The sequence below is a fragment of the Notamacropus eugenii genome, chromosome 3 (genome assembly GCF_028372415.1).
Source record: "Notamacropus eugenii isolate mMacEug1 chromosome 3, mMacEug1.pri_v2, whole genome shotgun sequence".
Taxonomy (NCBI): Eukaryota; Metazoa; Chordata; class Mammalia; order Diprotodontia; family Macropodidae; genus Notamacropus; species Notamacropus eugenii.
In genome coordinates, this window is record NC_092874.1 from 95,841,837 (window position 1) to 95,986,015 (window position 144,179).

Genomic DNA, 144,179 nt, shown 5'->3' on the forward strand with positions numbered 1-144,179 from the left:
TATTGGTGCTCTGTGGTTCAGAAAGCCAGCTACTCAGTTCCAAGATATTCCAGTCATAGGATAGTGATAAATCTTGGGCTGGCTACCAGCAAAATGAAGGTACCAGATGTGAAGTGATAAGCACCTGTGCTGAAGTGTTGACAATGGAGATGGAGAAATAGAGATATCTTTAAAGGAAATGACCAGAAGACACTAGTAAAATGAGGTAATACATTTCTGATTCATTTTTTCCTTTTTGAATGTTCTGCCTACTTAGTTTGATTTTTAGAAAACACTGGTTTATAGTTCTCTCTCTTAGAGGAAATGGCCAACTACCAATCCCTTGGACAAACTCTGGAGGTAAATACTAACAATGTAGTCTTGGGTATTCTTGAGGGTCTAGGGAATTCCTCCGTCACTCATAAAGATCTCACACCTGTAAATTTGTCAAGTCAGAGGCATGGATCATGCTTCAAGAGTTGAAATAAGCTCTCAAAAGAATTATGAAAAGTCACCTATGCTCCAAAGGCAAGGTATGAGAAAAATGATCTGTGTGTCACTGTTCACTGGATAACTTGAGTCCTCATTATAAAACATGTACCTTGCCATATTACAGAATAAAAGCCTAGGGCCACAGAGAACAGAATTATCTGGTAAAAAAAACACATGAATCTATTTTTCAAAATTATAATGAGGCTTTTGTTTACTAGCAGCCCTTCCCCTTATTGTATCCTAGCCAACTGCCTATTTTGCCCTCCCCTTGGCCCAGCTCCCTATTTAGTAGGGCTAATTTTTGGGAAAATCGTGGAGGCATTAAATTTTGTGTTATACAACCGTTTTCCATATCCCTTACCTCACTTTCAGTATCCTCAGCTATAGTATATATACCTGTGCTGGACCCTGTCTAGTAAGAGCCACCGTCTTCAGTATTTTCACCAGTTTTACCAACCTTCCCTTTACATCCCAGTCCCCAAAGATGCAAAAGAAACATTCCTATTAGTTTTGGCGTAATGTATTTATTTTAATTGTCTTCTTGGAATTGTCAGCACTGTAAATGATCCAAAGAAACCCAACTGTGTAAACCTTTCATCTCCACCCAGAGGAGCTTCTGGATTGTCTTTTCGTCTACTTTCATTTCCTATCTCCGTCCAATATGTAGTAGTCACTTAAAAAATTTCTATTTATTGACTCTCCTACTATGAAAAGAACTAAAGACAGGTGAACTACCTTCTCAGATTCTCACCTTCTCTGGGGTGGGAGGAAGATAAGAAAGTTTGATTAAATAGTCCACCTGCTAGGTTACTGACTGAGAAAAAAGTTATATTGAATTGTCTTCTGAGCTTCTCTGTTTATTTTAACCTGAACATTAAAATTTCACCAGTAAGAATTGCTCTGTTGGAATAATTATTCCCAAATTGAATGCCATGATTTCTCCTATATTATGTAAATAGTTTGGGAAAGGTGATTTCAGAGGTTGTTTCTAGCTCTAATGTGTTGTGTGATGAGCGATTCTTAGCTCCCTTTTTTCTAGAAAGAAAAGCAGAAGAGGAAGGAAGTAAAAGATGGAGATGTTGATGTGGGCAAGAAGACAGTGTCATTGATGTGTTACTCCCAGAGTCCTCCTGAGAGGTATAGAAACAGTGGACCTGGGGTTGAATCATCTTTTTCCTTGTGAATGATCAGCTGCCACCACAGAAATAAGGTAAAACCAGACATATAGGCAGAGAAAATGACAACCTGTATGGTAAAGTCTGACAACCTAATAAGAAAGTTGCCATCTGCCCATAAATATGTCACTACCCTGCTAGAATGCTTGAAATTTGTTCCTTTGTGCTAAGGCAGGGATACCCATAAAAATGTAAATGCCCCCAAAGGGGTAAAATCCTACCTACCCTGTAAGGTAAGATTCAAATGCAGCTCTTCCTTCATAAAGACTTCTTTGATCCAACATAGTAATTATATCTATAGTCCCTGAATTTTGATGAATACTTTGTTAGTATTCTCTTGAGAAACATCATGTTTTGTTCATATGATAGTGATTGTTTTTTATGTGCTCCTGCCACACTAGAGTCACCACTGAGGGCTGCATTCTTATGAAACTGTGCCCAGTTCAATCTCATCCAGTACCCAACACTGGACCATGTATACAGTGCTGCTCTGTAAATGTTGAATGGAGTGGAATGAACAACTAAATAAATAAATAATACCATAGCAAATGCTAATCTCTTAGGTGCCTAACTATCACCATGGAAAACAAAGCAAGATGCTGAAGAGATAAGGCCTAGGACAGGGGAAAATGATGAAGAGGAATCATTTCATGGAATAATGCTTAGGAAGAAAATCCCAGGTTGGTACCTTTGGGTGGAGAGCCAGTGACCAGAACATTGGTCCATTGAGGGCTCTAGAAACACTTTGATAATCCCTTTATCTATTCTTTTCCCTCATTCATTCATTGCCTACCATGTGCCCTGACCCTTGGAGAATGAGAGAGAAAGGTCCAAATATAATGTTAATGCAGAAAAGCAGATACTAAAACTACAATGTTAGTTGTCATACCTCACCTTCTACAAAAGTAGTTATGTATCTAACTGCAAATTACTAGGCTACCCATCATACAGAGAGAAATCTGCAGATAGTCCTGCCTCCTACTCTCCAAATACTTATATTTTAAAATAAGTAGGGATAAGGAGTAGCACCAACCAAAGATATTTGATGGGACATGGTGGGACTTGTTGGCATGTGTCATTATTGAGAAATACCTTTTTTTGCAGAAGGCCATGACAGTCATCAAAACACTGAGCTATTGAGGATCATCCTGGTGGGGAAAACCAGAGCTGGAAGAAGTGCGAAGGGAAATACTATCCTTGGGCAGAAAGTATTGTGCCTGGACTGAAGAGATGTATGAGGAAATTGGGGAGTGTTACCTTCTCTCTTACCCAGGACCCCATGCATTAATTTTGGTGACTCACATAGGCCACTATACTGCAAAGGATAAGGAAGCAGTGAGGGAAGTGAAGGAAATCTTTGGAGTAAAAGCCATGAGGCACCTAGTTATGCCTTTCACTTGTAAAGAAGATTTAGGCAATCTCTAGAGGATTATATAACAAATTCCAAAAATAAAAACCTACAGTGGCGGATCCGAGAGTGTGGCAGGAGATTTTGTGCCTTCAACAACCAGGCTACTGGACAGGAACAGAAGTCCCAGGTAGCAGAGCTAATGACTATGATTCAGAGGATGGAGGAAGAGAATGGAGGCAAATGTTACAGCAATGCCCTTTACAATGATCCTAATATCCTTCTGAGATTTATCAATAGAGGGTCTGAAGAAAATTACTAAAAATACTTACAGGTGAACTTTCAAATTCAAAAGCAGACATCAGAAGTGAGAGAAGCTGAGGCTAACTGTAGTGTCCAAGCATTTTTGAGGGCCCAAAGATGGGTTTCTTCCCACTGTGAAATCTGCTTTTGTGTTTTGCCTTGGTATTTATTGTCATAGTTGCCATATTGATTTATCAAAAAGCCTGAGTAGTTTTCTAAAGTGGCTCCTAATAATGGTTATTGGAAGAGGTCATTATCAATGTCATTATGAAATTTTTTCCAAATTGGTTTCCCTAATTTTTGAAAATACATTTGATCCTCAACTCCTATCCCTTTGAAGAATACTTGGCAAAGAGATACCTAAAAGAAGTCAATGGTTGTCTCCCTTCTTTTCATAAAAATTAGGACATGACACTGATAGTTCTCATATCTGGTAGTGCTAATGGTATGTTTGAGGGGAAACTGTGAGCTACTTCAGGCATCTCTGGTGACCGCTCTCCTATTCTTTCTCTATTTTCCTTGCCTTGGCAATGCCACCCACTCTTATGGTTTTAACATTCATCTCTTCATGGATAACTTTCACATCTAGATCTCTAGTTCAACCTCTCCAGAACTCTAGACCTACATTTCTGATTGCCCATAGCACATTTCTACGTGCATGTCTTCTCAGTAATGAAAACTCAACCTGAAAACAGAACTGCACATAGGCTTTCCACTAAAACATCTCCTTATTTTTCCTATACTTTTCCTTTACCTATTTTTTCAAAAAACAAAAATTTGTCCATTCCTTGATATTTAAAAACTTTGGAATTTTCTGTAACTTTCCCCTTTTCATTTCCATGAAATGTCCAAGCTTGAACTGTCTATTTCATCTCCAGAACATCTCTCCCATCTGTCCTCTCTTTTCTTCCCAAAGGCACTATTCTGATATCAGTCACATAGGCTATTTCAATGGTCATAGATCATTGAATCACAGAGTTAGAGATGGACAGGCCCTTCTAAATCATCTAAGCCAACCCTTCACATTTTACATTTAAAGAAACTGAGACCCTAAGAAATCTCACTACCATAAATCTCTTTTCCACTGCAATTCATTCTCCACTCATTATTGTCAAAGAGAACCTCTTAAAGCACAGGTATGACCATGTCACTCTCTCCACCCTTACTCAATCAGCTTTGCTGGATTCTCCATATCACCTCCAGGATGAAACATAAAATCTATTCGCATCCGAAGTTCATCATTACCTGCCCCTCTCCTTTTTAATTTCATTATATATTGTACCCCATCTCTGCCTTTCATGTACTCTGATTCAGTTACACTGGCCTCTTTGCAGTTACTTGAATGCCCAACTCCGGATATTTTCAATGACTGTCACCAGTGCCTGGAATGCTCTACCTCCCCATCTCTGTGTCTTAGCCTTGTTGCTTCCTTCAAGTCAAAGTTAAACTCTGAATTTCTACAGGAACCTTTCCTGGTCCTCTATAATTCTAGTGCTATCCTTCTCTTGATTATTTCCAATTTGTCATGTATATTCCTTGTTTGTGCATAATTGTTCACATATTGTCTTCCCCATAGGACTGTTAGCTTCTTGAGAATGGAGACTGCCTTTTGCGCTTCTTTGTATCCCCAGTATGTAGTACAGTGCCTGGCATAGAGTAGACACTTGATAAATAGTCATTAACTGACTGGCTTTCTGAAGGTCACACAGGTAAAAAGTTTACAATTTTGATCATGTACCTCTTCTCAAAATTTACAGAATGTGAGAATTGGAAGACCCTGTAAAAACCATCTCATACAACCCACATACCAAAGGAATCCTCACCACAACAAAGATATTTTCTAACGAATGTCTTCTGATAGTCTTGTCACTATGAAATCTGGTATCACTCTCCTTTTCCAATCGTATTTCATACTACCCTTTCTTTAAACACTCTCAATTCTAGACAAATTAGATGCCTTGTCATCCCTTATTCAAGTCTTAGACCCTCTCGCATCTGTGCCTTCACTTTCTTGTCCCTCAGTCCTAGAAAATTCTTCTCCGTCTTATCGAATGGTTGAAATCCTAATCGTTCTTTGAGATTGACCTCTAATGTCATATCCTCCACATCTTCCCTAGTCTTCCCGTTCAGAAAAGGTCATTTTACTCCTTGTACCTTGCATTGCTCTTTATTTGTATTTCTTTCATGTGCTTAGTATGCTGCCTCGTATAGTATGGCTATTTCTGTGTATATCTTATTGCTCCCTGTGATTACAAACCCCATAAGGATAGGGACTGGTAGTTACATCTTCCCTAGTACCTAGCTTAAGACCTATGCACAGTAAATGCTTCCATTACATACATTATTGAAATATTACAAATCCTGTAAAAGAACTAACTACATGAATTTTTTTTCAGTATTAACTAGACCAATTTTCTCCAAGAAAAAATTCTCTTTTCAATACTAGATTGAGAAAGATTTTGTTTGGAAGATTAATCTACATACACTAGGTGATTTGAGGGATACACATAATGGACTAAGCTCATCAAATGAGAATTTATCAGGAAACTCTTCCAACTCTCAATAAAAAACTGTCCAAATGGCTCAACTTCCTCTACTGCCTTTGTTATTTGATTCAGTTGAAAAGAAATAAAAATCATTGCTTTCCTGAGAGAGAATCTGGTCAAGTCTTAGAGTCATCTTTCTGGTTAGAAATTCTCATGTTCTAGGACTAAACATAAGGTGAAGGGGGAAAGAGTGAGAATATATATACAAACACACATGCATATATATGTGTGAATATAGCCTAAGTTTTGCTCTGAAGCCCTTGAGGTCTTCATTATTTCAAAGCTGTAGCTTTTCTTCAGCAGTTTTTGGTACCTTTACAAAGACTGATCGTATAGTAATACATAAAACTTTAGACTTAAAAGCAGAAAAATTAAAAGTATCTTTTCAGAGCACAATGCAATAAAAATTATATTTCATGAAGAATCACAGTAACATAGATTAAAAATCTAATTAGAGATTAAACAACCTAATCGTAAAGAATGCAAGGGTTAAAGAACAAATCACAGAAACAATCAATAATTTCATTAAAGAAAATAACAATGAGATATCATATCAGAACCTAAGGGACACAGAAAAAATAGTAATCAGAAGAAAATTTATTTCTCTAAGTACTTACATCAGTAAAATAGAGAAAGAACAGACCAGTGAATTTGGTATACAATTTAAAAAATAATTAGAAAAAGAACAAACTAAAGATCCCCAATTCAACACTAAACTGGAACTTCTAAAAATTAAAGGTGAGAAGAATAAAACTGAAAGTAAAAACCCAATGAATTCATAAAGTAGGACTTGATTATAGAAAAAATATAAAATAGGTAAACCATTGGTTAATTTAATTTTTAAAAAGATAGAAGAAAAACAAATCACGAGTTTCAAAAAAAGGGGGATATATACATCACTAATGAAGATGGAACTAAAGGAATTATAAGGAATTGTTTTACCCAATTATGTGCCAATACATTTTATTTTACATGCCTATACAATTTAAATGAAATGGAAGAATATTTATAAAGATATAAACTGGCAAAATGAAAAGAAGAGGAAATATAATATCTAAACAGATTTATTTTAGAAAAAAGAAATCACAGGTCATAAATTAGCTTCCCAAGAAAAAAGCACCAGGACCGGGTAGATTTACAAATGGACGCTATCAAACATTTAAAGATCAACTAATTCCAATATTAAATAATTTTTTGAAATAATACGCAAAAGAGAGATCCTACCAAACTCCTTTTATGAGAGAAATATAGTAATGGTATCATAACCAGAAAGAGCAAAAACAGAGAAAAGAATTATAGACCAATTTCATTAATGGATATGGATGAAAAAATCCTAAATAATATACTAAGTGAAAGATTAAAACAATATACTACCAGTACTATACATTATAACCAAGTGGGATTTATACCAGGAAGACAGAGATGGTTTAACACAAGGAAAACTATTAACATAATTTATGATCATATCAATAGATTCAGAAAAAGTTTTTGATAAATTACAACACTCATTTCTATTAAAAACATTTGATGCTCTAAATCACTTTTAGTTAGAGAGATGCAAATCAAAACAACTCTGAGGTACCAATCACACCTATTAGACCGGCAAACATGACACATCAGGAAAATGATAAATGTAGGAAAGGATGTGGGAAAGTTAGGACATTAATTTGTTGTTGGTGGAGCTATGAGCTCATCCAACCATTCTGGAGAGCGGTTTGGAACTATGCCCAAAGGGTACAAAAATGTGCATACCCTTTGACCCAGCTTTATCACTTCCAGGACTGTATCCCCAAGAGATCATGAAAATGGGAAAGGGTCCCACATGTACAAAAATATTTATAGCAGCACTCTTTGTAGGGGCCCAAAACTGGAAATCAAGGGGACACACATCAATTGGGGAATGACTGAATGAATTGTGGTATATGAATATTATTGTGCTATGAGAAATGATGAATGAGACTTCAGAGTGGCCTGGAAAAACTTGTATGATCTGATGCTGAGTGAAAGGAGCAGAACGAGGAGACCTTTGTGCACAGCAATGACCACAGTATGCGAGAATTTTTTCTGGTAGACTTGGATCTTCATAGCAAAGCAAGAACGTTAAAAAAAAAAAAAATTCCCAATGGTCTTCTAAGGCAAGGTGCCTTCCACACCCAGAAAAGAAACTATGGAATTCAATAGCAGAATGTAGCACATTATTTGTGTGTGTGTGTGTGTGTGTGTGTGTGTGTGTGTATTATGTTTTAGTTTGTTATATGATTTCTCCCATTTATTTTAGTTCTGCTACACAGCATGACTATGGTGAAAATGTATTCAGCAGGAATATATATGTAGATCCTATATAGAATTGCATGCCATCTTGGGGAAGGAGAGGGGTGGTGGGAGGTAGGTAAGGGGAAAAGAAATCCATGTTTTATGGTAGTGATTGTAGAACATTAAAAATAAATAAAATGAATAAAAATAAACATTTGAAAGTATTGGTATAAATGGATATCTTCTTTAATTGATAAAAAAAACATTTATCTAAAAACCATCAGTAAGCATAGTATCATGAGTCAAGTGGAAATAAGGAAGCCTGTTGTCATCAATATTATTCAACATTGTATTGAAAATAGTAGCAATAGCAATAAGAGAAGAAAAAATAGAAGAAATCAGAACAGGGAATGAGGTGACAGAACTAGCTGAGATCCTTAGGGAACTTGCCATCTAACAGGAATCATGATAAAATTTTTATAGGAAAAGTAGTGGATTATCTGGAAGATATGCTAATTAGGTGATAACTTACAACCTTGGTCATAGGTGTGATTCACTTAATGGAAACCAGGGGAAGGGGTTTGTCAGGAGTGTATTTTTGCTCTGTTATGGTTGTAGCAAGATAGTTTTGTGAGTTAATGTCTGTATCTTGTCCTCTGGATTGAATATGATAACTTTAGGAATCATTACATGATAATTCTGTGGTTATAAGATAAGTCTTGTTTTTACAAGAGAATATCTACAAGAGTCAGCTTGTTGTCGTGATAAGGAAAGATAGTTTATTTTATTGGGACTCACTCATGAGTATTTGTGAAAAAGGGTAATTTGTCTTACTGGGGCCCACTCATGAGTTGTTGCTAGACACAGCGTGCTTGAGGTGTAATTGTCAAGGATAATGTTTTGAGTCCAAGAAGAAATTTGATCTTGGAATTGGGGTCCAACCACAAGCACCCAAATACCTGATCGGTAGCATCATAAATCGTTAGCATTCCTTTATATCACAAGCAAAAGCCTGCAAGAAGAGGCAGTAAAAGATACCCCATTTAGATTAACTCTAGAGAGTACAAGATCCCTGGGAATACAGATGCCAAAACAATCCCAGGAACTATGTGAACAACATTATTAAATAAACTTTTTATACAAAAATAGATTTAAATAATTACAGAAATATTAGTTTTTCGTGGAAAAACAATACCAATATAATAAAAATCACAATTTTACCTAAACTAATTCATATATTCAATGCCACGGCAATTAAATTACTGAATTTTACTGAACTAATTTTACTAAATTAAAAATCAGAAATAATATTAACAGAATTCATTTGAAAAATAAAAAGTTAAGAATGTCAAAGAAATTAATGAAAAAAAGTGTAAAGAAAGGAGTACCATGTCTTACACTATATTGTAGTAGTACCAGTACCAGATCTTAAACTGTATTATAAGGTAGCAACTTTCAAAACTACCTCATACTAGCTAAGAAAAAGAATGGCAGATCCATCGAAAAAGTAGACATAGAATTTACAGCACCAAATAAATATAATAACTTTGTATTTGAGAAGTGTAAATACTATAATTTTTGTATAATAATGCATTATTGGGTTAAAGTCAGTAAAATTGATCTTTTCTGATGGGAAGACTAGAGAAGATATGGAAGAGGAGACATTAGATAGATAGATAGATAGATAGATAGATAGATAGATAGATAGATGGATGGATGGATGGATAGATAGATAGATAGACTCACACACATATATGCAACTTGTGTCTAATGGTAGCCGTCTCAAGAGCAAAGGGGTGAGGAGGGAAGAAAAAAAGAAATTTAATAATAACTTTATTATGTATTTAAAAAGCAATAGCAAGTTTTACATAAAATATTTGCAGTTTCATGTGCAATAATTTTTTCCATTCTACTATGTTAAGAAATTGCTTCTTTTATCTCACCAATTAAAATGAAATTAATAGAAGTTTAAAAAAATATATCTAATATTTAACACATAAATGGTTCATGTTGAGCCTCACATTTGCTAACTCATTTGATTTTCATACCAGCCTGTGAAGAAAACACTTCAGGTATTACTGCTGCTATTTTAAGGATGAAAATAATGAGGATCCTAGAGGGGAAAAATAACTGAAATATTAGAGCAAAGAAACAGAGATGAGGCTCCTAAGGATGAGGAGGGAGCTGGAACTCTGAGGTAAAAATAATCATTTGTCCTCCCATAGATGATTATATTCCTCCACAGATGTTGGAAGGTGAGATATTGGGTCAATGCAGAAGGGACAAGTGGTAAGGGTTGGTGATGTCCTTTTGGGTGTGACTGATGCAGGTTGACTTGATAGCAATAATAGGAAAGGTCTGTTGTCTTTCCAAGATCAGACAGAGAACATACTACTTCTCTAAGTCATTGGGTTCTATCTGTGCTTATGATTCATCTAGGCACATGTAATATTGATAGAAAATAGCTAGAAAATAATGGGAAATATTACAAAGAAGCTGAAAGACTTAAGGGACACAGATAATGTTTTTCTTATTGTTGGCCACCAGAGGACAAGGAGCTTCTGAAAGGGAATAGCTAGTTAAGAAGATGACGTCTGAAAATGGGATTGGATTTGTGACCATAAAGCATAAGAAGAGGAGGTTCTTGGCCAGTGGCAGAGTATAACTTCAACAGCTAGGAAGAATGCATTTACTTATAGTCTTACTAATCAAAAAGGTTTTAAGATGAAAAGAAGAAGAGCTGAGGAAAAAAAAAACCTACCTACATGTAACTACCAAAGTATGTACCACGAACAATATATATGATGTAAAAAGAAGCATAGCAATAGAGATGCCCAGAAATTCACAGAAGACAAAGTCCAAGGAAATAATAAGCAGAAAAGCCATGGCCTCAGATGCCTACAAATGAACATACAAAGCAAGGGGAACTAGACATTCTCATGCATAAACGCAAATTTGACTTCATATCTGTCATTGAGTAAGTAAGATGGAAAAATTCTAGGCTAGATCTGATTCTTACCAACAAGGTAAAAATGAATTGCTTAAGTAAAATAATGGGAACTTAGGAAGAAGAGATTATTCCAGGTTAAATTTAGGAATAGAGAAGCTGAAAATCAGTCTGGTCTAATATCCATCCTATATTTTAGGACAGCAGATTCCAAAGGTTTCTGAATAATAAGTAGGATCTCATGGCCTGTGATTCTATGGGACAAATCGTCCTAAAAGTAATGCAAAGTTGTGAATAAAGAAATTTCAAAGATGCAAATAAAAATAACTTTGATTGTAAAGAAAATGGTGAATTATACCAAGTGATGATGTAAATAGGTAGGAAGCTACAAAGGACCTCAATTAGGCTATAGTTATTGATAAAGAAGGTATTTTATCTGATAATTTTTCCATCTCAATTGAATATAATCGTTAATTAAATATGAAGCTCATTTGTTTCTATCAACTAAAAGACAGCAAGTATTGAGGATGCTCTCTAAATTTAAGAACACTAGCACAATGATTTTATCTCCCTACCTTAGTTATACCTCTGGTAGCAGCCAAAATAAAATGGTAATAAATCTTAGACTGAAAAGAGGCATAACATGCAGCACAAAGAAGCTGATGATCCTATTGCATTCTACTCAGGTCAGATCATATCTAGAATATTCTTTCAATTCTTGATGTCATATTTTATGAAGAGTATCAATAATCTGTAGCATGTCAATAAAATCATGTTACAAATGAAATAAGAGGCAAAAAGGAAAGGATAGGAAAAGAAATGAGAGATTTGTAGGGAGGACTTAGAAAGAGAATTAATAGTTCCACACAAGAAGCATAAGACCTTGCCCAAAAGAGATAGCTTGAAAATTGCAATGAGCTAGCAACAAAACTGTAAAATACTCATAAGATTATACTATATGAGGGTAAAACGGATCTGTGAATCATTATCAGTCAGTCAACAAGCATTTGTTAAGTGTTTACTATGTACTGGCACTGTACTAAATACTGGGCATACAAAGAAAGGAGAAAAATCAAGTCTCTAATCTTAAAAAACTCACATGCTAATGGGAGACAACATGTGAACAACTAGATACTTACAAGATGCATACAAACTATATAGAAGATAATCTGAGAGGGTATGGCACTATCAACTGAGGATATCAGGAAAGGCCTCCTACAGAAGCTGGGATTTGAGTTGAATCTTGAAAAAAGTCAGAGAAGCTAAGAGGCAAATCTTAGCTAAAAAGCTAAGAGGTGAAGAGGGAAAGCATTGCAGGCATGGAGGACAGCCAGGGCAAAGACATGGAAATAGGAAATAAGATTGCCATGTTTGAGGAACAATACATAAATCAGTGTTTCTATATGAAAGAGGGCCTGGAATGGAATAAAGTACACAGGAAAGATAGTAAGGGATGAAAATATGAAAAGCTTTTTATAAATACCAAATAGAAGATTTTTTAAAAATTTCTTCTCAGAGGTAATAGGGAACCACTAGAGTTTATTGAGTAGGGGACTGACTTAGACTCAAATTTTATATAAAAAAACAAAAAATTACTTCAGTAATTGAGTGGAGGATTCAAGTCAAAAGAGACTATGTCAGGAAGACCAATTTAAGAAGGCTGCTGTAGGAATCTAGGTGAGAATTGGTGAGGTTCTGAACTAGGATGGTGATTTAGTGAATGGAGATAAAGAGATACATAGAAAACATATTGTGAAGGTAAAAATGAGATTGGATATGAGCAGTTGAGAGTGAGGAGCTGAAGATGACACTGTTCATATACCTGTATGAGTAGGAAGACAGAAATGATTACAATAGTAGTAGGGCTCTCCTTCCCCCTTTCAGGAGCCACAATAACAGACAAGAGGTCCTTCTATGGGCCCAGCCCCACATAGCTTTCATTGCAGCCTCAGCCTCTGGGCTGCTGATATGGGTCCTGCACCATGATACCAGGTTAACAGGTGATGTCAATATCTTTGTACAGATGGGTCCTTTTTCCATTTTTTATTATCTTTTTGGAATAGAGCCCTAGAAGCTGTATGACTGGGTAAATGGCATGCACAGTTTTATAGCCCTTTCTGTACCTAACCTATTCCATAGATCTATCATTCTGTTTCTTAGCTTGTACCAAGTAGTTTGCATGACTGATGCTTTATAATGCAATTTAAGATATGGTATGGCTAGATCACTTTGCTTAACATTTCTTTTCATTAGTTCCTTTGATATTCTGGAACTTTTGTTCTTCTGGATGGATTTTTTATTATTAATTTCTAGCTCTACAAAATAGTTTGGGTAGTTTCTCGATATGACACTGAATAAGGTAGAATTGTCATTCTTATTACATAAATTTCCTTAATTCCTGCTGTCATATTATTGTCATTGTCTGAGATGAAATTATCTATTGTTTCTGTGCTTTGTTGTTTGACCCACTCATTCTTTAGGATTAGATTTTTTAAGTTTTCATTTGCTTTTCAATGTATCTTTCTACGGGCCTTTATTACCTGTAGTTTTTATTACATCATGATCTCAAAATGATTTCGTTTAATATTTCTGCCTTTCTGCATTGTGTTGTGGGGTTTTTATGCCGTAGCATATGGCCAATTTTTATGTAGACACTATGTACCACTAAGAGAAAGGTATATTCCTTTCTATCCCCATTCATTTTTCTTTAAAGATCTACCCTATATATATATATTTAAAGATTCTATTCACCTCCTTAACTTCTTTCTTGTTTATTTTGTGGTTAGATTTACTGTGTTCTGAGAAGAGGAGATTGACGTATCCTACCAGTATAATTTCATTTTCTGTTTCTTCCTGTAACTTACTTAACTTCTCCTCTAAGAATCTGAATGCTATACTACTTGTTACATATAAGATCAGTATAGTGTGATGGCAATCAAATTAGGATCTTTTGCTCTTATTGTCTTACTAAAAGTTCCTCTGATTGAACAATGTGATTAAAGAAGATTTTCCCGATCCATTGATGGGTCTGTCCATTGAGGAAAGGTTGATTAGGGGAGTTGTTTTGTAGGAGGGTCCCAATACCTTTTGTTTTTTCTATTGCGATCATCCCTCTGACCCAGTGCCTCAATGGAGTAGATCAGGGAATCAGTAGGCTATCAGTATGGCTGTTCAAAACTTGCTTAAACTTCAAGTTAGCCAATATGGTCTGAGGCCAACTATTGTCTATTGGAGCACCACTTAGTATCAAATGTGAAATTGTGTTGTCTGCACTCAAATCAGGGCCTGGAGTCTGAACAGCCCAGGAGGGACTGGACCCTTAATAAGATAGAATAGGACTCATTGACAGTTTGTGACTCCCTAGTCCAACTTCATCTTAGGTATATAGCACTCAATATCCCCAAAAATATAGTGGATGGACTACAGATAAGACAGGTCAGGAGCATGCAAGATCATAACAGTTCCACCAGATGAGCACACAACCTGGCCCTAACACTAAGTCCCAATCTGTGAAGGAAGACTGGAGAATGAGTAAACAACACAAACAAGTGATAAAGTGCTATTATGGTGTCAGGAATGGCCAAATATAAACACAGGATAGGAGAATAATTGCAAAATGCAAAAAGTCTCAAATAAAATCGTATCTTGGCCAGAAGATAAAATGGGATTCTTAGAAGAAATATAGTAGTGAGTTTTTAAAACATTAAAAACAATATTATAAATGAAATGAGAATCCCAGAGGAAAAAATGGAAAAGAAATGTGAGATTTGAAGGGAAGACTTGAAATCAGAATTAACAAAGGGTACAAGACCTAACCCAAAGCAGATAGCTTTGATTAGACATTGAATTTACCAAGATCATCCACTGCATCCTGGGCCATCCACCTGTCCTGCCACTGGACTCTGATGACTCTGGAGGTTGCTGTTTGTCCTTTCAGGGAAAAGACCATAGTATTAGACAGGTAATGCCATGACATGAAAGTGAATAACAACAGGGATCTGTCAATGGTTCAAATGAAATGTATGTTTGCTATTGACTTTTGTTTTTACTGCCCTGATGGGAAAGTTTAACTCCACATTTGATGGTAGGATGGTGGCCAAGTTTCCTTTCACTCCTCTTTCTTACATCGAAGAATTAACTCAGCAAAATCTGTTGGGGGAAGATTATACAGACTATACCTTCATCTTCCTTTATATCCTCTGTACCATGTCTATTGGATAGAACAGTCAGAAGATGCTTGACCTTGCTCCTTTTCTGGCTGCCACCAAGCAAGCAGGGGGCCTTTGTCCCCTAAATCCAGCTGGAAAACTCTCCTGAGACCAAACCCAAAATTTTTCTTCCCTTCCTTTCTTACTCAGACACTCAAAGCAAAACTGCTTCTATTTCATCCTGAGCAGCAGGCACCGTTAGCCTCAGAGGCCACTTCCCAGCTTTCTGTCCTCTGCACATGATTGGAATGAGAACATCATTCTCAAGACAAGATTAATAATTGTGCTTGTCAGGTTTGAAAGTTTTAAAATGGGGGTACGTTGATTAGATAAACTTAAGTGCTATTTATGTGACTGAGAAACAAGGACTCTTTCATGCTACGCTTGTAATACTCTAAGAATATTTTCGACATGACCAGCTCATAATTCTGATATGTATCACATGCCATGGAAATGGGCTAGGCATGAAGTCAGAGGGAGCTGAGCTGAAAACAGTCAGTTAGATCTAGGCACACTCCAAAAAAACAATTTGGTTCATGATTATTTTTCTCCCAAGTTAAAATGTTAGGTAAGTACTAAGCTTAAGGAGAACCTAGTTTGTGTCGCTTCGTATATAAGATAATCCTATAGTCTAACTAACACAACTTGTTTTGGTATGTTTATGAAAAAAGTGCCCTAAAAATCTTCTGCTTACCCAACCCTGACCTGGTTATTATGATCCCACCTTACGGTTTAAACAAAGAAAAAAAATTTACAAAAACTTCTACAAAGATGATTCCACTCAACATTGGTACATGGAATGTATGCACACTTATAGACCACAAAAAAAATCCAATAGACCTGAAAGACAAACAGCTCTTGTGAGAAAACTCAGCATGTATTACATCCAAATAGCAGCCCTGAATGAAACAAGGCTGAAAAATGACAGTCAGATTGCTAAAGTCGGAGTTGGAAATAGATTTTTCTGGAGTGGCTACAGTGAAAGGGAGTGCTGTCAAGCTGGTGAAAGTTTTGCAGTCAAACAAATCTAGTCAACAAGCTTGTATGCCAACCAAAAGGAGTAAATGATAGCCCATGACAATGTGATTGCCACTTGCAGGAAATGCCATGCCTTTATCATCAGTACCTATGCTCCCACCATGATGAACCCTAATGAAGTTAAAGAAAAAACTTATGAAGACATTGAGACCTTTATCATCAATGTGCCAAAAGAAGACAAATGTATAATTCTGGATGACTTTAATGCTAGAGAAAGCTCAGACTACCAGGCATGGCAGGGAGTCCTCAGGAAGAATGAAGTCAGAAACAACAACAGCAACGGTCACTTACTACTGAAGACTTAGGAATCTCATGACCTTCTCATCACCAACACTGCCTTCCTTTACTAAATGCAATAAAACAATTGGGGATGCATTCTCATAGCAAAAATAGCAATTAACATACTATGTGGGGGCGGAGCCAAGATGGCGGAGTAGAAAGACGCACATACACATAGCTCCGAACCCACAACTCACAGAACGGCTAGAGGGGACCAACTCACTGTGAATTCTGCACCCAGAGGCCACGGAATATTGGAGCGAGGGAGATTTCTGTTCCAGAGAGACCTGCAAACCTCTCACGGGAGATCCTTCACGCTGTGGACTGGGCGCCGGGACTGGGAGCTGAGTGCAGCCCTGCAGCGGCCGCGACACCGTGAGGAAAAGATCCGAGCAGGCTACGGGGACGGGATATCCTGCGGCGGCACAAGCCCCCGCACCCACAGGTGAAGAGGGTCGGTGAGAGAGTCTCTTTGGCGGGTCGAGAGGGGAGTGGGGTGCCCCCATGGCTCAGGCTCCCCCCCCCCCGGGAGATAGAAGCTGAGAGGCGGCTGCAGACAGGGGGTCCCCAAGCGGGCGCGAGCCTGGATCCATTGTGGAAGGTCTGTGCATAAACCCCCTGAGGGAACAGAGCCTGAGAGGCGGCCCTGCCCCAACCTGACCATCTGAACTTAATTCTCTCACACTGAATAGCAGCCCTGCCCCCACCAAAAGCCCTAAGGCGGGAAGCAGCATTTGAATCTCAGTCCCCAAACGCTGGCTGGGAAGATCAGGAGGTGAGGTGGGCGTGAGGAGAATATTCAGAGGTCAAGCCACTGGCTGGGGAGAATGCCCAGAAAAGGGAAAAGAAATAAAACTATTGAAGGGTACTTTCTCGGAGAAAAGACACTTCCTCCCTTCCTTTCTGACGAGGAAGAACAATGCTTACCATCAGGCAAAGACACAGAAATCAAGGATTCTGTGTCCCAGCCGACCCAATGGGCTCAGGCCATGGAAGAGCTCAAAAAGAATTTTGAAAATCAAGTTAGAGAGGTGGAGGAAAAACTGGGAAGAGAAATGAGAGGGATGAAAGAGAAGCATGAAAAGCAGATCAGCTCTCTGCTAAAGGAGAACCAAAAAAATGTTGAAGAAATTAACACCTTGAAAACAAGCCTAACTCAATTGGTAAAAGAGGTTCAAAAGGCCAATGAGGAGAAGAATGCTTTCAAAAGCAGAATTAGCCAAATGGAAAAGGAGATTCAAAAGCTCACTGAAGAAAATAGATCTTTCAAAACTGGAATGGCACAGATGGATGCTAAGGACTTTATGAGAAAGACAGATATCACAGAACATAGCGTGAAGATTCGAAAAATGGAAGATAATGTGAAATATCTTATTGGAAAAACAACTGACCTGGAAAATAGAATCAGGAGAGACAATGTAAAAATTCTGGGACTACCTGAAAACCATGATCAAAAGAAGAGCCTAGACATCATCTTCCATGAAATTATCAAGAAAAACTGCCCTGAGATTCTAGAACCAGAGGGCAAAATAAACATTCAAGGAATCCGCAGAACACCGCATGAAAGAGATCCAAAAAGAGAAACTCCTAGGAGCATTGTGGCCAAATTCCAGAATTCCCAGGTGAAACAGAAAATATTGCAAGCAGCTAGAAAGAAACAATTCAAGTATTGTGGAAATACAATCAGGATAACACAAGATCTAGCACCCTCTACATTAAGGGATCGAAGGGAATGGAATAGGATATTCCAGAAGTCAAAGGAACTAGGACTAAAACCAAGAATCACCTACCCAGCAAAACTGAGTATAATACTTCAGGAGAAAAAATGGTCTTTCAATGAAATAGAGGATTTTCAAATTTTCTTGATGAAAAGACCAGAGCTGAAAAGAAAATTTGACTTTCTAACACAAGAATGAAGAGAACCATGAAAAGGTGAACAGCAAAGAGAAGTCATAAGGGACTTACTAAAGTTGAACTGTTTACATTCCTACATGGAAAGACAATATTTGTAACTCTTGAAACATTTCAGTATCTGGGTACTGGGTGGGAGTACACATACACACACATGCACACACGCACACATACATAGAGACAGAGTGCACAGAGGGAACTGAAGAGGATGGGATCATATCTTAAAAAAAAAAAATGAAATCAAGCAGTGAGAGAGAAATACTGGGAGGAGAAAGGGAGAAGTTGAATGGGGCAAATTATCTCTCATAAAAGAGGCAAGCAAAAGGCTTATTAGTGGAGGGATAAAGAGGGGAGGGAAGAGAAAAACATGAGGTCTACTCTCATCACATTCCACCAAAGGAAAGAATAAAATGCACACTCATTTTGATAGGAAAACCTATCTCATAATACAGGAGAGTGGGGGACAGGGGCACAAGCAGGGTGGGGGGGAGGATGGAGGGGAGGGCATGGGGAGGAGAATGCAATCTGAGGTCGACACTCATGGGGAGGGACAGGATCATAAGAGAATAGAAGTAATGGGGGACAGGATAGGATGGAGGGAAATATAGTTAGTCCTATACAATACAACTAGTATGGAAATCATTTGCAAAACTACACAGATTTGGCCTATATTGAATTGCTTGTCTTCCAAAGGGAAGGGGTGGAGAGGGAGGGAGCTAAAGATGTTGGAACTCAAAGTGTTAGGATCAAATGTAATGTTCTTACCACTGGGAAATAAGAAATACAGGTTAAGAGGTCAAGAAAGCTATCTGGACCTACAGGACAAAAGAGAAGATGGAGACAAGGGCAGGGAGGGAGGATAGAGGGGAGAGCAGATTGGTCACAGGGGCAATTAGAATGCTTGGGTTTGGGGGGGGAGGGGATAAAAGGGGAGAAAATTTGTAACCCAAAATTTTGTGAAAATAAATGTTAAAAGTTAAATAAAAAAAACAAAACAAAACAAAAAAACCAAAAATATACTATGTGACTGTAAGAAGAAGAGGCAGGCAGGATGTGAGATCAATGAAGGCAGTGTGTAGCACAGAGTGCTGGACAGATCATACATTTATGCTTTCCAAGCTAAATATTTTCCTTAAACAAAAGCAGCAGCCCCAAAGCAAAATGACTGTCATAAAAATTAATGTCAACAGATTGTAGTGCTTCTGAGTGGTAACAGTTTGTTACTAAGTTGGAGGGAAAGTTGAGTCAACACACAGTTTGTAACAGTAGAGCAGAAAAGGAGTAGTCACCTTTCAGAGATTTGGTGTATAGTACTACATTTGCTCATTTGGGTCAAAACACTTACAAACATCAAGACTGGTTTGATGAAAATGATGGGGAAATTCAGAAGTTGCTAAATGAAAAACAAAAGTTCCACAGGGTTTACCAGCATGATAGTTCATCCATCTCTAATAAGGCAGCATTGTATTCCATCAAAAATAAAGCACAAGTGAGACTTAGAGAGATGCAAGATTCTTGGCTCAGTAAGAAGGTCAACGAGATTTAGTTTTATGCTAATAGTAACAATTCAAAGCATTTTTGATGCCTTGTAGGCTATTTATGAGGCAAAGACCTATGGTGCCTCTCAACTACAAAATGCTGATGGAGCTACATTGATTAATGATGAGGACATGATCCTAGAGAAATGGGCTGAACACTTCCATAATGTTCTCTATAAACTGTCATCAGTCAATGCTGAAGTCATCTCAGGTTGAAGTCAATCCTGCCTTAGCTGACTTTCCAACTGAAGAAGAGCTTTTCAATGCCATTAGGCTCTATTCATTTGGTAAAGCACCTGCTGGTAATTCTATTCCAGCTGAGATTTATAAGGAGGGAGGTCCATTGTTCATAGAAGAGCTAACTGAAATTTTCCAGGTTATATGAAGAAGAAGTTATCCCTCAGGAGTTCAATGATGCCTTCACTGTCCATCTCTATAAAGATAAAGGAAATACTTGGCTCTGTGACAGTCACAAGGAGGGGGGAAAGAGTATCTCTTTCTTAGTTATTGCTAGTAAGATTCCTGCCAAAGTCCTCCTTAAGAGATTAATACTTCACCGGGAAGATAGTGATCTACCTGAGAGCCGGTGTGACTTCAGAAAGGGCCAAGAAATGATTGATACAGTGTTTGCTGCCCAACACCTCCAGAAGAAATTCCAGGAGAAGAACAGAGGTCTGTACACAATGTTTGTGGATCTGACCAAGGTCTTTGATATTTCAATCACAAAGGTTTATGGAAAATTATGTCAAAATTTGGTTGACCAGAGAAGTTCATCACTATTGTACATGAATTTCATGATGGCATGCTTGCCCGGCTTCTGAATAATGGATGATGCTCTTGTGCTTTCCCAGTTTCCAATGGAGTGAAACAAGGCTGTGTGCTTGCTGCCATGCTTTTTAGCATGATGTTTTCAGCCATATTGTGAAACGCCTTCATTGAGGACAAGCACGTTATCAAGATCAGCTACTGGACAGATGGTAAATTCTTTACTTACAAAGGCTAGGGAGTGGAGCCAAGATGACAGAGTAACAGCATAGACTTGCTATAGCTCTTCCCCAAAACCCACCCAGTATCTGTAAAAAATTATTCTAAACAAATTTTGGAACTGCAGAACCCTCAGAATGACAGAGTGAAGCAAATCTCTAGCCCAAGACAAGGTAGAAGATCAAATATTTATAGCAGCTCTCTTTGTGGTGGACAAAAACTAGAAATCAAGGGAATGTCCATCAATTGGGGAATGGCTGAGCAAGTTGTGGTATATGAATGCAATGGAATACTATCGGGCTATGAGAAACAATGAACAGGAAGACTTCAGAAAAGCCTGAAAAGACTTATATGAATTAATGCTGAGTGAAAAGAGCAGAACCAGGGGAACTTAGTACGCATAAAAAATCACAGTGTGAGAGGAATTTTTCTGATAGACTTAGTACCTCATTGTAAAGCATGGACTTAAAGAATTTCCAACGGGCTCTTGAGGAAAAATGGCTTCCACATCCAGAGAAAGAACTATGAAATTGAATCGCAGATAGAAACAGACCATTTTCTTTTGTATTATGTTTTGTTTTGTTTTATGTTTTCCCCCATTCATTTTAATTCTTCTATGCAACATGTACTTAATAGGAATGTATGTGTAGAACCTATATAAGATTGTACACAGTCTCAGGGAAGGAGGGGAGAGAGAGAGGAGGGAATGAAGGGGAGGAAAGGGGAAAAAATCAAAAAATGTGTGGAAGTCATTGTCAAACACTGAAAACAAATAAAATAATTTGATTTAAAATAAAAAAAGAAAAGAATTCCTTAAAGATTAGAATGGAGCAGATGGAAGCTATTGACTTTATGAAAATCAAGAAATTACAAAACAAAGACAAAGAAATGAAAAAAATAGTAGTCTGTGTGAAATATCTCATTGAAAAAACAATTGACCTGGAAAATAGATCCAGGACAGACATTTTTTTAATTAATCTGAAAGCCATGATCAAAAAATGAGCCTAGACATCATCTTTCAAGAAATTATCAAGGAAAACTGTCCTGATATTGTAGAACTAGAGGGCAAAACAGATATTGAAAGAATCCACCAATCATCTCCTAAAAGAGATCCCAAAAGGAAAACTCCTAGGAATATTGTAGCCAAATTTCAGAGCTCCCAGGTGAAGGAGAAAATGTTGCAAGCAGCCAGAAAGAAACAAGTCAAGAATTGTGAAACATAATCACGATAACACAAGATCTAGCAACTTCTACATTAAGGCATTCCAGGGTTTGAAATATGATATTCCAGAGGTCAAAGGAACTAGGATTAAAATCAAGAATCACCTACCCAGCAAAACTGAGTCTAATACTTCAGGGGGAAAATGATCATTCAATGAAATAGAGGACTTTCAAGCATTCTTGATGAAAAGATGGAAGCTGTATAGAAAATTTGACTTCAAACACAAGAATCAAGAGAATCATGAAAAGGTAAACAGGAAAGAGAAATCATAAGGGACTTACTAAAGTTGAATTGTTTGCATTCCTGCATAGAAAGATCATATTTGTAACTTTTGAGACTTTCCTCAGCATTAAGGTAGTTGGAGGGATTATATACCTATAGACAGAGGGCAGAGGGTAAGTTGAGTAGGTAGGGATGATATCTGAAAAAAAATAAAGTTAAGGGTTGATAGAGGAATATATTGGGAGGAAAAAGAGAGAACTAGAATGAGGCAAATTATTTCACATAAAAGAAGCAAGAAAAAGCTTTATGATTTCTTGAGAACATAGAGCTTTGGTAGACACTTCTAGGCTAAAGATATCATGAATGTCAATGATTTCAATTTCTTCTGTATTCCAGCTCTGGCTACCTTTGCTGAAGATCCACGTCTCTTGGAATTGTCACAATTCTGGACACAAACATATTCTCCCCAAAGATGCTTCTCCTAGTTCCTCTTTTCTTCACCAGGATTACCCTCAGCTTGGGCTCTTTCAGTGGCTGCCTCTCCTCTCCTGAGTCTGCAGGGATAAAACATTGTTATTAGGAACTCACATCTACCTATTCAGGATAATTTGGATTCTCTTTCAGTTTTTATCAATTAATGAAGTAGTAATTTAAAAATATAACACTTGCTGTGAGAGTTTGACCCTGGAACTGACTCTTCTGCCCCCTTCTCAGTGCCCTCACCCAGAGACCCAGGAGTGCCCTTGCTACTCAGGCTTGCCCCTTTCAGCAACATTCCATGGTAAGTGCCTAGACTCTAGACTTAGTGCTGCCACTAACACCCTTTGTAATCTTGATTATTGAATCCTTTCTGTTCTCTGAACTTTAGTTTCCTGATGAAGTCAGCTTCTATTGTGAATCATTTCCTAAGTACTTTACAATTATTATCTCATTTGATCCTCACAAAAACCAAGGACACTCTTATTATTCTCATTTTAGTGTTGAAGAAATTAAGGCAAACAGTTAAGTGACTTGTCCAAAACCGCACAGCTACTAAGTGCCTTTGATCATAATTGAACTCAGATCTTTCTGTCTCCAGGCTCAGCACTCACCACCGTGCCATCTAGCTACCTTTGGTCCTAACCTTAAATATTTCTCAAACATCTAAGCTGACAGAAAACATAATAAACAGAACCCCTCTTCCTCCAGAAATAGTGGGTGTTTCTTGTGAGCTACAACACTGGGAGAGGGAGGAGGTGGGGCACTATCCTTGAGTAAAATGTTCATACCATCTAATTTTCAAGCAGAAAGTGGGCATTTGTGCCCTTTCAACAATATTCCTTACCATAAAGATTGTCTTCATCTCTTTCCACCTTTCTTCCTCTCATGTTTACCTGAAACATTAAAAAATAGGGTTTAAATAAATAGTGGAAAGTTTGGGTGTTATCATTCCTCTTACCATTATGAATGTTTACAGAAGATGGCCAGGGTAGACAATGAATACAGTCAGCAGTCAAACTATGTCTGTTTCATGGTTGAGGCCATGGTGCATAACAGGAAGTTCACTGAAATCAGGGTCAAGACTGTCTCTAATTCTGTGGATTCTTGAAGAAATCAGGTTCTATCCTCAAGTTTCAGTTTCCTCATCTGTAAAGTTGGACTATATATTTTCTAAGAATCTTTCCAGCTTGCTGATTTTCAATTCTGTCAAGGATGCTTAAAGTTCAACTACAATTGATTCATTCTTTAGGGGTAAGAATTTTCATATTTTAAAATAAAAATGCCCATTATAGCTAATCTACTAACACAAAATACCTTATCAGATAGAAGGATGTTCAAATCCTAGAGCAGGCATTTATTAGCTATGTGACACAAAACAAGTAGCTTAACCTCTCAGAGTCTCCTCACTTGTAAAAAAGAGGAGTTTGTTAGATACAATAAGGAGCCACTAAATATGTTTGAGTATGGGTGTGACACAGTCAGATCTATCTTTTAAGAATATTAATGAGGGAGGGAGCAGAGTCGAGATGGCAGAGTAGAAGGATGACCCTGTAGAAGATCCGCCCCCCCCCCCAGCTCATAAAATACCTGTAAAAATGACTCTAAACAAATTCTAGAGCAACAGAAGTCGCAGAACTACAGAGTGAGAAGATTTTCCAGCCCAAGACAGCCTGGAATGCCTACAGGAAAGGTCTATTACACGAGGCTCAGAAAGAGAGCAGTTCAACCTTGGCCACACAGGCACTGGCATGAACAGAACTGGAGCAGGCCTCGGGAGTTGAATCCCCTGCAGCAGCTATGGTTCCCAGATTTCTCAACCCACAAATGTCAGAGATAGCTTCAAAGGTAAGTGAGAAAACTTTTTCACCTGGGTGACAAGGGAAGGAAGTTTGGCCCCACCAACAACAGACACTGCAGCAGCAGAGTCCATTTTTGGAGCCCTCAATTTATAGACCATATGGGAATTGAGTGGCTGATCTCAGTCTCAGCCCTGAGTTGCTCTCCTGGGTTGAGGAAGAGTGGTGGAGCTAGGGGTAGCTCTGGAGAGGGAACTCTACTGGCAGATCCTACTGGCAACTTGAGGTTGTTCCCAGACCAGAGCACAGGCCAGGAAAGGAGTAAAGTCTTCTCCTTTGATTGTGCCACCTTGGAGAAACTGACAGCTTACAAGTCCCTAGAGTACACCCTCCTCTTGACAAAGGACTAAAAAAGCCAAGTAACTGACTGGAAAAATGCCCCAAAATAGGGGAAAAAATAAGACTATAGGAGGCTACTTTCTTAGTGAAGAGGTATTTTCTTCCATCTTTTCAGATGAGGAAGAAAAATGCACACCATCAGAGGAAAACCTAAAAGTCAAGGATTCTGCACCCAAAACTTCCAACACAAATATACAATGGTCTCAGGCCATGGAAGAGCTCAAAAAGGATTTTGAAAATCAAGTAAGAAAGATGGAGGAAAAAATGTGAAGGGAAACGAGAGCTATGCAAGAAAATCTTGAAAAGTGAGTCAACTGCTTGATAAAGGAGACCCAAAAAAAGGCTGAAGTAAATAAAACCCTTAAAAATAGGCTAACTTAATTGGCAAAAGAGATTCGAAAGTCAATGAGGAAAAGAATTCTTTCAAAAGCAGAATTAGCCAAGTGGAAAAGGAGGTTCAAAAACTCACTGAAGAAAATGTACTTTTAAAATTAGAATGGAGCAGATGGAAGCTAACAACTTTATGAGAAGCCAAGAAATTACAAAACCAAACCAAAACAATGAAAAGATAGAAGATGATATGTTAATATCTCAGTGGAAAAACAATTGACCTGGAAAATAGATCCAGGGACTACCTGGAAGCCATGATCAAAAAGCAGCCTAGACATCGTCTATCATGAAATTATCAAGGAAAACTGCCCTGATATTCTAGAACCAGAGGGTAAAATAAATAATGAAAGAATCCACTTATCACCTCCTGAAAGAGATCCAAAAAGAGAAACTCCTAGGAATATTGTAGCCAAATTCCAGAGTTCTCAGGTCAAGGAGAAAATATTACAAGCAGTTAGAAAAAAAATAAATCCAGTATTGTGGAAATACAATCAGGATAACACAAGATCTAGCAGCTTCTACATTAAGGGATTGAAGGGCTTGGAATGTGATATCCCAGAAGTCAAAGAAACTAGAATTAAAACCTTGAATCACCTACCCAACAAAACGGGGCATAATGCTTTAGGGGGAAAATGGTCATTCATTGAAAGAGAAGACTTTCAAACATTCTTGATGAAAAGACCAGGGCTGAACAGAAAATTTGGCTTTCAAACACACGGATCAAGGGAAGCATGAAAAGGTTAACAGGAAAGAGAAATCATAGGGGACTTACTAAAGGCGAACTGCTTATGTTCCTGCATGGAAAGATAATATTTTTAACTCTTGAAACTTTTCTCAGTATTTAGATAGTTGTAGGGATTATACACATATATCACATACAACGAGCACACGGTGAGGTGAAGAGGAAGGTATGATATCTAAAAAAATAAAATGAAGGGGTGAGAGAGGAATATATTGGGAGGAGAAAGGGAGAAATGGAATGGGGCAAGTTATCTCTCACGAAAGAGGCATGAAAAAGCTTTTTCAATGGAGGGGAAAAGGGCAGAGGTGAGAGGGAAAAAGCGAAGCTTACTCTCATCACATTTGACTTAAGGAAAGAATAACATGCATACTCAACTTGGTATGATTATCTTACACTACAGAACAGTAGGAGAGAAGGGGATAAGTGGGGTGGGGGGATGATAGAAGGGAGGGCAAATGGGAGGAGGAAATAATTAGAAGTAAACACTTTTGGGGAAGGACAAGGTCAAAAGAGGGAATAGAATAAGTGAGGGGGCAAGATCGAATGGAGAGAAATATAGTTAGTCTTACACAACATGACTATTATAGAGGCCTTTTGCAAAACTACACATGTATAACCTATACTGAATTGTTTGCCTTCTCAGTAGGATAGGTAGGGAGGAAGGAAGGGGGAGAAGTTGGAACTCAAAGTGTTAGGAACAAATGTTGAGAATTATTTTGCATACAACTGGGAAATAAGAAATACAGGCAATGGGATATTGAAATCTATCTTGCCCCACATGAAAAGAGAGGAGACGGGAATAAGGGAAAGGAAGGGTTTGATAGAAGGGAGGGCAGATTTTGGGAAGGGGTAATCAGAATGTATAGTGTTTTGGGGTGGAGGTGAGAGATGGGGAGAAAATTTGGAACTCAAAATTTTGTGGAAATGAATGTTGAAAGCTATGGATAAATAAACAAACAAAAGAATATTAATTAGTCACCTTTATAGAGGATTGAACACAGATTTTGTCTCTTCTTAAAGGGAACTCAAATATAATCCAGAAAGAACTTTTAGGTCTGAGGAAGTTCCAGAGACACTAGAATTATGAATTCTGACATTTCACCCCCTCTTCATGTGTAAATCTGATTCTGGCCTTGAGAGTCAAATAGAAAACATTCTTGATTGACCAGTTTTTGCCATTCATCCAACATAGAATTGAAATCTCTGAGACCCGTGAGAAGTGAATGCTAAATACGATCAGAGCCCCTCGAGACTTAGCAACACAAAATCTCTGAGACATCCCAGCCCTTCTCTCTCTTCATCCCCACCCTATATCTTTTGTGAATAGGGAAGATCCAGTCCCCTCAGGAGCTGGGTCAGAAACTGCCACTGACTGACAAAATAAACTTTTCAGAGCAGTATAGTGACTGGAGCGCTGCTTCCCATTGGTCTAGATCAGCAGTCAGTTAAGTCCAAAGTGAATAAAAGTGGGCAGAGCCAAGATGGCAGAGACAAACCAGGAAATTACCTGAGCTCTCCCCACTTTCCCTTAGAAACAATTTTAAATCATGCCTCTAAGTGGATTCTTGAGTGACAGAACCCACAGAAAGGAGTGAAACAATTTTCCAGCTTAACATAACTTAGAAGAACTTAAGGAAAGGTCTGTCTCACTGGGGTAAAAGGGGAGTGCTGCCCAGCATGGATGGTGTTTTGCCAAGCCAGTGGGAGGTTGTTGGCCACAATATAGATAAGCAACTGAGTCCCTTTGGTCTTGCTCAGCAGTCCAGCAATGAGGACTCCAGCCACAGTACAGAAGGCAAATTGTGAGCCCCAGAACTCTGGTACAACAGGTGCAGCTAGGCTGGGCCACCTGCAGCAGAGTAGGTAAGCTGCAAAAACCTCAGGGTCTGGAATGGAAAGCCAGTGATGAAGCCCCTGGCCTCCTGTGCCCCAGGAAGAGAACTCAATTTTGAAAGTCACGAAATAGGTGGTAAAATGAACAAGAAGCAGAAAAGACTCCTGACCATAGAAAAATATGGAAACAGGGAAGATCAAAACACAAACTCAGAAAAGGAAAATATCAAAATGCCTACATCTGATGCCTCAAAGGAGACTAAGAATTGGTCTCAAGTCCAGAAAGTCCTCTTGGAAAAGCTCAAAAAGGAAAAACCAAGTAAGAGAAGTAGAAGAAAAAAAAGTGGGAAAAGGAATGAGAGTTATTTTAAAAAGTCACTTGCTTGGAAAGGGAGGCAGAAAAAATGACTAAAGAAAATAACCCCTGCAGCAGAGCCAAGATGGCAGGGTAAAAACAGGGACATGCTTGGGCACTCCTGCAAAAACCTCTAAAAATAACTGTAAACAAATTCTATAGCAGCAGAACCCACAAAATGACAGAGTAAGACAAATTTCCAGCCCAAGACGACTTGGAAGGCTGACAAGAAGGGTCTGTTGCACCAGTGTGAGAGAGTAGCACAGTCTAGTACAAAACTTGCCAGCACAGAGCAGGTCCCCCAGCAAATCTGGAGTAGGCCTCAGGGGACGGAATCACTGGCAGCTGTGGCTGCTTCCATGCTTCCTAACCCACAAATACCAAAGACAACTTAGAAGGTCAGTAGGAAAGATCTATTGGATCTGTATGAGAGGGGAGGCTGGTCCAGGAATCAGGCCTGGGCCAGCAGAGGTGGAGGCATCAGCAGCAGCAGCAGATCTTTTGGAAGCAGCAGCTGCTTCCAGAGCACTCCATACACAGATGACAGGGTGATTGAATGACTGTTCAAAGGGGGATGACAGGGATCTCTTTGCTGACACTGAGGAATGATTCTCTTGCTTTGCATGTGCTTCAATCTGGATCTCAGACCCTAGGTGGTGGTCCTGGGGCAAGAAAGAATGCTAGCATGGGGGAGCTTGTGGTAGTGGGGAAGAGGGAACCCTTCTCACAGTTCCAAGGCTTGTGCTTGTGGTTACTCACAGACCAGAGCACAGGCCAGGAAAGGATCTCCTTTGATCATGCCACCTTGGAAGAACTGAAAATTTACAGGTCCTTAGAAGTATTTCTTTAAAAAAAACTGCATAAAACATCTGAATCTTGGGACAATATACCTTCCACACTAGATGCAGAGCCCTAACTTAACAAAGTTAAAAATTCAAGTAATTGGCTGGGGAAATGTGCAAACAGCAGAAAAAAGTCAGACTATAGAATCTAACTTTGGCAAAGTAATTTTGGCAATCTTACTTTGACAAAGAAGATTAAAACATACAACCCAAAGAATCCAACAAAGTCAAAGCTGTTATATCCAAAGCCTCCAAGAAAAACATAAATTAGTTGCAGGCCATGGAACAGCTCAAAAAGATTTGGAAAATTAAATAAGAGAAGTAGAGGAAAAATTGGAAAGAGAAATAAGAGTGGTGCAAGAAAATCATAACAAATGAGACAACAACTTACTAAAGGAAACTACCTCCCCAAAAAATACTGAAGGAAATAACATTTTGAACAATAGAGTAACACAAATGGCAAAAGAGGTACAAAAAAAACAAAGAGGAGAATGCCTTAAAAAGCAGAATTGGACAAATGGAAAAGGAGGCCCAAAAGCTCACTGAAGAAAATAATTTCTTCACAATTAGAATGGAGCAAATGGAAGCTAGTGACTCTGAAAAATCAAGAAATTATCAAATAAAACTAAAAGAATGAAAAGAAAGAAGACAATGTGAAATATCTCGTTGGAAAAAAAAACTGACTTGGAAAATAGATCCAGATGAGATAATTTAGAAATTATTGAACTACCTGAAAGCCATGACAAAAAAAAAAAAGAGCTAGACATCATCTTTCAAGAAATTATCAAAGAAAACTGCTCTGATATTCTAGAACCAGACAGTAAAATAGAAATTGAAAGAATCCACTAATCACCTCCTGAAAGACATCTGAAAAGGAAAACTCCTAGCCAAATTCCAGAGTTCCCATGTCAAGGAGAAAATATTACAAGTAGCCAGAAAGAAAGAATTCAAGTACAGTGGAAACACAATCAGTATAACCCAAGATTTAACAGCATCTATTAAAGCCAAAAATCACCTCCCCAGCAACACTGAATATAATCCTTCAGGGGCAAAAATGGACATGCAATGAAATAGAGGATTTTCAAGCATTCTTTTTAAATTAAATTTATTTGTTTTCAGTTTTCAACATTCACTTCCACAAAATTTGAATTTCAAATTTTCTCCCTATCTCTTCCCTTCCCCCAACCCAGGACAAAATACATTCTGATTACCCCTTCCTCCAATCTGCCTTTCCTTCTATCATCCTCTCCTCTTATCTCCTTCTCTTCTATTTTCCTGTAGGACAAAAAATGTATCCCTTTGCCTATGTATTTTATTTCCAAATTGCATGTAATAAGAATTTTTTAAATATTCACTTTTAAAGCTTTGAGTTCCACATTCTCTCTCTTCCCCCCTCCCCATGCACCCTCAATGAGAAGGCAAGTAATTTAATATAGGTTATACCTGTGTAGTCATGCAAAACACTTCCATAACAACAATGTTGTGAAAGACTATATTTCCATCTGTCCTGTACCACCCTGTGTTGTTTCCATTTTTCCCTTTGATCTGTTCTCTGCTGAGGAGTTTGCTTCTGATCACCCCTTACCCCAATCTACCATCCCTTCTATTATCCCCCTTTTCTTATCCTCTTTCCCCCTACTTTTCCATAGGGTAAGATAGACTTCCATACCCCATTGAATGTATATGTTATTCTCTTCTAAAGCCAATTGCAATGACAGTAAGGCTCACTTATTCCCTCTCACCTTCCCCCTCTTCTACTCCATTGTAAAAGCTCTTTGTTGCCTGTTTTATGTGAGATAATTTACTACATTCTACCTCTCCCTTTCTCTTCCTCCCAGTACATTCTTCTCACCACTTAATTTTATTTTTAGATATCATCCCTTCACTTTCGGCTCACCCTGTTCCCTGTCTTTATCTATCTATCTGTCTGTCTATCAGTCTATCTATTGATCTATCTCTATATTTATCTATGTCTATATATATATATATGTATATATATATATACACACACACTTATATAGATATATGTGTCTATATACATATATATAATACATGCATACATACATGTATATACCTATATCTACTTACCTCTCTATATCTATATAGATATATAGATATTACCTGTAACTACCACAATATTGAGAAAGGTCTCATGAGTTACAAATGTCATCTTTTCATGTAGGAATGTAAACAGTTCAACTTTAATAAGTCCCTTATATTTTCTCTTTCCTATTTATTTTCTCATGCTTCTCTTAATTCCAGCATTTGAAATTCACATTTTCTATTCAGCTCTGGTCTTTCCAAAAGGAATACTTCCAAGTCCTCTATTATATTGAAATTCCATTTTTCCCCTGAATTATTATACTCAGTTTGCTGGGTAGGTGATTCTTAGTTTTAAGTCTACCTCCTTTGACCACCAGAATGTCATAAATCAGTCCCTCCAATAGAAGCTGATAAATCTTGTGTCATACTGATTGTGTTTCCACAATACTCGAATTGTTTCTTTCTAGCTACTTGGAATATTTTCCCCATGACCTGGGAACTCTGGAATTTACCACAATATTACTAGGAGTCTTCCTTTTGGGGTCTCTTCCAGAGGATGATCAGTGAATTCTTTCCATGTAATCAGTTGTCTTTCCAACAAAATATTACACATGGTCTTCTAGTTTTCATTCTTTTGGTTTCATTTTATAATTTATTGACTTCTCATAACACCACTAGCTTCCATATGCTCCGTTTGTTTTTTAAGAAATTATTTTCTTCAGTGAGATTTTGAACCTCCTTTTCTATTTGGCCAGTTCTGATTTTTAAGGCATTCTTCTCCTCACTGTTTTTTGGACCTCTTTTGCCATTTTGTCTAGTCTAATTTGAAAGGTGTTACTTTCTTCAGCATCTTTTTTGGTCTCCTTTAGCAAGTTACTGACTCATTTTTCATGATTTTCTTGCATCACTCTAATTTCTCTTCCCAATTTTTCCTTTACTTCTCTCATTTGATTTTCAAAATCCTTTTTGAGTTCTTCCAAGGCCTGAGACAATTCATACTTTTCTTGGAAGCTTTAGATGTAGAAGCTTTGACTTCATTGCCTTCTAGTTGTATATTTTGATCTTCCTTGTCACCAAGGATATAAGAAAATAACTTTTCACCACGAAAGTAAGATTCTACAGTCTAATTTTCCCCATTTAATCATTTCCCCAGCCAATTACTTGAATTTTGAGCTCTTTGTTAAGTGGAGGGATCCAGAAGCAGCTATTGCTGCTGCAGTGGCCACCACGACCCTGTGTCTGGGGTTGGATCTGGGGCTAGACCAACTTTATTTTTCACCCAGGTGAAACCTTTCCCACTGATCTTCAAAGTTGCTTTTGGCATTTGTGGGTTGAGAAGTCTGGAAACTGCCACAGCTGACAGTGATTCAGTCCCCTAAGGTCTGCTCCAACTTTGTCTGGGCCAGTGTAGCCCATGCTGAATTGCACTCTGCTCCCAGCCCTGTGTGATGGACCTTTTCTTTAGACTTCCCAGATTGTCTTGGGCTTAAATTTGCTTCAGTCTGTCATTTTGTGGCTTCTGTTGCTCTATAATTTGGTTAGAGTCAGTTTTACAGGACTTTTTGAGGGATTTGAGGAGAACTCAAGAATGTGTCTGCTTCTACTCCACTATCTTGGCTTCAATTTTCAAGCATTCTCAATGAAAATACAAGAGCTGAATAGAAAATTTCACTTTCAAATACAAGACTCAAAAGCAGCATGAAAAGGTCAGTAGGAAAGAGAAATCATAAGGGACTTATTAAAGTTGAACTGCTTACATTCCTAAATGGAAAGGTGATATTTCTAATCCATGACACCTTTCTCAGTATTAGAGTAGTTTGAAGGAATATATATATATATATATATATATATAAAAATACATATTTTCACATGTGTGCATGTGTATATATGTATGGGTGTATGTGTGTATATATGTGTGTGTATAAATACACACATACACACACCCATACATTTATATACATGGAATGGAAAGATGATATTTCTAATTCATGGGACCTTTCTCAGTATTACAGTAGTTTGAGGGAATACACACACACATACAGATATATATAGATATAGATATGTGTGTGTATGTATATATGCACATGTATATACATTCCATGTATGTATGTATGTATACATGCATACATATGTACATGGAATGGAAAGATGATATTGGTGATTCATGAGACCTTTCTCAGCATTACGGTAGTTTGAGGGAATGCAGATGTATACATAGACATATATATGTATATTATATATTTATGTGGGTATGCATATATATACATATAAACATATACACACACATGTGTGTGTATATGTCTGCCTGTGTATACGTATGTAGGTATGTATATGTGTGTATATGTATATACACACATATACAAACACACTCATATGTACATAGAGAAAGAGGGACAGAGACAGAGAGATACAGAGAGACCCAGAGAGACAGAAAGACAGAGACACAGGGCACAGGGTGAGGTGAGTGAAATAGAAGGGATGACATCTAAAAATAAAATTAAGGGGTGATTTATGAATGTATTGGGAGAAGGAGAAAGGGAGAGGTAGAATGTGGTAAATTATCTCACATAAAAGAGGCAAGAAAAAGCTTTTCTGATTGAGAAGTGGGGGGAGGTGAGAAGGAATGAGTGAACCTCACTCTCACTGGATTTTTTTTGCTAACAGTTTATAGAGCCAGAAAAGTAACATAAAAATTTATCTGGAAGAACAAAAAGTCCAGAATAGCAAGGGAATTAATGAAAAGAAATACTAAGGAAGGTGTCCTAGCCATACCAGATCTTATATTTTGTTATAAAGCAAAAATCATCAAAACCATTTGGTACTGGCTAAGAAATAGAAGAACAGACCAATGGAATAAGTTAGGTACACACGGCACAGTAGTCAATTACTGTAGCAGTCTGCTGTTTGATATATTGAAGGACTCCAGCTTCTGGGATAAGAACTCACTATTTGACAAAAACTGCTGGGGGAACTGGAAAATAATGTGGTATAAATGAGGCGTAGACAAATGCCTGACCCCAGATACCAGAGAAAAGTCCAAAATGGGGTACATGATCTAGATACAAAGACTGATAATCAAGTCAGGGGAGCAAGGAATAGTTTATTTTTCAGATTTGTGGAGAAGGGAGGAATTTATGACCAAACAAGAGATAGAAAACATTATGACATGCAAAATGGATAATTTTGATTGCATTAAATTGAAAAGTTTTTGCAAAAACAAAGCCAATGTAAAAAAAGATTAGGAGGGAAGCACAAAACTGGGAAAGAATTTTTACAACTAGTGTCTCTAATTAAGGACTTATTTCTAAAACATATAGAGAAATGAGTCAAATCTACAAGAATACAAGTCATTCCCCAATTGATAAATGGTCAAAGATGTGAACAGACAGTTTTCAGAGGAAGAAATTAAAGCTATCTATAGTCATAGGAAAAAATGCTCTAAATCACTATTGATTAGAGAGATGCAAATCAAAATAACTCTGAGGTACCACCTCACACCTATCAGATTAACAAACAAGACAAAACAGGAAGATGATAAAAGTTGGAGAAGATATGGGAGAGTAGGAACACTATTCCATTATTGGTGAAGCTGTGAGCTGATATAACCATTCTGGAGAGCAATGTGAAACTATGCCTAAAGGACTATAGAATCATACATACCCTTTGACCCAACAATACTGCTTCTACGGCTATATGCCAAAGAAATCATAAAAATGGGAAAGGGACACACATGTAGAAAAATATTTATGGCATCTCTCTTTGTGGTGGCCAAGAACTGAAAATTGAGGGGATGCGTATCAACTGGAGAATGGCTGAATAAGTTGTGGTATATAAATGTAATGGAGTACTGTTGTGCTATAAGGCGTACTTCAGAAAATCTTGAAAAGACTTATGTGAACTGATGCTGAGTGAAGTGAGCAGAACCAGGAGCAATTATACATAGTAACAACCACAGCACGTAAGGACTGTTTCTGAGAGGCAATGGAAGGACTTGAAACATTTCCAAAGGACTCATGATGCAAAATATCATCCACATCCAGAGAAAGAACTAAAGAGTCAGAACACAAAATAAATCAGACTATTTTCTCTTTTGTTATATCTGGTTTTGTTTTTCTCATAGCTTCTCCCATTCATTTTAATTCTTCTATGCAACATGACTATTGTTAAAACATGTTTAATAAGAATGTATGTGTAGAGCCCATATAAGATTGCATGCTGACTTGGAGAGGAAGAGGGGAGAGAGGAGGAGAAAATTTAAAACTTATGGAAGTGATTGTTGAAAATTGAAAACAAATACATTAGTAAATTTGGAAAATAATCAAGAAAAAATTTATAGTGGAGGGTAAAGGGGGGAAGTGAGGAGTGAATTTTTCTCTCATCAGAACTGATTCAAAGAGGGAATAACATACACACTCATAGAAATCTATCTTACTCTATAGGAATGTGGGAGAGGAAGAAGATAAGAGAAGGGAGGGAGTGATAAAAGGGAGGTCAGTTCGGGGGAGAGGTAGTCAGAAGCAAAACTCTTTTAAGAAGGGACAAAGTAAAAGGAGAGCAAAAGAGAATAGAATAAATTGAGGTAATAGGAGGGAGAGCAATACAATCAGCAATAGTAACAGTGGAAAAAATTTTTACCAAGTTTCTCTGATAAAGAACTCAATTTTCAAACATATCAACACGTGCATCAAATTTATAAAATAAAAAAGAAAGAGCCATTACCCAATTGATAAATGTGAAAAGATATGAAATTTTCATGTGATATAATCAAATCACTATTGATAAGAGAAATGAAAATTAAAAAAAATTTGAGATAGTTCCGCATATGTATTAGATTGAGTAATAGAACAAAAAATGGCAAATTTTGGAGCAGTTGTGGGAGAAATGGATATTGATGCACTTGGTGGAGTTGTGAATTAATTTAATTTAACCATCCTACAGAGCAATCTGGAAATGTGCCCAAAGACCTATTAAACCCTTTGGTCTATATCCTAAAAGAGATTTTAAAAATAAAAACAAAAAGGAAAAACAATATTGATAGCACCTCCTTTCTGGTGGCAAAGAATTGGAAATTGTAGGGAAGTCCATCAACTGGGGAATGGCTAAACAAATTGAGGCATATGATTTTGATGGAATATCATTGTGCTATAAGAAGTGATGAGCAGGATAATCTCAGAAAATCCTGGAAAGACTTAGAGGAGGTGATGCGATGTGATATGCACTATGTACAATGTAAAAGCAATATTGCAAGATGATCAGCTGTGAATGACAGCTATTCTCAACAATACAAGGATCTAAGATAACTCTGAAAGACTTCTGATGAAGAATACAACTCATCCCCAGGGAAAGAACTGATGATGTCTGAATGCAGAGTGAAGCATGTTTTGTTTTTTTTTTAGTTTATTTTTTCTTTAGGATTTTTTTTTCTTTTTTGGTCTCTTTTCTTTCCCAACAGTATTAACAACAGTACTCCAAATATACATTTGTGTATACACATATATTTATACATTTGTGTATATATTTAATGACATATGCATATAAATATGTTTATATATAAAATGTGTTTATATATACATACATGCATATCATAGCTTGTATATACACTTATACATGCATATGTAGCTATATATGCATACATATACATGTGGGTATTATTTGTTTTCTCCCCCATTTGATTGAGAGCTTTTTGAGAAGCACAACCTGCAGTTTGATGGTACAGTGTTGCATTTTGAATCAGGAAGATCAGAGTTCAAATCTGGCCTCAGACTCTTACTAGATATATGACTCTGGGCAAGTCACATAATCTCTACTGTCCTCAGTATCCTCAACCATAAAATGTGGATAATAATATGATCACCTACCAAGGTTTTTGTAAGAGTCAAATCAGATAATACCTGTAAAGTCTAAAGCCTTTAGTGCAATGTCTGACACATTGTAGGCACTATATAAATTCTTATTCCTTTTCCCTTGTTTCCTTTTAACATCTTTAATACTTAACACAGTATCTGGGATGTAGTATATATTTAATAAATGTTTATTTAATTGACATATCTTCATTTACCTTCCCACTCCTTCCTAAGCACTTTCTAACTCTGACTCTGAATAATCATTTCAACACTAGAAAGATAATGTCAATCCATCAATCATCCTGTGTAACTAGCCACTATTGCCTGTGACTTCATTGTTTCAAGCATTCCTCTTTGGGCTACCATTCCCCAAAATGCATTTCCCTCTTACAATGAAAGCCCCTTGAGGACAGATGGAGTTTTGCTTGTATTTTTATCCCTACACAAATATATTTTTTCATTCTTCCAATACAGCACACTTTTTAATTAACACATCCTTATCATCCAAGGCAAAAGACAACTTGACATCTCTAGCTTTGTTGCAACTGAATTATCAGGATTATCTAAGGCAGTTGTTGGTGCTCATCCTCCTCCACTTTGGGTTCCTCTTTGTTTCCCCCTCACTGTTCCAACTCCATCCTGTATTAACTGTTCACATCGCTTGGTTCTCATTTTGTTGTCAGTGACTTCCTGTCTGCATGTAAAAACTCCAACATGTGACCAGTTTTGTTTCTTAGTCTCACATTCAGTAGCTCTTATTAGAAAGAACTTGGCTTCTGTGGTCATCTGAACTTAGTGAGAAAATTGTTTCCTGCTCACAGAGCGGAAAGAAGCAAAAACAAAAATTTACAGTAAGGCTGAGTTTCACCTCAGGTGGACCATATACACATTTGTCTCTGTAGTGTCACCTGAACCATGATGCACAAACTTCCTTCCCTGCTCAAATGCTTCTCTACCACTTCATGGCCATGAATCCTCTCATGCAGGCAATTTTCAGAATTCAGTTTTTAATGTACAGCCAAAAAGCAGAGCCCCCGTCTCCAGCAATTCATAGTAAAGTGTACTCTGTCCTCTGCCCTCTTCTCTTCTTACCCTCTCTTTCTCTTGGTGATCTTTCAGGACATCATAGACTTATCTCTCTGCTGAAGGCTCACCAATCTACATAGCCAACCTTTTTGCTTCTCCTGAGCAACTATCTTTCTCCTCTGACTATCTGTTGTACACTTATCTCTATTTGCATGTCCCAAACACACTTCAAATTCAGTAAAGGAACATGGATTTAGAGCTGCAATGGAGCTCATCATCTTTCCTTCAGAGCACAATTCCCTTTTCCTAACTTTCCTATTTACATCTATAGCAGCAACAACCTTCAAAACTTAGGTTCATAACGTTGCAGTGAACTTCAAATTTTCAATAATTCACCTTCCTGAAAGATTGAATCAACTCCTATATTCTTATCTCATTAGTATCTATTAGATCTGGGACTTCTCCCTCCTTTAGTTTGGAAGGTGTGGATAGTAGATGTTAGAGAGATCCTCCCAGATCCCCCACATAAGGAGAAAGTTCAGGACAGTTATCTCATTGTTTATCACCAAGCAACAGGTCTTCATCATGCCCCTCACATGACAAATAACCTCCACTCCCCTTGCAACTTTTTTAATGTGTTATCTCTCTCCAGTAGCTTGTGAGCTCTTTGAGGGCAGGGACTTGTATTTATGAAAAATTCTAATGCTTAGCACAATGCCTGGCTTATACAATCCATTTAATAAATATTTATTGACTGACTGACTACACTTTTCCTTAACCCCCATACACAACCAGTAGGTAGATAAACATTGATTAAACACTTACTGTGTGCCAGACAAAAAGACAGCCTTTTCCCTTAGGGATTTCACAATATAATGGAAGAGACAGCAAACAAGCAACTATGTGCAAATAAGTTCTGTAGGGGATAAACAGAAAATCATTAACAAAAGGAAAGCAGTAGAATTGCAAGCAGTTGGGAACAAAGACTGGAAAGGTTGGAGGAAAGGTAGGTAAGAAAGGGTTTTGTGTGCAAATAGAGGATTGTGTATCTTATTCTAAAGGTAATGAGGCACACTGAAGTATATTAAGTAAGGATAGGTGTTATGTGGTTGAACCTGTGCTTTTGGAAAGTCCCTTTGGTGACTTAATCAAGTCTTGACAATTCTATTTCTACAATATCTTTGTGTCTCTTTTCTTATTCCCATTCACACAGCATCCTTACCTCCACACCCAGTCAGGCTCTACTCACCATTGTCCTGAATTTTTGCAAGAGTATACTAATTGGAACCCTTGCCTCCATTCTTTCACTTTCTAGATATCAAGCAAATAAGTAGAGCACAGAAAAATTTGCATATCAGATCTACAGACATGGCAAGAGTTTATAACAAAAGAAGACATTGGGAGGACTACAGGAAGTAAAATGGATTTTTTGATTACATGAAACTGATGTTTTTGCACAAACAAAACCATTGCAGCCAAAATTGAAAGGAAAGTAAAAAATCAGTGGGAAAACTTCTCTGACAAAGGCCTCATTCTTCACATATATAGGGAACAGAACAAATTTATAAAAATAAGAGCCATTACCCAATTAATAAATGGTCAAAGTTTATGAACAGGCAATTTTTAGAAGAAATCAAAGCTAACAATAGTCATTTAAAAATGCTTTAAATCGCTATTTATTAGAGAAACATAAATTAAAACGAATCAACCCATGAGATTAGCTAACATACCAGAAAGAAAAAAAAAAGGGAAATACTAGAGGGGATGTGGAACAATTCAGACATTAATGCATGGTTGGTGAACTCGTCCAGCCATTCTGGAAAATAATTTGGAAGTGGGCCCAAAAAGCTGTGAAAACTATGCATACTCTTTCTTCCTGCAATAGCACTATTAGCTGTTTCCCAAAGAGGTCAAAGAAAAGGGAAAAGAAACTATATACACAAATATTTATATACCACCTTTTTTGTAGTGGCTAAGAATTGGAAAATGAGGGGATGCCCATCAATTGGGGAATGGTTGAACAAGTTATGGTATGTGATCATGATGTAATACCATTGTGCTATGTGAAATGACTATCAGGGTGGCTTCAGAAAAATCTAGGAAGACTTATATGAACCGATGTAAAGTGAAGCAAGCAGAACCAGCAGAATATTGTGCACAGTCATTCCAATATATTAACAATGATCAATTGTGAAAGACTTAGGTACTCTAATCAATAAAATGATCAAAGATAATTCCAAAGTAAATGCTAAACTCCTCCAGAGAGAGAATTGATCAAGTAGAAGCTAATAACTTCATAAAGCATCAAAGAATATTAAAAATAAAGTCAGAATATTGAAAATACAGTATAAGATGTTAGGTATTTCATTCCAAAACATCTGACCTGGAAAAAAATCAAGAAGAGAAAAATCCAGTGCCCCTCTGAAAATCTGCTTTCTTTAACCCTTAATTTTTATTAAATTTTCATCATTTAAAAAAAATAAAAATATATTTTTAAAAATACATAAAGTATCTTTAAATGATGAACCTTAAATTTAATAGTTTATTATAAATTTGTGGAGTTCTCCTGCATAGAAATTTTAATGACAGAATATTGCATCATGTTGATATATAGCATCATATTTTAAACAACTCTTTATGCCACATATTCCTGCCAATGCATACTGTACTTCCTGATGACGCATGACTGCTCACATACCAACACTTTCTTGTTGATATCTGTTAGCAGACTTGACTACTGATCATTTATAAATTGAATTTTGTGTGTTTATTTGGAAAATAATGTAATCACTATAACTTTAACTCTGTTACACAACAGACAAACAAATAATTTTTCAAAATTTCTAATCTTTTCTTCTGTCTTTAGGCCTCCATCACCTGATTATTTTTATTTAATGCCCTCCAATTTTACCAGAGATCCCCCCACTCCCAGATCATTACAGCACTCCCCAGCAAGTGGTATCACCCATTTTGGGAACCTATTAACTATTGGAACCCTGTTTCTAATAACAAATAGAGTCTTCCTTGAAGACATCTCACTTCTTAAAGACAAAACATGAACTCATGAAAATCTAGGCCTTTTGGAATGGGGAGAAGCAGTCTGGACTCAATAAGAAGGTAGATAAGAAAACTTGAAGAATTTTCCTCTCTTTCTTCTGCATAAGATGAAAATGCTTGTTTCTGTTGCTCTTTGTAGATTGTGTCTGCATTAGGGTGGAATTTGCTAGCAGAGAAGAACTGAGATTTTTTTTTTAAGGAAGTTGGTGAGGGGTAATGTCCATATGGTGCGTTAATCAGAATTATTTGATGATTTGCTGACCAGTAGTCTCCAAATTCTGTTTTCACCTTGAAAACTACACCATTAGTTATTCCCATGATATGAGTTACTTCATTCAGTTGCTTGTAGTACTTGTCTTTAATTTCCTAGGAAAAAGCGTGAAGGATCTCAACTTTGAAAATTCTAACCTATTCAATTTGATTTGGTTCAGTTCCATTTAAGAAACATCTATTACATGTTTATTATCTTCAACACTCTGTTTTTCTGATGATACAAATCTAGTAGGTATGAGCTGATAGGAATTGAGGCAATTTATCTCTTTCCCTTCCTCCCTGCAATTCACAGGGCATGCGTACAAGAAGAGAATGAAGCTTCCTGGTGAGGAAACTTAAGTATGGAGAGAAACTTGGGGCCATGAAGTAAAAGAAAAGGTTGGTTTTGTGGGGGACACAAAGGGTACCAAGAATGGAGAGATATACTGCAAGAAGGTAGAAGTAAGCTTAGGTGTGGACTGGAATGAATGAACCACTGCAGGTCAATGGAATTGTGTAGGGAAGGAGGTGAGTAGGGAGATGTAGGCTTTGAACAGATGCTACAAGAGCTATCACTTCCTCTGTAAAGGAAAATAATAAAGGGATCTAGATTAGTAACTCTTGAGAGTAGGAGAGACAGAGATGGGGTCCAAATCTATTGCAATTGTCCTGGTAGCCAATATCACTCTGACATTCAGAGCCCTTATATTTCTCACCCATATTTCCCCCTCAGGTGAGGGGAATGCTTCCTAAAGTTCATTCAAAGCAGTTAATCATACAGAAATACCACATGGCCAAGAGGATCCAAAGTATCCACAGCACTGCTCCCAATCCTATCCATTTCCCCAACTTCTTTTCTCATTCAAGAGTCTTTTTCCTCACGGTTAGCTTAAGAGGGCCCTTTCCCTGCTCAGCCATCTACTTTTCAGGTGTTTCTACTAGTCCCTTCACCTTAATATAATGAGATCATCCTTTCTTTGCAGTTCTTACAGCAATCTCTGTAGTCAGGAGTACGTGGAAAGGCCCTTCCCAGTTGGGCTAGAGCTTGATTTCCTTCCAAGTTTTGATCAGCACCCATTCTCCTGGCTAGAATGGATATACACTGAAGTCCAAAGGTGGGCTCTGGGCAAGAAGTCCCCTTTTTCTCAGATTGGAAAGGGATAATGACACTGCCAGTATATAATCTCTCAAAAATTTATCTTTAATCTCAAAGATGGGGAGTTCCAAAGATCCTCTCATATACAGTAACCCAAACAACATTTCGTAGGGGTAGACTCCTAAATCCTTTTGGGGGGCAGTTCTGATTCTCAGGAGGTCAATGGGTAGGCATTTAGTCCAGGGCTCCACTTTACCAGAGGAGGGGGTGCCAGGGAGTGTGAAATTGCCAATCTATTGGTAATACTGTATTGATGTTTTATACACCTTGGAGATAAAATGAGTTCTATTGTCGGAGTCTGTTGTTTCCACCAATCCATACCTTGGTATAATCTGTTCCAGTATTATTTTGCTGACTCCAAGTGAGGTAGCAGAATTCAGTGGATAAGCCTCAACCCGGTCAAGTGGTCTACTAATACCAGTAGATACTTTACTTTTCCCACTGGTGTTATTTCAGTAAAGTCCACCTGTATACTCAGGAAGGGCCTTAATCTTGGCTTTCTACACCCCTGGAGCTGCTTCCTCAATACTTTCTTGCTCACCTTTTGGCAAGTTGCACACCCTTCAGTTATTTGTTATTTAGCTATCATATACAGTCCCGTGCATCCAAACTTTCTCAAAAAGATAACACACATAGCCTGAGCTCCCCAGTGTCTTACTCAGTGGAGGACCCCAAGAATTTCCCTTGTAGTTTCCTTATTTAACATCTCCCTTCCATCTGGTGAAAATCATCACCATTCCCCCATTTGTTCCTAATTTCCTTAGATGTTCTTGATCCCTGTCAGCAAAGAAGGATACTCCATTTTCCTCTGCAATAGAGGGAATTAATTGGGGCAACTAGGTGGTGCGGTGGATAGAGCACCAGTGCAGGAGTCAGGAGGACCTGAGTTCAAATGTCACCTCAGACACTTGACACTCACTAGCTGTGTGACCTTGGGCAAGTCACTTAACCCCAATTGCCTCATCCTGGATCATCTCCAGTCATCCTGATGAATATCTGGTCATTGGATTCAGATGGCTCTGGAGGAGAAGTGAAGCTGGTAACCTACACAACCCTCCCTCAGTCAAAACAAAGTCAAGTGCAAGTCACATCACTATTTCTCTGATGGCATGGTCTTCTTCAGCAATGAAGGATGAACACACAAACAAGAGTGATCACACCTGTAATTCCGCTGAAGGGGCAGGTACTTTCACTAAGTGAGATGGATTTGGGGGGATTGTGAATCAAACCTCTGGAGAAGGAAACAGTTTACCAACAGGGGCTCTCACTTACTCAAAAGTTCAGATGGGAATCCTTTCTATGTTTAACAAACCTATTCTATGTTTGATACTTTTATGAGATCAAGGGTTTTCAGGGTAGTTTGAAGACACTTTGAGAAACATAAACCAAATTCTGATGTTCCCAGGAAGATCCTGAATCAGAGCCCAAACCACCAAGATTATTATTATTTTTGAGAGACCCTCAAATTAGAATTGAAAGGTCTTGGTCTGACATTTGTTGACTCAAAGAAAAAATCAGTAGTCTTTCCCTGGAGCAACTCACTTTACAAACGAGAAAACTGAGGCATACAGTGTTAGGTGACTTGTCCAGGGTCACACAGCTGATAAGTGTGTCTAATGTCAGTCAATTGAAATATGGTCTGGCATTGTGGGAATTTCTTGTTATTTTCTAGGGAGGTTGTGTGTCCCTTTCTTGTGAGGATAATGAGGAAAAGGGAGATGTTTTACTATTAACTGAAGGAAGAAGTAAAACTCAGACATGGTTCAGGCACAATGTGCCTGAGAGAATGAGAGAATGAGAGAAATCAAAGAACTTTTCCTTCCCCTAATCCAATTATACTATTTTAGCTCCACTGTCAATGTTGACTGATAAGGATGTATGGGGCATTCAAGGAAGAGTAACACCTCTAGCGTGAGGATCTACTGAGCCCTTTTCATGGTTGCTCATTCATGTTTGATGTCCACCTCTCACCCAGCTCTCACCTGTAGCTCCAAGAAGCTACAGGTTATACAGAAGACAGATTATACCAGATTGAGGGTAACTGATGAATCTCAAACTCACCAGTGAGTTGGTGGGTGCTATCCAAAATATGTGGAGACTTTCCTGGCAGAATGAGTAGATGAGAACAATTTTTTCAATAGCCATGAAAGTCTCTGAAGCAGGCATTATGGAGCACTTAGAACTTGGCCAGACATAAAAGAGGCCAAAGTCATCCACTGCATCCCAGGCTATTACCAATTATCTTAACATTTTTCTTGCCACTGGACTTCAATGACTCCAGAAGAGAGAGTGAGGCTGAAAACTTTGCGCAACTTTGCCTCAAATCCGATACACATACTATTCAAGATATCATCTTGTGATGTCATTGTTCCTCTTTCAAAAGGAAGGACAAACAACAGGTGGTGACTGGTTCCTGCTGCCTCCTGGAGGGAATGGAACACAGGACCTTTTATTTCCCACAAATATTGCTTCAGCTTAAGTAAAATATTTCTTGTGGTGCGCTTTTTTCTAATGGACGTTGTGCTATATCTGGAAGTAGAAGAGAAGACTGAATTCAGTAGGATTTCCACCAGGCAATAACTCCTCTTTGCCTGGATGTCAAGTTTAATTCCTCATCAAGATTCCTCTTTACCTGTCTGTCTCTGGTTCTGACCTGGGATTTCATCTGTTGGGTGCAAATTTTCTCTAGAGGGAGAGATTCAGATCAGCAATTATCTGTAAATTAAGAGTCTTAGAGTGTTGCCTGGCGACACCAAGCAGTCAAATGACTTGTCCATACTCACATGGGCAAGACTTGAACCCTGATCTCTTTGACTCTAAGATCTGCCTTGTCCACCAAACCTCACTGTCTCATTTCTCCTTATCAAATGTGCAAACATTATTATAATTAGGCAGTTTTTCTCACTACTTCTATTCCACATTCCCCGCACTGTCTGGAGTCTCACACCAATTGTCATGGTCGTTCTAGGCTATAACAGAGTTGAGGCTCCTTTGGTACCTGGTTAAATAGTATGTAATGTTCTGTTTCATAGCCTTAGCTCCCCATCTAGACTATAAGCTTCTTGAAGGCAGGGACTACGTTTTCAATTTTTCTTATATTACCCTCAGGCCCTAAAATATGACTGGCAACACAGTAGAATTTAGTATTTGTTGACTTGCCTTATTACCTTCAAGGTAGCGGCCCAGAGTAGAGGACTGTTTGGCTTGTAGGGGAGACAGGAGAGGTTTCTGTTGGGAATTTACTAAGTCTGAGATCAAACTTCCCTCTAGCTTCATGGGAAACTTCAGAAAGCTGAGAAAATCTTCTCTCTCTGGAACCAGGGTTCCCCAGGATCTGATCACCATGATCAGTGCTAGTAGATTTCTTACCCATGCAGGAGGCACTTCTCTGACTTCTTCTCCCTCTCTTCTCTCAAGGACCTCCAGGGTTTCACCATCTTTGCAGCAGCCAGAGCACCACCCTCTTCTGAGGTCCTCAGTCTGGCGGAAGAGGAGAGGGCAAGGGAAGAAATTCAGGCAGGTTAGAATGTCTGTCTTTCAGGCCCACCTCCCCACATCTTCGCCACCACCTCCAGCAGGCTGACTATTGTCATTGACCATTGAAGGACCATTGATCCTTCAGAATACCCAATACTTCCTACCTTGGCACTTAGGGAAGCATGCCCGTACCTGCTGGGTGACTTTCTTATCTTGATAGCCAGTATGAGTGCCATTATGAAACATCATCACCTGAAGAGAGATGGGCAATAAATTTGTTGAGGAGGAGAAGCAGAGAACCAAGCAGAAAGAGATCCCTACTTTGGTGCTCCCCCTAAGCAGTGTATAGAGTGCTGGGTTCAGAGTTAGTAAGACTCACCTTCCTGACTTCAAATATGGTCTCAGATACATTTACTATCTGTGTGAACCTGGCTAAGTCACTTAACCCTATATGCCTCAGTTTCCTCATCTGTAAAATGAACTGGGGAAGGAAATGTCAAACTTCTCCAGTGCCTTTGATAAGGAAACTCAAAAGGGGTCATAAAGAGTTAGATATGACTGAATGACAACAAATGTTTTTTTCTGGAACAGGAGAATAAGGAGAAGTTCATGGAACATAGATTTGGAGTTAGAGGTTTTGGTTTGAATCCTGACTTTTCTCTTCTCTGGGTCTCAATTTTGTCATTTGTAAGATGAGAAAGTTGAATTATATGACCTCTAAAGTTTCTCCCAACTCTGTAATTGTGATTCTGAGGAAGATATACTTTTAGGTTGGGGTTGATGTTTGCAGAGGTCCTTATATCTTAACATGTCAGTGGCTGTCTACTCTGTTTATGTATAAGGGCATGTTCACATCTCCCCTGAGTTCCCCTTAAGATTCTCAGAAACAAATGGACAAACTAAGCAAGCAATCAAAATGGATTTGCAAATCCCAAAATCAGATGGTCCACATTGTCCCAGGTTTGACCTCTTAACAGCTGCAGGAATATGACCCTAAGTCTTTCCTGCCCCCACTTATCTCCCTCTTCCTTGAACAAATCCTTTCCCCTCAAACCTGACTCCTCTTTTTCCAGTCCCAATGTCCTTTCCAACATTTGTCTCTCACCCTCTTTTTCCTAGATCTTCTGTTGTTCTTGCTACATATCCTATCCCAAAGGTCTTATTACCCTTCCAGATGACTTGGGAAGTGGTCATGAGCCCTTTAGTTTATAGGTTGCCCACCTCCAGGTTTACTACCACTTCCCCCTACTCTAGTCCTACTCCTCTCCTGGTTCCCCTACCCTCCCATTTCCTCTGCAGGAGAACAGAGTGCTGAGTAGACCTGAGTTCAAATCTGGCCTCAGACACTTACTACCTACATGACCCTCATTTACTTTCACTTTGCCTCAATTTCCTCATCTGTAAAGTGGAGATAATAAATAAAAACTTAACTGTGAGAGCTCTTCTGATCACTTACATTTATGTGACATCATTTGTTTAGCCACTCCCCAATATGAAGACCAATTTTTAGTTTCCAATTTGGGGCTACCCCCAAAAAGAGATGCTATAAATATTTTTGGATATATAGATTCTTTTTCCCCCTCTTTGATTTCTTGGAATTATAGGCCTAGCAGTAGTATAGTAGACAGAGAGTCTGAATTTGGTAACTTTCTAGGCGTAGTTCCTAGCTGCTCAGCTCTGGGTAGGCAACACTGAAGCTGCCAGAGGGAAAGTAAATTGGGGCTCTTCCTTTTCCTTAGGCTTCTTCCCAGGAGTTCATCTTTCCACTTTATTTTTCCTTTCCTTATCCCTAGTTTCTCCTTACCATATTGATGGAACTGTTTCCAAGGGGGAGAGGCATACTCCCAAGGATTGTCCACTGGCCAGGTCTTCTCTCCCTGGAATGCCGCTGTAATTCAAATCAGTCAGTACTTTCTGAATAATTTGTATTATCAGTCCAAAGGAGATGCAAAAATACTAAAACATCCTATCCTGATTTCCAGTTAGGTTGGGGAGACAGCGTGTGCTTGCCCCACCCCCGTACTCCCCTCAAGCAGAGGATGATTAAAGGCAAAATTGTGTCATTCTGACCAGGTCCTACAGGACTTCAGTGAAGGAGAGAGCATTGTGAGCTGGAGTGTGATTCCTGTTAGGAGTTAGGATTGAGTTTGATTTTGAAATAGAGATAACTGTTTGAGAGACAGAGAAGAGGACCAAAGGTATTCCAGGTGTAGATTCATCCCTGTGACACTTTGGGCTCTTGTATTTGTCAAGACCAAAAGACAGAAGGGATTGTTAGCAGACCTATGGGGGGCTAGATGGCATAGTGGATAGAATGCTAGGCTTGGAGTCAGCAAGACTTGAGCTTGAATGCTGTCTCAGGCATTTGCTAATTGTGCAGTCTTGGGCAAATTGCCTAACTTGTTTGGATCTCAATTTATCATCTGTAAAATGTGGATAATAGTAGAATCTACCTTGAAGAGTTATTTTGAGGTTTAAATGTTGGCAAACTTTACAGCTCTATACAAATGCTAGTGATTATTGATATTTTGAGAAGAACCAGGGGGAAGGGGGAGATGGCTGGGGTGGACTTTGATGCCCAGAAAAAAAGACACTGCTACTGAAGGAAAAGATGGCAGGAATGGGAGAGGTCAAAGGAGGGAACCCAGACTAGTGGGTAAAGAAAGAACAGGAGAGTGTGTCCTCATTGGTGTCAGGCTATTCAAGGCTAGTCATAGCTGGCCCCAGTTCTCTGCTCACCCTGTGATTCTTAAAGGGATTAAGTATGTTGGTGCAGCCTCTGGTTACTCTCATCTAGCCACATATCCCTGGACCTGAACTCCAGGTACACTTCCTCCCCACCCCCATCCCCAAATCTTCTACATTTTCTCTTCATTCTCTTCAGGACAGCTAGATAGCACAATGGATAGAGCACTGGACCCAGAGTCCGGAAGACTCATCTACCTGAGTTCAAATCTGGCATCAGACGCTAGCTATTCATGCTCATAGAAATGCTCTTATTTGTTGACATTAATTCTTCTGGTAGTCATTTTGCCTTGGGGGCAGCGCTTTTGATGAATGTGAATATTTAGCTTGGAAAGGATAAGTCTATGATCAGTCCAGCACTCTGCATCACACATTGCCATTGTCACTCTCACATCTTGTCTGTCTCTTCTCCTTGCAATCACATAGTCTATTGGATGCTAATGTTTGCTGCAAGGGTGCATCCATGAAGTTTTATTGCATTTAGGTAAATGGAAAACAGTGTTGGTGATGAGAAGAACATGCAATACACAAGTCTTCAGCAGTAAATGACCATTGCTGTTGCTGTTTCCAACTCCATTCCTCCCTAGGACTCCCTGCCAAGTCTGATAGTCTGAGACCACTCTAGCATTAAAGTCTCCCAGAATTATAAGCTTGTCTTCTTTCGGCACATTAATGATAAGGGTCTCTAGGTCTTCATAACATTTTTATTTGACTTCATCAGGATTTGTCATGGTGGAAGCATAGGTACTGATGATGGTGGCATGGCATTTTCCTGTGAGTGAAAATCGCATTGTCATGAGCCTGTCATTCACTCCTTTTGGCAGGCATACCACCTTGCTAATTAGGTTAGTTTTGATTGCAAAACCCACACCAGCTTCATGGTGCTCCCCTTCACTCTGCCTCCTCCAGAAAAAGGTGCATCCAGCTGGCCTTCTTTTGCCATCCTTATTTCACTCATGGCTCCTATTTGGATGTGAAACCTGTTGAGTTCTCTTGCAACAAGAGTAGTTTGTCTTTCGGGTCTACTGGATTTTCTGTTGTCTATAAGTGTGCACACGTTCCATGTGCCTATGGTGAGTGGAATCATCTTTGCAGATGTTTTTGTACATTTTGTACATTTTTTTTTACGTTTTGACCATGGAGTGGGATTCCCTGCCTCCCGTGCTAGTCAAGTCTGTTGGTTAAGCAGACAATGTTTAGGGCACCTTTTCTAGTCCCTTCCTCACTCCAGGAGGTGAGCAATGCAATCCTTAGAAGACTGCTCGGACACTCAGGGGCTGCCGAGTCCCACTGCTGCTTCCAGTGAGAAACAACCCTGTAGCCCGGGCTGTTTGTGTGCAGGCTTGTGACTACAGCTCCCAGCATATCTGTACCTGCTGCTTCATCACTTGCCTGTCAGCACAGGTCTTTGAGGCATAATAGTGAAATGGTATGGGTGATGTCTTTTGATTTGTCCATAAATTGGATTTAATGAGGCAGAGTTGTTTGAAGTCATCAGCCTCACTCTCTCCTCCAGTCCAATGACAGGACAGAGTCATGGCAGCTGATGATGGCTCAGGATGCAGTGGATGACCTTGGCATCTTTGTTGTCTAACCAAGTTCTAAGTGCTCTACATCACCTACTTCATCTGCCTTCATGTCCATTGGAACAGTTTGTTCTCATCTGCCCATTCCAACAGAGGAAGACTTTATATGCTTGGGGTAGACACCCTCCTAACTCACCAATGGGTTTGAAAACCTTGGTTACTCTCAACCTAGTTTAGCCTGTCTACCGAAGCAGTTTACCGGGGTGTGGCTGCTGCCCGTACTGCAGCTTTTTGGAGCCACAGGGGAGAGTTAGGTGGAACAGGTGGACAACAAAGGTGGAAAGAGCCTGAAAAGGGCTCAGCTGCCATCACACCAAAGGTAGTGGTACTCCCTGGACACACCCTACACCTAGGCAGTATATGAATACATAATAATTACTAATATTAACTTTTATTAAGTGTCTAGTGTTACACTTCTGTGTCCTCTGGACACATTTCCTTCTTTGCCCATTAATGTGCAGTGTTAGTGACTAGGAAAGGGACCTTTCATGTCTCCTGAATTATCTCTAAAACCAAACCTGGGGAAAAGACAGGATTTGACTTGGATCCTGGCTCCCATGATTACTATCTGTATTTTTGACCAAGTGTTTCTCCCCTCCAGGGCTCTGTAAAATGAGAGAGCTGAACTGTATGATCTCAGACAAACAAATAATCCAAAAGTAACTACTGTATGCAAGTTACCGATGCTTATCTCTAGGGAAACAGAGGCAAAAAAACTAGAATAATCCCTGACCTCAAGGAGCTTGTATTCTATCAGGGGAAATAAAATATACATAGTAGATTCAGAAAGAAAGATATACAAAATTCATACAAAATAAATATAAGGAACTTAAATATAAGATAGGGAGGGAAAGCATTAGAAGTTGGGTGGCGGGGGCAGGGAATCAGGAAAGGCCCTTTCCATCTCTTCTGACTCTAGTATTCTGGTTTCCTCCTCTCTTGCCTCACCTTCCCCATCCTGTCAGTAATCCCCTGAAATATTTCTTTCTGAGGTTATTCTTACCTTCGATGTCACCACTGATTGCCTGCTTAGGTTTGGTTTCTCTTTCTCCTTGCAGCACCCCTTACAGAGATCTCTGGTGATGCTGCCATTTAGATTCCAATGAGTCAAATCCATTTCAGAGTTCCTCTTCATAGCCTGCACATAGAAAGAGGTCTGAGAACTAAAGAGGGCCTGGTTGAAGCCTCTGCCCATGGGCAGGGGCACATCAATCCTGCAGGTTACCAGCTTCACCCCTGGTGTCAAACATGTTCCATGTTCCCTCTTCCCATTTGGTAGACCCATGACATTTTCTAGATATTCTCTTAAAGGCCATAGATGTAGGAAAATCCCTCAAGTACAGTCATTTACTCTAAAGAGGGAGAGGGAGGAGGTGGGTCTGCTTTCCTGCATCCCTTCTTTCTCTTCTGCCTCTTCTTTTTTCCTAATTGTTTTTCTTTCCTTCCTCCCCTTAGTAGGTCAAGGCTGAGTTGGGAGTATTTTAACATATTGGATGCATTTGGGTTTTCTCTTCACTGGCTTTCTGCCTCCCTTTCAAAGTGTTTCTCTTCTACCTTTTTCTTCCTCTTTCAATCCCCTGGACATCATTCATTCTCCTGCATAGAATCACATATTTAGAGCTGAGAGGGACTTCAGAAGCCTCCAGGCCCAGCCCTTTCATTTTACAAATGAGTTCTCTTGGGCACAAAGGGGCTAAGTGATTTTTCCAGTCACACAACTAATGTTGACAGTGGGATTTCAACCTAGGTGTTCTGACTTCAAGTCCATTGCCCTTAACACTTTGCCATGATGCCTCTCAGTGAACTAGCACTGTGATCATAACTACCGGTTACCACCTAACTGTACCCAGCAAATAAAAGACAAGTTCAGGAATGGTTTATGCCATGTGTATCTGGTCAGGTGTGTACTTTAATGAGAATGGAACCATAATGGCAGTGTCTAACTATGATGTGGGAGAGTGAAAAACAGACTGGGGACCCCTCAGAGAGTCCATTGAGTCTAACCCCTTCCATTTATCAGTGACAAACCAGTGAGACAGACAGATTAAGTGATTTCCTTAAGGTCAAAAATTTAGTAAGTTTGGAGGTAAAATGAGCCCTTCTGCTGTAGACTCCCTGTCTTCCTGTGATTGTCCCCGGAACCCTGGCAGGAATCATCAGGTCACTCTCCCCCTCAGGGCATAGAGTTTGGGGTATTTCTGCTCAGGCCTGGCTTGGGAGCTACAGCTTGAGCTGAGGCACTAGGGAGTCCCTTACCTTTGTGTGGTTAAGCAGCTGAAGGAGGATGGTCCTTGGAAGGTTCAGGGTACCCAGGGACTTTTTGTAGGGATCAGGCTGGTTAAGGGAAAGCAAGAGGGAAGATTTTAGGAGACCACAGCATTGAGACAGTATGTTTCAGAGACAGTGGATGAGAGTATGTTACTGCGTTATTTTATTCTCCTGTCCTATTCCTTTCAGCACAGCTTAATCACAGCTTTATCACCAAGTTTTTCTTCCCCAAATGAAGAATGTACATGTGTATACCTACACTTACACTTATGTTATATCTGCTTATAAGTATATATATATATAAATATATATGCATAGCATGCGTATATATGTACATACACACCTCTGTCTATCTATCTGTCTACTGTGATATAATGTAAGCATCCTGAGAGCAAGAACTGCTTTCTTTTATATTTTGCCTCCCTAGCACCTAGTCCAGTAATCACATAATAAATGCTTGTTTATTGATTAATTTTGCACATACAGTCATATTTCTTTCCCCAAGAATACATGTATTATACAAATATATATGTGTATATGCACACATGTATTTTACATGTATATATGCACTGTGATATAGTCAATAGAATCTCAAAATAGCTAGAGAAAAGCCTTTAGTATCTGGAGTGGGTCCTAAATGGATGATTGATCAGAGCACATGGACAAAAGTTGCCTAAAATGAGAAAACATAGATAGGCAATGATCTGAACTGTAGAGAAGGCGTGTCAAGAATTATGTGGACATAAATCTAATGATGTAGACACTTTCATGATCACAAAGAATTTTTGCATATTTCATTTAATATACTGAGATACTTTGCAGTAATTTGGTGAATTATTACCATTTGTATTTTGTGGATGAGAAAACTCAGTCTCAGAGAGATTAAACCACTTGCTTAAAGTCACACAACCCCCTTCCCCCATATCCTCTGTTTCCAAATCTAGCACTATTTCCACCATAGCTTTCTCCTGCAACTCCTTGGGAAGGAAATTCCTGGGTAATAAGAAGAAGAAGGAGATACAGGTGGGTAGTGTTTTGGGGTAAGAGAAGATTGAGACAGCTTAGGTCACAGATCCCACCCTATTCATTAACTTGTTGGAAATTTAGGAGATCTCCATTGGGAAGTTGAAAAGATATTTCTAGCACTTAGCATAGTGCCTGGCACGTAGCAGGTGCTTAATAAATGCTTACTGGTTGATTATTTCCTAGAAAGGTCTCACATTTCAGCTTCTGGAATGACCAAGAATCAGATTACATCTGCTTCTAAAAAGTCCATGAAAATGACTCAGTCAAAGCCTGGCATGGTGTCTGATCACCAGTGGAATAGAATCACAGAATGAAAGATTCTGAGAATTTTAAAGGACCTCAGTGGCCATCTAGTATCACACACATAAAGAACTTTCACTATAACTCATCCAACAAGCAAATATTTTTCCTTCTCCTTCTAATTCTCTTCTCTAAAGGCCAAGGTGAGGATGGTGGAAAGCAGCCAAACTTGTTTCCTTGAGACCCAAGTTCTATGATGTTTAGTCGTTGGCTCCCCTTTAGATCTCACATCAGGCGACTAGCCAAGATGGCAGAATAGAAGGAAGCAGTGCAAACCTAGCTCTCCCATACAACTATTCTACAAAGACCTAGAAAACATCAGAGCAGCTCCTTATCAGGAAATCTGAGGAAAAATCACAATGAGTTATCTCTCTAGCCTAGGTCAGCACAGGGAGATAAAGAGGTCTGCAAACATGGGGATGGGATTTAGCTAGGAGAGATTGCATGGAGCCTTCCAGCTTAGGAAATGAGTAGGGACCTGGGCCTGTGAATTGAGGCAAGAAAATATCTTAGATACAGCACAAAAGGGCTTGCTGCTGTTAGGATCTTTATATGATTTAAGCTTCAGGAACAGAGACCAACTGGTGGCTCTGTAGATTACATTCCAGAAAAGGATTAAAGATCCAGTGTGAAGTGAGGACAGAACTTGCTCCTAATTGTAGCAGTTGTGGAACTGAGTCTGCCTACTAGTCAAGGAGCAGGAACAGAAGAGAGAAATGACTGTATGGCTCTGACCCTATGAGCTATGTGAAGTCTCAAATATAACTCCTAGCCTAGTCTGAAACTTGCAGGGGAATAATAGGGTGAGGAGCTCAAATGGAGATCCTGCAGTTATGTTACTCTGAACATTTAAAGCTTTTTAGCTAGCTGATGGTGAGTGAGTCCAGTAATAATTTATTGCAATTTTAACTAGGGGATAGTTCACAGTTGTGTTGCTCAGATCCAAACCCAGGTCAGGAGCTTGAAAACTGCAGATCAAGGAGACAATAATCAGATTTCACCCTAAATTATACTACTTTGGGAGCACTAAAAGCTTGCAGGTCTTCAGCCTGAACTATTCCTGAGATCCTAGAAGAACACAGTACTCTATAACCAGAGAAAGTAGCAACAAGATTCCAAAGAATACAAAACAGCACCAAATTGAGGCCCAGAAAATCCCTTCAGAAATTCAATGATCCTGGTCCTAATCCCAATTTGGAAAATGAGGATGAAAGAATGAGTAAACTAATTAACACGCAAAAAAGAATCCTATCATTAAGCGCTATTATGGTGACAGATGCCTAAGATAAAAAACCCAGAAGAAGATGACTTCAAAACAGCTTTAAGAAAATCCTAAAAAAAAACTCAATTTGAGCACAAATTCAACTAGAATTCCCAGAAGAAGCAAATCAAGAGTTAAAAATTGACACTTATAAATGAAATGAGAATACTAAAGGAAAAAATTGGCAAAGATATCAGAGTTATGAAGGAAACACTTGGAAAGAGAATAAGCACAAGTGTTACAGAAACTTACTCAAGCAATAGATATCTCAAAAATTAGAATGGACCAAACTTAATAATTCCATGAGACAACAACAACAACAAAAAATTAAAGTCAAAAGACTGAAAAAGAAGAAAATACAATGTATTTTGTATATTAAAAAAAATTATTAAAAAAACAACAGCTGACCCGGAAAACAGATCAAGGAGAGAGAGTTTAAGAATCACTGGACCATCTGAAACCCATGATTAAAGAGACTGGATATGCTGTTTCAAGGAATCATAAAAGAAAACTCAGATCTTTTAGAACTAGAGGGCAAAGTGAAAGTTGAGCGAATCAACTTTTCCTTTAGGAAAAAAAAAATGTAAAAATAAAAACTCTCAGAAATATCATCAGATATTTCAGGTCAAAGAAAAAAAGCAGTCACATGTCTCACAATTCTTGATTTAACACTCCTATAATTAATTTTTCATATAGAATTATGCTTTATAATTATCGGTGTAGGTGCATTAGCTATTCCTAGACTAAGGGAAGTGGCAGTATCTTGTCTAAGCTTTGAATCACCCCTATGTTCAGCAGAGTAGACTGCACATTGTAAACACTTACATATTGGCTAAATAAATGAATTCTCTTGAATAACCCAGGATAGCTTCCTTATCTCTCTTTGTCCTTCTCCTTTTCCTTTTCCTTTCTTGGAGCTATTCAAATGGTGTGTCTTAGATTCATTGCTGCTGCTATTACAATTAAATGAAACTATAAAGATTTTACTCTCATTCAATATTCTCTGAGGAGCAAGAAGACAACTTCAGTGTTAGATTTGGAGAGATGAGTCAGTCCTCCTTATCAGTAGGCTGTCAGAAGTTCCGATTTGATGGGAATTTCTATTTTTGATATAGGGAGACTCCAAGGATCAAAGCTGGAGTCAAGGGGTAATGAAAGATGCTTCCGTTAGCTAATGTGGGGTCCCAAAAAAGTAGTGACAATTGAGGCAAGGGAAAGGAAGGAAACTGGAGGAAAGCTTGGTGAAGATTTGAGTCCTGTATCATAGTACTGTGCTGTTAATGTGATGAGATAAACTGAACTGGAAGACCAGTTGTAGTACAGGACAATGGGACCCTAGAGTTGGGGAGTAGGGAAATATTGTTACTGTATCTTCTTCCTATGTTACCTGCCTCTAAGAGTGTGAAGCTCAAATGAGATTTAAAAAGTACTTAGCAAACCTTAAACTGAGTAAATTCCAATTATAATTGTTATTATTATTTGTTGTTGTTGTTGTTTTTGTGGGCCTGCTATCACTAGGCCTCCAGTATGACGATGACTTCATTCTCTGAACCATCTACTGCACTCTTGCTGATCTTAAGCAAAATAATTGAGCACTACAAGAGTACACTGGTAAATGTTTAAGAAACTTGACTCTGAAAAAAATGAACATGTTCAAAATTTTTACGAACAGTTAAAGTCTTAAGCTATTTATTTATATTAATGAATAAGTTACATTTGAAGTTTTGAGTTACAAACTCTATCCCTTCCTCCCTTCCCCCTCCCTGAGATGGTAAGTAATCAGATATAGGTTATACAAGTGCAATGATGTGCAATATCTCCATATGAGTCATTTTGTACAAGAAGACTTGAATACAAGAAAAAAAATGAAGAAAAGTGAAAATCGCGTGTTTCAGTCTGTAGTCAATCAACATTAGTTCTTTTTCTGGAGGTGGATTTTATCATTAGTCTTTGGGAATATCTTGGATGATTGTATTGTTTAGAATAGCTAAGTCATTCATAATTTTTCATTGTATAATATTGCTTTTACTGCATACAGTGTTCTCCTAGTTCTGTTCATTTCACTGTGCATCAGTTCATGTAAGTCTTTCCAGGTTTTTCTGAAATCATCCTGTTTGTCATTTGTAACAGCACAATAATATTCCATTACAATCATATGCCACAGCTTGTTTAGCCGTTCCTCAGTTGATGGGCATCCTTTTGGCTTCCAATTCTTAGCTACCACAAAAATTGCTGCAATAAATATTTTTGTACAAATAGGCCCTGTTCCCTTTTTGGAGAGATGTCTTTGGGGTATAGACCTAGCAGTGGTATTGCTGAATCAGAGTATGTACAGGTTTGCAGCCCTTTGGGCATAGTTTCAAATAACACTACAGAATGGTTGGATCAGTTTACAACTCCACCAATAGTGCATTAGCGTCCCAGTTTTTCAACATCTCCTCCAACATTCAACAGTTTCCTTCTTTGTCATGTTAACCACTCTGAATAGGTGTATGATGAAACCTGGGAGTTGTTTTAATTTGCATTTCTCTAATCAGTAATGATGTAGAGCATTTTATATGACTACAGATAGCTTTGATTTCTTTGTCTGAAAAGAGCCTTGAACACACGCTTTTAAGTTTAACCTGCATCACTTAACACCTTGTTAAGTCGAGAAAATCAACAAACATTAAATCCAACTTTTATCTATAGTGAATACCAGTTTCTAATATGCAAACGCTTTCATTGAAAATTTTACAACTGGCATAAGTTGGTTAGAATTGGTTTCTGCACGTCTACCTACTTCTCACTCACTCTTTGCAACAATGGAAGCACAATGTGGTCTTTTTGACTCACACAGACAGCAAGTAATTTTTCTCTATCTTTATAAAATATTTTTTTGCAAATTTAAATAATATAGGACTCAATAGGTTAATCAATTTAGTAAGTATTTCCATGTTTATTGTGTTGGCTCAGCCTACCCATGAACAATTAATGCTTTCCCAAGTATTTGGGTTTGCCATTATTTATGTAAATGTTTTATAGTTATGCAAAGTGTTTTTATAGTTTTATAGTTCATATAGTCCCTATGTCAGTCTTGGTAGACACACCTCCAGATATTTTGTAGATTCTGTAGTTACTTTGTGTGGAATTTCTTTTTCCAGTTTTCCCTCCTGGGTTTTATTGGTTATATGTAGAAATAATGATGATTTATGTGAATTTATCTTACGTCCTGCAACTTTGCTGAAGCTATTATTTATTTTAGTTAATTTGTAGTTGACTCTCTAGGGTTTTTTCATCTTTCATTGACTACATACAGTATCATATCATTTGCAAAAAGCAATAATTTTGTTTTCTCTTTATGCTCATTCCATCAATTTCTTTCTTCTTTCTTATTATGATAGGCAACATTGCTAGGACTATACTAAAAGGTCATTGACTTTGATGGAATTTTCTGTAATTTATTCTTTGACCCATTAGTTCTTTAGAATTATGTTATTTAGTTTCTAATTACTTTTTAATTACTTAAGGGTCCTTTATTAAATATAATTTTTACTTTGTTGTTATCAGCAGTTTATATGTTCAGTATGTCTCCTTTTCTACATGTTTTGGTAAACTTTACATGCCCTAATACATTTTTGTAAAGTTGTTATATAATATTGCAAGGCATGAAAATTGCATGCTATTGCCATTCAGTAATCAAGAGGAATTAATTCAATCTATTTTTTCTAAAGTTCTATTCAGGTTCTTAACTTCTTTGTTATTTGTTTTTGTTAAGGTTGCCTGGATGAGAAAGGGGTATATTAGGGTTTCCAGTGTATATTTGCCCTCTCTCTATATGTATATAATCCCTCCAACTACCCTAATACTGAGAAAAGTCTCAAGAGTTACAATTATGATCCTTCTATGTAAGAATATAAACAGTTCCACTTTTGAAAGACCCTTATGACTTTTCTTTCCTGTTTACCTTTTCACGCTTCTCTTGATTCTTGTGTTTGAAAGTCAAATTTTTTATTTAGCACTGGTCATTTCAACAAGAATGCTTGAAAGTCCTCTATTTCATTGAATGACCATTTTCTCCCCTGAAGTATTACAATCAATTTTTCTGGGTAGGCGATTCTTGGTTTTAATCCTAGTTCCCTTGACCTCTGGAATATCATATTCAAAACCTTCAATCCCTTAATGAAGAACTTGCTAGATATTTTGTTATCCGGATTGTGTTTCCACAATACTTGAATTGTTTCTTTCTGGATGCTTGCAATATTTTCTCATTGACCTGGGAGCTCTGAAACTTGGCTACAGTGTTCCTAGGAATTTTCCCTTTGGGATTTCTTTCAGGAGGCAATTGCTGGATTCTTTGAATATCTGTTTACCCTCTGGTTCTAGAATATCAATGCAGTTTTCTTTGTTAATTTCTTGAGAGATGATGTCTAGGCTCCTTTTTTATCATGGTTTCAAGTAGTCCAATAATTTTTAAATTTTATCTCCTAGATCTATTTTTCAGTTCAGTTGTTTTTTCCAATGAGGAATTTCACATTGTCTGCCATTTTTTCATTCCATTGGTTTTGTTTTACAATTTCTTGTTTTTCATAAACTCATTAGCTTCCATCTGCTCCATTCTAATCTTTAAGGAATTCTTTCCTTCAGTGAGCTTTTGGACTTCCTTTTCCATAAGTTCAGTTCTGCTTTTTAAGCCATTCTTCTCCTCATTGGCTTTTTCGATCTCTTGCCATTTGGGTTTCTCTATTTAATAAAGTGTTATTTTCTTTAGCATTTTTTAAATCTCTTTTAGCAAGCAGTTGACTCGTTTCTCATAATTTTCTTGCATCACTTTCATTTCTCTTTCTAATTTTTGCTCTACTTCTCTTACTTGATTTTCAAATCCTTCTGGAGCTCTTCTGTAGCCTGAGACCAATTCATATTTTTCTTAGAGGCTTTAGATGGAGGAGCTTTGACTATATTGTCTTCTGTTTGTATATTATCGTCTTCCTTGTCAAGAAAATAAGATTCTTCAGTGTGATTTTTTTTCTGGGTTTTCCTCGTTTTCCCAGCCATTTATTTAACTTTTGAGCTCTTTGTCAAGGTAGTTCTCTGCTTTCAGCATGCGTGGAGGTGTACTGTCAGTCATTCTGTCTCCATACAACTTTTGGTCCTAGAACTCCAGAAACAGCTGCTGCCACTGCCCTTGCCCCTGTTATGGCTTCTGCAGGTTCCTCAGCCTGTCTGCCACTGGAACTGGGGCCAGACCAATCTAATCTCTCACACAGGTCCCACAGGTTTTTTCCACTTAACTTCTAATTTGTTCTCAGTGTTTTGGGGTCATGAAGTCTGGAAATCATCACAGATGCCCAAGATACAGTCCCCCCCTAGGCCTGCTCAGGTTCCATCTGTGCTGGGTTGGTCTACTGTACTGCATTCTGCTCCCAGCCTGGCATGATAGACTCCCCATTGACCTTCCAGGCTATCTTGGGGTGGAGATTTGTTTCACTCCATTATTCTGTGGGTTCTGTAGCTCCAGAATTTGTTTAGAGTAATTTTTTACAGATATTTGACTGGATTTGTGTGGAGAACTGCAGTAAGTCCATGCTTTTACTCCACCATCTTGACCCATACCCCTTATTTCACAATTCAAGTTTGTTTTGCTTATGATTTTTCTCTTAACTATTCTTTCCTCCCTCTAAAATTCCTCTCTACCCCTCCTTTGTTCCCTAACTTTTTTATTATTTCTGTATGGAGATGTGCATGTATAAAATTGTATTCAATTTTCCTCTAAGTCAGAGATGTCAAATACACATCCTACGGAGCCTGAACCAGATTAAAATGTAATTAGGAAATTCTTGACAAAAATAAATAAAAAGACAGAGATGACATTGTATTTTAAAATTGTCAATATGTGGTCCAAAGGGATTCTTATGTCTAGAACACTGATGTCCATTTTTATTCAAGTTTGATACTACCACTCTGAATGACTCAGGTGAAAGTAAGGTATGTGGTATGTTCATTTTCCACACTACTATTTCCATGGCTATAATCTCTTCATATTATGCACTTCTATTACACAACAGTGATTTCTATCTTTCTTCTTCCTTTCTTCCATAGTATAATCTCCCATTCCTCCTTAGATTAATAAAATCAAATAAAATGACTCATATACCCTCTGCCATTTGAACCTTTTTTCTTTGACCTTTAAAGTTATTAGAGTTCTGAGAAGATATTTGCTTTTTAAGCTTTTATCATTATGCAAATAACATACCCACATATTTCCTTTCAATTAAACACAATGTATATCTTTTTACATTTCTATTGTACATGCATTTTCACTTTTAAGCTTTTCTGTTCTGCATCTTTTGTTTCATTTCCTCTAGACATGCCTATAATCCCTGTTTTCAGGTCTTTTTTTTCCTCTTAGACTTTACCTGGACTTGTTGTGGGGACACTATCTTCTTCAGGGTTTATCTTCTGGGTGTCTCTCAAATCAAGGTGTTTCCTCATGGTGCTCAGAGTTATCCTTGGTTTGCTCACTGGGACAAGGTCTGTGTTTGTGTTAAATTCTACAACTGAATGGTGTGAATGGATGCTACCTAGTCCTTAGTATAATGTCCCAGATTAAGACCCTCTTTCAAGGGACTATAGAAGTACTTTGGTACTGGGCTCTACCTAGTACCATCCTCCTGCCTCAAGTCTTTGGGACTCTCCTTGTTGTAGATTCTGCTTGGGGTTCATTCTCTCTGTTGCTGAGTTTGAGGAGTACTCTAATGTTGGGATCCCAGAACAAACTTCAGGGATTATTTGAGTTGAATTTGTCTAGGATCTTTCTCCTGCAGTTCAGCTTTGACCACTGATAACCTATTAGACTGCCTGGAATGATCTAAATCTGGCTCTCTCTGTTAAGCTGGGGTTGGGTTCAGGCATTGATGAGGCTACTGAGACCTCAGATTCTGTTTTACTTAGACTAGGAGTGCATTTATGAACTCCCCCCATAGACTGTAAAGGCTCAAGGCTGCTGTGTCTCATACTGTGGTTAGACATTGAGACAGTCTTCAGAAAGACTCCAGTGCTGTTTGGCTTAGACCGGAAGTTCTCAGAATGCCCCAAAGATGTTCTCCTGCCCCCAAGGCCTAGGGGGAAGGCTCAGACTTGGCTAGACTTGGGCCCTGAGGAGCTCAGTCATGGAGAGTTAGAATTGCTAAGAAGCCTTCAGCATCGCTTTGTGCTCTACCATTGACCTGCCTATCTTGTCTATCCCATGGTCACTGTCAGACTCCTGAGGTCAGTCTCTACATTGCTTAATGGAATGGTGCATCTCTAATTCTGGGTGAAGTTTTTGTAGAGGAACAGGATCTTCTTACAATCTTAGACTACCAATCTTTTAGCACATCCTCACATCTCAGAGCAGTGCATCTCCATGTCTGATCATGCATATTCCCTGAGCAATATCCCTCCTGCATTTATGTGGCATAGGACATTATCAGAAACATGGCATTGCACCTTTCATTGCCTTTTAGTCACCTACATTTTTTCCTGAGATTGTGGTGTTCCAATATTTATAACCATGTAGCATCACTAGAAAAATACTTAGGTTGAAAAGTTGGGCCTTGGCATAATTGAGGAGCTTGGAATAGTCAACATTTCCCAAATTCAGTCAATCCTGTTTTCTTCTTAGTTAATTCTGGACCTAACTCTTTTTTTTCATCTGTGTTGCCTCTCCAAAATGTATGTACTGATCTACTAACTAAATGGACTTTCCATCAGATTGTAAAATATAATCTGAAAAGAGGCATTTTTCATCCATTTAGTTTTCCCTGTATAAATTGCTAGGCTGATTTCTTTTGAATATGATGGATCTAACTGATGAGGTCATGTAATATTCTGGGGTTTGACATAATCAGTACAGTGTTACCTACAAACAGGGGCATCTGAATTAGCTCATCCTATATAAGGAAGTGACATTCCATTTGGATATTTTACAAGATATCCTCCATGCCAGTGACAGAGTATATATCTCTGTGTTTAAAGACTTGATTGATATTAATTAGAAAGTCACTGAAAAGTGCTATGTCTGCATTTGTCAAAGAATATTTTAAGAGAAATGCATAATTCTTTCTTGAAGGAGAAATTCTAAGCTTGTGCTTTGTTCTACTGATTCAATTTCTTTTTTGTAATCAATGGACAATAATCATGGTTGCATCCTGTGTCTCTGACGTTTTCGGTTAATTGTCTGACCCAATAGATGTGAGGTGTTATAAATAATAGACAGCAAGGAAATCAAATCAGTCAACACTTAAAGAAATTAATGCAGGCTATCCATTAGAAGGCAAGTACTGAAGCTGAAGCTTAAATACTTTGACCACATAATGAGAAGATGGGACTCATTGGAAAAGGCACTAATGTAGGGAAAGATTGAAGGCAAAAGAAGAAAGGTGGCAGAGGATAAGATGGCTAGATAGTGTTATGGAAACAATGAAAATGAACTTGGGTAGACTTCAAGAGATAGTGGAGGATAGAAAGGTCTGCCATTCTGTCATCCACGGGGTCACAAAGAGTCCAATGTGACTGAACGACTGAAAAACAACAACAAAGAAAACCTGCCTATTTCCTATTCATATTTTCCTTGGTGTTGCCTCCAATATACAGGTAGAGCATTCTCATAAAATTTGTGTAAGGCTGAGAAAGTAGGAATTATGCATTTCTATTTGGGGGGGATATTAATGTCATCTGTGATTTTTAATATGATTTTCATATTATTCTCTTTGAGATATCTCTAAAAGTGACCTCTCTATTTTTTTTTTCAAAATTGTGCTGCCTCCATCAAGGATTTCCTCAGTGAATGCTTGATCTTGTTCATTTGCTACTCCCAACTTCATCTTCCTGGGAGCCGTTTCTACTTTGCATAGCACATAGGGGATGGACATCTTAAGAATCCAAATGTTGTGTTTCTTTTGTTACTGATGAGAAAAAGTGGATCATTATCAAAAACCACAGTAGATTTCTTCCATTTTTATGTCTATTTTCTGCTCTCCTGCTAGTTTTATTCATGAATGTTTGTGGGATTGTTTTTACTTATTTATATCTTATGTGATAGACACTTATCGCAATACTCCTTTTTGCATTTGCTTTCATGACAAGACTAACTCCACATCAACTTCTTTGCTTTTCTCTGCAAGGGGAACCTCTGAGCCACTACTTCATGTCATGCACTTTTCTTTTGTTTCCTGGTTTACTTTCCTTGAGAATGTTAATATTGACAGGAAAATGTGATCTGAATCTGGAAATAAGGGGTCAAAGCCAAGGGTACTCTGTGATAAACAGGGGCCAACCTTGGAAGGAGGAATAGTGGCTTCAGCTAATAGTTAACATTTGTATAGCACTTTAATTGAAGAAACCATTTTACATAAATTATTTCACTGGGTCTTTGCAACAGTCCTATGAGTTAGGTGATATTATTATCCCAGTTTTACACCTTACCCTCCTTCTGTTCCATTCTAATTTTTAAAGAACTATTTTCTTCAGTGAGCTTTTGAACCTCCTTTTCCATTTGGCTAATTCTGCTTTTTAAAGTATTCTTCTCCTCCTTAGCTTTTTGGACCTCTTTTGCCATTTGAGTTAGCCTATTTTTCAAGGTGTTATTTTCTTCAGAATTCTTTTGGTCTCCTTTAGCAAGGTGTTGACCCACTTTTCATGCTTTTCTTGCATCTCTCTCATTTCTCTTCCCAGTTTTTCTTCCACCTCTCTAACCTGATTTTCAAAATCCTTTTTGATCTCTTCCATGGCCGGAGCCCATTGAATATTTGTTTTGGATGTTTGGGATACAGAAGCTTTGACTTTTATGTCTTTCCCTGATGGTAAGCATTGTTCTTCCTCATCCGAAAGGATGGGAGGAGATATTTGATCACCAAGAAAGTAACCTTCTATAGACTTATTTTTTTCCCCTTTTTTGAGCATTTTCCCAACCAGTTACTTGACTTTTGGGTCCTTTGTCAAGAGTAGGGTATACTCTGGGGACCTGTAAGATATCAGTTCCTCCAAGGTGGCACAATCAAGTGTGTGCTGGTCTGGGCGCAGGGAAGGACTTTTGTGCCCAGAATCTTAGCAGCGTTTCCTCTCCACAGGCACCTGACCTCCGGTTCTGGCAAGCGCGCACTGGGGGGGTGGAATTCAGTCAAGCTACGGGGGCAGGGCCTCCATTCAGTGTGAGAAAAAGACCAACTGCCTCAGGGGGTCTACACAGGGCTGAGGCACAAATCAGCTCATCAGTGCCCCCAGGGGATTTTATGATCCAGCTATGGTCTCAGGCTGCTATAGGGGCTGCCCCGAGAACTCCTGCCACATGCCTGATATGAAGAACCTTCTTCCTTCCTGGATAGCTGAATAAACCCCGTCACTGACCTTTGGCGCCTGTGGGTTGAGGAATCTGTGGACCCTCTGCTCCTGGGACTGGGGATTCTGTGACTGGAGATTCTGCCGTGGAGGGTTGTTCACGAGCCATGTGCGTGCGGCCAAGGTTGGGCTGGGCTCCATGCTCGGAGCTCTGCTCAGCATTTGGTGCAACTTACCTTTCCTTTTGGTCTTTCAGGTCATCTTCTACTGAAATTCTCCTCCACTCTGTTGTTCTCCACTTCTGCTGCTCCAAAATTTGTTGAGAGTCCCTCTCTACAGGTGTTTTATGGGCTCTGTGGGGGCAGCCTCTGTATGTGTGTCTTTCTACTCTGCCAACTTGGCTCTGCCCCCCCCTTCCCCACCTCCCCCCCACAGTTTTACACATGAGGCAATTAAGACCCAAAGAAGTTAAATAATTTCTTCAGGCCCCAAAAGTAGTTAGCTTCTGAGGCAAAATTAGAACTCAAGTCCTCCTGACTCCAAGTCCAGTGCTCTATTGATCCACTTTATCACTTTGTTTCACCTGAAGAATCATCCTGAATCAGTGTGGCAGCAGTGTGCCCCCACCACCCCTGCATGATATTTCCCTTGCCATCTCTGCTCAGTGGAAGACCTGTGCAGTCTTATATAAATAGATAGATTAGTTTATTCTTCTTGATGAGGGATATTATGCCCAGGTTAGGCTTATCTTCCTCCCATGGCAGCCTATGGATGTTGTTCCAAATCATAGCCTCAACTCTGCCACTCTGCCATGCCCTAAGCACAAAATAGGGACTTTACTTAATTTTCTACATTCTTAGGCTGAACTTCCTCATGGTCCTGGGGCATAGCTCACTTTGGATGCCTCATTCTGAGAGATGGATGACTGAATTCTAGTCTCCCCACTGGTGCCCAGCAATCTTTATTTTTTCCCCAGCATTCCTGGTTTCTGACAATTTTGCCCTCCCTCGATCCCATCATCTACAGCTCTTTCCCAGTTCCTCAGCCTCTGTTATGACCTTCAACTCTCCTTGACTTTTCACCCATATTCGAACTTACTGTAGTAATTCCTGAATAGCCACCAGTTGTAAAGAAGTGGCTCTTTGTTTTCTTGTGCTTGTTTTGTAGGAATGGAGAATGGAGGTAGAGGTTAGGCACATGTTATAATGGATAGGTATTATGAGGCCCAGGTATGAGTCACAAGGAAGCTTAGGAATAACTTTCATATATTTTCCCACTGGTTATCAGACTCAACCCTAAAAATGAAGGAATGAATCCTTATCCCCCAAACACCTCTCAGAATGTCTGGAATACAGTAGACAATCAATCAAAGTTTATTCAATTGAATTAACTCCTTGAGGGCAGAGGCTTATTATTTTTGTCTTTGTCCTGCAACACTTTATACATTTCCTGCCATATGGTGAACACTTAAAAGAGCATTGATGTTTTATTGATAGATTGATTATACACATACTCTTTTGTTTCCTTCTTTGTGTTCCCATCTCTTTCTGTCTCCCTTCTTCCCTCCCTCCCTTTTTCTATGTCTCTTTCTCTCTGCTCTCTCTCCTTCTCATCTCTCTCTCCCTATACTTCTCCTTCTTCCTCTCCTTTTCTTCCTGTGTTTCTCTGTCTTTTCTATCTTCTCTTTCTCCTTCCATCCCTCCCCCTCCCTTCTCTCTTTATATGTGCACACATATGAGAAGCATTGTAGATAGTCACTATGCTAAAGGGATTACCAACACTGTTGACAGGGTCATTGGTACTTCCACCCCTTATCTTTTGGGCACTTCCTGTACCCCATGTTTAACATGAAAGAAGATGAATGCTAGTGTTTACTGAAAGAAAAGCAATTTACCAATAAGCACTTATTAAGTACTTCTTATACATCAGACATATTAGAATGTATATATTCAAACATATGCACACAGGTATGTGGAAACACTCACATATGTACACAAAGACACACATGCATACATACATGCATATAAACACATACACATATATGCCTATTAGGACTTACACAAAAATACATAGTAGAAAGAAGGTAATTTTAGAAGGGATTGCACTTTAAGATGAAGGAATCAGGTAAGAAAGAGCAAAAAGGGAACAACCTCCTGGAGGAAGTGTCACAGGACCTGAGTCTTAAAGGAAACCAAGGATTCTAAGAGTCAGAATTTGGAATAGCCAGTGTAATTGATCAGGGAAGATGGAGTATCTTGTGCAAACAGCATGTAGGTCAGTGTGGCTAGACTGTAGAATGCATGGAGGAAAGTAGAATGTAAGAAGACTGGAAAGGTAGGAAGGGGCCATGTTGCAAAGAGCTTTAAAAGTCAAAGGATTTTGTATTTGATCTTAGAGGCAAGAAGGAGCCACAGGAATTTATTGAGTAGGGAGATGATGTTGCCTGACATATGTCTTAGGAAAATCACTTTGGCAGCTATGTGGAAGTTGGATCAAAGTGAGGAAAGACCTGAAGGAGGGAAACCAGTTTGAAGGTTATTGTGTTCTGTTAACAGGTGATGAGAGCTTGAACTGGTACATGGGTGAGGAACCTGTGGCTTTGAGTCCATATGTGAACTTCTAGATCCTTTGGTTCAACCTTTTGACTGAGTCCAAGTTTTACAGAAGCAATACTTCAAAAGGTTGTACCAAAGGACCTAGAAGGCCACATGTGGCCTCAAGGCCTGCAGATTCCCCACTCCTGACCTAAGATGATAGTTGTATGATGGGAGGGAGAGTTATTCAACACCTGCTGCAGAGAGAGAGAAACGATAAGATTTGGCAACTGTTCACACATTGGAGCGTTTGGGGAGAGGATTTGAGGATAATGACAAGGTTTTAAATTATGATATTGCCCTTGGCAATAATAGAGGAGTTCGGAAAAAGGGAGAGTTGGGGGAAGGGGGAAGATAAGGTCTGTTTTGTACATTTTGAGTTTGAGAGACCTAGCAGATTTCTAGCTCAAAGTATCCAACAGGCAGTGGGTGAGGTGGGAAGGACCTTAGGAGAGACAAGAGTTGGAGAAATAGATTTAGGAATCCTCAGCCTAGAGAGGGCAATCATGCCTACTGGTGAAGTGAGAGAGTATAGAAAGAAAAGAAAAAAGGTACCCTGGGAGAGAACCTTAGGAAGAACACCCACAGTTAATGGTTAGGGCATGGATGAGGATTCAATGAAGGAGACTGAAGAGAGGTCAGACAGATAAAAGGAAAAGAGAGAATGAGAAAGAGAGAGAGAGAGAGAGAGAGAGAGAGAGAGAGAGAGAGAGAGAGAGAGAGAGAGAGAGTCACAGAAACCCAAATAAGAAAGAGTACCTACATGAAGAAGGCAGTCAGCATTATCAAGCGTTTCAGAGAGGTCAAGAGCACCAAGCACTGAGAAGAGGTCATTAGATCAAACAGTCAACAAATCATTGGTAAATTAGGAGAGAAATCAGAAGTCAGATTGCAGAAGGCTTGATGAGTTGAGAGAAGAGTAAGCAGAAGCACTGATTATAGACTGATTTTTTCAAGGACGCAGGGGAGGAGAGATGTAAGATAATATCTAGTGCGCATAGGAGGATCTAATGAGAGTATGTTAAGGGTGGCAGAGATTTGGGTCTGTCTGAAAGCTGAAGTCTTGGGGGAGGGGGGCAGTAGTTCCACTCTCTTATTCCTGGTAATGGGCTCAGCAAAGTAAAAACCACAAAATGCCCGTTTTTGAAAGTCAACTAACAATTTTCTTCTGCTTTCCTAGTGCCATCTTCACCTCCTCAGCAATTCAAGTTTTCTTCCACTTCTCTCTGTATCCTCCCAGCTTGAGTATTTCTACACTGTGGTTTATCCAATGATCTCTGAGGACTTGTGGAATGAGGGGTTTGGGCCTCACCAAATACTGGGACACAGAGTGATGAAGCTGGGATTTTTATAAGGAGCCTGCACTCCAGGAAGGTTGAAAGGGAACCCAGAGCCTTGGAGTGTGTCATATACAGTGGGCTGAATTGTTAAGAAATATAACTCTGAGCCTAGGCTAGGACAGTCCACTTTAGCCATATCCTGCAGCATTTCCTGTTTCTCCTACACAGTTAGCTAGTTATGGGCTTGGCTCAGTTGTGCTCTTAGTTTCATAACTTTGAAGGAATTCTATATTCTCCCTGCTGTTCCTCCATATTTGCCCCACACTCAAACTTGCATCAGTTCCTTGTTTCCTTAGAGATGTTTTCTCTTAAGATTCAGCTGGAATCAGGAAAGAAGAGAAGGGAATGAGCATTTACATAGTGCCTACAAAGTACCAGGCACTTGGTTAGAAGTTTATAAATATCTATGTGATTACATTACAATAGACTGAATATTATAAAACATTATACAAAATATTGATGTAATTAATATGTTGTATATTACACTTACATGATATACTACATATTGGAATATAATGACGTCTCATTCAACAGAAGACATCTGATATCCTGTATCCCCAAAGAGGTTCCCCTTTCCTGCCTGTCTGTAATTCTGGGAGTAGCTGAACTTCAACGATCCAGAGTAATACAGTCCAGAGAGAGGAATCCTTAACCTATAATTAGGTCAGACACTTGCTCTAGACAGGTTGAGAGGGTCTTAGTTCCTGGGGACTCAATTTGTCAAATTAAGGCTTGCAGTGGAGAGGGAGGATTCAGAATTCCTAGATTATAAAAATCAATTCTCTTATGAGTTTTTGTCCCAAATTAGAACACCCCTTCCCCACCTCTCCTCTCCATACCCAGCCCCTAAGGCCCATCTTTAACCCCAAGGTGGGCTATTATATTCAGGCTCCTTTTATTTATATTAGGCTAATATTATCAATACTTTAAAGATCAGGGATATCATTGGTATGAGTCATCCCTCATGAGGTGCTGAGAAAGACCACATTGATCACCTGGTGACCTATGTCTGGTTGTGAGACTCCTTAAACGTAGTAAAGTTGGTCCTAAAGAAAATGAATACCATTTGGGCAAAAGCTTTCCAGCTTGGGAAAACCCATTAGAAATATGCTCTTCCTGTCTTCCAGAACCCAAGGTCCCTTGCATACCCCAAAGAAGTTCTGCACTACAGTCTGAATGGAGGATGTTGCACTTACCTCCTCAATACGCTCCAAAGCTTCACTTAAATTCCTCTTCTCATTTTCTGGTATATGAAGTGAATTCAATGCACTATTTGGCTCCAGGGAATCCTGGTCAAAAGAAATAGAAAGTCACAGTTTCCAGCATCCTTGAATCCTATAACTTACTGATGGGGAATAGACATCAAGCACCTTCTGAGAGGAGACAGGGCTCTGGGTTTGATGAAGATAAGGGGGGTGTGCATGAGGGATCCCTAGATCAGAGGCTTAACACTGGTAAATGGTTAACTAAAACCCATTTTAAAGTTTAATCTGCATTAGCAATGCTCCCTCTATCACTTTCTTAAGTTTAGACCTCAACAAAATGATAAATCAAGCCCTAATCTGCAATGCTTCCTGATTTTCAAGGTGTAAATGCTTACATTGAAAATTTAACAGTCATCTCTCTTGAACATTTCCACTGCTTCCGATACAGCTGTTTCTAGGCCTGCTGGGTCAGGCTTTAAGTGGACCTGCCAGATCCTCTCCTCTCCCAAATGGCATTGAGGAAGGCAAGAAAGTAAGGATCCCCGTCCTATCTTCTTGTCCTTTCTGCCTTCCAGTCGTCAATGCCTCTTTGTTCCCCTGCTCCCCCACCCTCAGCAGACACTCTTCCTTCTGCCTCCTAGAGCCTCCACCCTGACAGTCACATACCTGTCTCTCCTTTTCCTCCTCTGCCTGTTCTCTCCCTGTTGAGACTTTTCCCAGGGGTGTCCCGGCCACCCCCAGGGTGATCCCTGCCACCAAGCTCAGCAGCCACAGCCTCATTTTAGCCTGTCTGCGAGCTCAGGACAGGGCCAGTTTAGACTAGAGGTTTGGTTCCTCTGAGAGAGGGCAGTGACCTGGCCTTTGGGTGTTTGGCTGCTCCTTGTGGGAGGGCTCATAGGGTTAGTTATAAAGCACCTTTCAGGTATAGATGTCACAGGCATTCAGGCAAGGCAGGCAGTTTTAACTGAGTTTGTGTTCAAGGCCTGGGCTTTGCTAAAAGATGATTTTGAGCCATTCTCTCCTGAATCTGTGCCTTGAGTGTCTCTATTACCACAAAACATGTCATGATGGAATTCTTTCTTTGTCCATCTTCCTACTGACTTCCTGCCTTTGGACTTGATGTTGGGGCTGGGTTCTGTATGTTTCTGGAGGAAAGGTCTGGGCTGCCTTTTTTGCTGCTTTCTTGGGGTATTGAGTAATACATTATCCTGGGCTCTCAGGGACTGACTAGAGACTTGCAGACTTTCAGTGCTGTCAAGGGGGCCTGATTCAGAGCAAAGTCTGATTTCACCACCTCTCCCCCCACCCCCAATCTGAGCTCTTTGAGCTCCTGGCCCAGGATTCAGTCTGAATGATACTAGATGCTTCTGGACTCTGCTCCCACCAGTCAGCTGGAAAGTTTTGTTTGTTTAGTGATGGAATTATAGGCTGCCCTTTAGTCTGAGATTCCTGCCCTAGTTATTTCTCTGCAGGTTGGACTAAATGCTGGAACTGAGGCACCATTCTGGGCCTTGGGTCTGAGCCACATCACTGCAATTGCTGGTCTCAGTATAGTACCCAGGACCTAGCTTCTTGGGAATAATATCCCTGGTGCAGGTCTTCTTCAAGTCTATCCTGCATCTGTGACCTAGAACTGGGTAATGGGTGATGAAGCTTTCTCTGGGCACCACCCCCTGTTGCAGTGCCCTGGTATAAGTCAAAGGGGGTGGCCTGATGTGGCTCTGGGACCTCCTCTTGCCCTAGTATGCAGCCTGTCCTAAACAGTAGACCCCTCCAAGTGACATGATCCTAGCCCAACCAGTCCCCAGTATCCACAGACCTTTCTATGTGTCACTAGTATGAATATAACAACCAGGCTTTCCCGAGAGGGAAATGGATGCACACTTATTTTTAATTTTCATCAGCGTAATTAATACTTTCCTAAATCCAGGCCATCAAGAAATCAATAAATCAAACCTGATTTGTGGATTTCGAGGTTTAAATAGTCATGCTGAAAATTTAACAATGACCTCTTCAAGCTCATTCCAGCTTATCCATGGGGAAAGGACATGTTTTCAGTCACGTGAAAAGATCCAGTTTGGGATCTCAATGACCTGAAACCACTTCCCAAGTACCTGTTTCTCTCTTTGTAGCTCCCATTGATTTAACATTTTAATATTTTTAAAGTGCTTTGTAAATACCACATTTAACAATCCTGTGAGGTAGGTGCTATTATTATGATCCATATTTTACAGTTAAGGAAACTGAGACAGACAGAGGTTAAGTGATTTGCCCATGCTCACATAGCTAGTACGTGTCTAAGGTTGAATCTGAACATAGGTTTTCCTACCTCTGAGTCTGGTAGTCTATCCTGCCTCTGTCTGGAAATAATCCAAAGATTTCTGCCTTTCAGCCTCAGCAAGGCTTTCACCTTTCACTTCTTGCTCAGTGCCCTTCATTACTGAATTCATTTGAGTCCTTCATTTCCCAGATCCTTTCCTGAGCTTGATCTGTGATAACTGATCTTTATTTATTATCTGTCCTCTTACTACCACCACCATTTGGGGTTTTAGTGCTGGTTCAGATCCTGCATTTCCTATGGGAAGCAGAAACTCAACTAATCTCATTTCCCGTGTAGTATCCCATCCCTCATTGAAAACACACACCCACTCTTTGGATTTTTACTTTAATAGAGGATAGCCATTATATCCCTCTTTACCTTTTTGCCTTTACAGGCAAATTATAGCAGGCCAGGACACACACACTTGGAGGAGCACAGTACACCATGTAGACAGAAGATACATCAACTGAGTTCTCTAATGTCCAGTCTTCTGTTACCATGCAGCATGTGCTGGCCTTATTATTTGTGAAGTTTTTAACATGATTACCCCATGGAGGTCCTTGAGTTTCTTCATTTCCTTCCCCATTCCCTCCACTGTCTTCTTTCCTCTGACTCTCCACTGCGATGTGATTATTTCTCTTCCCTCCTCTTGCTAACTCAACAGGCATCTTCTCTTTCCTCGCTTGGAATAAGTATAATCAGCAAATACTAACTTAGGGCTTTTTATGGTTGTTGTTTTGGGGGCATATGTGAATGGAAAAGGGTGATGGGATATTCTAGATTGTTCCATAATTTTTCTCATTAAAAATGAGTGGGAATAGCATTTTGGCAACACAGTTTTTTTTTTTTTTTTTTTTTTTGCTTTTTGGGTAGTTTTCATGGAATGGATTTTGTGCATGTATATATGTGTGTTTAAGGAAAGAGCAAATGAAGGCCAGGGGCAAGGTGAGTTTAGGAATACATATTAAAGAGAATCTTAGCTTCCAGAGAAGGTGTCCCTGGTTTATTTGAAAAGGCATGTATATATACACACACACACACACACACACACACACAAAATGTATGTGTCTAAAAATATGTTATTATATATGTATATAAATATGTGTGTGGATTGTTAAGTCTGTAACAAGTAACAGACCTCTTGTACACGACAAGAATGATCAGTTGGATTGCTTCATTCAAGGTTATTAGGTCTAGTATCACATACACAGGTGATATACTTGTACACGTGTAGTATTTGCCTCTATTCCTGATTTACTCTTGTTGTTGCCTGGGTAAAAATCCTTTCAAGGGGTTTAAATGAATTCACTGAGCTAGCCACCAGATGGCACTCTTCTCAAACTGTAACACAGTATGGGGACTATGGGTACAAGGTATCAACTTTACAGAGGCTGCTGTACCCCCACTAGACACTAGAGGGTAATGAAGTCTGTGAACTCCTGAGTTGTTTCCTTCACAAAGACGCTGATTTTGTGTTTGACTTCAAAAGTAGCTTCACCCCTTGTTCTTGAGTTCCAACTCAGAGGATGAGACACAACATTAAAAGATATAAATCCTTACAATTTTCTGAATCTGTTCCTACCTCTTGAAAGGAGTAGTGGAAAGAACCCCAAGTGGGAGTTAGAACACCTTGGTTCAGATCCCAGATCTGCTACTTCCTAACTTTGCAACCTTGAGCTAGTCACAAGTACTCTAGGCAACTCTGACTAGGAGAATTTAAGCACCATGGCCAGCTGGCATTTGGGGGTTATGTAGACCTTGGAGAGCTCATCAAATCATCCAGAAACACTGTTAATCTACCTTTTCACAAATTAGGAGATTTCATTATAGCCTACTGCCCCAGGAGGGCCTCAGAGTTCACTGGTTAAGGCCACTCCCTGAACATTCTGATACGAGGACAACTTTTGGTTTCATAAGCAAAAGAGAAAGCAGCACCTCAGATCGCTTTACCAGCCGGGTGGAGAAGATCTTTTCCACTTCTCTGGGAGAAGGTGAGCCTTGGAAAGGGCTGGGAAAGGGGATGGGGGTGAGATGTAATGGGTTAGAGGAGCCCAGAGAGTGAACACAGAAAGGAAAACAGCAGGGATTTGGGAATTTGGGATTGTGAGAGGAATGGTGGGTCATTTTGATACAAATGTGTAGCTAATTTGTCAGTCTGCCTCTTTCTATTTAATAGCTTTCTTTCACTCTACATTACTGAAGGAAATGGTCCTTGTTACAATGATTTTTAGAAAAAAAACATTCTCCCCATGATTATCCTTCCCGTGAATAATTGTTGAGGACTGCACATGTTCACCTGTGCCCTAAACACATGATAAATATGGATAGCATTCTGGACTAGGAAGACGTGGATTCAAATCTTACTCTAGACCTTTGCAGGCTGTCTGACCTTAAGTCACTTAGCCTCCATGGGCCTCCATTTTCTTATCTGTAAAATAAAGTGTTTGGATTTGACAGTCTCTAAGGTCCCTACCAGCACTAGATTTACAGTAGCAGTGAGGCTGCCCCTGCTCAGCTCTATCCCAGAATCTAAATGACAGTTTTACTTTGTGCAGAGGGGAAACATGGAACCAGCCTGAGGAAGCCAGGAGAGCAGGATTGCCCTTTGTTCTGTGGGGCAACTTTGCCCCAACCACCTTAGTGCTTCAACAAGAAGCCCTTAAGGGAAGAGAGGCTGCCCTGGTTTCCTGGCTGCCCAAACTGAGTCTCATAAGGTGTGTAAATCTTAGTGGGGTCATAATTGATCAAAAACCTGAAGGGAACCTCAGCTTTCTAGGCTAAAAAGCTGAATTTTACCTGTGTAAGTGAGGACTAATTAGGCCTTGGGGGTCCTGATTCAAGTAAACTAAACTCACAAGAGACTGATTGCTAAATTAGAGTGACAATTAATTGATTTCAGATAGGGGGGTTGTTCCTGTAAGGTGACAAATACAGATCCTCAGGAGAACAAATTATAGATCAGAAGGTGTTTGGTGATAATGAAATTTGTCAAAGAAAGCAGGAAGTTCTGTTAAAACACACACACATTTTGATGATATCTGTTGTATTTTCATCACTTAGATTTCCTTGACCTCAAATCTTTCCCTCCTCCCCTACTGGAGAGTAAACACTTAAGTCAAATACATATTTTAAAAAAGTAAAAAGAGAAAGGAGGAAAGATACTCATCACAACTAATTGAAATATTAGAAAAGAATCCAACATCATATTTCCTGTTCTACACTTGTGAATCCTGACCTCTGTTTTGTCTTTTTCATCTCAAACTTTTGTTATTCATTATATCATATCATTCAGTTTTGTTTTGTTTTGTTTTTTGCTTTATGGTAGTTTTTATTCCCATTTATTTTGATGTAGTTATCACATTCTTGCCAATGTCTACTGGTGCTCCAGGATGCCTAGAAAAGCAAGGGATGTTTTGGATCCTTAAACTTCTCTCCTAAGCTTCCTCCTCTTGGACTCACTCACAAAAGGGAAAAAGAATAGGAGGAATCGAGAGTCTATCAATAGCCAATCATAATCAGCTTGATCAATGATCACATGGCAGGTAGCTAATAGCTAACAGGCATCTTGAAAAGCATAAGATTATATATATATGTATATATATATATATATATATATATGTATATACATATATACATATATGTATGTGTGTGTATGGAAATATATTAAATGCAGTACATAAAGGACTTTACTTGTAGAAGAGCTAGAACTAAAGATGGGATGGTTATAGGAGGTTCAAATCCTCCCTTCAGTGCTAACTGTATGGCAACGGGCAACTTTCTGAGCTTCAGTTTCCTCATCTGTCAGTTGCTGATAATATGTACCTAACAATGCTGTACTATGTACCTAAGAATGCTGTTGGAAAGAAAGCATTTTTAAGTCTCAATACATTATAAAATATGGGCAATTTTCATGGGTCTCAGATATTTCAGAAAGTCTTATTGTTAGAGCATTTTTGTGAATGTTTCTGTATCTGCCTGAAGAAATTTTGGTGACACTCTAATGAAATCAGATTTGTTTGGGGCACATCATGAGGAGTCCTAGGCATTCCTCCAAGGAGTAACAGTGAAGAATTATGGGATACCCAGTCTTCCTTCCCCAATCTAGGACAATTCTGCTTTGCTTTCAAGGTTCAGCTTAATTTGCCTTCTATATACAAAGTTTTAAAGAGTGCATTCAATGAGCAAGACCCTGCATTAGGCTCTGTGGAAGAATGTGCAGATGGGAGACTAAGACACAAGTCCTTCAGGCATTTAAAATTTTCTGGTAGGAATATGACACACAAATAACTCCAATTTAAGATAAAACTTCAAGGCCTTTGTGAATTGCATAGTCAACAAATCCATGAGTTCAGAGAAGAGGAGATCATTTCCAGTAAGAACGATCTGCAAAGGGTTCATGGAGGAGGTCATCCTTACTGATCAACCTTGCCCTTGAAATTCCCAACATTTATAATCTATGCCACATAGTTCAGGCCTTGTTTTATCTGTATGTCTTATCTCTCCAAGTAAGTTGTCAGCGTCTTGTGGGCAGGGGACATCTCCCATATCTCATTTATGTCTTCTGCAGGGCTAACTATAGTTATGGGAAACATAGGTACACAACAGGTGCTAAATAAAATGTACTAGTTAAGTGTTCATATTTATACAAATGTCAAAACAAATACAAATGTGTATTTTCCTTTGTCTTTCTTCTTCCCCACTTGCAGCCCTGCTACTTCACTACTGTTCAAAATGGGATCCAGTACAAGTAAATCTGTAAGTAGCACTTTCCTCAATTCTTTGTACTCTGGTAACTAAAAATCATAGACTTCACAGACACATAGAATGTTTAGGTCAAGAGAGCTAATCCAAAGTCAGTTTGCTTCTTTCCTTTCTCCATTTGACATCTATGTCACTTAGACAGATGGAGGCTAGCTCCACAGAGAAAATGGAGCAGTTTCATTTCTGGGTCTCCCCCAGATCATGGCAAGGTCATATTTCTATGAAAGTAACCTAATCAATTCTACTTTATTGGGCAGGAAATTCGAATGGCCTAATAATAAATAATTAAGACCCATTAATTATATGCTGACCTCTAAGTAAATTATAAATATAAAACTCTGAATATATAAAATTTAGTAATGTGACAAGAAATCTGTCCTCAGTAGAATTATGAAGCAAAGAGACAGGGATTTCTAGTGATTCCCTCTTCCCTTCCCTCTTAAGAGGGAAGGGCTTCCATTCCTAGCTTCCATTCCCTCTTAAGAACCCCTTTCATACTTTGGGACTCTTGGTAGATGAGCTAAGACTCCCCTCTAAGGAGTCCTAAAATAGGCATATATTCCCTCCAGGGTTTGCCTTCCTCCCTTCTCTGTTACCCATGACCTATCTGTGCCACATTCTCACTTCTCTGTTAGTGTATCATCTGATTAATTTATCAAATCTAAGGCATTAATGGTTGATAATGATTTAATGATATTCTCTTTTTTGAAAATGTCATTTGCATTTTAAGTTTTTCAGTGCTTTGAGCTACAGAAACAAGTGGAAGTGGGAGATTCTTGTCAACTCCTTTTTTTCTCCCTCCATAAAAGGAATTTGTGTCATTAAGATGATTCCTAAGTCTGGCTGTGCAAAAAAAAAGACAATGATGTCTGGCACCACAATTAAGTATTAGATTTATAAACTGTTCAAACTGGAAGGGATGTTAGGAGTCATTTTGTCCAACCCCTTCAGTAAACAAATGAGAAACCTGAGACCCAGGGAGCCGAAGCAGGCACACAGTGACTATGGTAGGAGGTTCTATGTGAAAAATTCCCGATGAGTAGTATAGAGTAACCACTGATCTTGCCATCATCCCTCAGTGTTCCACATCAGCATAGATGAATTCTAAGATTTACTTAGGTCATCACAATCAGTTGTCATCCCACCTCTCCCTCTGCCTTGCTACTCCAGATCTGTTCATTACCTTCACTGTGACCCTCAATCCTCATGCCCTTCAGTTGTCTCCCAGATTATCACCCCTGCATTGTCTGTACTCTCCTCCCTCCTTTCTAGATCCTTAGATAAACCAGCTGAATTCTACATTCTTCTCTTTTTCTGAGTTTCTTGTCCCCCTATCCTATCATCCATCTTGCCCTGCTGAGCCTCAGCCTTGTATTACCCTCATCATCTGAAGCCTTTGCTTCAGATCTTATGTTGTTGAAAGAAACTGGAGAAAACCCAAAACTCATGGTGACTAGGTGCACCCCAAATTTAAGTGATATAGTCTCAACTGAGACCTCACCACAAGACAATCTATGAGGCAGTGGCTTTTAAAATACTTATGATCCAGGAAGGGATAACACAGCAAGCTATTTTTCTGCCATTAGTATCATAGTATTAATTAGCTATTATGATGATTAAATTATTAAATGTTATTATCATCATTAAATTAGTTCTCCCTGGAAACTAAGGAATAGAACATAAAGCAGCAAAGGTTTGATAGGGGGAGAAGAGAAAGAAAGATCTACAACCACAGTAGGGGAAGACCTGGGCAGTCAAGGTCAACCTGACAAGCTGGAAAGTTCATTTCAGGGAGACCAAAGAAAGAAACAGAGCTCCTTAAGGATACATCTGAAAGCACTGAAGAGAAATGTTGCTGACTTTACAACTTTGACATGGATCTCTCCTAGCCAGAGAAGTGAGGAGTGGAGCTGAATGGTCTTGTCCTCTCTGGTCATGGGAAAGGAGCAGAGACTCATAAAGCCAGAGACCAATGGTCAAGCAATAGTTTCACCCAAATCTATTTCACCTTCAGAAACATCAAAAGGACTAGATTTCGTTGATGGATAATAGATAGAGGTATGCCCACTACTGTGTTAGACATTTTGGAAATAGCAGACAAGGAGAAGATATCGTCCTTGCTTTAGTTCTGATGGGGGAGAAAAGATGGACACACATGACTTAGGACAAAGACGTATTAAGTGCTCTCTACAGGCCAGGCCCTCTGCTAGGCACTGAGAAAACAAAGATAAAAGTGAAGCCCTCAAGAAGTTTGCCTTTTAAAGGGGGGAAAAAAGTATGCTTATAATCTGAGGCAGCCTCACATGGTGGATGGGGCTCTGTACTTGGAGTTAGGAAGACCTGGATTCAAATTCTCCTTCAGAAAATCTCTGTGTGACCATGGGTTAGTTACAAATCTATCTGTGCTTAAGTTTCCTCATATGTAAAATGAGGGGCTCAGACTCTGTGACTGTTAGGGCCCTTTTCAGCTCTAGATCCACTAGCTTAAGAAGCAAATACCAAATAAATACCAGGTAGTTTGGGGGAGGATCCATCATAAATTAAAATTACAAAAGACTTCATGAACTAGGTGTCATTTCATCTCTGCATTGAAGGAGATAAGGGATTCTAAGAGGTGGTGCTGAGGACAGAGCACATTTTAGACATGGAAGACAGCCTATAGACCCATAGGGGACAAACCGTGACTTTTGCTCCCTCCCCTCATATGTGGAACTTTTCAAGTCCATCTCTTGAGGAAATTTATTTCCCCTTAATTATTAACTTTGCCTGTAATTAAGGAAAACTGCCAACAGTTTGAGGTGGTGCCTCAAGAGCATTATATTTAATTAACTGACAAAAACCACGTAGCCAGAATTGAAACAAAACTGACAACTAGTTATAACTTGGTATCTTTCCCACTAAACTCTAACTCATCAAGTTAATAGCTCACACTCATGTAATGTTTTATGTTTTGCCAAATATTTTAGAGATTTTACCTCATTTTATTCTCACAAGAATGCTGGGAGCTAGATGCTATTTTTATCTCCATTCTGCAGATGAGGAGACTGAGACAGAGAGAGGTTAAGAGACTCACCCAGGGTCATACAGCTAGTAAGTATCTGAGGCTAGCTTTAACCTCAAGTCTTCCTGAATCCAGAACAACGCTTTTATCAGCTTTTTCTGACTTCAGGTCCAGCATTTTATGTACTGGGCCACTTAGCAGCCTTACGTAGTGATTCTAATCTTTAATTTATTTTTTTTAAATTTCTAGACCGTATGGAAAGTTTCTTTGTAACTCAGTCCACTTCTGTTTATATTGGGTTAAAAGGCAATCCTAGAGGTCTACAGAGTTTTAAGATTCTGGGGATATAATAGGCTAACTAGGCATCTAAAACCCAGTCATTTCTAACAACTTTCTTCCTGTAATGGTAGCCCTACCTCACCTTTCCTTATTACCTAGATGATGGGGTTTTCAATCAGGCAAATTTATCCCCACAGATCCCTGATGACGATGTGAAATATCAGCCTGATAATGCCCTGAGGATTGTCCTGGTTGGGAAAACTGGAAATGGAAAAAGTGCAACAGGGAATACCATCCTTGGGGAAAAATCCTTTAAATCTGAAATTTCATCTGGTTCAGTGACCAAAGAATGTCAAAGGAGAATCAGAAACCGAGAGTCCAAAGAAGACCTTGTGGTCGTGGATACACCAGGGCTGTTTGACACAAAGCAAAGTCTGTGGACCACTTGTGAGGAGATCAGTCGCTGTGTTATCCTTTCTTCCCCAGGGCCACACGCCATCGTTCTGGTTCTGCAGCTAGGACGCTACACGGATGAAGAGCAACAATCCGTCTGCTGGATCAAGGGGCTCTTTGGGCCCGATGTCACCAAGTACCTGGTGGTTTTGTTCACTCGGAAAGATGACCTGGACGGTCAGACACTGGAAGAGTTTTTGAAAGGATCTAGTACAAACCTCAAAATGCTCCTTAAAGAGTGTAAAGAGAGATGCTGTGCATTCAATAACAAAGCCCAGGGCACTGAGAAAGAAGCCCAAGTGGAAGAACTGCTGAATATAGTAGAGAAAATGAGGAAGGATAATAAGGGGACATGTTTTTCAGATACCATATACAAGAAAACTGAGGAAAAATTGAACAAAACTATAGAACACCTGAAGAAAACACACAAGCAGCATCTCGAAAATAACATCCATGATTTGGAAGAAGAATATGCTAAGAATCCAAACCCCACAGATGAGGACAAACGCAAAAAAGAGTCTAAAAAAATAGAGCTACAGAAAAAATATGAGGAAAATATGAAAAACTTAAGGGTACAGGCAGAGCAAGAGACAAGCATACTGACAGAAGTGGCAGAGTTAATTAGAAAGGCTATTACAAATATTTCAAATTGGTTCCAAAAGTTGGCATAGGAGCTTTAAATGAAATGAACTTACTTTCTTTTGTTCATAACTATCCCTGATTTTGTGTAAACTCTGTCTATATACAGAATTGAGTCCTGATTCCCTTCATATCAGTCAAAGATAAAGATTTTTTCAAACCATGATACACCGGATGTGGAGGGATGGAGCTCCCACCCATGCTGTGCCATATTACATCTCCCAGCATGCAACTGCCCTCTTCTTTTATCTGAACCTTTACTGGCTACATGTCTAGACACTTGGTCCCCAAATGTAAATTCTGTGGGTCAGCCACCTCAAATCCTCTGTATAAGTGAATAGGTAATAAATCACTGGATATAAATGTTTAAGTCAATAAAGGAGAGTCAGAGGCTCTCTAGAGATAGCAGAAAAGTCTGAGGTCTAAGCAGGAGCAGAAATTAGTGGATAATATTCTCCTTTACTTCCTTGTTTTTATGCTTATTTCATGAAACTATTTCAAAGCTTCTTTATTCCTGACTCTCTAGGTTCTGACCGTTAGTCCCAGAGTCTATAGAAGTCTTCCTTGTCTATGATTAATTTTGTCTTCTTTGTACACTTTAAAACCCGTTTTTCCTGCCTCCTAAACACCCAGTCCCACTTTTCATTTTCATTGTGTCTACTGCTTTGCCCCATGTAGAAAGTAAGCTCCTGGGAGTAGGGATTGTTTCCTTCATTGTACTTCTCCAATGCCATCAGTATCTGGTATGTTGTTGCTGCTGTTTAGTCATTTTCGATTGTGTCCAACTTTTTGTGAGTCCATTTGAGGTTTTCTTGGCAAATGTACTGGAGTCCTTTGGTATTTCCTTCTCCAGTTCACTTCAAAGGTGAGAAACCTAAAGCACATGTCACCTCCATTATCTCACTCCTGAGATGCATCTGAGTGTCAGAGAGGTCAGGAGAATGGCTCAACGGGGCAATACAGGGGAGAGTGAGGAGGAGGAGCAGGAGAGAGAGAGAGAGAGAGAGAGAGAGAGAGAGAGAGAGAGAGAGAGAGAGAGAGAGAGAGAGAGAGAGAAAGGGAGAGAGAGGAGAGAGAGAGAGGGGAGAGAGGGAAAGAGAGGCAGAGAGAGAGAGGGAGAAAGAGAGAGAATTCTTCCCTCTGGGGACCATGGAAGCAGACTCAGGCATCACCAAATCACCTAATTTCGTTTTGGGACTCTAGTCTCCTTTGTCTTATCTTTTTTCCTTCCCTGATGCTCTTGTTATCTTGCATATCCTCCTTCTTTTTCTTCTACTCCCTTTAAGTCCTCAATGCACTAATTCATTGAATTGTGAAATGGTCCAACCATTTTGGAGTGCAATCTGGAATTATATCCAAGGAGTTATTAAACTCTCTATACCTTTTGACCCAGCAGTACTCCTACTTGGTCTATTTCCAAAGATGATTAGGGAAAAAGGAAAAAAAAAACTGTGTTCTAAAATGTTTATTGCAGATCTCTTTGCGATGGCAAAGAACTGGAAGTTGTAGGGATGCCCATCCACTGGGGAACAGCTGACCAAATTGTGGTATATGATGGTTATGGAATACTACTGTGCTCTAAGCAATGATGAGCTCAATGATATTAGAAAAACATGGAAAGAGTTGCATGAAATAATGAAGAATGAGATGAACAGAACCAAGAGAACATTATTTACAGTAACAGCAAGATTGTTTTAAGAACAACTTTGAGTGAATAAGCCATTTTGTGTATTATAAATACCCAAATTAACTATAAAGGACAAACAAAGAAGGATGCTATCTGAGTCCAGAAAAAGAACTGATAAATAGAAGTGTGCACAGAATAATTTTACATATACATATTTGTGTCTAATGGTATTCATCTTTAGGGTGGGGAAAGGGAAGAAAAAGAAAGGAATTTACATGATAATTTTGTTGTATATTTGAAAGGAATGGGAAGTCATCCATGGTAAATTTGCAGCTTCATATACTCTCATCTTTTTTATTGTGCTATGTTATGGAAATACTTGTTTTGTTCCATTTATTCCATTAAAATAAAAGCTCCCAATGTCTTTAAAATCTTTCCCCTACTCTCTGAGTCCTTTTTCTAGACAGGTTCCATTCTCTGTTCTTCCCTTCTCCCTGTCTGTGAGTGGATGTCCGCCCTCAGCTTCTCATCAAAGGGGCCTTGGGTTTTGGTAACTACTCTGCTCCTGCCTGCAAGATGTTGGGCAAATAAATCTCTTGCCCACCCTGAGCTTTAGCCTCTTCTTCTGTCAAAAGCAGGGGTTGTACTAGATAACTCTAAGGTCCCTTTCAGCTCTGACATTTGGGGTTTCCTGACCACACTGCAGCTCAAAGGTAGCAGCCCCTGGCCAGCGAAGGTTTGGAGGAAAGTAGCTGAGCTTTGGTGAACAGGGGAGCTGTGGGAGGAATACCTTGCCTTGGGCTAGGAGCTCAGTAGATGTGGTGGGATATAGGAGAGGTAAGCAGAAGTCAGATTTTTGTCCACTTCAGACCTACTTGACTACTGGCCTAGAGCAATAGGAAAGGGCTCTATGGTCAGTAAACTCCACTGTGAGGCTTATTCTGTCAGCCAATGGCAGATTCTGGCCAACTCCCTGAAGGGAGTAGATCCTCCATTCACAAGGGACCTAGGGTTGGACTGAGGAGACAGAAAAAATCTGGAATGTCCCAGCTTGTGCTGATGGAACTAGGTGGAGTTTAGTAACATTTAACATTTCAGGAGTCTCAGGGTCTCAGTTTTATGTTTGTTAAAAGTCAAAAATTGACTCGGCAGGAGTGATTCTCATTTGACTCTGAATCAGCAAGGGTAGTTTTGCACATAAGGAGAAAGCTGTTCTGTGAGAATCCATGATTTCAGGGGCTCTCGAACTTCCCCAGCCTACAAGTTTTTCTCTTTCATAATGAACAAAGTCTCTATTCAGTCTTCCATACAGCTGTCTGATATTCCTAACACACAAATCTGACTGTGTCATACCTGTACTCAAGCATCTTTAGTGGCTCCCTATTATGTCTAACAAACTCCTCTATTTTACAGGTGAGGAAACTCTGAGAGGTTAAGCTACTTGACTTGTATCACATAGCTAATAAGTGCCTGCTCTAGGATTTGAATCTCCATCTCCCACCTGATAAGGTATTATGCATTAGTGTGTTAATTGTAATGGGTATTTTCATTTTAAAAGGTGATAATTCTTACCCAACAGAATGAATCAATTGTCATTGAATGTTAGTCACCCATTATTGGAACAGAGGATCATAGAGCAAGAAGGATTCTGAGAGATTATTTAGCACAAGTTACAGATGAGGAAACTGAGACAAATAGAAAGACTGACTCATTCAAGGTCCTGCAGGATTAGAAAGAAAGTCTCCTAACTCCAACCTTATGTACAATGGCCTCAGTCCATGAAACATCCATAGCTGACTGCTGACTACACTCACTGTCTCTACCCTGCCCTTGGTCTGTCCAGATCCATAATGCCAAGAGTAATGACTCACCCAAAATGTTCACCATTTGTTTAAATCATTGTTTCTGTGGCTGTTACAGGTAAACATGAGAGAAAGAAAAGTGGCAAAAGATGAAGAAAATCCCTATGGTAAGGAATGTTTCTGGAAGGGCCCAAATGCCCACTTTCTGCTAGAATTCTAGGTGGCAAAAACTTATAGGCTGAGTACTAAGCTCCACCCTCCCAGCCTGAGATGTCAAGGGCAATAGGAAAGACCTACTACTTTGTAGAGGAAGAGGGGCTGTGTTTGTCAGTTCGATGTCTGAGAGATATTCAAGGTGAGTAACACAACCACTGTCTAAACTACTTATTAGTAGCAAGTAGCAAGGTTTAGAGTTCTAGGGTTTGCAAACACTTACTCACATTATCTTATTTGATCCTTGTGACAATCTTGTAATATATGTGTTATTGTTATCCCCCTTGTATAAGTGAGGAACCTGATACTGACATTCTTTAAGGGAATTGCCCAGGTCACAGACATAGTCAGTCCCCGAGGAAGAATTTGAACTCAGGTCTTCCTGATTCCACATTGTGTCCCTAAGCTGCCTCTGTCTATTATCACTTTTTATTGACTAACAGTAAGGTCATATTTAATGCAAGTTCACAAGGTATATAACTATCAACTGAAGGAAGAGAAGAGCTGGAGGGAGCAGAACGGGTAAATTCACTTGACAGATAAGGAAATCAAAGCTCAGAGACGAGAAGGGATGCAATAATGGAGATTTACATGGTGTTAGTGGCAGACCCAGGTCTAGAGCCCAGGACAGAGCATGGAGCATTGTTGAAGGGGTAAGCCTGAGTGGCAAGGGCAATTCTGGGTCTCTGACTAAGGGCCCTGAGAAGGAGGCAGGGGAGTCAATTCTGAGAGTTAGCTCTCACAATGAATATGTTTTTCGTTAATTTTTCTTCTTTTGTTAAATGGAAAAATGGGCCCCAGAGAGTGCCCAGATTATCCTGAAAAGGGAGACTTGAGTTCCTAATAATAGTGTTTGCTCCCTGCAGATTCAGGAGAGGAGAGGCAGCTGCTACAAGAGCCCAAGCTGAGGCTAATCCTGGTGGGGAAAACAGGAACTGGGAGAAGTGCGACAGGGAACAGTATTCTTGGGAAGAATGAGTTTGTGTCCAAGCTTGGGGCAGTGCCAGTGACCAAGACCTGCAGCAAAGGGAGCCGGAGCTGGGGTAGAGGAGAAATTGAAATCATTGACACTCCTGATATCTTTAACCTAGAAGTGTCCACTGAAGGTCGAATTTATCAAGAAATCTTTCAATGTTATCTCCTCTCCTCCCCGGGGCCCCACGCACTGGTCCTGGTGACCCAGCTAGGTCGCCACACCAAGGAGGACCAGGAAACCATGAAGAAGGTGAAGGAGATCTTTGGGAATAACATCATGAAGCACACAATCATCCTTTTCACCCGCAAGGAAGATCTGGGAGAGGAGTCTCTGGAAGATTACATCAGGTTCACAAATAACAAGGCCCTGAAAGAGCTGGTTGCACAGTGTGGGGGCCGGGTCTGTGCCTTCAACAACCGGGCCACAGGGAGGGAACAGGAAGCACAAGTGAAGGAGCTGATGGATATAGTGGAGAGGCTGGTACAGAAGAACAGGGGTACCCACTACACCAATGAGGTGTACAGCCTGTTGAAAGAGCTCCAATGGGCCAGGCCAGAGGAGCAGTTCAGAAAATTTATAGAGAAACTGGCTGAGTTTAAGGAAAAGAATAAGAGGTCCCAGATATCATGGGAAACAGTCTTCCTGACACTCAGAGCTTTATATGAATCAAGAAAATATCACCCCAAACTGTGGATATTCAGTGTTGCCACCATTGGCTTCTTCTTCCTATGGAGAGTGATGCCCAGCAGTTTTTATAATGACTGGGTGAGCACCAGCAGGCTTTTTAGTGGCTGGTTGGGCACCACCAGTCATGAATAGCTGCTACTTTCTACCATCTTTATTAGTCATCGGGGCAATGGTCATGAGCAATGCCTTCTAAATTTGATCACTTCATGGCTACCTATCACCCCACTTAAGTCAATATAAAGCATAACCTGAGAAATCTAGCTCATAACTCATCTCCTTCAAGAAACCTTCTCAGCCAGTGCCAGTTTCCATGGTGAAGGAAGCTTAGTGCATTTAAAATAGCAATGGATTCCAATCAGATGACATAGGTTCAAAATCTAGTTCTGCTCCTCGTGATCTACCTGAATTTGAATACAACCATTTAATGTCTACTGGTCTCACTTTCCTAATCTATCAAATGAGAGTGGGTGGGTTAGGTGATTTTTAATGTCCCTCCTATCTCTAAATCTAGGAAATGCCTTCTCTGAATTCCTTTCATACATAAATCTGGCTACTGGAGCTGTTTCATACTGCCTGATTCCATAAGTATTTGAGGTCCAAAATCCTCCATTAGTCTCTGCAAGATTAGAAACGATGCCTTCACCCAAATCTACAATTGCCCACACTTGGACAGCACTTCCAGGTTTCTCACAACATGATGAGGTAGGAAATGTGAGCATATTATCCATATTTTTTAGCTGAGGAAAAAGGCTTAGAAAAGTCAATGTGCTTCCAGTAACACAAATGCAAATGTTGAAGCCAGATCTTCCAATTTCAGATATAGACTGTATTTCCTACTTCCTTAAGCTGCTTCTCCCCTATTTTTTGGACAGAAACCAGAACAGGTTAAGCATGTAGAAGACAGGCAATAAACACTGGCTGAATTTAATAGAAACCTATCATTTTTATAAAAGAATATACTATGCTTTCTAAAGTCTCTTGGTTGATCATTATTAAAGGGAATTGATGATTGTGTACAAAACTCCAACGTATTTTATAGTCACTGAGAGCAATTTACTGCATCTAGTTTTGTAAACTCTGGAGATTCTTATCCCACCTCCCACTTTCATTAATGAGTTGTGTCTCTACAGTTGAGGGTAGCTGTGTCTCTTCCTCAGAGGAGAGATCTCAACCCTGAGGGATTGAAAGAGTGTCTTTCTCTAGTGTTGTTCAGTCAAGCCCCCTTTCTGGTGTGTACTCCTCACTCTCAATTGTCAGTTGTGTTATTAATGCCCTTGAGTGATTAGTCCTTCGGTATCATTTAACAAATTAAGAGCAGTTGGCTTTTATGAAGAAATATTTGCTGAGAATATATAGCAAGGGCAGAAGTTACAAGGTCTTTCTTCCCAATAACTGAGGGGTATACTCACCCTTGTAGCAGCTTTGTTCCTAGGGCGACTGGATTTAACCTCAGAATAGTTTTTACCAAACATTTTTGCCACTAAGTTGGCTTATGAATGTGGAAGCCCTCTTTATTGCATTGGATCAACTGCTATGCCAGTCAAGCACTTGTCACTCAAGACTCTGATCCTCATCAGTCTCAGCTGTCTGTAAAATGTGGCATGGACTCCAGCTCCCAGATCTTTGGTGGCTCCCTCTCCCAGCCTTTCAAAGTTCACAAGGTTGCAACCTACTCTGAAACTCCTACACTCAAGAGCAAGAAAGGAGAAAGTGGCAAAGAATATGAGGCCCACAAGACCAGGTGGGGAGCTAGGTAGCTAGCAGAAGGAGGTTAGTGTTCCTATTGCTATGCCTTCTCTTAGGAATAGCAGGGCCATGTACTCTTAGTTTCATGGATCAGAGATGGGTTGAGATATCTCTCTTATCTAGAGGAGGCTCATTGCAGTTCATCCTCCTTGTTTAGCACCAAGAAAAGAAAAAGGGCTGAGGTGCCCACATAGCATTCTTTCCATGTACTATCATATCCACTTCAGCAGCATATCAAAAATAAGTCTCTTTACCATATGGTTAATGGATCCAAAATAGAATACTTGGACATGCTCCAAACTCATGTGGGAAATTAGCTCATGCTGAGCATGCTGGACATGCTCACAAGGACTGGGATCTCACTGGGCCACCCCCATTACAAAACCATCAGTAACCTTTCATCCTAAGAGATGTGAATTCGAATCTATCTCCTTCTAAGTGGTGTTTATACACATATTCTTTCTTTATATATTCTCTATGTGTATTCAGTCTTCCTTCTGAGGCTGTGTGTATGTGTGTGTTGGAGAGTGTACCCCAGGTTTATGGTCAATGTCATGTTTTGCTGCTACTTTTGTTGCAAGCCATTTAATTCAATATCTTTGATCTGAAGTAATTAGATTATCTAGCTGACTATTAAAGATAAACTTATGATGGTGGTGGTAATGTGGTCATGAGCTCTAATTTTAGTGGTGTAGACCTACTGAGTGCCAGGAATGTTGGTTAGCCATTTGTTGTGAGTTGGCAGGTGCTAATATGCTTCCCATCTACTTTTTTTGCTATTAATTTCAGGGCATGCAGAGACAAATTCAGTGCTGATTGCATGATTTAGTGAATTATATACACACATATATGTTTATATACATGTGCACATACTACATTATATATATATGTATATGTATATGTATATATATATATATCATAGGAATCATAAAAAGAATTCAGGAATGTGTAAATGAGCAAGTCCATTAGTAAGATGGTAAATAAGAGCTGCCTAATATAGAAGATAGCATTCCTTAGGTCTTGACAAGCTATACACATGATTTAGAAATATTTTGAATTAAAAAGCAGCAAATTAAAAAAAACAGTTTAAAGAAATAGTCTCAAAGTTTTTGGGGAACTCAATGTAATGTTTTAAAAATGAATTTTAATGGTTTTATCATATCACCTTACTTAATCAAGTTTTGTTTCCTTATGTTTAAATAAAAAACACCACTGAAATCACTGTTTTTAAAATTCAATAAAAGTATTTTAATTGAATAAAAGTGTTCACCTTATTTGAAGTCCCAAATCAGCTTCTTTTATTCTTGGGTAGATACAATACACAAGGTAGATCTGTCGGCCAATGGATGGACAAAAACAATTGCCAAATAGTCTATTTTGCTTGTATACTCTACTTATTTCTTCATAACAATGAAGAAAAATTTTGTTTTAGAATATTTTTAAATAATTAACTTATTTAATTTTAGTTTTCAACATTCACCATAAGATTTTGAGTTTTAAATTTTTGCCACCTTCCTTCCCTCTTCCCTCCCCAGATGGCATGCAATCTTATATAGGTTCTGCTTATACATTCATATTAAACATATTTTAACAATAGTCATGATATAAAGAAGAATTAGAACTAAGAGTAGGAACCATGAGAAAGAAGAAAAAAACAAAACAACAAAAGAGACGGAGAGCAAATAGTGAGCTTCCATCTGCTTTCATATTCTATAGTGAGTCTTTTGGAGTCGTCTTAGATCCTTACATTGCTGAGAAGAGCTAAGTCTATCAATGTCAGTCATCATACATTGTGGCTGTTACTGTGTACAGTGTTGTCCTAATTCTCCTCATTTCACTCAGCATCAGTTCACTTAGGTCTTTCCAGGTTTTTCTGAAGTCAGCCTGCTCATCGTTTTTAATAATACAATAGTATTCCATTGTGTGCAAATACCAAAACTTGTTCAGCCATTCCCCAATTGATGGACATCCCCTCAACCCCCCTCAAAAGAACTGCAACAAATATTCTTTGTACATGTGAATCCTTTACCCATTTTTCTGATGTCTTTTGGATACAGCCCTAGAAGTAGTATTGCACAGTTTTGTAGCCCTTTGGGCCTAGTTCCAAAATGCTCCGTAGAATGGTTGGATCAGTTCACAACTCCACCAGCAATGCATTAGTGTTCCAATTTTCCCACATCACCAATATTTCCTGCCAACCTTCCAAGTTACCTTGGTCTGGAAATTTGTTTCACTCCATCTTTTTGTGTGTTCTGCTGCTCTAGAATTTGTTTAGAGTTATTTTAAAAGGTATTTGGAGGGTTTGAGAAGAGAGCTCAGGTAAGTCCCTGCCTTTACTCTGCTGCCTTGGCTCTGCCCAAAATAAATTTCAAATTCAGCTCAAACAAGTAGGACAGTTTTGAAAGCATCAGGTTTAATTTATTATATGCTTTAAAAAACAAACAAAGAACACAAGAGATATGTATGAAATAGAAATGTGTGGTTACACATACAATTTCTTTTTGTCTTCTACTTTGTATAGAAATATACATTTTTTAGTGTTTGTGAAATTCAGGATTATCTATATATATATGTATGTATATATGTATACCTGTGTGTACATATATGTACATGTATATGTATATATATATATTCTTTATTTTCTTCACAGGATAAAAGATACAATAATTTCATTGAGAGAGATAATATTTCTAACTCTTTCCTTTTCATGTCACTCTCCAGATGTGAGAGGAAAAAAGCATCTTCAATATCTCTCAAGCAAGCCTTGAGTCTTAATAGATTCTCACTATATATAATATGTTTATGTGTCTATACACACATATGTACATGTGTATGTGTGTAATCCCATCTCTGTTTCAAAAGCCTTTCCTACAGAGGTTACAAAAATGTTACTGGGTCTTTAAGAAGGAAAGGTGCTCACAGTTACAATTAAACCTATCACTCTATCCAGTACTTCTCCACGAGGTGTGTAGAAACCTTATGGGTGTATAAATTTAACTTTGCTATATGAAGATCCAAGATAAATTATGGAGAAGGAAGAAAGAAGGTAAAGAGAGATTTCTTTTTTGTTAAAACTTTATCAACTTATTATTTTTTTGAAGAAACATTATAGGAGGGGCAGAGCCAAGATAGCGGAGTAGAAAGACACACATACACATAGCTCCGAACCCACAACCCATAGAATATCTGTAAAAAGGAACTCACAGCGAATTCTGGAGCAGTAGAGGCCACAGAACAGTGGAGCGAAGGAGATTTCTGTTCCAGAGGGACCTGCAAACTTCTCGCAAAAGGTCCTTCATGCCGCGGACTGGGCGCTGGGACTGGGAGCCAGGACTGGGAGCTGAGTATAGCGCTGCCACGCCCGCGGCACCGAGAGGAGCAGATCTGAGCGGGCTTCAGGGATGGGATCTCCAACGGCCACGCGGGTCCCTCCACTCACAGGTGACGGGGTGGATGAGAGGGTCTCTTTGGCGGGTCCAGAGGGGAGTGGGGTGCCCCCATAACTCAGGCCCTCTCAGGAGGCAGCAGCTGAGGCAGCAGCAGACCAGGGCTCCCCAAGCAGGGAGAAGACTGGATCCATTGTTGAAGGTCTCTGCATAAACCCCTGGAGGGAACTGAGCCCGAGAGGTGGCCCTGCCACCACCTGAGCACCTGAACTTAATCTCACACTGAATAGCAGCCCCACCCCCGTGGAAGCCCTGAGGCTGGGAAGCAGCATTTGAATCTCAGACCCCAAGTGCTGACTGGGAGGATCAGGAGGTGAGGTGGGTGTGAGGAGAATATTCAGAGGTCAAGTCACTGGCTGGGAAAATGCCCAGAAAAGGGAAAAGAAATAAGACTATAGAAGGTTACTTTCTTGGTGAACAGGCATTTCCTCCCTTACTTTCTGATGAGGAAGAACAATGCTTACCATCAAGCAAAGACACAGAAGTCAAGGCTTCTGTATCCCAGCCCACTCAATGGGCTCAGGCCATGGAAGGTCTCAAAAAGGATTTTGAAAATCAAGTTAGAGAGGTGGAGGAAAAGCTGGGAAGAGAAATGAGAGACATGCGGTCAAAGCATGAACAGCAGGTCAGCACCCTGCTAAAGGAGACCCAAAAAAATGCTGAAGAAAATAACACCTTGAAAAATAGCCTAACTCAATTGGCAAAAAAGGTTCAAAAAGCCAATGAGGAGAAGAATGCTTTCAGAAGCAGAATTAGCCAAATGGAAAAGGAGATTCAAAAGCTCACTGAAGAAAATAGTTCTTTCAAAATTAGAATGGAACAGATGGAGGCTAATGACTTTATGAGAAACCAAGAAATCACAAAACAAAACCAAAAGAATGAAAAAATGGAAGATAATGTGAAATATCTCATTGGAAAAACAACTGACCTGGAAAATAGATCCAGGAGAGACAATTTAAAAATTATGGGACTACCTGAAAGCCATGATCAAAAAAAGAGCCTAGACATCATCTTTCATGAAATTATCAAGGAAAACTGCCCTGAGATTCTAGAAGCAGAGGGCAAAATAAATATTCAAGGAATCCACAGAACACCACCTGAAAGAGATCCAGAAACATTATAAAGACAATCTAATGAGATGAGAGCCTATTAAAAGTCAGGGCTTCAGAAAAACTGAAGATGCTGTTTTCCTGTCTCATCTGGAGAATTACATCAAGAAGGCAATGTGGAGATATTCTTTTTTTAATGAAATTATTTTTAACTTTTATTTTGTGAAGAGAATAAAGAGAATAGTTCAAAGAAGAATTTCTTATCCCAAGTAAACTAAATATCATGGGACTATTTTCACAAAGGAAAAGAAGTCATCTGTTCTCACCATGTCACTTTCAGGTGACTGTAGCTGCAATCACACACATGGCAATTTTGCAAATAATTTTCTCATTATTAATTCCATTTTTAACAAACTGTATATTCATACCTTGATCACATAATTACTCTCAGTCTCTTTAAGCCTAAAGTCTACTTTTGAATTTGTCATTCTACCTTTTTTTAAAGGTATTTTGGGTAGCTTTCTTCAGACCTTTTAGTTTTGGGTATCTGTGATTCTCAGTAACTCTGGAAAAAAGAGATGCCAAATGCTCCCAAATATAGTTGAATCAGATTAAAATGTATTGAGAAATAATTAGTAAAATAAATAAAAATACACTACAACATAGTTAATGTTGATTTGAGGTTTTCTAAGTCAATATGTGGCCCTAAAGAAATTTGTTTTTATTTGAATTTGATACCACTTCAAACACCATTAGTACTTAATAGTAGCCTCCTGTGTTCTCTTGATGACCCTCTTTTCCCCCCATCCTCCTAATCACCATCATCAGCTCTATCAGCTCTGTGTGTCCCCCACAGGGTGTAGCATGGAGCTAGGCAGCTATTTACTGCTTAGTAGATTTTTTAAATGAATAAATGAAAGGAAAGGGCTCACCCAGATTCATCAGATAGTCAAAATGTCAAAAAGTAGTTACTAAGGTTTTACGATATGCAATGCAGTATGCTGAGCTAGTCTTTAATTAACCAAAGCTATAGTTGTTTTCCCATCAAGGACAACCTGAATTTTCTTTGGTTTCTCCACCTCTAGGCAAACCTTCCTAAGTCTTTTCCTATGCCTTCATGCTGCTGCTGGCTTGTCCAACCTCCTCATCCCTCCCCCCCCCACTTCCCATGTCCTGTCTGGGCTTACTATACCAAACAGTCTCCTCTGCTTTATTTCTGTATTACAACTCCTCTTTCTATCCACTCATCCTAGATTTCTTCCTCTTAAGGTCCTGCTCTGTGCTTTCTCTGTTGACCTGTCAAATTAAACTTTGATAAGGTATTAAATATTTATTTATTGGTTGACTCCTGTATTCATTTGAGCAAATCCAATTCATAAAATTCTACTACAAGGCCTTATGAGATCCAAAGTTAGAAAAGATCGTTGACTTCATGTACCTTAAAATCTAGAAAGTAAGATAAGATATGGACATACATGACTCTGACACAAAATGGATTGTGATAACTCATTAGATATTTAATAACAAAGTACCAGTAGCAAAGTTCATAGACTGAGGAGATAATTCTGCCAGGCAAGATCAAGGAAGATGTCATGGTGGAGGGGATGTTTGAACTGATTCTCAAAGTATCTAAGTATCTTAATGTGTTACCACTCTCCTTTGGAGCATTTTCATTTTTACCATGTATCAAAACTTTTGCCCAAAGGAAGCGACATCTAATGCTTTGAACTTAAATCACAGTAGCAGGCTAGTGAAGGAAGTGTTTCTGATAAGAGGGCAACTTTCTTCAGTGGTCATTAGCCTATATTATGCATGGTTATCTTTTTATTATTACTATTTTGATTAACTTAAGGAGAGTCTTACTTTCATCATTCATAAGGATATCAATAAAAATTTAAAATACTAAAATCCCCACTAGGAAAAAAATTCATTATTTGACCAAAAGTGCTGGAACAATGGATAACAGTAAAGAAGAAATCAGATTTAGACCAACACCTAGCACCTTATGCAAAATAAGATAAGCAAAGACAGCCAGGTGAGCTAGCCTCACACACAGGCTAGCTATGTGGCTCTGTGAAAATCACTTAACTTCTGCCTTCCTCAGTTTACTCAACTGTCACATGAATCAGATGAAGTGACTCGTTCATGCCATAGAACTAGACAAGTGGCAGAGCAGGACTGGAAGCTGGATCTTTCGGATTCTACTCTGAAAAAAAAGAATTGGATTAAATGATGTCTAACATCCCTTTCTACCTGTGATTCCTCTGATTCTGCCTCACCAGTAGGGATGTGGGAAGAATCAGATAAATTATGGGGGGGAAAGTTCATTGAGAAGCATAATAGCCTGACACATGTCTTGGGATGGAGTTATTTATTGCATTTTACTTGCCATCCATGATCCTCTGGCTTGTGACACTACCCTGAGTTTCCTTGTACTCTGATTCCTAGCTCTGGGCTCTTTCCTCTCTCTCACAGGGCCTGGGTGCAAACAAATGGGGAAGGCTCATGGGTGATGGAAGAAAGGAGAAAGGATTACTGAGGAGCCTGACTGGAAAACTTGAACAGAGAGTGCCCCAGTATGAGTTGCCATCCTCCCAAGGGGTCGGTGACTCCTTCTTCAGCACTGATTCTTGATGCTGCCCATATGTCCTCTGAAAGATCATCAGATGCTGTAGGGCAGAGTAGGTCTGATCTGACTCCTTTGATGCCATATCCTCCTTGCAGAAAACTCCCTTAGAACCCTGTCCCTGGCCTATTGGCTGTTCTCCCAGGTCCTCTCTTAATTGCTGAATATTTTTCTGGATACAGTCATACACCTCATTCGAGTAGCAGCAGGAGTCATTTTGCCAGAGAACCCCTTCTATCATCTCCATCAGTTCCTTTAGTTGGGCCTCCTGTCCCTCTCCTTCAATTTTGTTGTTGAAACCACAGTGAAATTTTCCACACACAACATTCAGCCATTTCAAGCTTTTGTTCTCTGTTCCTTTTAAGTATTCCTTCAGGGTTTCTTTCCCTAAGTCTTCTTTCCTGGTGAAAACAAGGATGGTGTGAGACAGGATCCCCACCCCAAATATCTCCTGGATGCGCCTGAGGGCCTCCTTGTCCTCGTTGGTGTAACGGCCCAACTGGATCACCAGGAGTAGGGCATGAGGACCTGGGGATGAGAGAGCCATACAGCGACAGATCTCCAGATCTTTATTTATTTGGACTTTGGAGGAAAAGATATCTGGGGTGTCAATGACGACAAGTTTTCTTCCATGCCATTCTCTGCTCTCTCTTTGGCATCTCTCAGTCACTGGCCTGGAACTGACCTTAGATGTAAAGGCCTTCCTACCAAGGATGCTATTTCCAGTTGCACTCTTCCCACTTCCCGTCTTGCCTACAAGGATGAGCCTCAACTCTCTTGGCATCATTGAATCTGGAAACACCAACATGAAAATGAGAGGGTCAAAATTCTGAAGGATGTAAACATCCTTTTCCCCTGTTGCCATTAGTCAAGTCATGTTGAAAAACAAAAACCAAGCTGTAGTCATTGTTCTGATTAAGAATTGAACCATGGGAAGTCAAGATGGCTTTTCTCACCCTTTTAACCCTTGCACTATTCCAAGCCTACATATGAATGCTGGGTTCCAGTCGGGAGAGGAAGGGAGTGAGCTGGAATCAGGCACTGGAGAGAGAGAGAGAGAGAGAGAGAGACAAAGAGAGAGAGAGACAGACAGACAGACAGACAGAGACAGAGACAGACAGATAGAGACAGAGAGACAGAAAGACAGAGACAGAGACAGAGAAACAGAGGAAAGGAGGGAGGGAAGGAGAGTGAGAGAGGCAGGGAGGAAGGGAGAGAGAGGGAGGGAGGGAAGTAAAGAAAGAGACAGAAAGACAGACAGAGACAGAGACAGAGAGACAGAAAGAGAGTTTTTTGTTGACCAAAGAGTTGCTTTTTTGACAAGTAAATGAAGATCCTATTTACTACCTCATTTCCAAGTTAGATGTTCTCCTGTTGTATTCTGCCTGCCTACATTTTTGCTATAGGCAAGCAGTTCTCTGATCTGTCATGTCCTCTCCCTGCTTCCTTATTTGAGTTGTATTCCATCTCATTTGGCCAAGCTTCTTTTTTTTCCTGCCTCTTTCTCTATGCCTCCCTCCATCTCTCTCTTTCCATTCCTCATGTTTTATTGAGAAATTCAGTAAGGAGGTGAGCACATCTTCCTGCATTAATACTCCCTAACTGAACTCAATCATGAATTTCCTTATCAGCAAATGTCTCCCTTTAACTTTGACAATATACTCTTCTCACAACAAGATTATGATGAATTTAATGCAGATATTAGTGTCTTAATTTTATAGGTGGGGCAATGGAGGCACAAAGAATTTAAATGATTTGCCTAGATTCATGCAGCTACTATCAGACCAATTCCCTGTTAGATCTTCTGATTACAGTATCAATATTTCCCCACAATATCATGCTGCTTCTCAGCTTTTCTCTTTCGGCTCCCTTTCTTTTTCCTCAAGTGTTCTCAAGAATCTGGGGAGAATGCAAATGAAAAGTAGATCCTCGTCCTACAGAACACTGAGTTTGTTGCTTCATTGTTTCAGTTATGTCATACTCTTCATGACCCCATTTGGGGCTCTCTTGACAAAGACACTGGAGTGATTTTTGCCATTTTCTCTTCCAGCTCATTTTACAAACAAGGAAACTGAGGCAAAAAGCGTTAATCGACTTGCCCAGGGTCACTCCACTAATAAGTGTAGAGCCTTCAGATTTCTGGCTTAATGTGTTGTCCAGTCTAAGTGTATTTGTGTCTTCGGTGCCTTAACCCAATGAAGGAACAATACTGATGGAATTTCAGGCACTGTACAAGGTAGATGAGGGATAGATTTGAGGGTGAAGGAAACCTTCCTCATACCCAGATATCATATCATCTAGGGAGCCACCTTCTTAGTCTTTATATAAGCCCAGCATCAACTGTTTATAGGTAAAGTTGGTACCACTCTTCTTTAGAGAAAAGCCTTTATCATCAAAATTCTCACCATCTCCTTGGGCTGCCTGACTGGCAGGAACTTCAGTGTTGCCACAGGGCTCTCCATCTCCTTTTCCCCTCTCCATCTGAAGAAAGCAGCAGACATGAAACTGAAATTAATTTTTATCCTAAGATCCAGGGTCCAAAATACACTGACCCACTTTCCAGAAATGTTGTATTTGGCAAATCATTGACAGTCTGTGGAGCTGGATTAGAGGGGGAAAACTTGTCAAATATGACCCTCCATCTATTTTAGAAAACAAGAAAAAGTCTGTTTCTCATTTCTAGCACTGTTCCTTCAGAGTCTGAAAAGCTACATGGAGGAGGTAGGACTTGGGTTGGGTTTAGATGGATAGCTAGGATTTAGAGAAGGAAAGGAGAGGAGATAAACATCCTCACAGAGGGAGAGGAAAACAGTATGGACAGGAATGAATCAGCCAAATATGAGGGAACAATGAGGAGACAGGTTGAGGCACATATGAGGATATATATTGGGAGTCATAGGCAATAAGACTGGATAAATAACACAAATGTTCTTCAAGCTGTGACTCACAGAGATTTTCTTTACAACAACAACACTATGAGATTTGTAGTGGAAATATAATAATCCACTAAATAAATAATAAATCCACTAAACTGGCACACCAATGGGATGCTTTGAGAATGTTGATTCATTCTTCCCCACAGAACGTTCTCCAGCTTAGTTTTAATAGAAATTAGGAAACCTTAGCTATCAGCTAGAAAATACAGTTATTGTATTTTAAACTATAAAAGTTAAAAAAGGAGTGGCCAGTCTGATTATAGTTTGCCCAACCTTACTCTAGAACAAATATTAGGATCCTCTCAGGTAGAAAGAAACCTCAGTCTTTTTCTTTTTCTTTGGGCTCTTCTTGCTGGTTCAATAACTAAGGTATTGTTTAGAGAGTAAATACTAGTTTGTGGCAAGTATTACACTTACCTTTGAATTTTAATCTTTAAAAGCTGTAGTCTAGCTGCTGAATTATCAACCAGGTAACGGTTATTAGTAGCTATGTAACAACTCTCTGTAGCTGTTTTTTAATCCTAAAGCTCTCCTTTTTATTCTCTTGTAGATGAGTGGGTGGAGAAAAGGGACCAAGGCAGTTCCAATCCCAGGCAAAAGACCTCCATTACTTGTTCAGTCACACTGCAGACCCTTTCATCCCCAGACTTGGACCAAGACTTGGTTACATCTAGACACTTTAATAAATCCCAGGAAGACATTAGCCTTGGCATATATGCATGTGTGTACACATACGTATATGTGTATGTATACATGTGTACATTTATATGTATATATATTCACACACATATATGTATCTGTTGTTGTTCAGTTCTTCTAGTCATGTCTGATTCTTTGGAACCCAATTTTGGGGGTTTTCTTGACTGAGATATTAGAGTAGTTTGCCATTTCCTTCTCTAGTTCCTCTTACAGATGAGTAAACTGAAACAAAGAGGGGTTAAATGACTTATCCAGGGCACACAGCTAATAATTCTCTGGGACCAGATTTGAAATCAGGAATATGAGTCTTCCTGAATATAGATCCAGCACTATATCCATTGTGCCAACTAGTTACCCTTTATATTGGTGTATATAGATATAGCTGTGCTTATAGATACATGTATACATACATACATATATACAGATATAGATATAGGGATATAGATAGAGATACACAGATATAAATAAAAATATAGACATGCAGATACAGATAAAGATAGTTAGATATTATATTCTATACCATAGATACTGGTATATTGGTATACACCATGTACAAAATAAGTGTTTAATAATGGTTTTTTCAAAAGAATTCAATTGAATTGGACTCCTTTTTCTATGAATTTAATCTCACTAAGAAAATGATTAGGTTTCCCTGCAGGTTTGGTTTTCCTTTTAGAGTATGTACTGAACGGCACATTCTAGTCCTAGGCTATCATCGGTCTTACTATATAAATTATTGACTTGATTTCCTGAATCATCAACAGTCTCATGTGAGTTCAATTAACAAATAAGTCTCATGGCCCCTATGTGGATTGATAAAATCAAGCTCCTGACTTTTTAAAATGTGAATTTTACTTTATATGAGAGCCAAACCCTTACGCTTTGGTAACTCCACCAAAATATAGCCACCCTATAGCCACCCTGCCTGAGAAGTTTTTCAAATGGTGTTTGCTTCTCTTTCTAATCTATTAATTTACCAGTTAATAAGCACTTATTCCTGTGTGCCAGACACTATACTAGGGTCTGGTCATACCAATACAGATTGTATTGAAATGATACAATGCCATTGTGATACATCCTGACACTTGGCTCCAGTCAGAGTATCTACACACCGCAAATCCAGAACATGTTCCTCCCAGGGGGCCAGACAAAAAGAAATTTGAATAGACAGGGCAGAGAGCACTTAAGAATGATTGTGGAGTGGAGCTCCACGACCATAATAAGTCCTAGGTGTGAGGAGATTGGGGAAATAACAGAGAATGATATTATGCGAAGAACAGTGAATCATGATTGAAACATCCCATGTTTTTGCCTTGAGTCTGACTAATTCACCATGTGACTTTGGGTGAGCCAGTTCACTTTTCTGGGACTCTGATTCCCCTAGTGGTCAGCAGAGGGTTTCAGAGAAGAAAAACACTAATATCCTTTCTGTCCTACAAATTCTATGGATTTTTAAATGATCCCTGGGTCATCAGTCATTTGTAGCAAAGCAAAATAATGAAGAAACAACAGTAGCACAGCTTTCTGGTCTAAGTTATACCTCTATACCTATACTGAATCACATTTACTCATTAGTAATCAATGAGCTGGTCCTTTTTTCAAACAGAGCAGACAAGTGAATAATTGATCTCTCCCTCTCACAGAACACTTTTGGGAGCCCAACAACATCTCTGACCTTGTCTGATCTGCCACAACAATCCTCTGAGGAAGCCACTTGGCTTTCCAGGGTGAAGACTGAAATTCAGAACTTGTGACCCAGAACAGTTCTAAGCGAAGAACACAGTGGTGTGGTCAGCCGTTTGATCTAACTCTTCTTCCCAAATTTTATGCTTTTTCCATTTTGCCATAAGCACACAGTGAGCACACACACACATACAGACACACACATGAGTACACACAGGAGCACAGAGGAGTGTATACATGAACACAGAAACATTAGCACATACAAACTCACACAAATACCAGAAGTACCCATGAACACACAGGAACACACAGGGGCACATACATGAACACACAAACCTGAACAAACACCAGAAGTACCCATGAACACACAGGAACACACAGGAGCACATACATGAACACACAAACCTGAACAAACACAAGACGCACCCATGAACACACACAAGGGCACATACATGAACACACAAACCTGAACAAACACCAGACACACCCATGAACACACAGGAACACACAGGAGCACATATATGAACACACAAACCTGAACAAACACCAGACGCACCCATGAACACACACACAGGGGCACATACATGAACACACAAACCTGAACAAACATCAGACGCACCCATGAACACACACAGGGGCACATACGTGAACACACAAACCTGAACAAACATCAGACGCACCCATGAACACACACAGGGGCACATACAAGGAGTCCAAACACAAACACCCCAAGACACACTAACACATACAAGCACACACACGAGCACACACACATCTGAACACATAGACTCACCATGGTGCTGCTGAGCAGTGTGAATCATGGACTTGTTTTCCGTCACTGATGTCCGTGAGCTGTTAGAAATCTCCCTGTAGCTTGGATGTGGTTCCACTGAACACCAGGTCCCCAGATGCCTTCAGCATAATCTTTCCTCTCTTCTCTAAACTTTTCAACAGAAAATGGTCTGCCACCACGATTTGTTCTGCGGGAGCTGCCCTGACACAGTATACTGGCTGCTGTTGGCTCTGAGACAGTCAGCTACAAAAGCAGGAAGTCCGGACCTGCCTGTTTACATCTCGAGCCAAGGCAGCTGTAAGAGCGATAACTCACCTTACCTTAAACACGCACTCTCCATGATTTTGGCGGTACTTAACACAGAGGAAAAGCTCTCTCAGCTGGGGTTCAGGCCTGGCTCTGGAACTTACTAGGTACACAGCCTTGATCACTTTACTCCAAGGCTTCAAGTCTCAGTTTGATCATATGTAAAATGAGGACAATAAGTGTCCTGTTTATCTAACAGGGACGTTGGAAAGATCAAATCAGCTCATGTATGTGGAAGCACTTCCAAATATTTGTGTTAAGTAGGAGTTTTTCATTGCATTGATTAGAGTTCTTTAATGAAAAGGGAAGGTAAAAGGAACAAGCATTTAATAAGCACCTCCTACGTTCCAGGCCCTCTTGATAAGCACCTTATAAACAGCATTTCATTTGATCCTCATGACTACCCTGTGAGGTTCATAGGTGCTGTTATTATCATCCTTGTTTTACAGTTGAGAAAACTGAGGTTAAATGACTTGAATTTATGTTTGAATTCAAGCTTTCCTGACTGTAGATGTGAAGTGAACCTCAAAATTATTTGAGCTTGCATTTCTCTCATTATTGGTGAATGTAAAACTTTTTTTCATAAAGCTATGAATAACTTAGATTTCTTCTAAAGCATTTGCAAATGTAAAATAATTATTACTGCAGTCTCTGCCAGAAGTCCTACCCTGATACTTCATCAGAGTACAGAAGCAGCCCTAGGCTTCCAAACACTCTCCCAGTAACACAAAACCTCGAGCAGATTGCTGTGAGGCAGGGATGAAATCATCTCATGTAACTCACGACTTCTCATTTTCAGCCTTTCTTATAGTATAATAGCATTTCATTATATTCTACATAGGCTACAATTTGTTCACTCATTTCCTGGTGAACACACATCCATTTTGTTTCTAGCTTTTTATTACTACAACAAGACTGGCTATGAATATTTGGACAGATTAAGGACATTTCTTGGTGTCTTTGGCCTCCCGGGATCTATACCAATGGGTAGGGCTGCTGGATTAAGAGTATGAAGTTAGTGACTTTCCTCCTATCATTCTAAATGAAGACTGCATTAACTCAAACAGACAAAAACAACATGCTGCCATTTCTGAAGGTGCTACGGTAAAATACTGTTCTAAATGTATTCTGTTTCAGGAACTGAAATTAGAATGGGCAGGGAGGAAATGACCTAGCTTGAGACAGGCCAGCGGTTCTTGCCTTTTATTACCCTGGCAGCCAGCCTTTTGTCCCTAGATTTATTTGTCAGGGCCCCACATCCAAGGATCAGAGGTTATTCTTTTTTTTATTATTATTATTCTCTTCCAGTTAAGCTCTTTTAGTTTAGTCCTGACAACTCAGCACACACCAGGGTAGCTTTCACTTCCAGAGTTCACAAGTTCCTCTACAATGAGGCCCTTTGCACCAGGGGATTTTCAATATCTTTTCCTTGAGGGAGGAACAAGAACAGTGGGCAGAAAGCCAATAATCTTGTTTTCCTGCCTCTTCTGATCATCTAAGGACTTACTGGAAACAGCATTATTTAGAGGGAAGCCCAGGCAGCTGAAGGAAAAGAAGTTTGGGGCCAAGCTGAGAATCCTGAGCCGGATAATAAGGACAGAGGTATTTTGCATGTGTCCCTGTGTGTATAGACTTGTGTGTGTGTGTGTTTGAAATGGAAACATTTTTGAAAGTTACAATTCACTCAGAGCCAGTTCCAGACTGGCTTGGCAGCTCTGCCCAGACAGGCCACAGGGTCCCTTTCAGGGATAATTTCAGGGGCCCTGAGAGGGTTCACAAAAATCCCTCCTTTACCTGCTCACCTGGAATCTCTCCACTGAGGGAGAGTTTTTCATTCCACAAAGAAAATAGGCTCCTTAAAAATCCTGGATGCTGAGAGAGGAGAACTAAGGATCTTCACACAGGCTGAGATGTAAATGACAGGCTGAGACTTTTCCAGCCCGCAGGCTCTTCATCTAAGGTCCGTGGATCCCCAAGGGGTACATGAAGTTGGATGGGAAAAAATTATATCTTTCTTTTCAATAACCTCTAACTGATATATAACATTTCCTCTGATTATAAATGTCAAGAAAAAAAATCATGGTTCTGAGGTGTTCACAGACTTCACCAGACTTAAAATATTCATGATAACAAAAAAGCTTAAGAACCTCTGATCTAGAGAGTAGGGGGATGCTGGTCCTGGTAGAGCATGGGGAATGGGGCATTATGGGAGACAGTAAGGGGGAAGAAACGGCATATAAACAAAAATCTTTGATCTAATCATTTTGCAGTCAGTTTTCTCTTATTCCTCACTTTTTGATCAGCAGCTTGAGGGACAAATAGTGAAGGTTTAGCACTGAAAGGTTAGTGCTTTAAGAGGAGCTAATTTCCTGTTGGCTGCAACTAACACGTTTCATTTTGTCCTAAGTATGTACATCACTGTCTGTGCACTAACCATTTACTGGGTAGCTCTTTCTTCACACGTATAGATACTGGTGCTGCCCAGAAGTGAACTGTGGAGCTGCCTTAAAGTCTATGCAAAGTGTTAGGGACACAAAGTGAAGAGGTGGGAAAGGTTTTGTCTCCCCTTTGAATGGTAGGGGACTCTATGGTGCTCCCTGGCCATTGGGATGATCAGAGTTAAGGACTTTAAAGATGAAGTAATAGTGCCTTACAATGACTGTGGGTAGTATTTGTCGTTCATTCTATAAGAGGACCATGACATCAGGGAAATGATGACATGACTTGCAGTTGATTTTGATTTGAGTGACGGAGGGCTGTGCCTCACTTTGTCCTCCAGAGTCAATGACCGATAAGAAGAGATAACTGGCTGGAGTGAATGAATGGAACCCAGTGACCCCTTCCATCCAATTACTGGAGGGGTGAGTTTAATGAAGCACTTTCCAGGAACTCTTCTAAGTAAGAGGGATACAAATACAAAAAGAATATGCATTCATGGAGTTTTCATCCAAAACAGGAAGGGGAAATCATTTATTAAGGGCTGACTACATACCTGACACTATCATTAATATTTTGCATTTGATTTGGACAACAATATTGGAATATAGATGCTGTTATTATCCCCATTTTACAATTGTGGAAACTGAGACAAAGATTAAGTTACTTTCCCAGGGTTATACAGTGGGCAAGACTGGATTTGAAATCATGTCTGCCTGATCCCAACCCCTGTACTCTATTTATTGTGCCATCTACCTACTAAATACCACCTTTCCCTACTAAAAAGAGAAAGTAAAACATATCAGGGAGTGGTGTTCAAGGACGGGAGTTTTAGAGTTCATGTATAAAACATCAATAGGACACACACTTTCAAAAATCAATGATACTGTAGCAGTTAGGCAGTCTAGTGGAAAGAGCACTGGTCCTAGAGTCAAGAGGACTTGAGTTCAAACCTGGCCTCAGATACTTACTAGCTATGTGACCTCAGGCAGGTCACTTAACTCACTTTCCCTCAGTTTCCTCATCTGTAAAATGAGCTGGAGGAAAAAAAATGACAAACCATTCTAGTACCATTACAAAAAAAACCCCAAATGGGGCCATGAAAAGTTGGACGTGACTGAAAAATGACTGGTCTATAACAATTGCATGGATGGGAAGATTAAAGTTAAAATCCCTCTAATCCTCCACAACTTGCAAGGTCTTTTTCCAGTCAAAAAGGAAAGGAAATTTAGGCTGACCACCCTCCTCTCCCACAAACAATTACTTCTCAGGGAGAGTGTCCTTTCCTTTCAGTGATTTCAACTAGCTTGATGGTCTCATACAGGGCCCAGAGAGCATCACTAAGTCCCTCAGGAAATCTGAACACCCCAAGAATGTTCCTACCTCATGAACAATTTAGATTCATTCTTATACAAAAAAATATATCAGGGTTAAGCAAAGAGGGGATCATTTACACCTCTGTGTTAAATACAAAATACAGCCATGCTGAGGATGGGATGTAGGAAGACAGAAAATTTATGGGGAATTGTAATCAAAATATTAATTTTAGAGCAGTTAGGTAGTGCAATGGATAGAGTGCTGGATGTGGAGACAGAAAGTCCTAAGCTGATATTCAGCCTTGGATATAGGCTAGCTGTGTGAGTTTGGATATCATTTCACCAGTCTGCCTCAGTTTCCTCATCTATAAAACTGGATATAGTAATAGCACCAATCTCCCAGGGTGTCGTGCGAATCAAATGAGATTAAAGCATGACATAAATGCTAGCTACTATATAATTATCATCATTATTAATTTTACATCTGAGTTCATTTGAAATTATTTTATAGATTATAATTATCTATAATCATAGATGGAATGAGCTGCCTAGAGGCCATAAAATCACATGGCTTTAGGCCTTAAATGGGCACTCAGGGCTATCCAGGATACACACACACACACACACACACACACACGTATAATATATATAATATGTGTGTCTATGCAATACATATATGCCACACTTTACGCTATGTACCAATAAGGAATATTGAAGCTGAGAGAGGTTAAAAACTCTTTCTGTCAGAGACAAAATTCCAACACAAGTCCTGTACCAGGCTGTCATGCAGCAGCCCCCAAACTTTACACTCTGGAAACTGAGGCCCAAGTAACCACCATGGTGTCACAGTGACTAGGGTAGTTCAGTCACAAGGACTCTGAGTTCCCTAATATTCTGCCCTAAAATGCTAGAAAGGACCATTAAGATGCAGAAAGCTACACCTCAAAATTTTAGGGGAGCACAATCCCAGGTTGTATAAATGAGAAGATCCAGGTGTATCTGAATGAGAAGATCTGGGGCTACTATCCTACCCAAAAGTTCACCAGAAGCCTTAATCTGGTCCTTGGCACTAAACTTCAAGTCAGAAACTAAAGGCAGAGAGATGATTTGAAAAAACACAACAAAACAGATCAGTATCAAAAATTATTGCAAATCTAGAGAATCCTGAGAAAACATAATAATTGCAGACAAAGATTCAAAGAGGAAAAATAAATTTTCCACTTATGATTTCTTCAAATATAGTGTCCAAGCTTTTTTTTTTTAATATTATTTTTGCAAGGAGTCAAATAGTCTTAAAATTATCTTTCCTTGATCTGTTTTCCAGGCCAGTTGTTTTTGACATTGGAAATGCTATATATCTTCTTTTTTTCAATCCTTGGATTTTATTCCAATATTTTTTACTCTCTCATAGAGTCATTAATTGTAGTTTGCTCTACTATAGTTTTCAGGGAGTGTCTAATTACCTATTCTGCTTCCAAAATTTTTTCCTCCAGAAACTGATTTCATTTTTAATCTTTTGTTTCATATCTTCGAAGTATTCAAGTAGTTCTTGCTTTGTTTTGGTTTTGAGAAAGATGTGTTGTAAATTTTACAGCACCATGTAAATGTGATTTTTGTTATCATTAATAATAATAATAATTGCATAATATTAACAAAACATAGAATTTATAATGCTAAGGCATTTCTGAAAAGGATTGGTACTTCTCTACTAAAGAGGAGGAAAAGAATTCATAGCTATTACTGGAGAACATGAGAAACAGATCGAAATTTTCTGAAATATTTTTGAAATAAAGTTACCATTCCATCAAGCAGTAATAATAGCTGCTTCTAGATATTGGCTTTGAACTTATCAAAAGCTCTGGTTGGAGCTTAAGAAATGGGTAAGATCGAGAAGTAGAATTAAACATCCTCTATGGATAAAGTGCATGAATACAGCCAACACCAAACAAATGGCTTAGCCAAGACAAACCATAGTCATAAGAAACTGCAGAAGGTCCTCATGGATGCTGCCCCCTCCTTTTCTCATTCTTTTCTTTTCTTCTTTTATGAGCATGTGGAGATATTTAATTCAATTCAAATAAAAAATGTTTATTAATCTCCTACTGTTTGTCTGGCTCTGTGGTCTGCAGAGACCATCAACAGCACTGCCACTATAATGAACAATAATAACAAAACAAACAAAAACCGTAACACAGTCCTGACTTTCAAAGAGTTTACATTCAACTTGGACAAAACAAAAAGAATACCTAGATCTGTAAAATGTGAAATATATATAAAAATACATTACAATGGTCATTTTAGGTGAAGAGGAAGACATTAATAACAGAGCATTAGGAAAGCCTTCCTGTGGGAACTGAGCTTCAGGTGAGTTAAGACTCTAAGAGGCAGCATTGAGGATGGAGGGCAAAGGCGTTCTATGGAGAAGTGGGAGAAGGAATGATGTGTACAAGGAACATGACTTGTGTCAGTTTGACTGAAGAACGGAGTAAATGATGGGGAATCATGTGGAATGAACTTGGAATTGTGCTTAGACCAAGAATGAGAATGGTTTTAAATTCCAAAGAGAAGAGACTCTATTTTATCTTAAATAAAATACATGCTATTATACATAATGTGTAATATTACTACAATTACATATTGGATAAATAATATGATATAATAATAATCTTAATTACCTTGATGATAATAATTGATATTGATATATTGATATATACCTTTAAGGTTTGCCAAGGTCTTTACAAATTTCTCATTTTATCTTTCCAGCAGGTCTGTGAGGTAGATGTTAGTATAATCCCCATTTTACATTTGAGGAAACTAAAACAAACTGAGGTCAAGTGACTTGCCCAAGGTCACAGAGGTATTATGTATCTGAGGTAGGATTTGAACTCAGGTCTTCCTGACTCCTTGTCCAGCAATCTGGTCACTTTGGCATCTACCTGCCTTGGGACATTTAGGCAAGGATTCAAAAGGTTTATTGAGCAGAAGAGAGACATTGGAAGGGAATTCCTCCTAATGTGTCATCTGTGCCATCTCTTGTTACATATTGGTCCTGAATATTTGGATTAGACCCATCACCTTTCTACTGTGGAGATAGCAGAGTGGCTAAGCTCAGACACCAGAGTCAGAAGACGTAATTTCTGATATGATTTCAGACACTTATTAGTTATGTGACATTGGGCCTTACCTTAACCCTCTGTCAACATTACATAGAGATAATACTGGCATCTAGCTCAGAATTGTTGTGAGGGTCAAATCAGATAACAGATAATAAAGTAAGCAAACCTTAAAACCCCTAACAAATGTCTTGTATTATTATCCTTGGCCCTGATTTAATTTTTTTAAATTAATTTTATCTATGTTCAGTGTTCCACAATCACTACCATACAACTTAGATTATTATTTTTACCTCCCTCCCCCTTGCCTTCCCTTTCCCTCTCCCTCCCCGAGACAGCATACAATTTTATATAGGATCTACAGATACATTCCTATTAAATACATTTTCACTATACTCACGCTGTGTAGAAGAAATAAAGTGAATGGGAGAAATCATATAACAAACCAAAATGCAATACACACACACAAAAATGATCAGCTACTACATTCTGCTACTTAATTCCATAGATCTTCCTCTGGACGTGAAAGGCATTTTGCCTTAGAAGACCACTGGCAATTTTTTTATAAGTACTTTCATTGCTATGAAGTTCCAAGTCTACCAGAAAAGACTCACACACTGTGGTGGTTGCTGTGCACAAAGTTCTCCTGCTTCTGCTCCTTTCGCTCAGCATCAGATCGTATAAGTCTTTCCAGGCCTCTCTAAAGTCTTCCTGTTCATCATTTCTTATAGCGCAATAATATTCCATTACATTCACAGACCATAATTTATTCAGCCATTCCCCAATTGATGGGTATCCCCTTGATTTCCAGGTTTTGACCACTACAAAGAGTGCTGCTGTAAGTATTTTTGTACATGTGCGACCTTTTCTCATTTTTATGATCTCTTGGGGATACAGTCCTAGAAGTGATATTGCTGGGCAAAGGGTATGCATATTTTTGTAGCCCTTTGGACATAGTTTCAAATTGCTCTCCAAAATGCTTGGATCAGCTCACAACTCCACCAGCAATGTATTAATGTTGCCACTCTCCCACATCCTCTCCAATATTTGTCATCTTCCTGTTCTGTCATGTTTGCTAATCTGACAGGTGTGATGTGGTACCTCAGAGTTGTTTTGATTTGCATCTCTCTAATCAAAAGTATTTCGAGCATTTTTTCATATGACATATATATATGTATATATATATATGTGTGTGTGTGTGTGTGTGTGTGTGTGTGTGTGTGTGTATTTAATTTCTTCCTCTGAAAATTCCCTGTGGATATCCTTTGACCATTTATCAATTGGGGATTGATTTGTATTTTTGTACATTTGACTCAGTTCTCTATATATTATAGAAATGAGGCTTTTATCACCAACCTTACATGTAAAAATTATTTCCCAGTTTTCTACATCCCTCCAAACTTTGGTTGCATTGGGTTTTGTTTTGCAAAAACTTTTCACTTTAATGTAGTCAAAATTATCCATATTGCACTTCATAATGCTTTCTTTCTCTTCTTTAGTCAAAAATGTTCCCTTCTTCATAAATCTGACAAATACATTGCTTCTTGCACCACCAAATTGTCCATAGTGTCAATTTTTATACCTAGATCATGTACCCATTTCGATTTTATTCTTGTGTACAGTGCCAGGCAATGGTCTATGCCTAGTTTCTGCTGCACTTCTATTGTTTTCCCAGCAATTTTTGTCGAACAGTGAGTTCTTATCCCAGAAGCTGGGGTACGTGGATTTATGAAGCAGAAGATGGCTATATTCATTGACTACTGTGTCTTCAATACCTAATGTATTCCACTGGTCTACCTCTCTCTCTAGTACCAAGTAGTCTTCATAATTGCTGCCTTATAATACAATTTGAGATCTGGCAGAGCTAGGCCACATTCCCCAGCATTTCTTTTCATCAGTCCCCTTGCTATTCTGGATCTTTTGTTCTTCAAGATGAATTTTGATACTATTTTTCCAGCTCTAGAAAATAATTATCTGATAGTTTAATTGGTATGGCACTAAATAAGTAAATTAATTTAGGTAGAATTGTCATTTTTATTATATTGGCTTGGCCTACCCACAAGCAACGTATGTTTTTACACTTACTTAGATCTGAATTTATTTGTGTGAAAAATGTCTTGTAGCTGTGTTCATATAGACCCTGGGTTTGTTTTTGGCAGGTAAAATTCCAAATATTTTATAATGTATATCCCAGTTGTAAATGAGATTTCTCTTTCTATCTCTTACTGTTGGGCTTTGCTATTAATATATAGAAATGCAGAAGATTTGTGTGGGTTTATTTAGTAACCTACAACTTTTCCAAAGTTGTTTATAATTTCAAGCAGTTTTTTATTTGAATTTCTGGGATTGTCTAAGTATATCATCATATTATCTCCAAAGAGTGATAACTTAATTTCTTCCTTGCCTATTCTAATTCCTTCAATTTCTTTATCTTGTCTAATTGCTACAGCTAACATTTCTAGTACCATATTGAATAACAGTGGTGATAATGGACATCCTTGTTTCACCCCTGATCTTATTGGAAATGCATCTAGTTTATCTTCATTGCATGTAATGCTTGATGAAGGGTTTAGGTAGATATTGCTTATTATTTTCTGGAAAGTTCCCTTTATTCCTATGTTCTCCAATGTTTTTAATAGGAATGAGTGTTGTGTTTTGTGAAAAGCTTTTTCTGCATCTATTGAGAAAATCATGTGGTTTTTGTTAGTTTTTTTGTGGATATGATCAATAGTGCTAATAATTTTCCTAATATTGAACCAGTCCAGCATTCCTGGTATGAATCCTGCCTGATCATAATGTATTATTCTTGTGATAAGTTGCTGTATTCTTTTGGCTCAAAATCTTATTTAAAATTTTTGCATCTATATTCGTTAGAGAACTTGGTCTATAATTTTCTTTTTCTGTTTTGTGTCTTCCTGGTTTAGGTATGAAAACTATATTTCTATTATAGAAAGTATTTGGAATTTCTCCTTCTTCCCCAATTTTCCCACACAGTCTATATAGTATTGGAATTAACTGTTCTTAAATGTTAATTGAATTCACTTGTAAATCCATGCTTAAATCACATTTTTATCATCACATCATTTACTTTATACCTGTTTCCTCTGTCTATGGATATCCCTTTTATACTTCATGATAGATGTACAATTCTCAAGATTAACACATATCATCTTCCCTTATGGGGATGTAAACAGTTTGCCCAGATTGAGTAATAAGTTTTTCTTTTCCCTTGTTTACCTTTTTATTTTTCTCTTGAGACCTGCGTTTGAAGATCAAATTTTCTATTGAGTTCTGGCCTTTTTGTCAGGAAGGTCTGGAAATCCCTTATTTCATTGAATGTCCATTTCCTTGCCTAAACTTTAAGCTTATATAACTTATGAAAGATGTGCTGAACTGTGCTGGGTAATTTATTCTTTGTTGTAGTCCCAGTTTCTTTGCCTTACAGAATATCAGATTCCAATTCCCTCAGTCTTTTAATGTAGAAGCTGCAAGGGCCTGTGTGATCCTGACTGTCTCCTCGATATTGGAATGGCTTCTTTCTAGCTTTCTCCTTCACTTGATAGTTCTAGAATTTGGCAACAATATTTCTTGGTGGTTTTAGTTTGGGATCCCTTTAGGGAGGTGACCCGTGGGTTCTTTTGATGACCACTTTGCCCTCTGAATCTAGCACTTCTGGGCAGTTTTCCTTGATGATTTCTTGGAAGATATTGTCCAGACTCTTTCTTTTTCATCATGGCTTTCTGGTAGGCCTATGATTCTTAAATTTTCTCTCCTGATTCTATTTTCTAGGTCAGTTGTTTTTCTAATTAGATATTTTACATTTTCTTGTATCTTTTCATTCTTCAGATTTTGTTTGACTCATTCTTGATGTCTCATAGAGTCATTAGCTTCTACTTATTGATTTTAATTTTCATCAAATTGTTTTCTTCAGTTAACTTTTGCATCTCTTTTTCCATCTGTCCAATTATTCCTTATAAGGAATTATTTTCTCCAGTAAGTTTTTGTACTTTCTTTTCCATTCGTCCAATTTTCCCAGTTTGATTTTTTCCTTCCTTTTCCATTTCTTCAATTTTCCTTTTTAAATAGGTGTTCTCTTCAGAGAATTCTTTTTGCATACTTTTAAAATCATTGGCCAGTTTTTCCTCTATTTCCTTCTTCAGTTGTTTCAGGACATCTCTTTTCGCATGCAAGCAGTTCACAATCCCTTCTGAAGTTTCAGGTGGGAATATAGCCTCTTTGGCAATCATGTTTTGGTCCTTGTCCCCACAGAAAGATTTTATGGTCTTTTCCCTCCTCCTTTGCTTCTTGCTCATGATGTTGAGACTTTGTGGGTTGTGGCCTCTGGTTGTTTCAGTCAGAAGTTGGAGAATCTGTAGTTGAGTTGCTGGTGTGGGAATCTAAAGGCAGGTGCCTTTGTTTTTCCATTGGTTTTATGTTTCCTGGCTTAGCCCTTGGGCTATCTTGTTAAGTGTGGGGGAGGGGTAGTCTGATCACAGGAGAACTCATCAACTGAGCTAGACCAAAGGGAGGCTCAGCTCATGCCTGGATCCTAGTGTGAGTTTCCACCCCCCTTGGGCTCCTTGCCTTGTGATTAGCCTCCAACAGAGTAAAGAATCCCCCTTAGCTATTTTCCTAGCCTCAGGTGCTATGAGACTGTTTGCCCCTTCAGTTGTTCCACTGATCCCGGATTTTTCTGGGGAAATATTTTATGGTTCTTTTGAGGTCAACATGGGGAGGGGGAGAGAGCATTTACCAATCACTCTGACCTTTTGGCTCCCAGAAGATCAAGTAGGTGACTTACAGACATTTAATCTGTGGGCTAAAAGTCTAAGGAGCTGCTACGGCTGATATCTGGGGATCAGCAGCTCTCATTCATTCAACTCCATTGGTCTCTTGCTGCAGGCTGCCTCCCTGCCTTTCCACCATGCTACTGCTGCGGGTGGCTGCCCAGGTATTTTCTCACTTGGCCACCCTGCTGTGGGAGGCACTGTGTTGTGTGCTGTGGGCTCACCCTGGAGGAAAAGATTCTTCCTGTCTGTCTTCCAGTCTGTCCTGGGCTGTGAATCTGCCACAGTCTATCTCCTATTGGATTCTGCACCTCCAAAATTTGGTCAGATTCTCTTTTTAGAGGTATCTGAAGGAGTTTGTCTAAGAGCTTAGGTGAGTAGTTGCTCCCACTCCGCCATCTTGGCTCTGGCCCCCTTCCATTATTTTCTTAACTCAATGATAGAGCTTCTGACTGAAACTGCTCTCTCCAAAAATCACCTATGATCTCTTAATTGCCAACCTAATGATCTTTTCTCAATTTTTTTCTTTCTTGACATCACTGCAGCCTTTGATCTCCCCTCCTTGATATTCTCTTTTCTCTAAATTCTTCTCTTACCTATCTGATTACTCCTCCTTAGTTTCTTTTGCTGGATATTTATCCAGGTCAAACATGCTAACAGTAAGTGTCCCACAGGACTTTCTGTTGGACCCTTTTCTCCCTCTATGCTATTTCGCTTGGTGACCTCATCAGCTCCTTTAGATTCAATTACCATCTTTATGTTGATCGTTTTCAGATCAGCTTATCCATGTCTAATATCTCTTTTGACCTTCAGACTCACATCTCTAACTGCTTATTAGGCATCTCAGACTGGATGTCCCATAGACATCTTAAACTCAAAGTGTCCAAAGCTGATCTCATCATTCTCCCCAAGTTCCTTCTTCTTATAAACTTTCCCATAGCTAGGGAAAGCCTCACCATCATCCCAGTCACCCAAGCTCACAGTCGAGGCATTATCTTTGACTTCTCTATCTGTTGGATTCTGGGCATATCCATCTATTGTCAAATCTTGTTTCTGCCCTCATAAAATCTATTCAATAAACTCCAGGGACTTCCTTTCACTTCCAGGATCAAATATAAAACTTTCCACTTGGCTTTTGAAGCCTTCCACAATTTGCCATTTTCTGGCCTCTTTATAATCTTCTTTTACCTTACTCTCCAAGTATACTATGATTGGTGAAACTGTCTTCTTCACTTTTCCTTTCACAAAAATGCCATCTCCCCCATCTATGCATTTTTCCTGACTATTTTCCATACTTGTAATTCTCTTCCTTCTCATCTCTGCCTCCTGGATTCCCTGGATTCCTTCAGATACCTCTTTTCCAAAAAAGCTTTTGTTAAACCCCCTTACATCTTGTGCCTTCCTTCTATTGATTATCTTCATATTCTCCTACACATAGCTTGATCAGACATAGTTATTAGCATGTTGTCTCCTCCCTTAGACTGTGAGCTTCTTGAGAAAGGGAATTGCCTTTTGCTTTTCTTTGTTTCCTCAGAACTTGGCACATTGCTTGGCACACTGTAGGTGCTAAATAAAAGGGTATTGAGGAGACACTTGGCAATAGATTCTCTGTATCTCTCACTTAAGGGTAGCCTAACTAAGTTTAGAAAGGCTCATTAATAGAGACAGCAGAGTGGTAGATTTTTCAGTCAAGGCAACACTTGAAGACCTTCTTCCATGAACTCATGGAAGGGTCATAAACTGCGTGGTGGTGGACATCTCCTCACAGATGATTAATGTACTGTGGAAGTAATGAAATAATCTATTTACAAGAGCTTATTGAATGCCTAGTAAGTATTTAGTATTAGAATAAATGTTACAAGTGATATTGAATATCTACAAAAGATGTTAGATATTACATGATAACAGAACTAGAAGAGATCTTCTTGATGAACTGAAGTAATGCTAAATCTTTAACAATGATATTCACCATATTCCACATTAATTTTAAAAGTTCTATGTTTTTTGATGAAAGCAGTCTTAGAAAATACAAAATGAGACCCTTGGTCAAAAAAGCTTGTAAATTGTGCCATCTGGTTTAACCTGCAACTTTCTAATACAATTTTGAATAATTGATTTCTCTCCTTTCCACCCCAACTTAGAAATTCCAACAAATTACAGACATGAATCATCCAGAAAGCCACCAGGACAGACAACAAGGTAAGCACAGGATGGGGAGGTCTTTTCACTTTGCTACAAATGATCTATATGATGGGGTTTTTGCAATTCTTAACCACCATGAAAAGAGTTACTATAATTTTTTCCACAGGTGTCATTTTTCTTTGCCTTTATCTCTTTGGAGTTCAGACAGAGTAGCAGTATTGCTACGTCAAATTTTATGCATAGTTTTATCATCCTTTGGGTATAGTTCCAAATCGTTTTCCAGAATGTATGAACAATTTCCCATCTCTCCATCAACAGTGTGCCAGTGTTCCTGTTTTCCCACATCTTACCCAGCATTTGTCATTTTCCTTTTCTATCATCCAGTCTGAAGGGTCTACCTCAGTAATCTCTGGAGTTTTTTTTCAAGATTTCTGCCACAAGTAATTATTGTATATTGGGGCTTATAAATAAGTGTTTGTTATTTGACTTCATTGACAAAATGTTTCATTCACTGAGGCAGGACTCTCTTGCTACCTTTTTACGATAAATCATTAAAAATGTCTTCTATTAAAGTGCATTCTACTTTCTCTCTATTCACCACAGTGCATACTACAGATTTGACCATGCAATAGATTGCTTAATGAATGCCTTATAAGTAGAATTCAGTTGTAATGAAATAGAACATACTCTCTTGTTACTCTGATGACCTGGTGAAGGTCAGAAGGAATGACTACTAATGGGCAATTTTTGTGCCAACAGAGTCAGATGACAAGAGCCAGAAGCAGGGGAGAGAGTCAAAATTGGTCCCTGGATCCTCAGAACTGAGAATTCTCCTCGTGGGCAAACATGGTTCAGGGAAGAGTGCAACAGGAAACAGCATCCTGGGGAAGCAAGTATTTGAGTCCAAATTCAGTGACCTTCCAGTAACCAAAACTTGCAAGAAAGAAAGTGGAACTGTGGAGAAGAGGGAAGTTGTGATCATTGATACTCCTGGTGTTTTCTCTCTAAGTAACTCTCCTGAAGAGAGGGAACAAGAGATCAAGCACTGCAAAACCCTCTGTTCCCCGGGACCCCACATCCTACTGTTGGTGACCCCTGTTGGCCATCACACAGTGGAAGATGAAGAGATAGTGAAGGGCATTCATGATATCTTTGGAGATGAAGCCAGGAGGCATATGTTGCTTCTCTTCACGAGGAAAGAAGATCTGGAAAATCAGTCACTTCAAGATTATATTGAAAATACTGATAATGAGTTTCTCAAGGAGCTGGTTCAGAACTGTGAGGGTCGGTACTGTGCTATCAACAACAAAGCCGTTGGGGAAGAACAAGATATTCAGGTTCAGTGTCTCCTTAAAGAGATTGAACTGTTGATGAAGAAGAAAGGTGGCCAGTTATCAAACCTACCAGATATTCTAGAATGGAAGGTAAGAATCTGAACCTAAGCATTACATTGATCAGAATAACAATCTCTTACATTTTTATGATGCTTTTAATTCTAAGAAAGTATTTGTCATAGGATTTAGAAATCCAAAGGGACATTAAAGGTCATTTAGCGCAGGCCATTCATAACAGTTGTGGAATTGATCATTAAAGTTTAGTTGATTTGCCTTATGCACTAAAGGAGGTTTGACTCTGAACATCTGAAGTATCTTTGAACTTCTTGGTTTTGTCTTACATATAGACCAAGGGAGTTTGGGCTCTGTTTGTTTTTATGAAGATCCACAGTTGAGAAGGATGTGCTCATAGACTGCTTTGATGCATTTCATTTTGTTCCTTTTCTTACTGGTATGATTCTAAAAAACCCATACATATGTGTGTATACAATTACATATATACAAACATATACATATATATGTATACATTGTGCATGCATGAGTGTAATACATATATATATATATATATATAAATATATGCATGCTTTTATACTACCTATATGATGAAATAAATCCAGGCACTAAGTTCTTATATTAATAAGAGTAGCATTGCCTCCACAATGGGGCCAGGGAAACACAGGAGAGACAGCCAGTTCTTTGAGAGTCATAGAGAGTTTGGTGTTAATCACAAGGGTCCTCTACCATTGGATGGAGCACATTACCAGTGAGGTGGAAAGAAAGTGGAATTCTGGGAAAGAGCTGCTCTCTCTCCTTACTACTGACTAGGGTCAGACAATTGGCCAAGAATATCCTCTTTGTGGCGAAATATAAAATGAAGGTGTTAGATTGGATAATAACTTAGGCAACAGCACAATACTCCTATAGTAGTACAGTATAGTAGTATAGTGCAAAAGCTCTGGAGTATAGTGGTGAGAATAATAGTCATCACATGTGGGAGTTTTGTCATAACAAATCAAGGAAGGAATAGCTATAAGTAAATCCTCACAAGAGTGGCAATCTTTGAAATTCTCTCAGATAGGTCCTCTCCTTTCCCTAGCAGAGTCAGTAGTAAGAGCAGAAGATGAACCCATTGTCTTTCTGTGCAGACCTAGCTGATCTTGTGCTAGGTTAGAAGTCCTTAACCTGGAGTCTGCGAATCTTAAGAAATATTTCAATAACTATAGTTCAATACAATTGGTTTCCTTTGTAATCTTACATATTTTATTTTACGCATCTTACACACATTACTCAGAAAAGTGATCCATAAACTCCTCTAGATTGCCAAAGGTGTTTATGACACAAAAAGTTAAGAACTCTTCTTCTACTCTTAAACATTTGGGAGGAGAAGTACTATGGGTACTATTGATAACTTCTGGAATGATATTATGCTCTTCAGAAGCTTCAGATACTGATCTTGGAATAGTGTTTTTAATTTTTTCTTTCCATTCTTTGGAACAAGATAGATTTGGTGGTTCATGTGGGATGCTTCTCTCTTATTTTTTAGAGTTGCATGATGGGAGTCAAAACTCATCAAAAGGAACCCAGTCTACCTGGTAAGACTACATTTTGAGTCATGTTCTATTTTCAGAGTCTATATTAATGCATCTACTCAGGCAAAAGAAAGTGGAAAGGGAACCAATTGCCCAGATACTTTACACACCCAAATGTACCATAACAACAACAATAATTCATGTTTCTATAATAATAGCTAGACAGAACAATGAATAGGGGAGCAGGCCTGGAATCAGGAAAACCTGAGTGCAAATATGGCTTGACACATACTAGTTGTGTGACCTTTGTTAACCTAAATCTGCTTCAATTTCTTCACCATAAAAATGGGAAGAATAACAGCATCTACCTCTCTGGGTTGTTGTGAGGACCAAATGAGATATTTTTAGTAAAGAGATGAACACAGTGCCTGGCACACAGTAGACACTTAATAAGTACTTATTTCCTTCTTTCCTTCCTATAATAACTGAAAAGGCAAAAATAAAGTGCTTACTTTTTCATAATCAGAAGTTAATTGAATTGAAAAAAGTAAAAAAATTACAGTAGCTGTTTAGGGGACTTCCATGTTTCTCTTTCAGAGTTGGAAAATTTTTAAAGAAAGATAAACAAAAATTAAACCACATCTAAAAACAATTTTGGAAACAGTATGTTTGCAATGCTTAGAATATCTTTTTTTTAACACTTTTATTTAAAGTTTTGGGTTCCAAATTCTATCCCTTCCTCTGCTGCCCCTCAAATACAAGGAAAAAATGAAAGAAAAAAGAAAAATAACATGCTTCAATCAGTATTCAAACAATATCAGTTCTTTCTCTGGAGGCGGATAGTATATTTCATCATTAGTCTTTTCGGATTGTCTTGGATCATTATATTTCTGAGAATGGCTAAGTCATTCATAGTTCTTCAATGAAGAATATTGCTGTTATTATGTACAATATTCTCTTGGTTCTGTTCACTTCACTATGCACCAGTTCATGTAAGCCTTTCCAAGTTTTTCTGAAATTATTCTGCTTGTCATTTGTAATAGCATAATAATATTCCATTACAATCATATACCGTGGCTTGTTTAGCCATTCCTCAATTGATGGGCATCCTTTTGAGTCCTGATTCTTAGCCACTATAAAAAGAGCTGCTTTAAATGTTTTTGTACAAATAGGTTTTTTTCCCTTTTTTGGTTGTCTTTGTTGAATTGTTGAATTTTTTTTGTTTTGTAATTTATTTGTTCTGTTTCTGGCTAGGCTTTTCTAGTTCTCTGTATCTCTATCTGTTTTGCTTACGAAATAAGACAATGTTTTACTCATTTAGTTAGAAAATGATTAACTAGATTAGTCTCGATCTAGCAGTAGTATTGCTGGATCAAAGGGTTTACACAGTTTTATAGCCCTTTGGGCATAGTTTTAAATTGCTCTCCAGAATGGTTGGATCAGTTCACATTAGGATATCTTTTCATTAGGAATATTCAATAATACATATTTTTCAGCAATGGGATGTCTTTACAAAAAATTTATGTAACAAGACACAAAATATAATAAAGAAATCTACTCCTAAATCAATTGTTTTTTCCAGCTCCATGTAGTAATACTTTGGCAGTTTGACTGGTATTAGAGTGAACAAGGAACTAATTTAGCGTTGTTATTTCTGATGTACTGGTTTAAAATGCAGAAATGTCAAATATTAAACATATTCTTTATGCCCCATAATGTAATAATATAGTAATTCACACAAGAAACACACAACAAATAAGTTATCTAAATAGGGACTAAGTAAGGGCACGTTAAATAACGAAGGAACCAAAGTATATATCATAGAAACAATAAATAATTATGTCAGAAAGAATGACAAGAATCAGCCAGAATACCAGTATTGTTTCCATAAAGCAAAAGCAATCCTGGGAGGAAAAATGGTGACTTTGAAAACATATATTAACAAAGTGGAAAAATAAAGAAATAATCATTGAACTTACAAAGTAGAAAACATATAAAATAAGCTAATGCACACAAGAGAAATAGACTAGACAGATAAAAACTGAAAATGAAATATTATCAAATGGATAGAAAGAACCAACAGCTTGAAAGTACTAACTAGATGAATAAAGCATTGCTTATTTGGAAAGCAAGACAGAGAGAGACACAGAGAGACAGAGAGAGATAGAAAGGTGAAAATAGAGACAGATCAAATTAATTTACAAAAATAAAAATTAGCAAGTCAACAAACATTTATTAAGCCTTTACTAATGCTCAGGACTGGTAATACAAATGTAACTCAAAAGAAAGAGTGTCCCTGCCCTCCAAGAGCTTACATTCTAATAGAGATAACACATAAAAGGAAGCTAAAAATGAATGGGAGTGGGTGGGGGAAAGTTCTTGTGTAAGAGCATAGTGGATAAAGAAGTCCACAGAGTCACATGAAGAATTGTAAGAGGAGAAAAGGAATGAACATGGATGACCTGGGTTCTTTCTCAAAATGGATGTTCTGGGAGAAGCTCACTGATAGACAGAGGGACCATGGGGGAGGAGGTATCTTCCAGGATGAGAATGCTTCTGAGACACGGAGGAGTCCAGAAAGTTAGAAGAAGAGACAGGAGTGTAGTGAAGGAATCAGTGTGACTTTCTTACCACTGACCTTTCTTTAATATAATCAAAAACATCTATCTTAATCAAGAGCTAACTTTATCTGTAATGGGAAAGCACTGAAGTTTTCCCAAGAAATATGGAACAAATTGGGATGGCCCCTCTTCTCATTGTAGAAATTCTTCAGATAGTAACAAAATTAAAGATAGACAGATGAGAAGAGACAAATTTTCCATTATTCCTGATGACATGATGATTTTTTTAGAGAACTTCAGAGAATCAACCCAGAAACTAGTTAAGACTATTATTACACAAGAAAGAAAAAAAAGGAAACACACATTTATTAGGCATTTACTGCACAGCAGGCACTATACTAAGCACTAGGCGTAAAAATATAAGCAAAAAGATACTCTCTACTCTCAAGGAGCTTACTTTTTAATAGGGGAATGCAACACACCACAGAGAGTTAAAAATGAGGGGAAGGATGGGGAAAGGAGAGGAAGTAGTAGGATACAAAATAAATGCACAAAAAATCTATAAGAATTTCTATATAATCCTAACAAAAACCAAGAAATGAGAGGAAAAACTCACTTAAATCAACTACAAAATTCATGAACTGTTTGGTATTAATCTACCAAGACATGCTCAGGACCTACACAAATATAACGTTTGTCCTCACATGCCTATGACCCAACCGGCTGGAATAGTCTTGCCTCAAGAGCCTTGGTCCCTTGCTTTGTATGAGTTTCCTCTGCCTATGCTTTCTGTCTCCTGGTCTACCTGGGTTTCTTAATACCTTATATTTATTTACTTCATGCATCTTCAATTGATTCCATCTAGAGCTGGGTTACTCTCTGAGTCTCCATTTTGAACTCAGTAAATTTACTTTTAAAGGTCACCCTTAGGCAGAGTTGATCATTCTTCAGTGTTAAATTGTTTCCTGTTTGATTCATGTAAAGGAGTAGCAATTCTCACCTCTGAATGGGATAAATTGGTCAGTCAGGTCTTTTGTGGTAAAACACCTCAATGTAGGCCCCTTTTCCGTGATTAGCAACTGGGATGTCAAGGACATATCCTTTGCAGTGGAGAAAATAGTTGTAGAAGTAAGAAATGCAGCGTAAGGGCTAGAGTGTTTTCAACACACAAGGTGGTAACAAGACTTGTCCAAGGGACAACACTAGAGATTCACATTCACAAATTTCTTCAGGAATGGCCATTAAAAATTCCTATCTCTGATGTGGAGGACTTTAAGAATAACCCAAATGATACAGCAGAGATCAAAAGAAAACTTACAAGGATGCAAAGAAAAGAAACTATCAACACAAGTAGTATTTATTACACAGACTTTCTTGAAATGGAAATTTATTGATATATATTTTGAATCCTCTCTTTAGGTTCTTCTGTGCACATGATGGTTTTTTTCTTTTCTTCTTTAGTATTTAAGTTTTAATATTTAAATTCATAATAGGTTTCTTTTTCTTTTCTCATGGCGTATTTGTTTTAGAAAAATAAAAGAAGAAAAGAATAATCTAAATGAGAGTCCATGGGGTCATCACAGATTTCCATAGGCTATGTGGCTCACTCATGTTGGTTGTTTGGAAGACTACAAAGATGAGCTTGTGTGTAGACTTAAATTAGAGAAGTAAGGTAGACCAGTAGTATATGGATTCAGTCATTGCCTATTTTAGACCTGCAGAGAATATATCACCAGATCTGTATGGATAATGATAGACCAGTTTGTGTGGATGTCCCAAAGGAATTCTGGGTCACTTGCCACTTAACTTCTTAGAGCTCCAAGCAACTCTAAGTTGCAATGCAGGTGCTGAACTGCATTGGTAGTTGGAGTTTCTTCCTCGGGATTCCTTATACCAGTGAAATCACAGTTTTAGTTCCCCCCCAAGTTTTTTGTATCTATTACAGTTATTTATATTCCTGTCTTATGACACTACAGATGCCATGTGAATAGGTGTATTATTTTAGCTTAACTCTGTATCTTTCAAAACATATATCATATGTTTCTGCACCCTGGTGTTTAATAAGTGTTTGCTATTTGACTTGACTGATAATATGCTTCACTCACTGAGGCAGGGCTTTCTTACTCCCTTTTTTATGGTAAATAATTAAAAATACCTTTTATTAATGTGCATTCTACTCTTTCTCTATCTACCACAGTGCATACTACAGATTTGACTGTAACAGTTCGCTTAATGAATGCCTTATGAGTAGAATGGAGTTGTAATGAAATAGCACATACTCTCATTACACTGATGACTGGGTGGAGGTCAGAAGGAATGACTACTAATGGATCACTTTTGTGCCAACAGAGCCAGATGACAAGAGCCAGGAGAAGGGGAGAGAGTCAGAACTGGCCCCTGGATCCTCAGAACTGAGAATTCTCCTCTTGGGCAAACATGGTTCAGGGAAGAGTGAAACAGGAAACAGCATCCTGGGGAAGCAAGTGTTTGAGTCCAAATTCAGTGACCTTCCAGTAACCAAAACTTGCAAGAAAGAAAGTGGAACAGTGGGAAAGAGGAAATTTGTGGTCATTGATACCCCTGATCTTTTCTATCTAAGGAGCTCTCCTGGAGAGAGGAAACAAGAGATCAAGCACTGCAAAACCCTCTGTTTCCCTGGACCCCACATCCTATTGTTGGTGACCCCTGTTGGCCATCACACAGTGGAAGATAAAGAGATAGTGAAGGGCATTCAGGATACCTTTGGAGATGAAGCCAGGAGGCATATGTTACTTCTCTTCACGAGGAAAGAAGATCTGGGAGATCAGTCACTTCAAGAATATATTGAAAAAACTAATAATGAGTTCCTCAAGGAGCTGATTCAGAACTGTGAGGGTCGGTACTGGGCTATCAACAACAAAGCAGTTGGGGAAGAACAGGATATTCAGGTTCAGTGTCTCCTTGAACAGACTGAGCTCTTGATGAAGGAGAAAAGTGGCCAGTGCTATGCTGAATTTAATGTGATTGGAGAAAAGCAAGACAATTTTATAGATTGTGAGGCAGATATTGTCAAATCTCCCAGACATCCTAGAGAGGAAGGTAAGAACCTGAACCTAATATTACATTGTTCCTAATAATCTCTCATGTTTTTAACTTCAAAAAAGAATTTACAGTGGGATTTAAACAAAGGATCCATTTTAGCCCTTTATTTTTACAGATGAACAACTGATCACTAGAGAGATTAGCTGACTTGCCCAAAGTAACATAGTCATAAGTAACAGTGTCCTCTGACCTCTGTTCTGTGCTCTTTCCACTCTATGCTATTGCCTCTATTGAATATTACATATATACACATACATATATACATACATACATACATATATACATATACATACATACATACATATATATATATATATATATATATATATATATATATATATATATATATATATATATATATATATATATATATATATATATATATATATATATATATATATATATATATATATATATACATTACATATCCATGATTTGAGTTACCCTCCCAGGGATCACATGGAGACTGGAAGGTCACTATTACATTTTTTGCTATTATGTCAGATGAAGAAACTGAAGTAAATACATGTTAAAGGCTCCACTCAAAGTCCCACAGGCAGTTAGTGGTAGAACAAGGATAAGCAGCCAGGTCTCTCAGCTTCATATTCACCGCTTTTCCCCCCACCTTGCTCTGCCTGATGAATACATTGACTTTTTAACTGTGACAGCATTCTTTCCAAGAAATGTGCCTTGGAGCTTCCATTGTACTTTTCTGGAATGCTACCTTTGTGAGGCTCTCATGTACTAATGTCATTAAATAGACCTTAGACTAAATTGGAAGATGTAACAAGTGGCACATCTTGGCTCTGTCACTGAAAGGAGATGAGAAATTGAACAAGTCACTTTTCATTTTGGGGCCTTAGTTTTCATATTTAAAAAAACATTGGGACACCAACCTGAGGCATACTTAGGCTACAGAGCAACTGTGAAAAATCATGGTACTTGTAACTCTTTCTTTTAAATTCAACCCCACGTAGTTGACCCTAATACTGAAGCTCTGGAGGACAGTGGGGTTTAGAACCTCAATCATCCCTTGTAGATGTCATTGGGAGCTCCTGCCACAGCTGAAAGTCCCTCACAAAGAGTCAAATGAGAACATTCAAAGTAGAAGAAATTCCAGGAAGCACCTCAGATGGGAGGCAGATTGGGGGAGTCTTCATAGACCTCTGCATATATGATAAGGCAATGTGATACTGCAGAAAGAAATGTAGATATAACAAAGGACCAAAGATGAAACACAGCACCTACCTCTTACCACTCATGTTCCCTTCACTGGTGGGGCCAGCAAGAACATTTTTAAAGGTCTAGTAGGGCTTTCCTTAGGATCTGAAGCTTTGCATGGACAGGTTCCATGAGTATGGGCTGTTACGGTCTGACATATCCTTGTGTACTTTGGGATGCTTATATACTGATCTTGGAAAAATCTTTTTATTTCCATTTTCATTCTTCAAAGGCAGAGTAATTTGGTAATTCCTATGGGATGTTTCATCATCTTATTTTTCATAGATGTGTAAATAGGAATGAAATTCATCAAAAAGAAAACCAACTTACTTGGTAAGACCATCTCTAAATTTCTAGCTCTAATAGGTTGCATTTTTTAAAAGCTAATTTATTTTTATTTTACATTTATTATCTCTCCCTTTTACTGCCCTTCCCAATTTGAAACAATTTGAATAATTAAAAAACCTTCATAACAAATATGTATATTTTGACAACATAAATCGTCACATTGCCCACATCCAATAATGTATATCTAATTCTGCATTTTAAATTCCTCTGGCAAGAGGTAGGTGCCATACTTCATCTTTGGTCTTTCAGCAAGTCCACATTTCTTTGTGCAAGATCACATTTCCTTACTACAGAGGCAGAGACCTACAATTTCCCTATGATTCCACAATATAAAATAGTGTTTGCAATTGTAATTCTCTACTGAAATAAGAACTCCCAAAGAAAAAGAAAATAATACTCACCTGCTAAGCAAGACTGAAAGTGCTATGGGGATTGTAATGTAACAGTTTCCTACCAGGAGAAGAGAGCGGGGAGAATTCTCTCTAATTGCTTTTGGGATAAATTAGAATGATTTCATGATGACTTCACAAAATTCATGAATCTTGAGGAAGAATTTAATAGATGAGAGAAATGTGCTGTCCAGTAGCTAGGCATAAAGATAAACAAATGAACACACATATGAAAAGCTTTTTCTATCTGTAATTTCAACATCTAGAGAGTTCAAAGAATTTCATTTTTTCTTTGTCATCTGTAGCACAAAATGATAAGCTGATATTTTCTCCTAATAAATGAATCATCAAATAATTTCAATTATTTTTAACATGATTTTCATTGCAACATCTTGATGTATTCTAGTTTTATAAAAACTTCTGCTAATTAAACTAATTAAGCTACTTAAACAGTGTGGAGGAAGATATTTACAGATGGCATTTTATGATCACCTTCAGATAACCAAGATATAGGCAGACCCATATCTTGTTATTTGAACAAAATATTTAGTAGTAACATAATTAATAGAGCAAAACCAAATTCCACCATGAAGTCTTGGAAGCCTAATGTAATGCGCCAGTGTGTCAACTATTCCTTTGGAGCTCCCTTGTAATAATGCTTTGCCTATGGTAATTACCTGAATCATCCTATTTCTTGAATTACACTGAATATATATATTCACACACAAGCCTCACTTCTCCTCCAGAGCTATCTGAATCTAGTGACCAGATATTCATCAGGATGGCTGAAGATGACTCAGTATGAACTGGAATACACACAAACATATATACATATACATACACACATACCCATGTACATATACACATATACAATATATTCACATATACATGCATATACACACATATGATCCCAAGAATGGACGCTCATCGGTGTTCCCATTATATTGAAAATATGAGAGTGTATCTTTAGCCAGAGAAGAAGGAGAAAGAGATGAGAGGAGACATGTAAACTGGAGTAGCAAAGTAGTACAGGAGAAATAGAGAACACATAGACAACAGGATTTCCAATGAGGACATAGTTGTTAATCTTTCCTATGTTTCTTCTCACAGATATGCTGAGCCTCATCCTTGTAGGGAAAAGTGGGACTGGGAAGAGCTCAACTGGGAACACCATTATTGGGGAGCATCATTTTGCAGCCAAACTTGCAGGAAAAACCATCACTAAGAACTGTCAGAACAGGGACAGAACCTGGAAAGGGAAGATTATTATAGTTACCGATACTCCACCCTTGGACCTTATCCTGGCTAGTGAAAATTTTCCTAATCAAGGGGAAGAAGCCTTTCGTGTCCTTTGCTTATCTCCAGGAGCCAAAGTTTTCATTCTGGTGACTCAACTGGGCAGATTCACTCAAGAAGATGTGAAGAATGTTAGAGAACTAGAAGCCATATATGGAAAAGAAGTATTTGAGTACACGATCGTGCTCTTCACCAGGAAGGAAGATCTAGGTACTGGAATGCTGGAGGATTACATCAAAGCTTCACATAATCGACCTCTTAAGAAGCTAATTAAACGCTGTGGAGGAAGATTTTGTGCTTTTAACAACAAAGAAAGTGGTGTAGCCCAGGAAAAGCAGGTTAATAAGCTTTTGGAAATGGTGGATGAACTTGTCCAGAGTCATGGAGGCCAAGGCTATCCTGCCAGTGATAAACCTGAGACTTATACCAGAAGGATTAAAGATTTCCAGGAGAAAAGTTTGCTCAGGACAGTAGAGAAATGGGTACACAAGAAAGATTTGTCATGATCCAGTTGGTTCTTGCTATGCCTGATGATCCATATAAAAGTAAAGAGTGCCTCAGAATATATGGTGAGGGTATTTTTGGCAACAGTCAGCTAGATACATGTATTCATTAATTATATTGCTGGGGTGTGACTAGCAGCAGAATGTATATGGAGGGTGAAACATTTAAGCAAGTTTTGAGGAAGCAGGCTAAGGGTCAAAACAAGGTTGTGAGTGGCAATCAGGTAGGTAATTTGGAAAGTCTGGATATGCATGAAGCTACAAGTGGCAAGGCAGTAACCATCTGAAAACCATTTGACACTCAAGTATCAGAGGTTCTGTGGGGTGGGGGGGAAACTCTTCTTTACCCCAAGGCAGGGAAAAAGTTGATTGAATTCAGCATCACTCAGCCAAAAGTAATGGTTAGGGACCTTTTAATCAAAGGAGTAATTAATGGATCATAGCCACCTGAACAACATCACCTAGGAGATGATGCTAGGTAAAGTGAAGCCAAGCAAGCAGACAGAGATGAAATTGTATTAACCAACCTCATGGATTGTGGCCTGGGTGGTCTTACTCTGGAAGCAAGGACACTTTTCCAGAGCTAGATAGCAGCAGGAACACCAAGAAGCTCTTAGAGTTTAGGTCTTATTTTAATCTTAATTCAGTGAAAGGTACTGAAGAAGCCAGAGAAAGGGCGGAATGGAAGGATGTGGTGGATGACAGTAGCAGCACAGTGGAGAAGTACAAGAAGACTGCTGTGAAGGAAGAGGGTAAAAATATGGTGCAGTTTCAGGGAATGACAGATGCAGATGGAGAGCTTCAGCAGAGGACATCTGCAGGAGACAATGCTTCAGGAGATGATGATGGTAAAGGTGATGAGTAGTGGCTTAGGGTGGAGCTTCGGTCAACAACAAAGGCAGAGTTAAGCAGCAAGAGGAAGGAAGTTCTGGAACCACAGGAAGCAGCATCAGCCCCAGAAGGTAGGCATCTCCAAAAGCTGGGAATATCGAGTCATCTGAACTCAAGTGGTAGAGATTTTCTTCTGTGAAATAAGGTAGAGGTCACTGAGGCCCTAACTCCCCTCAGAGCAAAACTCAAGAGAGTTTTCCTGAAGATTTTTTCCCTTCTGCACACCAACATCCCTGTGGGTCTGCAGAATATCAAGCTCATGTATGTTTGTGGAATCATACTCATTTGCATATGGAACCTGAACAAATCAATGCATGGTTTTTCCTGTTATTTCTTTTGTTCCCCTGAATAACATCTGTGGGGGTTAGGTTGGAAGCAGGGTCTGGGGAACCAATGCTTGCTTGTAGGCTTTCCCTGAGAAGAAACCACACTATGAACCCCCAGCTTCCCACAGTCCAGAAGTGACTAAATGAAGCCTCACTAGAAACCAACCCAAGTGGGATGCAACTCTAATTATCTCTGTCCAAAGCCACTTCTCCTGATTGCCAGCATCCACCTCCCTTGCCTCTACCCTTTGGCTTCTAAGTTACCATTGTTGTTTCTGCCTTCCTGAGAAAAGTAATATTATTTAGGGCTGGTTTGAATGAGATTTTGGACTGAGTGTTCCCTATTATACCTCTCAAGGAACTTAATGGATTTTCAATGTGTGGTGTGGGAATCAGAACAGCAACTGTCCCCATCTCTAAGTGCATGTATGTTTGAAAGAAAAAAATGTGATCTGATTGACCAAATATGGAGGAGCTTTCTTTTCCTTAGAAGGTACATGTTAGTTTGGGCCACTTTTTCATATAATAACTAAGTTGTTTTAAGCCAAGAATTCAATGAAAGAACCTTTGATAATCTCAACAGTATCATACACTATTTACAGAATTCAATGTAATAAAAATTGTGATGAATAAGGCAAACATGCACAAAAGACTCAGAAAAAGGGAAACTGGGTAATATTATCTTAGGATAAGTGGGTCAAAACCCCCCACAGAAACATTAATTTTAGTAAAGAAAACAAAATGAAACTATTTATCAAAGCTTGTGAAACATGGCTAAAGCAGTTCTTAGAAAGAAATTTATATTCATATTTCTGTACATTTATATTCATAAAAAAGAGAATGGAAAGGTCAATGAATTGATTCTGTACCCAGAAAACCTAGGCAAGAAACAAATTAATAATACCAAAAGCAGGAAAATAAAAATCATGGGATGAGGAAAATCAAAGATGAGTTAAATAATTTGAGAACAAAGAACTATTGAGCTGACAAATAAAGCTAAATTGACAAATAAAATAGATAAACTACCATTTATAACAAAGACAGAGAGACAGAGAGAGAGAGAGAGAGAGAGAGAGAGAGAGAGAGAGAGAGAGAGAGAGAGAGCTCTACTGGCAAAATAATACAAGGGGGGAATGTATAAGTAAATTATTAGAAATTAATATACTCATTAGATGCCAACAAACTGAAAACAAATCAAATGAATATTTATAAAAATATGATGCCCAGATTAATAAAACATGAAATATAGAATTTAATGTCAGAAAAGGAGTTTGAGAAAACCATAAACTCCTACACAGCAAAATCCTTGGTCAGATAGATTTACAAATTAATTCAGTAAAATATTTAAAGAACAAATGCCCACCTTACCATATTCTGCAAGCTGTTCACAAAAAACAGAGAAAGACAGCAACTTCTCAGATTCCTTCTACTAGGTCATGCCTCCTGAACACAACTTCTGGGAGGCAGTTGGATTGCATAGTAGATAGTATATTGGACCTAGAGTTAGGAAGACGAGTTCAAATACCTTCAGACACTTACTAGTTGTGTGATCCTGGACAAGTCAGTTAATCACCCTCAGCCTCAGTTTCCTCAACTATAAAATGTGGATCATAATAGCACTTAGCTTACAAGATTGTTGTGTGGATCATGGGATAATATGTGCAAAGTATTTTGCAAACCTTCAAGCTTCATATTTATTATGAGCACATTGATGACTATTGTTATAATAAAGCAGAGAAAGAAAACTATTCTACAATATCACTAATGAACACAGATGCAAAATTGTTAAATGAGATATTAGTGAAAAGGTTACAGAAGTATTAGTAATACTAGGTTGGAGTTATATCAAAAATACAAGGATGGTTTGACATTAAAAAAACTATAAACAACATAAATGATATTTCCTAATGAAAATAATAATTCCATTATGTCAACAGACATGGAAAAAAGGCTCCAACAAAATACAGCATCATCAGTGTTTGAAAAATTATGCTAAAATAAATAGGAATAAGAGGACATTTCAATAACATAAGAAAAACATTTAAAATAAAGAATTATATTATTTCCAGTGGAGAAATATTAGAAACCATACCAAGAAGAACAAAGGTAAATAGAGGATGTTCAATATTTAGCTGTAATAACATGACAGAGATAGAAACTGAATCTGTGATCTCATTGGTTTAGAGAATTCCTAAACAAGGAAAGTTGCTCTAACACTATGCATCAGCACTTTGTCAGCAATATGTAGTCTCAAGTTGCCTACAGCCCTGAGAGAATAAATGATTTGCTCAATGTTACTCAACCATTATGTGTTCAACCCAGGTTCTCTTGTCTTGGAGGCCTGCATTCTATATACTATACTACATTATTGCAATAAAATAAGAAAAATGGATTGAAAGAATTCCTCATCAGAAAGGAAGGGAGGATATATCTGTACACCAAGAAAGTAACCTTCTATAGTCTTATTTTTTTTTCCCTTTTCTGGGCATTTTCCCAGCCAGTGACTTGACTTCTGAGTTTTCTTTCCACACCCACCATGGCTCCAGATCCACCCAGCCAGCTCTTGGGATCTGAGATTCAAATATTGCTTCCCAGCCTCAGAGCTTTGGGCAGGGGCAGGGCTGCTATTCAGTGTGAGATAAAGTTCAGCTGCTCAGGTAGGGGCAAGGCTACCACACTGGGCTCAGTTCCCTCAGGGGGTTTATGCAGAGACCTTCAACAATGGATCTGAGCTCCTGCCTGCTTGGGGAGCCCTTGTCTGCTGCTGCCTCCTCTGCTGCCTCCCGAGGGGGCCTGAGTTATGGGGACACCCCACTCCTCTCTCAGCGAGCCAAGAACACTCTCTCACTGACCTTTGCCACCTGTGGGTGGAGGGACCTGTGAGGCTGCTGGAGATTCTGTCTCTGAAGCCTGCTAGGATCTGCTGCTCTCGGTGCTGCATGGCTAAGGCAGGGCTGGGCTCTGCTCAGGGTGTGGTGCACGACTGACCTTTCACGTCAGGTTTTCAGGTCTCTCTGGAAGAGAAATCTCTTCCACTCTGTCATTCTGTGGCTTCTGCTGCTCCAGAATTTGTTGGGAGTTCTTCTTTACAGATATTTTATGGGCTGTGGGTTTGGAGCTAGCATATGTGTGTATTTTTACTCCGCCATCTTGGCTCCTCCCCCTACCACATCAATTGAAAGAATTAAAATAGTCAGAAAGGAGGAAAAAATATTTTTTATTTGTAGATAAGGTGATGGTTTGTTTAGGGAACTTCAGCAAATCAATAAAAAGTTAATCAAAGTATTAATTGCTTCAAGAAAGTAGCAGTATACAAACTAAATCCATAAAATCACCCACCAATAAATATTATTACCAATGAAACCCAGTAAAGAAAAATTTCATATCTGACAAAAATGTGCTAAATGTCTGTGACCGCTAATACACATAAGATTTATATAAATGGAACTCTAAAATATTTTAATGGAAAAAGATATGAATAATTTTTTTTTTAAGTATTCAGTGTTCATGGCTAGGCTATACCAATATAGGAAAAATGGAAATAACATTAAAGTAGGGGATTTAGTTCCATGTTCACAAGATAATCAAAGGGATATGTTGCAGAATTAGAGGAGGTAATAATAAAATTCATATGGGTCAATAAAAGGTCAAGAATAGCAAGGGGCATCATAAATATGTTGAGAATGAATGTAAATTGGTTCTACCTCCTCTCAGACTATACCCAAAAAATAGATTCATCAAAATTATCTGGTCCTGAATAAAAAATTGAAAAGTTTACCAGTGAAATACACTACAGAAGCAAAAAAAAAAAAAAAAAAAAAAAAAGGACTAATACATACAGCAATCATGTCAGATCAAGCCAAAATTAAGTCAAATTATTGGGACAAAGATACCCTACTTGAACAGTTAAAAAAATTGGAAAATTTTTGCTGAAAAAGACTTAGACCAGCATTATATATTTTGCCTCAGACATCTATTTTAAAACGTATTTCATTTATCTTTATTTTCAGTTTTAAATTCTCTCCACACCTCCACCCTCTCCACCATACACTGAGAAGGAAGAAATATGATACCCATTATACACATGAAGTCATGCAAAACACATTTACACATTAGTCATCTTGTTGGGGGGAAGAAAGAAAAACAAAGTGAAAGATATCATACTTCAATTTGTATTCAGAGTTCCTCAGTTATTGTTCTCTGCAGATATGAACAGCATTTTTCTTCATGCATCTTATGGAGTTGTGGATCACATTAATGATCAGAGTAGCTGTGACCTTCACACTTGATTGTGAGTACAATATAGCTGTTATGTACAATGTTCTCTTTGTTCTGCTCACTTAAGTTTGCATTAGCTCATCCAAACTTTCCCAGATTTTTCTGAAACTATCCTCATTATCATTTCTTAAAGTACAATAGAATTTCATCACAATCATATACCACATATATTACAACTTGTTCCACCATTCCCCATTTGATGGGCATCCCCTCAGCTTTCACTTCTATATCACCACAAAAAAGGACTGCTATAATTATTTTTGTACATATGAGTCTTTTTTCTTTCTCTCTAATCTCTTGGAGGTACAGGTCTAGTACTGGTATTGCTAGGTCAAAGAGTTTACACAATTTTATATTCCTTTGAGCATAATTTCAAATTGTTCTCCAGAAGAGTTGGATCAGCTCACAACTCAACCAATAGGGCTTCAGTGTGCTTATTTTCTCATCTCTTGTTCACCATTTTTAATTTTTCTTTTCTGTCATCTTGTGAATCTGATATGTATAAAGTGGTACCACAGAGTTGTCCTAATATACATTTTTCTATTTTTTAGTGATTTAAAGCATTTTAGATGATTCTTTGATTTTTTCCTTCTGAAAGCTGCCTATTCATATATTTTTTTTATTTTTAAATTTTGACATTCATTTCCACAAAATTTTGACTTCCAATTTTTCTCCCCATCTCTTCCCTTCCTCCTCCCCATAATACTTGCATTCTGACTATCCCTTCCTTCAATGTACCCTTCCTTCTATCACACCCCACCCCTGCCTTATCGCCATCTTCTCTCTTTTCTTGTGGGACAAGATAAATTTCTATACCCCATTACCTGTGTTTCTTTTTTCCCTGTTATATGCAAAAATAATTCTCAATATTAATTTCTAATACTTTTAATTCAAACTTCTCTCCCTCCCTCCCTCCTTACCCATCCCCACTGAGAAGGTAAGTGATTCAATATCAGCTATATATGTGTCGTTTTGCAACAGATTTCCATAATATTCATATTGTGTAATACTAATATTGCCTTCTACCCTTCCCTGTCCTCCCGTCCTTTTTTTATTTTCTCATTTGACCTTGTCCTTTCCCAAAAGTGACTACTTCCAGTTACTCCCTTCTCCCATTTGCCCTCCCTTCTATCATCTCCCTCACCCCACTTGTTCCCTTCTCCTCTGCTTTCCTGTAGTGTAAGACAGATTTTCATATCAAATTTAGTTAGCATGTTATTACCTCCTTATGCCATGTGTGAAGAGAGTAAACTTCACTTTTCCCCTCTCATCTTCTTTCTTTCCTCCTTCATTGAACAGAATTTTTCTTATGTCTTTTATGAGTTACAGCCTGTCCCATTCCATTTCTTCCTTTCTCCTCCCAGTATTTTCCTCCCTCACCCCTTAATTTTTATTTTATTATTTTTAATGGATATCATCTCTTCTGATTCAACTCAACCTGTACTCTCCATCTGTATGTGTGTCTGTGCCTGTGTGTGTGTGTGTGTGTGTGTGTGTGTGTGTGTGTCTATAATCCCTCCACTTACCCAAATACTGAGAAAACTCTCAAGAGTTACAAATATTATCTTTCCATGTAGGAATGTAAACAGTTCAGCTTTAGAAAGTTTTTCATGATTTGTTTTTCCTGTTTACATTTTCATGCTTCTCTTGATTCTTGTGTTTGAAAGTCAAATTTTCTATTCAGTTCTGGTCTTTTCATCACGAATGCTTGAAAGTCCTGTATATCATTGAATGACCATTTATTCCCTTGAAATACTATACTCAGTTTTGCTGGCTAGGTGATTCTTGGTTTTAATTTCAGTTCCTTTGACTTCTGGAATATCCTATTCCATGACCTTTGATCCCTTAATGTAGAAGCTGCCAGATCCTGTGTTTTCTTCATTGTATTTCCACAATACTTGAATTGTTTTTTTCTAGCTGCTTGTAGTATTTTCTCCTTGACCTTGGAACTGTGAAATTTGAACACAATATTCCTAGGTTTTTCTCTTTTCCAGTCTCTTTCAGGAGGTGATTGGTGGATTCTTTCAATATTTATTTTGCCCTCTGGTTGTAGAATATCAGGGCAGTTTTCCTTGATAATTTCACAGAAGATAATGTCTAGGTTCTTTTTTTTATCATAGCTTTCATGTAGTCCCATAAATGTTAAATTGTCTCTCCTGAGTCTATTATCCAGGTCAGTTGGTTTTCCTATGAGATGTTTCACATTATCTTCCATTTTTTCAAACTTTTGGTTTTGTTTTCTAACTCCTTGGTTTATCTCATAGTCATTTGCTTCCCTGAACTCAATTCTCTTTTTTGAAGAACTGTTTTGTTTAGTGAGCTTTTGAACTTCCTTTTCCATTTGGCTAACTCTGCTTTCTAAAGGCTTTTTCTCCTCATTAGCTTTTTGGATCTTTTTTTGCAATTAAGGTAGCCTCTTTTTAAAAGCGTTATTTTCCTCAACATTTTTTTGGTTCTCCTTTAACAGGTTGCTGACACACTTTTCAAGCTCTCCTGTGGCCTGAGCCTATTTCATATTCATTTTGGGGATACTGGAGGCAAAGGCCTTGACTTCCTCTGAAAGGATGGAAGGAGACAACTGTTCACCAAGAAAGTAACCTTCTATGGTCTTATTTTTTGCATTTTTGGGGGCATTTTCCCAACCAGTTACTTGGCTTCTGAATCCTTTGTCAAGAGGAGGGTCATAGTGCTCCTCCTTTCCCTAGCACCATGCTCAAGGCTGAGATTCAAATCAGCTGCTCAATTCCCCTGGTTTTGGGTGGGGGTGAGACACAACCGAGGGCTGAAGTTCAGATCAGCTGCTCAGTCCCACTAGAGGCTTTAAGCTGAGCTGCCTGGACAACAAACCCAGGTTGCTTCCTTGGCCAGTGTAGATGCCCACCTCTCACTGCTGCTGCCACCTCTGCCATCTCCTGGGGCCAGTGCTGTGGGAACCCTATTTCCCTCTTTCCCAGCTGGAAAAGCCCTCCCAGGCTGATCTTTGGAGCTTTCTTTGTCACTTGTGGGTTGAGGGATCTTGGACCCTCCCTGCTGGGAATTGTGTCCCAGAAGTCTGTTCAGGTCCTATTCCTCCCAATGCCACATGTCCAGGGCTGGGCTCCACTCCACTAAGAGTTCCGTGAGATAGACCTTTCCTGTCAGCCTTCCAGGTTACCCTTGGCTGGAAACCTCTTTAACTTTGTTGTTCTGTGGCTTTTGCTGCTCTAGAATTCATTGAGAGTCATTTTATACAGGTATTTTGTGGGTTGTGGAGTAAGCACTAGAGTATGTGCATCTTCCAACTCTGCCCACTTGGCTCTACCCCCTATCTGCCTATTCATATCTTTTGGACATTTGGCAGTTGTGAAATGATTCTTATTTTTTATAAATTGCTTCAGTTTCTTATGTATTTGAGAAATGATAACTAAATCAGAGAAGGAGTTGCAGAACAGTTTTTCCCAGTTTCCTGTTTTGTTTCTCATTTTGGCTGTATTTGATTTATGCAAAACTTTTTAAATTTAATGTAATCCAAATTATCCATTTCATACCCCATGGTCCTCTCTCCTGTTTGGTCATGAATTTTTTCTTTATCCATAGATATGACAGACAAATTTTTCCATGTTCCCCTAATTTGCTTATATTGCCTTTTTTATCTAAATCATACATCCATTTTGAGCTTATATTGTTATGTAGTGTGAGATGTTGGTTTATGCCTCTTTTTTGCTAGACTGCTTTCTAGGTTTCTCATCAGTTTTTTCTGACTAGTAGGTTCTTCCCACAATGGCTTGGATCTTTGGATTTATCAGACACTACCCTACTGTGATCATTTGCTTTTGCTCATGTACCTAATCTTTTCCATTGATCAACCGCTCTATTTTTTATACAGAACCTGGTTGTTTTGATGATTACCACTTTGTTATGTAGTTTGAAATCTGGTCCTCGAGTCTGACTTCCTTCACTTCTTTCCTGTTGATTCCCTTGATATTCTTGAACTTTTGTTCCTCCAGGTAAAAATTGTTATTATTTTTCTATCTCTATAAATTATTTCTTTAGCAGTTTGGTATGGCATTGAATAAGTACATTCATTTTGATAATACTATAATTTTTGTCATATTGGCTCAGGGTTTATTTGTGTGAAGAGTGCTTTGTAATTGTATTTATTCAGTTCCTGTATATCTCAGCAGATAGACTCCCAAATATTTTATACTATCTGCAATTATTTAAAATGGAATTTCTTTCTATCTCTGCCTGTTGTTGGCAATATGTGGAAATTCTGATGATTTGTGTGGGTTTATTTTATATCCTGTAACTTTATTAAAAGTTGTGGGGAGACAGGAACAACCACAAATTTTAAATCAATTCAGAATTTACTGAGGTCAACAGTGAGAGGGATTTGTTTAAATAATAGTCATTCCAAAGGAAATGGGGGAACTTTGTTAAGGTGGCAGGCAGAGGAGTATTTGCCAGGCTACTCTGAGGTTCTGATTTCCCCCTCTCTCTTAACTGAAGATCTTAGTGAGAATCTCACTTGAAGGAGTGCAGGGAGTGTTTTTATAAAACTCTCATTAGTTTCTTAATCTCTCTCTGGAGGCTAGAGTCTCAGGGAGCTGAGGTGCTGGGACAGCAAACATTTCCTAGCTAGCATTTCAGCCTCCCTTCCCTTTTCTCCCCACGACCCACCATGTGTCACTGACCCATATCTGGGGTTACTCTGCTCTTGGTGTTGTCTTTTTCTGCTAAACAGAGCTCTGCAGAGACAGACTGCTGGGGAGGCAAGGTCTGACTTTAGACTGTCTGTAAAGAGAGAGCTGTTCCTGGGCTTATTGAGGAAAGACGAATCAGCTTGTTTTTTGGTTCTCATCAAGAGTCTAGAAACCTGTTCTCTGGTCCCAACTGTTCTCTCTTTCTCCCTCACTCTCTCTCTCTCTCCCTCTCTCTCCTTCTCTCCTTCCCTCCTTCTCTACCTCTGTCATTCTCTGTCTCTTTCTTTGTATGATCATGAAACAATCACTGCTCTGCTTTGGTCCTTAGCTTCCTACATCAAGGAATCTGTGAGGATCAAGTGACAATGGATATGAGTGTACTTTGAAAGGCATAGAGGACTTCACAAATGATAGAATTAATTGCTTTGTTACTACTACATTGCATGGTTGGGTAAAAAGAACAAAAACATTCAGCGAGACTGAATAGACAATGAAGTATGTACATGTGTATCTATGTGTCTGTGAGTTGTGTGTGAGTGTGTGTATGGTCAAAACTTGACATGATGTGCTGATGCCCTGACACTCCTGTCCAGTCAGGAGTGATGCACAATCCATGATGTTTATTGGAAAGGCAGGTGTATTATTGCCTAGGGTCAAGAATGGTGTTGGGCAAGACTATTGGGAGCAGTCTTACCAGAGCTGTCTGTCCATGGTTACAGGGGTACAGGAAGGTCCCCCAAAGCCATATCATGACTCTCCTTAGGCAGAGTCAGATGGGCTCCCCCATCACGCTCACGAGTCACCTTCACTGACCAAGCTGACTAGTCTGAAGACCATTTAATGCTGGCAGACTGGTGGACAAAATCATGAGGTTTTTGTGCAGTTTTTCGTTGTAAGGGGAAGAATAGGAAGTTTAATTGTGGGCAAATGGCAGTGTGAGCTCAGGGTATGTTTTGGGGCTACCTAAGCTTATCTATATGAAACTTCTGCCTAAACAGTATACCAAGTAGATGTGACTATGACTGTCCTAAATTTACGTGTAAGGAGTTATTTTTCTAAGCATGGGGGAGGGTCACTTGCCTTGCAATTAAATTCACACATAATATGGGGGCTTTAAGAATTTAATTAAATTGTAGAAACAGTTGAAAAGACAACACCCTCTGCTGTATCCATTACTCTGTTTTCTGTTTCCAGTGTCCAATCTTTATAGATCATTTCTTTTTGACATTGTATTGTTAACAGTTTTAGTGAGAGGGAGCTTAAGTTTCACAAAGAAAGAGGAGAGAGAGAGAGAGAGAGAGAGAGAGAGAGAGAGAGAGAGAGAGAGAGAGAGAGAGAGAGAAAGCTTTCAGGATGAATTACTATAAGCTGAGCAGAGATCTACTGCTTGGCCTGTATGGAGCAGAGTTGTTCAATCATTTCAGTTTTGTCCCCATGACCTCATTTGGGGTTTTCTTGGCAAAAAGACTGGATTGTTTTGCCATTTCCTTCTCTAGCCCATTTTGCAGATGAGGAAGCTGAGGCAATCATGGTGAAGAGACTTGTCCAGGGTCACATAGCTAGTAAGTGTCTGAGACCAGATTTGAACTCAGGAACATGAGTCTTTGTGACTACAGACTGGACACTCTATCCACTGCACCACCTAGAAGAATTATAAATATCTGAAACTGACAAGTGATTTGAGCTGTTATTAGCACTGATCGCATCCTCTTAGTACAGCTGCAAACCTAAGAAACTGAAAGTTTTTTCAGTTAGCAAAGAAGGAAAGTGAGGAAGTCACAAAAGGCAATCATGTAAGAATTCCTTACTTTTTGCCTGTGTAGCTCCCTGTATCTGACCTCTCCCAGTCTCTGCTGAAGTTAACAGGCTGGGTCTTCAGGGGGAGGTTGACAACTTCTCTCATATCAGGATTCCAGGATTAATCCTGAGGAATTGAGGCTTCTCATACTGTCACTTATGAGCTCCAATGTGGTGTGCCTCACTCACTCCCATATCAATTAACCAGACAATCAGCTAGATTATTCCAGAAGGTATAGCAGGGCCTGAAATGACAACCTTCCCTCCCCAACCCAGGAGTTCACTTACGTCTGCACACACTTGGTCCCTGGGAATACTAGGCTCATACATGAAGCACAGATAAAGAGGCACTTACATAAGGAACACCTGTGGCTAGGGGTGCCCCTGGTTCTGAGAGGCCTATTCTGCTTCCAAATGGTCCTCACCAAATGCAGTTTGGGCTGTGACATAGCTGATAGATGAATCACTCCCTCATTTAGCTGAGCCACCTCCTTGCAGGGCTCATTGTCTTAGCTGCCCAGTCATTCCATTGATATACTGGGTTGATTCAGTTTCCCATTGGTTGCCATGGTTCCTTACTGGACTCAATTGTTGCTGCCACTGACTCTAAACTGCAATGGTAGATGAAACCTGAGAGGGCTTGATGAATTTCCTGGCCGCCCTGGTCTCCTTTCAGAATTCTCATACACTGAAAATCAAAAAAGAATGAACATAAAAGGCATAGGTGTCATAACCTCAGGGATACATGGGATCTGGGTGAGGAATGAGGGACCAAAACTGCTTCCCCTTCTCCATCTGGAGACCCATGGCAGCTCCTCCTTGCTCAGAAGTGTCTGGGAAGAGAGAAGTGCATGAAGGACTCTCTCTGAGACTACTCAGTTCAGGCTCACTTCTGTTCAGTTATTAGTCCCTCCAGTTCCTCAGACCCATGAGTCTTCGTCACCATATGGCACCAGCCCCTTATTTACTCACGGCCAGAATTTTCCCCAAACATACACATCTTGGGTAAAACCATGTTCAAGCTCTAGGGACTGGGGTCTCATGGAGAAGTCTCTCCTTGCACCTCTTGTTTTGTTTTGATTTTAAAAAATCTTTTTTCTTGTCCTTTCTTGGTAAATCTCTTAATGGACATTAGCATGGAACTGTAAATGTCAACAAGTGGTCTTAGTTGAGCACAAACTTTAGACATGGAAGGAAGTCCTAGGGAACATGTCATCCAATCTATTTATTTTACAGATGAGAAAAACAGGGGCCAGTGAGATAAAGTGCACTGCCCAAGCCTGTAGAGCTAAGAAGCAGCAGAGTTGAGATGGAAACCTTGACTTTCTGACTCCAAATTCAGGGCACACCCCATTGTCATCTATTGCTGGGAGCATCACCCATCCATAATGAGCCTCAGCTGTCCATCAGTATGTTACACTTTTTAAGAAACTTTCCCTGTCTCACTTATATTTGTAACAGGGATGTCCAGATGACAGCATCCTGTCTTAAAGAAGTGCTCCAATAATAAAGATTTGAGGCACCACATCAGGCCAATAGAGGAACTATGTTGTGGGACAAGAGAAGTCTTAATTATTCTCTCTTATATAGAGCAATAGAGTTAACCATCTTTTCTTGGTTTTATAATGAGCAGGTGGCATCAAATTATGATAACCAGATCTTTGAGTAGGAAGAGACCATTTGAATTCCAATGTGGTTTCCCTCATCATCCTCACCTTCCTTCTTTGCTAACTGAAATAACTTTCAGTTTCCTAGGTTTGCAGCTGTACTAAGAGGATGTGATCAGTGGTAATAACAGCTCAAATCACTTTTCAGTTTCACATAGTTATAATTCTTCTAGGTGGTGCAGTGGATAGAGTGTCCAGTCTGTAGTCACAAAGACTCATGTTCCTGAGTTCAAATCTGGTCTCAGATACTTACTAGGTATGTGACCCTGGACAAGTCTCTTCACCATGATTGCCTCAGTTTCCTCATCTGTAAAATTGGCTAGAGAAGGAAATGGTAAATATCCAACCTCCTATGCAATGTAGGAAGCACTTCTCTAACTGACCTCATAGATCGTTGTCCACCCTGTACTTGAACATTTTCAGTGACAGGGAAATCACTACTTTCCAAACCGTTTCACTAAAAACTCTAATTGCTAGTGATGACAATGGGATGAAAGGAGACAAAGGATTTTAGAAATGTCATACTGCTTTTGGGTCGCAAGACATGGAAAATGGAGACAGTATTCAAAACTATGATTACATTAGGAGTTGAAATTGGTGTAGAAAATAACAAGTATGGCACAACTAGTTGATGCAGTGAATAGAGCAGTGGCCCTAGAGTCAGGAGGGCCTAAGTTAAAATCCGGCCTCAGACACTTGACAATTGCTAGATGTGTGTCCCTGGGGAAGTCACTTAACCCTGATTGCCTCACCAAAAAAAGAGAAGAGGAGTCATTTATTTGTGTGTGAAGGACATGGAAGAGAATTCTCTTTGTGAAGGAGTAGGAAGAGATGGTGAGAAAACAAGATGAAATGTCATCCTTTTTATTAATCATTTTTATTCATAAAAATGTACTATACACACTCCAAATATACATTTCAAGCTTCTGGATTACAAAAATAATGTGTATATGATGAAAGCACTTTAAATAAAATGAAACTCTTCAAAATCCTAAAGTTAAATCTCAAAAAACACATTATATCTACGTGGGTCAAGAGGAGATAAATTAAATCACAACTCTACATACAAAAACATTCATCAATCAATTTTTTATAATAGCTGCTTCAAGATTGCCACATATTAAACTTAACTGTGCAACTTGTTTTATTTCCTCAAGTTAACTGAGATAAAACCAAAGTTATTTGAATAAATCTGCCACCAAGTCATAATCAAGGTAAGATAGAAGATAGTTGCCAAGTAATTTTAAGGAAAAAATGTCTATTCTTTTTTTTTGAGAAATAAAATTTTGTTTTATTTTAAATAAAGAAACACCTCCTGTTTGGGAAGGTAAGTTTGAGTAAATAGTTGTTGCTTCTATTCTTAGCAATATGTGAATCATTGCACCTTGTGCTATTAGAGTACTATTTCTTCAACAGATAATCTAAATGGAATTTGCAATCTGTGTTAATCTGAGAAAGCTTAGTTTCTTCTTTATTGTTGATTTAAATAATTGCCCAAACTTCAGCTACTTTTTTACTTGGTTGTCTATTTTGAAAATTCATAGGGTACTAGTAAAGAACTTGTAATTTTTATAAAATCCAAGAACATGAATTATTTGCATATAGCTGTTTCAGTATGGTGGCCATAAAAATCTGAAGTTACTAGGAACAGATGAGTTCAAGGGCAGATTCAGAGAGATCTAA

At 38.8% G+C, this 144,179-nt stretch overlaps 4 protein-coding genes and 1 pseudogene across 16 annotated transcripts; 3 read left to right on the top strand and 2 right to left on the bottom strand.

Moving 5' to 3' along the window:
- Nucleotides 1–439: 439 nt before the first annotated feature.
- Nucleotides 440–3,585, top strand: LOC140531831 (GTPase IMAP family member 5-like; annotated as a pseudogene).
- Nucleotides 3,586–8,318: 4,733 nt separating this feature from the next.
- LOC140533015 (uncharacterized) lies at nt 8,319–71,614 on the bottom strand. 6 transcript variants are annotated; one of them, XM_072652266.1, is made up of 10 exons: nt 71,424–71,613; nt 70,749–70,841; nt 52,724–52,801; nt 51,471–51,605; nt 47,941–48,024; nt 46,329–46,388; nt 46,029–46,139; nt 23,770–23,818; nt 22,852–22,999; nt 8,319–14,973 (listed from the first exon to the last, which is right to left on the bottom strand). In XM_072652266.1, the coding sequence occupies exons 1-10, from the start codon at nt 71,535–71,537 to the stop codon at nt 14,901–14,903; spliced, it is 945 nt and encodes a 314-aa protein (XP_072508367.1). In that variant the 5' UTR covers nt 71,538–71,613; the 3' UTR covers nt 8,319–14,900. The 6 variants fall into 6 exon arrangements, 5 of the variants coding, with proteins under 5 accessions (XP_072508367.1, XP_072508369.1, XP_072508368.1 ...); XM_072652268.1 differs by lacking the exon at nt 52,724–52,801 and having other exon boundaries at nt 71,424–71,614; XM_072652267.1 differs by lacking the exon at nt 46,329–46,388 and having other exon boundaries at nt 71,424–71,614.
- Nucleotides 71,615–74,984: 3,370 nt separating this feature from the next.
- Nucleotides 74,985–90,523, top strand: LOC140533014 (GTPase IMAP family member 7-like). 3 transcript variants are annotated; one of them, XM_072652264.1, is made up of 5 exons: nt 75,026–75,068; nt 77,784–77,832; nt 85,251–85,346; nt 85,758–85,806; nt 86,719–90,523. In XM_072652264.1, the coding sequence occupies exons 4-5, from the start codon at nt 85,764–85,766 to the stop codon at nt 87,645–87,647; spliced, it is 972 nt and encodes a 323-aa protein (XP_072508365.1). In that variant the 5' UTR covers nt 75,026–75,068; nt 77,784–77,832; nt 85,251–85,346; nt 85,758–85,763; the 3' UTR covers nt 87,648–90,523. The 3 variants fall into 3 exon arrangements, with proteins under 3 accessions (XP_072508364.1, XP_072508366.1, XP_072508365.1); XM_072652263.1 differs by lacking the exon at nt 85,251–85,346 and having other exon boundaries at nt 74,985–75,068; XM_072652265.1 differs by lacking the exons at nt 85,251–85,346; nt 85,758–85,806; nt 86,719–90,523 and adding an exon at nt 81,316–84,272 and having other exon boundaries at nt 74,985–75,068.
- Nucleotides 90,524–95,250: 4,727 nt separating this feature from the next.
- LOC140533013 (GTPase IMAP family member 6-like) lies at nt 95,251–102,900 on the bottom strand. 2 transcript variants are annotated; one of them, XM_072652261.1, is made up of 3 exons: nt 102,494–102,890; nt 98,788–98,863; nt 95,251–97,174 (listed from the first exon to the last, which is right to left on the bottom strand). In XM_072652261.1, exons 1-3 carry the CDS (start codon nt 102,494–102,496, stop codon nt 96,201–96,203), a joined length of 1,053 nt encoding a protein of 350 aa, XP_072508362.1. In that variant the 5' UTR covers nt 102,497–102,890; the 3' UTR covers nt 95,251–96,200. The 2 variants fall into 2 exon arrangements, with proteins under 2 accessions (XP_072508362.1, XP_072508363.1); XM_072652262.1 differs by lacking the exon at nt 98,788–98,863 and having other exon boundaries at nt 102,494–102,900.
- A 1,091-nt stretch (nt 102,901–103,991) lies between these two features.
- Nucleotides 103,992–131,817, top strand: LOC140533017 (GTPase IMAP family member 8-like). Of its 5 annotated transcripts, XM_072652271.1 has the most exons (8): nt 103,992–104,401; nt 105,579–105,660; nt 110,476–110,502; nt 116,593–116,650; nt 117,353–118,017; nt 119,471–119,519; nt 124,367–125,095; nt 128,167–131,817. In XM_072652271.1, the coding sequence occupies exons 2-8, from the start codon at nt 105,622–105,624 to the stop codon at nt 128,856–128,858; spliced, it is 2,259 nt and encodes a 752-aa protein (XP_072508372.1). In that variant the 5' UTR covers nt 103,992–104,401; nt 105,579–105,621; the 3' UTR covers nt 128,859–131,817. The 5 variants fall into 5 exon arrangements, with proteins under 5 accessions (XP_072508372.1, XP_072508373.1, XP_072508375.1 ...); XM_072652272.1 differs by lacking the exon at nt 110,476–110,502; XM_072652274.1 differs by lacking the exon at nt 105,579–105,660 and having other exon boundaries at nt 103,993–104,401.
- Nucleotides 131,818–144,179: the final 12,362 nt, after the last annotated feature.

What these genes read in the sequence shown, in the direction of transcription:
- LOC140533015 (XM_072652266.1), bottom strand. Translation starts at nt 71,537, where the DNA reads ATGAGGCTGTGGCTGCTGAGCTTGGTGGCAGGGATCACCCTGGGGGTG. An exon ending in GAGAAGTGCCTCCTGCATGG is followed by an intron (nt 23,819 to 46,028) that starts GTAAGAAATCTA and finishes TTAATGTTTCAG; the next exon opens with GTAAACATGAGAGGAAGAAA. An exon ending in GACGTGGATCTTCAGCAAAG is followed by an intron (nt 14,974 to 22,851) that starts GTAGCCAGAGCT and finishes TTTCCCTGAAAG; the next exon opens with GACAAACAGCAACCTCCAGA.
- LOC140533014 (XM_072652263.1), top strand. Translation starts at nt 77,809, where the DNA reads ATGGGATCCAGTACAAGTAAATCT. An exon ending in GATCCAGTACAAGTAAATCT is followed by an intron (nt 77,833 to 85,757) that starts GTAAGTAGCACT and finishes TGGCTGTTACAG; the next exon opens with GTAAACATGAGAGAAAGAAA. An exon ending in AGATGAAGAAAATCCCTATG is followed by an intron (nt 85,807 to 86,718) that starts GTAAGGAATGTT and finishes TGCTCCCTGCAG; the next exon opens with ATTCAGGAGAGGAGAGGCAG.
- LOC140533013 (XM_072652261.1), bottom strand. An exon ending in TCAGGCAGCCCAAGGAGATG is followed by an intron (nt 97,175 to 98,787) that starts GTGAGAATTTTG and finishes TGGTGTTTCCAG; the next exon opens with ATTCAATGATGCCAAGAGAG.
- LOC140533017 (XM_072652271.1), top strand. Translation starts at nt 105,622, where the DNA reads ATGGAACCCAGTGACCCCTTCCATCCAATTACTGGAGGG. An exon ending in CAGATATTCTAGAATGGAAG is followed by an intron (nt 118,018 to 119,470) that starts GTAAGAATCTGA and finishes CTTATTTTTTAG; the next exon opens with AGTTGCATGATGGGAGTCAA. An exon ending in CAGACATCCTAGAGAGGAAG is followed by an intron (nt 125,096 to 128,166) that starts GTAAGAACCTGA and finishes TTCTTCTCACAG; the next exon opens with ATATGCTGAGCCTCATCCTT.